The following is a 139,556-nucleotide window of genomic DNA, read 5'->3' as shown; positions in this document are numbered from 1 at the left end:
ATGGGGCAAAGATGAAACGTCGGAGAGAAGTAAGGAAGGAACGAAAGTAACAGGTAACATAACTATAAAGTGAATGGAGGAGGATAGAGGAAAGTAATATATATACATAGTGTGTAGATGGTACATTTACTACAATTCAGAACACACAAAAACGTTGTATAGGCAGTGAAGTGGAGACTCAAAAGGAGAATACAACCACTAAGTCTGTGGTGAGGCAAGAAGGAAGAACTTCCATAACATTCGGCGCTACTGAATAATAAAGTGGAGAAACCAAATTGTAGAATGGTAGTCGAGCAACATGGTGGCTAGAAAAAAAGACACTCGTCGGTGTGGTGTCTAATATCAGTCATGCTGTCTGTCAAGAAAACAGGAACGTACAGATCAAACACGTGCATCGAAATTTCCGACAATTGGAGCATTACAATAATCAGTACCATATGCTGTGCTGTGTGGTGCCAACAACAAGTTGTCATATGAGAATCAAAGGCAAGAAATCCACTGTAATACAGTAGATGAGAGACAGACATAGCAGAACTGCTAGACATGCCTAATGCCGCATAAATCCACTCTGCCACTTGTGCCGCCCACTCACATAACGTAGTGTTACAGTTGAAGTGGCTGCCAAAAACGTGGAGGGATTTCTATAGAATGTAAAAATAAAAAAAAAGGAAAGTGTGAAGAGCGTGGGACACAGGGCAGCAGACACATTGTACGCCAAGGACACAATAAGCACAGCCTCACACAGGCGCCTGGAGGCACCAAAAAATTTTGACATGGCGAACATCCATGTTCAGCTGTTTGCTTCCTGGCTGCACTTCCTCAGTTAGCATGCTTCACTGTAATATTGTTGCAACCCTAGCTTCCTGACTGACAAAGCAAAACAGAAATTTACAGATCACACACACACACACACACAAATCGTCGCAATTGGGCAGCATTCAAATAATTGGAGCATTACATAATAATTAAACCACAAGCAGTGCTGTGTGGCAGCAGTAAAAGAGTGTCCTGAAGGAAATCCAGGGTAAAAAAAAAAAAAATCCGCTGTAATGCACGCCGTCAGAGGCGGGGGTGTCACACCTGCTAATATAATTAACAGCGACTATTTTAATTGCTGCTTGGGGGCTGGTGTGTCTGATGGCTTGGCGGCGCGCATACTGCTTCCTTACTTGCTTCCCAACTTAGCAAAAGAATTCGCAAATAAGTTATTTCAACAGGCGCATTTGTATAGCCAGTGGGATTTGGGGGTTGGGGGGGGGGTTGGCGGGGTGCGCGGCCTGTTGGCTTGGCAGCATGCATGTTTTTGAGGAACGGTATTGTTACTCCACGATGTTTATTGTGTGGGGATTTTTGGTTTGCTACTCCACATCTGTCATCAGAACTGTGAGTGGGTTACTGATTCACTGTGTACGGACACATGCAGATAGTGTGACGGGATAAAACGATCGATATTGTGTCAGGCAGTGGGAATGAAGGTAACAGTGATTGGGAAGGTGAACTGAAAATCGGAGATGGGTAGATTTCAAGACAGGGGTGCACTACACAAAGGAAGCAGCTAATCCGATAGCAGAGAACTTGTGGAGTGCACATGGGGGGTTTCAGGCTAGCCAGTAGTTTGAGGTACTCTCATGAACACTCGCCAGTTGGTACACATTTAGGGAAATCAGATAGCTTTCAGAGTAAAGTCAGTTCGACTCTGAAACTTTTATCAGTCAACTGTCGAAGTATTTGTAACATAGTTCCCAAATTATCTCTCCTCCATGAACGCTCTCAGCCTCAAATTATTCTTGAATTGAGAGCTGGCTAAGACCCTAAGTAAAAAAACTTTGAGATATTTAGCGAGTCTTGGAATGTTTATCGGAAAGACATTCGACGCCGTAGGAGGGGAAGTGTTCATTGCAGTTGACAAAAAATATTCTCTTTACTGAGGTTGCATTTGAGTGCAATAGTGAAGTTACGTGGTCGCACATAACAGGACTAGGTGAAACCATATCAGTTGTTGGATGTTTTTACCACCCACCCGACTCCGCTGGGACAGATGTGGAGCCATTCAAAGAAGGTAAATAGTCAGCATTGCATAAATATCCAGATCACGCGACACTAGCTGGCGGTGACCTTAACCTACCGAGTATAGGCTGGGACGTCTATGGATTCACTGCAGGTCGTGCAGACAGACAGTCTTGTGAAGGACTTTTGAACACGTTTTCCGAAAACCGTGTTGAGCAGCTAGTTCGGCAGCCAGGACAAACAGGCACGACCTTATCGATGGCGTCAGCATAGAGATGGGGATTAGTGATCGTGATTTCATCATAGCGACTATGGTTACAAAAGTCAGTAAATCAGTCAAGAAGGCTAGGAGAGTTGATATGCAGTTGTCAGCTCTCACTTAGACAATAAAATACAATCATTTAATTCCAGAATTATGGCCATAGAGGAATTATGGCTAAAGTTTAAAGAGACTGTAAATCGTGATCCGGAAAAGTACGCGCCTACTAAGTGGATCAAGGGCGAAAAACACTCATCGTGCTTTAATAACAAAATTCCTAAAATGCTCAGGAACGAAAGGCTGTTACATTCTCGGTTCAAAAGAGAACGCGCAAATGAGGACAGCAAGATTTGTAGAGATTCGTGCGTCTGTGAAAAGATCTGTGCGCGAAGCATACAACTGCTACCACCGGAGAAGCGGAAAAAGTTTTGCTCCTCTGCAAAATCGTTAAGCGGATCTAACGCTTCCATTCAGTCACACGTTGACCAGTCTGCTTTGGCTCTAGAATATTCCAAAAGTAAGGCCGAAGTTAAAAATTCCTCGTTTAAGAAATCGTTCACGCAGGAGAATGGTAGTAACGTGCCGTCCTTTGACCATCGCACAGAGTCCCGTGTGGAAATCATAGTAATGAGTACCGCTGGCGTAGAGAAACAGCTGAAAATAAATAAGTGGCAATGCCTGGGTGGAGTGCCAGTTTGGTTTTACAAAGAGTAGTGTGCGGCACTGGCCCCTTACTTAGCTTGCATTTACCGCGAATCTGGCGATCAGCGCTAAGAAGCAAGCGAATGGAAAAAAAGTGCAAGTGAAGAAAGGTAAAAGAACGGACCCACAAAATTGCAGACCAATATCCCTAACACCTGTTTGCTGCAGAATCCTTGAACATATTCTCAGTTCGGACATAACCAACTTTCTTCAGACTAAGGAGCTTATGAGCACAAATCAACACGGTTTTGGTAAGCATCGCTTCTGTGAAACTCACCTTTTCCTTTTCTCGCATGATGCACTGAGAGCTACGGATGAAGGGCAACAGGCAGATTCCATATTTCTAGATTTCTCGAAAACATTTGACACGGTGTCCCATTGCGGGGTGCTAACGGAAGAACGAGCACATGGAATAAGTTGAGTGACTGCAGGATGACACAAGATGACGTCGACAAAATTTCTAGTTGGTGTAATGAATGGCAGGTGGCTGTAGAAGAAAGCGGATGAGTAGCAAAAACGAACCCGTAATATCCGGATACGGCAGTCCAAGTGTCCTGCTTACCAGAGTCATTTCGTTGAAGTATCTGGGCGTAATGTTGCGAAGCGAGATGAAATGGAATAAACGTGTGAGGATTCTGATAGGGTAGGCCAACGGTCGGCTTCGGTTTATTGTGAGAGTTTTGTGAAAGTGTGGTTCCTGTGTGAGGGAGACCCCGTATAGGACTCCAGAGCGACTTCTTGTTCAGCATTGCTCGAGCGTTTGGGATCTGCACCAGGTCGGATTGAAAGAAGGCATCGAAACAATTCAGGGGGAGCAGGTAGATTTCTTACCGGAGTTTCGATTAGCATGCAAGTGTTACGTATATGCTTCTGCTCAGAGAACCTGGCTGCAGAACGATGCTAATGACGCCAGCATACATTCCTGGTAGCGACCACGAAGACAGGAAACGAGGAATTACGGCTCCTAAGGAGGCATATGGACAGGCGTCTGTCCCTCGCTCTGTCAGCAAGTGGAACAGGAAAGAAAACGACTAGTTGTGGAACAAGGTACCCTCCGCCACGCACCGCACGGTGGCTTGCGGATCATGTATGTAGATGTAGATACAAAAGACGATAGTTGAGAGGAATTATTGGTTTCATGTCCGTAAATTTAGTGAAATCATTTTTGGCTGGGTTTCATTTGGAATCGTGAGGTTTTATCTATTCTATTTCATTTGTTTGGTCTTATGACTGCATGCATGAGGGTTGTGGTGTAATAGGTGGCCCCAGTTGTGTGTAGATAAGGACACTGACAGGAGTTTATGACGGCGGTGACGAAGCTACAGTGGTGGTGGATGTGGTTGGAACTTGCGGCTCCGGCAGTGGTGGGGGCGATGGGGCGGGCCGCGGATGGGGGCTGGCGACGGTGTTGGCGACAGAGCCAGCGACGCTGTTGGAGAGGGAGTCGACGGTGGCGCAGGTGGCGGCGACGGTGGTGGAGCATTTGACGGAGGCAGTGGCGAAGGGGCTGCCAGACTACGGCCCTCTGTGAGTGGTGAAGCAATGAAGACGACGACGAAGGGTGGGAGATGATCGGCGAAGAACCACTGGGAGAGTCCAGGTGAGAGCTGAGGCGCTGGCGAAGTATAGTGGGGCGTGACGGATGATATACTTCATACTGGAAATTTTGGGAGGACATTTTGAGGTTAACATGAGTAAAACGAGTCAGAGAATATACTCCACCCGAGAACGTGCTCAACGTGAGTAAAAAGGTGAGGGATGTTGCTTAAGACAAAGAATGTTCTCTGATTACGTATGAAATAAACCAGAGGAGCTTCTCACAATCGGAAAACATTGAAACGAGCTCTTTAGCATTCTTTGAGTTGAGTAAGTTCTGTTCAGGTTAAGTTTTACATACTTTTTGACAGTAATGGCAGAATTCATGCTGCTTCGAAGGCAATGAAAGATATATGTAGCCCAACAAAATGCTGAACAGAGACACTGTAGAAGTTTATATGGGTTTCACAATAAGAACATTACTTGCCTGGTGAACTTCTCTCCAAAAAATCACCACAGAAGAGGGGACGACCTTTCAAAAGAAGTTATAATTAAAACATTCTTGCTGCTTTTTAATAGATCTAAGTTTTCAGACTAACGTACGAGAAAACTTCGGTGTAGGCCTACACCAAACAACGGTGTCACTGACACTTCCAGATGTTGACCATGATGTCTTTTGATAGCATGTCTTATAGTTCGGTACGTTATAAATACGTAGGCGGATCACAAAAATTAATAACTGGTTTCTTACAAACCTAGCGATCTGTTTCTCGTAACGAACAGAGCGGTCGACCGCTTCCGTACTTGATAAGCGAGCAGAACACTGTGCGCCGTATTTAACCAAAATTATCTCGTGTTGGAGAACTCTGATGACAGAGTTCCCGCTTGGAGTGGATGTAATCTTAAGATTTCGTTAGCATAGTGTTCGCCTAACTTGTATAACTGAAAAGTTTTCCGCATGTTGTAAATTCGGTAACATCGCAAGTAAATACATTTTCGTAAACTGTACGTAGTTGTCTTAATAATTTGTTGTCGCACATAAAATAAACAAAATGAAACGTAGTGCAACTCTGCCTGAACACACTGATGCCGGTTCCAGACATGTCGCCCGTTTGAGCGAGCTGAATGACACGTGGCACTGCGCGTGCTCTCTGTGCCGGACACCGAGAACTCAGCAGGGAGCAGAGGTAGTGAGGAAAAGGAACCCTCTCGTCACAGATTATGGCTTCGAATGTTTTGCTCGTAAGAACTTTCTCAGAGGATGTTCTTTTGCTCCGAGACAGCTTTCCGGTCCAACTGGAGACCCAGACATCACACGGAACTCATTATGATGCAGCTTCATGCTTTAATTGAAAACGTCGTTGTCAAGTAACAGTGATAACCAAGGACCATACTACAAGGAGTACAGGGAGTACTGATTGTTCTGCATTGTATCTGGCAGTATGGAAACTTTCCATCGTTAATGGGCTAGATTAAATAGGAAAAAATTGTCTCATACCCGATTCTGAGGGCTCCATTCTCATGATAAGATGTACCTGACACAGATGCATCGAATCGATGTACGGAACACTGACCTTAGGACAAAGTCTTACGGCCAACAATTTCTGTATGATAATTTTCACCGCCAAACGAGAGACCCGCACCAACCAATCACGAAGCGAGACCGAGCGAATGCTTCAGAGCCAAGTAAACAAACAGTTGTATGCAATAGTGAAGCGTCATTTTGTCAAGTTTTACGTCAGGAGACATGTACTTCTGCACGTCAAGCATAGCAGTGTGAGACGGTGGGATGCACACTGCCGGATGTAAGTGGAAACATTATAAAAATGCCACAACTGATAAGGGTATAATGAGTAAAACGAAAGACCTATTGTGAAATAAAAACACATGTTTGGTATTTGCAAAGACGGATTTGAAATAGTTTAAGTCATCGTATCGCGCTGTCCTTAGCCGTCGGATTAGCTGAAAGGGACTGAATAAGTGGACCTGCCTGACGGTAGACTCATGTTTGTCCATAGAGCTCTTCTTCCTGTGGGAGTTCTGCTTTCAGCTGTCATACAGTCTTTACGGAGAATTTTCGCAGATGTCACATCACCTAAAGCAGATAGGAAACTCCCTGGCAGGTCAGAGCCGTGTGTCGGATCCGCGACGTTTCAAGTGACTGCACTCTCCACTGCAGAGTGAGGATTCGCCCAGGAGGCAACTCGCGAGGCCTCTGGTCACTGCAGTGCCCATCCTCCCGCCAGCCGTGCAGGGGAGCTTCTGTGACGGCTGGAAGGCAGCGGCTGAGCTACTGGCGGAAGTAAGGCTGCGACGGCGGCTCCCGGTTCCTGCCTGCCCAGCTCGATGTCTATTTTTATAAGGACGTCATATTCGCCATTGACTTTAAAAATTGTTTTACAATTGCAGTTTCGACCTTTTGAGCCATTTTCAAGTGGTAACGTGGAAGATTTTGCTTCAGCTCATGACAGTCATGTCTACATGTCAGCGTCTAAAATCATCTATAACAAATTTGAACAAGTCATTCATATCCTTAACATAAATATCAAATGTTCACTCTCTTGCAATGCATACGAAATTCTTCTTTAAAGAAAAGAGGTATTCTGCGGCAAGCGCTGCAGTTCTGCTGTTTGATGTGTCTGAAACCACTTAAAACGATATAGCAGCACAGAACGGAGTGGATGACCTGCAAGAAATAGTTATAATCGGTGTCTCACTCAAGTGCTCTGAAATCTAAAGATGAAATATCGATGCGCTAAAATGCTAAAAAGACCAATGAATTTGCGGTTGTTTGCTGTGTTACTATGCATCCTTTAAAGAATGAAAAGGTTCCAGGTTTGTGTCCCAGTCTGGAACACAGTACTCATCTGCCAGGAAGTTTCTCATCCACTGCTGAGTGGAAATCCGTTCTGAATACTTGTACGTTCTTGCATAAACTATACATGCTAGCTTTTTAACTTTTAACCTGGCACCTTGTGCGCTACAGGCGGCCGCTGTTGAGTGAACGCCTGCTGCAGTATCAGCCGTGGAGCCTCTCCTCTGACGACGACTTCAGTGCGCTGTGCAAGGAGCGGCAGCCAGAGGCGTCGCACATGTTCGGCCTCGCTGACGAACTGTACGCCCTCCATCGTGTCTACTGGGCCACTACAGCTGAGTACATCGATTCAGTCTACGAAGATGACGTCAAGATTGTAGGTAAGTTTAATACTGGGACCCGGCCACTTCACGGTTATGCGCTGACAACTGTTCAGTTGTTCGAGGAATGAGATTCAAATATCCTTCTGAACATGTAGTTTTAGCTCTTGCGTGGTTTTGCACGCCACGCAAGATAATCTCTGGTTCTCTTTCCAAAGTCAGTTTTTCGATTCCTCGGCAACTCTCCGTCTCGATCTATGACAAGCTAACTACTTCATTTCGATGTATTATTGACTTCTTCATTATGCAGGGACTAAAAAAGACTACGTAGACAAAATTTTGGAGTGTTTAGAGAAGATTAAAAAGAACAAATTTTATGTGACACAAATGTCACAGGTGTGATGTTTTGGAGACGTTACTCAAGTGGCAGCTGGGTGTTAACGATTGCGCAGCACACTCGAAACAAGTGGGTGTCTCACAAATAATGCTTGCAGCCTCAGCCTAAGAGGCGACCACCTCACCTGGGGTGTCTGCCAGTGTCTGCTACACTGAACAACTCGTCTCCCTCCCGTAGGAGCCACGCAACACCTCTGAAACAGGGCCCATCCCACAGCACTTTGAACAACGTCTCTGAACGCCAGTGCAGATAAGACCTTCATACGTCTGCGACACGTGCCTCATATAAAAAAGTGTTCCTTCTTATCTTCTATAAACACTCTAAAATTCTGTACATGTAGTATTTTTCAGACCTAGTCTAAGGCTTTTTAAAAATGGCGAATGGTCTCTGAAATATAACGGCTACAGACAAGCTAATTTTCTGTCAATACTGTAACTGGTGTAGTGATCTAAATTTCTCATGTGTGATCCTAGCACGATACTGTTCGTATTTACTAATTTTCTTTGACGAATAATACACTGTTAATATTATCCTTAGAAGTGTTAATACTATGAACTGTAGTAGGACTGAGGAAACACAGCTATCGCACCTGTCTGCTAAACAACTCTATTTGTTCGAATCACTATATTCTTTAAATTTATTATTTTATTCTCGTTGCTGGACTTTATCTATTACTCGGTCATCTATCTATCGTGCACCAGACATGAAACGAGCTGTAATCGTTCATTTCTCTCTTTGTACCTGCCTGATAACTACTTGTTCGGTAGGGGGTAACTCCATTTAAATGAGAGGAAAGGAAGACAGTGGGCTTGTGCTCTCTCAGCGGAAAAATTATTTATGCCTCTCGTTGTCACTCTTGACCGCTTCAGGCAATCGAACTTGCAGCGTTTTCATTGGTAGTAAGCCGACAAATTAAGAAACTAAGGTGGTCGAAAAGGGTTACAACAGATAAGGAAGTAAGTTATCATAAGAATATCCGTATATTAGAACCAGGAACTGTAATACTGAGAAAAAAGGCCTTTCCAAAATTTCGGCTGTCGCCGATAATTTACTGCAGACAACCATAAGAATAATACTGGCAGATTAAAGGAAATGCGCATTGTTAGCAAGTTACCAAACAAGCAGACTCTTACCCCATCTGTTGCCAGACTGAGCTGCACTCTGCAGCATGTCTATAATCATGACTGAAACTGTTATGGACACCGAGAACAAACGTGTGAGCTGTGGTTGATGTTTCAATTCCTCACGAGTGGCGACAAGACATTAAAGAATGAGCAGCGACAAGACCTTACAGAGTTGTGGACCACTAGCCGTTTGTCTGGAAGCTAACTTTAAGCCCGACATTGAAGATATCTTCAGGGGCCGGCCGGTGTCGCCGTACGGTTCCAGGCGCTTCAGTCTGGAACCGCGTGACCGCTACGGTCGCAGGTTCGAATCCCGCCTCGGGCATGGATGTGTGTGATGTCCTTAGGTTAGTTAGGTTTAAGTAGTTCTAACTTATACTTGGTATTCTGAACACTTCTTAAATAAGGAGATGATTCAGAGGCTTCCTTTACCAGGATACAGGTTGGCTTATAGCTTTTCGAGGAGCTCTTTGCGGTGTGGGGGAGTAGCCATGTATGTGAAAAACGACATTCCATTTGAGTCAATTGATGTTTCAAAGTACTGCACTGAAAAGGTGTTTGAATGTTGTGCAGGTGTGGTTAAATTTAACGGAGCTAAACTTCTAACTGTTGTTATTTATAGATCCCCAGACTCCGATTTCACAACATTTTTGCTAAAGCTAGAGGAGGTTGTTGGTAAACTAAATAGGAAATACAGAAAGTTAATTATATGTGGTGACTTCAATATTAATTGCATAAGTGATTGTGCAAGGAAGAGGATGCTGGTAGACCTCCTTAATTCATATAATCTTATGCAAACCGTATTCTTTCCAACGAGAGTGCAAGGGAACAGTAGAACAACCATAGACAACATTTTTGTTCAATCCTCATTACTAGAAGGGCATTCTGTTAGCAAAAAGGTGAATGGCCTTTCAGATCATGATGCACAAATTTTAACTCTAAAAAATTTTTGTGCTGCAACACGTGTTAAATATAGTCATCAGCTGTTTACGAAAGCTGATCCAGTTGCTGCAGAGACCTTTGTAAACCTTATCAAGGAACAAGAGTGGCAAGATGTTTATAGCGCTTATACAGTAGACGACAAATATAATGCTTTTCTCAAGACTTTTCTCGTGCTCTTTGAAAGTTGCTTTCCGTTAGAACGTTCAAAACAGGGTACTAGCACAAACAGGCAGCCTGGGTGGCTGACTAGAGGGATAAGAATATCTTGTAGAACAAAGCGGCAATTATATCAAAACGTTAGAAACAGTCAAAATCTAAATGCAGCAGCCCATTACAAACAGTATTGTAAGGTGCTTAAAAATGTTATTAGGAAGGCAAAAAGTATGTGGTATGCAGATAGAATAGCTAAGTCTCAGGATAAAATTAAAACCATATGGTCAGTCGTAAAGGAAGTGGCTGGTCTGCAGAGACAGGTCGAGGATATAGAATTAGTGCGTAGTGGGAATGTCCGTGTTACTGATAAATCGCATATATGTACAGTATATAATAATCACCTTCTGAATATAGCAGGTGAACTAAATAGAAACCTAGTCCCAACAAGGAATAATATAGCGCTCTTAGAAAAAAGTGTTCTGAGACTGTTACCTGAAATTCTCCTCCATGATACTGACTAGAGGGAGAGTGAGTTAATAATTAAATCACTAAAGACCAAGAACTCTCATGGATATGAGACTGAAGTATTGTTCTATGTATATTAGCCCAGTGCTTAGCCATATATGTAACTTTTCCTTTAGGAGTGGTCGGTTTCCTGACCGATTAAAGTACTACGTAGTGAAGCCACTTTATAAAAAGGGAGACAGGGATAATGTTGACAATTATAGACCTATTTCTATGCCATCGGTGTTTGCTAAAGCTATCGAGAAGGTTGTAAATGCAAGGTTACTGGAGCATTTAAATTCACATAATTTGCTGTCAAATGTTCAGTTTGGTTTTAGAAATGGTTTAACAACTGAAAATGCTATATTCTCTTTTCTCTGTGAGGTTTTGGACGGATTAAATAAAAGGTTGCGAACGCTAGGTGTTTTCTTTGATTTAACGAAGGCTTTTGACTGTGTTGACCACAAAATGTTGCTGCAGAAGTTGGACCATTATGGAGTAAGGGGAGTAGCTTACAATCGGTTCGCCTCTTACCTTAAGAACAGAAAGCAGAAGGTAATTCTCCGCAATATTGAGAGTGGTAGTGATGTTCAGTCCCAATGGGGCACTGTTAAGTGGGGCGTTCCCCAAGGGTCGGTGCTGGGGCCACTGCTGTTTCTTATTTATATAAATGATATGCCTTCTAGTATTACAGGTGATTCAAGAATATTTCTGTTTGCTGATGACACCAGCTTGATAGTGAAGGATCTTGTGTGTAATATTGAAACAGTATTAAATAACGTAGTTCATGAAATAAGTTCGTGGCTTGTGGAAAATAATTTGATGCTAAATCACGGTAAGACTCAGTTTTTACAGTTTCTAACACACAATTCAACAAGAACCGATATTTTGATCAGACAGAATGGGCATATTATAAGCGAGACGGAACAGTTCAAGTTCCTAGGAGTTCGGATAGATAGTAAGCTGTTGTGGAAAGCCCATGTTCAGGATCTTGTTCAGAAACTAAATGCTGCTTTATTTACCATTAGAACAGTATCTGAAATAAGTGACACTTCAACAGAGCAAAGTGTCTGAAGCTTGTGCACCACACGATAATGTGGTGGGAGTGGAATGAATAACAAAGAAAAAGGAGTGTTTACGACAAAGTCGTGCATTCGGCCTTTCACAGGATGTGCCTGTGTATAAGAATCTTTCAGAACTTATTCGTCTTACTGGGTATACATTTGCGCTCAACACGCCAATGGGATACACATTGGATGACGTGTAGCATGTATCACTCCTTTGATTTGTACTCTGAACAGGAATAGTGCTCGAGGACAACGACCATCAGGACTTCTCAGAATGCAGTAGGTAAAGCCGTCATCAAGCTGAAGCCTGGTTTGGTCACCACAGTGCTTCGCGAGCCATTGTCCTACTGCAGGTTGTGGTCACTCGCCGTCTTCCTACTTTTGAACTAACTTACCCAGTTAATAATTGTGGGACAGAGTTAATTATTGGGTCTCCGAACAATTCTACAGTTCCAACATTTTCGATTTCCATAAATCAATGTCAGAGGTGAAAGAAGAGATAAGTGACAGAAGGAGTCTTGGGAGCAATGCCTGAATTCCAAATCTCTGGAGTTGTAATCCTACATTCATCCACTCAGCAGCTGAGGCATATATGTCCCAATTGCATTTATAGCTGCATTATTATCACTACACAAGGTACGAGTGAGGCGAAGTAATTACATTTTTCTGCGTGTTTTTGAATGAATGCAAACAGAGTATTAACAGTAAATCGTTCATTGTGGTAAAGGAACTCCCAAAATCGTCAGTTACTGTATTTTGTTGCGCTTTTTCTCGACAATCTCGTGTTAACGAAACAAACTGGTGACAAATATGCTCCATCACTTTTTTTTACGCTGCATGATGGGGTCACTAAGTTCACGAAGGAAAGTGAAACATCACAAAGACGAGAATTCAGCCTGCATCTTATTTCTTTGTACAGGACGCCTATGGAGTTATGTCAAAAGAGTATATTCTATATGGACGTAGTTAGATATAAAAAAATACGTATCCAACGGATCAGTGTATGGACGATCACACCTTCCTCAGATATCTATGTGTCTCGCTGTCCCCGTTGCTTTATTGCGGAACTTGTTTCAATTTTCCATTAATCTTTCAACTTTGAACCACGTGAGGCTTTATTATTCTTCATATTCAGTTATTTGCGTGGTAAGATCAAAACCTATTTACTTCCTCATTTTTACTATGTCAAGAGCGATACAGGGACTTCTTGGACACCCTGTAGATGAAATAGACGTGCATAGTAACATGATATCTGTCTTTGTTAATACTCTTACTTTGTGTTGACGTGCCGCCTTACATACTTCTGGATAACTGAACCTGGGTAATGTGGGTAAACGACGCCCAGGCTCGTCATCCAGAGAAGACTTTGGATTCAGCTGCCTGCAGTGTACGGCCACCACCTACTTGCTGTCGTTTTCTTGCAGACGAGGAGTGGCAGCTGGAGGACAGAAGCCACGATACGCTCTCCGTGGGCACTGACTGCGTGCAGCTGTTGGTGAACGCCCTGGACCACCCCACGTGTCCGCTGGAAGACCTGCCACTGGAAGCCGTGAAGCAGCGCTTACAGTGCCGCGAGCAGCTGTGGGACGACGTGGTGCAGAGGTCGCCCCACATACCCGTCACCAGCTACCTGGCCTACACGCAGAGGATAAACGTCAACCTCTGTCTGCTCGCCTGGATGGCGGTCAACTCGTACGGCATTTGCCAGGACGTCCCGTTTAGTATGATGCAGTCCGTACACGATACTCGCTGCTATTTCGATAGTCCCGACGATCAATCATGTCTGCAGTCGAATGCTACAGACGCCATCTGCTCTGTTTCCAGAGCTATTCTGTTGCTAAAGTGTCGCGACTTTTCCTCCATCAGGACTTCCCATAATTGTACGTTCACTATTTTCGCAATTTATGGATCCCTTAATAGTAGCAGTGTACTGTATCAAAAGCTAACAGAAGAAACACTGAACTACAAAAACAGTTTAACCAACGCCACCTTAAAATACAAGGATTTCAAAATAGACAGCTTGAAGCCTTTAGAAATCTCATTTATACTGATAAATATCATTTTCCGTTTTTCGACCGCCGGAGTATACATGTACCTTCCCCAGTTACGCAACTTGCCTGGAAAGATACTCTTGTCCTTTCAGATCACGTGCATAACCCAGATCCTGTGTTCTGAGGTCGTGTATCGTATGGCAGGCGTCCCTGACTTACCTACAGCAGTGCTGATAGACAGCGCCCTCACACTTCTCAGCTGTATCTGGCTGAACTCATTCTGCTACCACATGTATGCTTGTGTTCGCCATCTCAGGCTTCCTGACCAGCTACTACCTGCTGAAGTAAGCCAGTTATTCTGTCGTGAGGTGCTGTGTGTGTTTATACCGTGGAGTACAGTATGTCTGGCAGCTATTGCTTTGGAAAAGACGAGTAAATATCACCTGATCCACAGTCGCATAGTAGTCCTTGCAGGGATTTCAGTGTCTGTGGCATTCAACTTGGTTTGTCTCGGACTGATTGGATACATGTACCTACGTACTCGGTGCTCCATGCGACAACTCGAAATTGTTGATAACAAGAAATTTGCCTCAAAGAAGCAATATCTTTTTATGTCAGTTAAAGCCATTATATTAAGTGGAACAGGAATTATTATTAGAATTGGGTTCCACCAAGCTCAGGGAATTGCGCAGTTAGTGTACTATATACATCTAGCTACGATGGTGCAAGGACCAGTGCTCTTCGTCTTTTTCGTTTGCAATGGAACGACTCTCCCCATACTGAAGAACAGGATACTTCTTTGGTGGAACCCAACCAACATCCCTGCAGGTCTAGAGCTGTGTTCGGCAGCCGAGAGGAATCTGGCCAGGAGAAACAATGAACAGTCTCCCTTTTCAGAATCCTCGCTGTAGCCTCCTTCAGTATTTTTCGCAAATAACTGTCTCCACACTACACTGCATTAAACCCAGCAATAAAAATGGACTCTTCCTGGTATGACAATACTAAATGTCATTAAATCTGATATCGTACAGCCAGTACTTCTCCTTCCTAACGTCTCCTTCATTTATAACTGTGTGCTTATTTGTGAGTGGTAGCCTCTGTGTACGTATTCTAATGCACTGAGACTACTTACTAAAATTGTTGGGAAATGCTTCGTGTATACAACAGGCTGCCTCAATCACACGGCCTGTTATATACAAGGAAAACGCAGCACGTTGTCGGAGGAATTCCCGTTCGTCAGTGTCATCCACCGTGGCGATGGTGCATTTCTGGACACATGTTCGTAGGACGTCTTTTCTCCGTTTTCCTTCGAGGATCTGTCTTTGCAGTTTGTCGGTTTTATTAATGTATAATGTATGATATTAGTATATAACATTATGTCTGAAGGAAGGAAATTTTCCATATGTGTGTGAAAGATGTACTTTTACATGATTTGTATATAAGTATGTCAAGTACCATGACAAGAGACTTTCAGATACTTATAAAATCAAAAGAGAGGGGCCAATGACTGAAGTGGTGTGTGCATGAAAGTGTAAATGGGTTTGTTGAGCTTATTAGTGGTTCGATTACATAGAGTGGCTCAAACAGGTATGGTGATAAAGTAACAGATGACTTGTTGTGTGAAATGTGGCTTGAAGTGAACGCAAAGTGTCGAATGGCAGAGTTATATGAGATTAGCATTATTGGATTTGTGAGACAAGGTGGTGATTTGTTAAGCTAGAGGTTTGTAAGGGTACTATGGCAGATGTTAAAAGTTAATGTTCCATGTGCCACTCTTGAACAAGGAAGAACATTACTTACAGGCGTATTTACAGAAACAGTACTGTGGAAGGATAAACTTGTGCCAGTACTGTGAGTCCCGGTAAACATGTGCCATAGTAGCTTCACTAGAAGCACACAGTAGGGCGAATTGTGATTCGTAATCAGTAGACGATCTCCAATTTGTTCAAATAAAACCTGAGTGTGCAAAGTAAAGGAGTGTTTGTGTGAATTCAGTATCCAGCCCAAAGGAAAATCCTGTGATAAATACACTCCTGGAAATGGAAAAAAGAACACATTGACACCGGTGTGTCAGACCCACCATACTTGCTCCGGACACTGCGAGAGGGCTGTACAAGCAATGATCACACGCACGGCACAGCGGACACACCAGGAACCGCGGTGTTGGCCGTCGAATGGCGCTAGCTGCGCAGCATTTCTGCACCGCCGCCGTCAGTGTCAGCCAGTTTGCCGTGGCATACGGAGCTCCATCGCAATCTTTAACACTGGTAGCATGCCGCGACAGCGTGGACGTGAACCGTATGTGCAGTTGACGGACTTTGAGCGAGGGCGTATAGTGGGCATGCGGGAGGCCGGGTGGACGTACCGCCAAATTGCTCAACACGTGGGGCGTGAGGTCTCCACAGTACATCGATGTTGTCGCCAGTGGTCGGCGGAAGGTGCACGTGCCCGTCGACCTGGGACCGGACCGCAGCGACGCACGGATGCACGCCAAGACCGTAGGATCCTACGCAGTGCCGTATGGGACCGCACCGCCACTTCCCAGCAAATTAGGGACACTGTTGCTCCTGGGGTATCGGCGAGGACCATTCGCAACCGTCTCCATGAAGCTGGGCTACGGTCCCGCACACCGTTAGGCCGTCTTCCGCTCACGCCCCAACATCGTGCAGCCCGCCTCCAGTGGTGTCGCGACAGGCGTGAATGGAGGGACGAATGGAGACGTGTCGTCTTCAGCGATGAGAGTCGCTTCTGCCTTGGTGCCAATGATGGTCGTATGCGTGTTTGGCGCCGTGCAGGTGAGCGCCACAATCAGGACTGCATACGACCGAGGCACACAGGGCCAACACCCGGCATCATGGTGTGGGGAGCGATCTCCTACACTGGCCGTACACCACTGGTGATCGTCGAGGGGACACTGAATAGTGCACGGTACATCCAAACCGTCATCAAACCCATCGTTCTACCATTCCTAGACCGGCAAGGGAACTTGCTGTTCCAACAGGACAATGCACGTCCGCATGTATCCCGTGCCACCCAACGTGCTCTAGAAGGTGTAAGTCAACTACCCTGGCCAGCAAGATCTCCGGATCTGTCCCCCATCGAGCATGTTTGGGACTGGATGAAGCGTCGTCTCACGCGGTCTGCACGTCCAGCACGAACGCTGGTCCAACTGAGGCGCCAGGTGGAAATGGCATGGCAAGCCGTTCCACAGGACTACATCCAGCATCTCTACGATCGTTTCCATGGGAGAATAGCAGCCTGCATTGCTGCGAAAGGTGGATATACACTGTACTAGTGCCGACATTGTGCATGCTCTGTTGCCTGTGTCTATGTGCCTGTGGTTATGTCAGTGTGATCATGTGATGTATCTGACCCCAGGAATGTGTCAATAAAGTTTCCCCTTCCTGGGACAATGAATTCACGGTGTTCTTATTTCAATTTCCAGGAGTGTAGTACTACGTGGAGTGATTTTCGTGAATTGTGAAACTACAGGCATCATCGCGCACTTAGCAGGTGTCCGCAGTGTTAACCGCGATTTTCGTACTGGACGCAGTGGAACCAGAGGCCGCAGCGCCACGAGGGAGGCAGGTGCCGGGTGCTGCCCGCCTGGCCGCAGGGGGCCGCCGGGAGCTCAACACATTCTGTAGAACCGTTTGACGAAGATTTGCAGGCCGTGCGCCTCGATGCTGTCAGCGCAGCGCCGAGCCAACCCTGGCCCGCTCTGCGTGATGCCACAAGAGCGCGCAGCGGCCTTCTCTTCAGGTGGTGGTGGCCAGAGCCGACACGGGGCGCACTGGGGGCGCTCAGCGGCCCACCCAGGCAAGCGTCCTGCACCACCGGGACACGCGTAAAGTCGGTCCGACACAGTGGTCGCCAGCCGGGCCTCGACCCGCTGGAAAGTATCGAACCTCATCGCTAGAAAGCCAGTAGTTAACGGCCCTCATGCTACCTACTTACCCCCAGGCAAGATCCCGAGTTCCGACCGCAGTACTGGGAACATTCACAGCCGACTCCAGGAAATTACTTTCGACCGGCTGTACGAAATACACAGTTCAAACTCAACAGGAAGACGGTCACTCAAAAAACATTACTCCCAGATTTGGATAACAAACTGAGATTATCGCTATCCGATTACCCCAGCCAAGTCAGTCACTTTGAGTCGGAGCACCACTGCCACTTAGCTAACATCACCGAGTTTTCCCTGAGCTACAATTCGCCGTAAACGCCCACACTAATTACTATGCAACATTCGCAGATAACGACGGGAAAGTTCTTAAGCGGTAATGGATGCGCGCAAACGAGAAGGCGTTTGGAAACTCGAGAACCCTGTGCGCCGCTACGCAGAACTCCGCTCCGGAGCGCCCGCGACCCGCCACGTCGGCCACACGGGCGCCGACGGCCAGCTTTCGATTCCCCGAGCTCCGAGCCTCTCCACGAAATCCTTCTACACGTGGGCCTTTCAGCCAATCAGGAGCAGCAGAGGACCGCAAGCCCCACCACTGGCCACTCCATGCTGCTGCTTACAGCCGCTGCTGTCACGTTCTGGTCTTCAAGAAGCCGAACCAGCGAGCAGATATGGGTGGTCAGGGAATCACCTGTTACAACCCTTTCACTCGTGGGGTATCAAGCATTAACTTCTGCAACCGATATACCTATTAAGGGCTTTCCTCTGATATATCTGGAGACAAGCATTCTCGCAGCCGAAACTGCTTGAACTGTTGTTACATGTACGTAGATGTTCGACAGCACACGTGTTACTCAGACGATGTCCCCTGCAAAGTGCATCATGCGTAACTCGCGCCACTGTCGCCAAATGCAGCACTGTCAGAGCGACTCAGACTTGGGATCGGCAGTCTGCACAACCGCCACACTTTGAGACAGGGACGACCAACCCGCATCTGCCGAGGCTAAAGGCACAGAAGTCAACGCTGACTGCGAGCGTTCTCAAGCAGGGCGGGGGGACTATGGATCGTCCTGTTTCCGATATGCAACAACAGTTTTCAGCGCACCAGACTGAAGTAGAGAACTCTGTCTCCACGAGATCTCCAGAAACGCAACGCTACGCGAACTAGCCGAAAACTCGGACAAGAAACCCGAAGTAAACAGGCAAAGCCGCCACAAACACGATACTCCAATTACAAAAAGTTTACACTCATCGAAATACATCTCACGAACAACAAGGTTTACAACTGGTTGGGTGCAGATGGAATTAGAGCACATCTAACACAACTTATGGCACTTTAGCAAACCCTACAATAAACTATAAACTAAGAAGGTGGCAAAGAAACCGCCAAATCGTTGTAACCTGCACTAAAACAGTTGCCTGGGCCACCAAGTCGTTCACAAAAAAAATCCGAAAAAATCTGCCAACATCACAACACACCCATCAGATATCGAAACCCGAGAGAACAGTTCGAGTTACTTACCGATCTGGAGCAACAGTAATAGAAATCACACCGCACGCCAAACACTAAGCAAAAGAGAAACCACACAGACTCACGCTCGCCTTTGTGATAACCAATTTTGACCGTGATATAAGAAACGAAAAACCTGAAGGGGACCTAAAGGTACCGGGAAACTAAATCAAAATTCCCCGCTATTCCTTCCAGTCATCTATAGTTTCAAAGAGCCAACTAACGAGCTACTTGTTCACCATTTCAGAATGAACTGTGCACCTCACAAGGTTGGACTATTTAAACACTACCTCCTCAATAACAGCAACGTCCATATTGCAACACTTTCCAATAAGACACGAGAAGCTGCGATATAAATTGAAATGTGAAGAACGGAGTCGAGCACATCGAATTTTTAATTGCAAAATAGACCCGAAACAAGAAGCACCGAAATGCAGGAGCTGCGACACTGATAACGTTAATAGTGATGAGGGTCGCAAAGAAAGACCGAAACAGCCTATCTCAGCAAACAAAACTGAAAACATTAAGCGCATTGATGAAACTATCACGGTCTTCGTCCAAGAATGTCAAGAAAACAATCAAACGGGAAACATACTCTGAGTCTTCACTACAGCCCTTGATATTTGAAAGAAGGGAAATAATAACAGCAGCTTCTAAAAAGCTCCTACTACGTTCTTTGGCGAACACGGATCCACGTCCATATCGCCATATCGATAGACAAGGAGGCCTATGCCCAACCTACCCTGAGACACTAGGAAACAAGAATTAACCTTCACATTCAAGCCTAAGAAAGATATTGCCACTATCTGCATTGTCAGCACACTGGGTTTCTGCTCTAAAAACAAACTCCCTAAAGGCATAGTAAGAGAAAAAGAAGTTGGTATTATAGTCGCAGCACATACCTCATCAGCAGGTAGAGAAATCAATCTAGATAACTGTATCTGTCACGCAAACCAGACCGTAGTAGAAGCTGAGATAGATGCTTCAGAGTCTTTCATATAAAACACCACAACGGTGTATCCTGCCGAGGAACTGCCAACTGATCTCGCTGCGATATTTGCTGAAAAATTGAACAAGAAAGATATTAAACTTGTTGTAGCCATTTTGAATCACGCAAGACTCAGAAATGACTCGCCGCCTTTTATCAATCACTATGGCACTTCTATCTTAGAACATATACTATGTACAACATAGCTATCCAGATTCTGAAGCTACACTGAATTTGGCGACTGCATAGCTAACGAATACCTCACATTTATTATGCTGTGAATCACAAAAACTAGGAAAAAACTTAAAACGATCATAAACTCACGAAATCGGATAGTCGAAAAATTCAGATTGATACGTTTTAACACAAAACCTAACGAATCAACTATTCAAACCACTCCTTAACACTCCTGACGTACATAAGAAACAAAATTAAACAGTAGGGAAATTCTGTAGACCATACGGCACTAACCAAATGGATATGCTACGGTTGGCTTCAACGTTTTCAATGACCTAATAAGAAGAGAAACCCACCAAATGATGCGCGAAGTAATCACAAGAATTAGGTCCCACAATAGCAGTAGTTTTTGGAAAAAAGTTCCAACAGGCTTCCAACAGGCCATAGCACACCATTTGCGAACAGCCATCCTTAATAGCAGATGAGAATGTCATTCATTACTCACGACCTCAAAAAAGTTCCTCAAAGTGCTAGAAAAACATTCACGGTCATCCATGGTATCCAAAATTGGATGAAACCGACGAAGAAATAATACTCGAAAATCCGAATGCAACCGCTTAACATTCACTACTTTATAAGATTGGCGAATATGAAATGGAAGGAAAGCAGCTCAGAGACTGGAGGCACTGGAAGATGACAAAATAAATCGCTCCTTTCACAAGACACCTGCCTCAAACACATCAGACGTTTCTTCATCGCGGCCATGAAACTGAAAATAGTCTCTCTAAAATGGAAGCAAGCTAAAATCGAGATGATTTTCCAACCCGAAAGACCAAAAAACAACACCGAATCATAGGTTACCGTGCTCTCAGTGACAGGGAAAGCTTTCGAGACAGACTAAAAATATTCAAGGAAGAGCAACATAATGGCACAAGAACAAGCCGGGTTCAGCGGCAACCACAGCACAGGCGACCCGGTCCCAGGACTGAGCAGCAGAGCGACGCAGGCTGAACGCAACACGGCAGGCGCAACGCCAGCACGCTTTCTCGTAGACGGCGAAGGCGCCTTCAATTGGTTGTGGAATACTGGGCTGCTCTTTGAAACGTTACTTTTGAACTTCGCATGCCAAAGTGTGCAGCTTACTAAAAACGTTGCTGGAAACAGGTAAGTACAAGCGCTGCTTGGTGATCACCATTCGACAAGTATTATTCCAGCCGCAGCGACGCCACGTGGGACAGTCACGTCTCCACTGCTACACACCGACAACACGGCTGACATCGCTAAAGGTCGAGGATCGAAAGAAGAGCCCTGTACACAGGCGACACTGCGTACCGTTGTCAGGGCCCGACATGCGGCAGAATTAACGAGCATCTCAGCCCCTTCACAAACAAGCAGGAATCATCGCTAAGCAAGTCGAGTAGATTAAAATACAGTGGATCAACGAAATCTATACTTCAGCACCAACCTCTGATCTTCAAATACCCATACTTTAAATAAATACGTATTCCTCACGTCATCTTCAGAGGTACTCTGACAGTTATCAACAATGAAGAAATACGCCAACTGGAAAATAAGATGTTATAACACAGAGAGATGTTGTTGCGCTCCTTAGTGTGAAGACTGGTTTTAAAAATAGCTCTCCATTCTACTGTATAACTTGCAGGCCTCTTCATCTCCAAGTACATACTGCAGCCCACATCCATCCCAATCTCCTTGCTGTATTCACCACCTGGTCCTCCTCTACGATTTTCACCCACACTTCACTTCAAAACTAAATTGGTTAGCTGTCCACGTCTCGGAACATGTCCTACCAACCGACCCTACATTTAGTCAGGTTGAGCCTCGCATGTTCCCACGTTTCTCGGGAATACAAACTTATCTTCCCTGAGGTCGGCGTCTACCAGTTTTTACATTCTTCTGTAAATAATTTGTGTTAGTATTTTACAACGACGAGTTATTAAACCGATAGTTCAGTAATTTTCACACCTGCCAGCAACTGCTTTCTTTGGAACTGATAACATTACATTCTTCTTAAGGTCTGTGGGTACTTCTCCTGTCTCATACGCCGGGCACAACAGGTGGGAGAGCTCCGCCGTGGCCGGCTCTCCCGAGGCTGCCTGTAATCCTGCCAGAAGACTGTTTACTCGCTGGGCCTCGTTTCGACTTGGATATTTCAGAACACTGTCAAATTTGATCTCGCACAGTTACATCTCCCACCATGACCACTTCCCTATCTGTAATATTACCTTCAGTGAGATATAACTGACATAACTGCATTTGCTGAAAACAAAACCTATGTAATGTCATGACAGCAGAAATTATAAATATGATGTAGCTATGCTATTGACTATACAAAGACATAGATCACTACACCATTCAGACAGCAGTTTCTCCCACATAACATAGCACTTACCTCCGACCTACAAAGTTATCTTACAAATCCCTTCGTATCATACTAGAGTTTAGTTCCTAAGCATTTGTCTTAAAGACTACCACCTGTTGTGCCCGGCGTACGAGACAGGCGAAGTACACAGAGACCTTAAGAAGAATGTAATGTTATCAGTTCCAAAGAAAGCAGTTGCTGGCAGGTGTGAAGCAAAATGTTTTGGCAGTATTTTTGGACGATTTCTACACGTGTTTTCTGGAAGGTTTTCTCACAGAACCTCCTCCTCCTCCTCAGAATTTTAGGATAACATCAGCTGGCGGCAGCTGTGACGGAAGGCCGCCCACGAATGTGCGGACTGCGAAACAGCAGTGTCCGGACGCATTAAAACAGTGCAACTGGCCAGCGACTTGGAGTGTGGTTACGACATGTGGGAATGGGCACGCATCTCGTAAATGGCAGGCGACGCGACGTTCCGCTGTGGGCATATCTGAAAAACTTTTCCCGCTTTCATTTACGCCAGGAAACCGTCGTCACTCGCGACAGAGTCGAACCGCCGACCTTTCGGAGCGCCAGCAGCGACAGTCAGTCGCTGAGGCAGTGGCAAAGCTCTGTCGGCCGCAGGGACGGAGAACTGACGGAAAAATATATTCGGCTTATCTGTGTATAATATTTCGCACTTGTGTTTTAGGCAAAAATATTTAAAGTACTGTTGTGAACGCTAAACTGAGGGATGCCAACTTTTTTATTTCATACAAAGGCTTCACGTATTCTGCCATCAAAGAGGCCGCACAGATCAGATTTTGCGACAGTAATTACAACCTGGACGGCAGCTGTAGTCCAGAGCAACTCGTCGAATCATTTACGTCCCTGCGCGGGTGTAACAAGAGTCGGAGACATCGGCATGTTCCCCGCCAGCACGACGGCAGTCATACGGGGCGATGGACCTTTTCAAAATAATCCGGAACTGCCACTAAAGTTTAACTCGGCACCAACACGGACAGCGTCCGGTGCAGGAATGCCGTTACGAGCAACTCCCTTCCCAGTTGTGACGGAATTCTCGGCCTAAGGAGGTTTCGCGGCAATTTATAAACACCGCGTCATTTCAGTCAGTCGTTTATCTCGTACTGACGAATGACAGAGGTGTGACGCGGAGAGAAATGCGACTACGGTGGGGAGCTGCAGGCTTTTCTCAGCTGCGGCGCAATCGGAGGGGCGCAACACTTCTTACCGTGTTTTCTGTGGATTAGGGAGGACAACACTGTGCCGTTTTATTCTGCAAGTTTTGATATTTACTTCGAAGCATCGTTCTGAACGAAACAAAAGTAGTAGGCGACATTCTCTGAAATGTTCAGAGTACCTGAGACGCTACGTGTGTAGAGTCAGGCGGGCGAAAGGTTCTAACAGTGCACAGTAGTTTCGACTCAGTGACTGCGTTTGCCCTAATTGGGACACGGTTTTCAAACAATTACATTACATACACGGCGTGTGCCAGTTTGTACTACAGATTCCTAGTACGGACTTTTCGGACACACCGAAGAGCGGACACCAAACTTCGTACGAGAACCTTGAAATGATAAATTACTTCTCTATTGTCATCGAGGTAAATTTCATAATGATCTGATACGTGGCTGGAATGTGTAAGAAATCGCAGCACTGCTTCCCAGAGAAGAGAGCAAACTACAACGAAAATTCTTTGGCAACAATTCCTGTCCGATTCGATTGTCGATGCGGAAAATAAAGCGATGGAAATTTGTGCGCTTGCAATTTGTAATCCCTGTTTTCGTAACGATCGATTACATGTACGCCATTTTTATGTTTTGATTATTAAAGCAGTAGCAGAACAAACAGTACACCATTTAGATGCTAAAACTTCATAATAGGACAAATCTTTTGCAGTACTAATCGTATCGTCTTAGTAAGAATACTGTAAGGCCGAGCTCTGTCGGTGGTTAGGGGCTGCACGTGTGGCGCTGCAGAGTCGGCCGTAATGAACAGGCCGAGTGTGTACCTGTTGTGACGTCACGGTTGTCTCTCACACAACGAGACCTGCCGCGATGAGTGCAGAAGTTTCCAAAGCAGGTGTCTACATCTGCATATTGTGCGTTTCCCGGGCTGGGTGGACGGCAGTGAATTACCAGCACCGCTTACTGTGCAAGTGCTTGCAGACCGGCACAAACATAAGTCAAACCAAAGTCGTTACAGTTTGCCCATTGAGCACTGACCACTGAGGAATGTTTGGAGACTCTCTTTCAAAACGGAGAATTTTAACCCAACTGGCTCCACGAGCTACGCTCCAAACCTGTAACAAAATCGTTGCGTATGTAGAAAGCAGGGATGCGTGTCGGTCGTCAGGTGTAAAACCCTCCGAATGGCGAAGATTTTGAGACGACAGGATGTTAATCTCTAACTCGGTACGTTAGTGTCTTCCGTCAGTAACGTATTCGGTTCTTCACGCTTCACATCTCGATACTGTGTCGGTATGTGTGCTGGATTATGCAGGAATCGTAGCCTCTTATTCTGAGTAAATTCGCACATCACGTGTGATGTCACCGCCAGACACCACAGCCTTTAAACCGGCCGCGGTCCGCTAGTATACGTCGGACCCGCGTGTCGCCACTGTAAGTGATTGCAGACCGAGCGCCGCCACACGGCAGGTCTAGAGAGACGTCCTAGCACTCGCCCCAGTTGTACAGCCGACTTTGCTAGCGAAGCTACACTGACAAAATACGCTCTCATTTGCCGAGACGATAGTTAGCATAGCCTTCAGCTACGTCATTTGCTACGACCTAGCAAGGCGCCATTGCCAGTTTATATTGAGATTATAAATCGTGTATCAACAAGAGCGATGTTCACCCATTATGGAATAAAGTTTAGTATTACTTCAACTACGTACTTTATTTGCTACTATAATTTCCCTTAACTGTTCCAGACGTCACGCCAGTCTGCGTGAGCTTAACGCGTGCTATTCGGCTACAAGTCATAGTGGATTGGCTGTCGGGTCAGTCCACTACATCACGGATGTCAGTTCTTAGAGCATAATGACACACCTCACACGTACTGCCGATGAAACGGCCAGAAAACTGTATGCTTCCCGCGAGACCGATTCTGTGGAAGCGGCCAGCTAAATGAGCCACAATCCAACAAGAACAGGAATTCGTCGAGTTACTGTAATTCTGTCCTTTGTGAAAATAAACAATTGTCACGGCAGTGTTTGGGACGTTTGATGTCGTTTCACGTGGCCAACTGCAATAAGGACAGTTATCGGATTAACACTGCGAATCTTGGGGAAATTAGCTCAACTTCATTACTACGTGTGTGACACTAATACAACAAGGAGACCAGTTGTTGAAATCACTCCTCGATTCTACCTACAAATACTGCAGAATGAAATTATTGTAAATACTGCAACTGCCTCGGTTTCGAACCTCATCACAGTAAGGACAGATGCACGCGCCTCAATGTGTGTATCTCTATGGCCTAACGTGGTGTGTGTGCGCATGCGCCAAAGAGCCGCGTATAACGCAGTCAGGCACCGTAAAATAAAGCTTTGGTCACTTCCGTTCTCGCGATCATTGCTCTCCGGCGACATCACAGAGCGATGTAGCGGACACAAGATTTTTTGTTTTTATCGCCTTTCCGGTAAATTAGTTGTGACCTTCACTGCGGTTCTCGTCTTCACATATGCAGTGTGTAAAAGCCGACGACACATCTTTTTTCCTTATCCGTTACCAGATACGAACGCAATCTGTAGAAACGGAAGGACAACGGTTGGACACATTGTACGAAGTAAAACACGTTCCCACACTGCGATTATAATCCGCGTCGATACGAAACACAAGACGCTGTCAAGTTCTTTATTATGTCTTGACAATCGATGGGTGGTGACTACATATCTGCTAATCCTATGTACCACTTCAAAACCGTGGAGTTCCATACCTTATCGCTACGCATACTCCGCACAACGCACGTCATGCAAGTGACCATTATAAAAGTATCACATGCGGTAATTGGCTTGGATAAAAACGTTTTGACGGTATTTCTTGACGATTAGTATACGTGTTTTCCGGAAGATTTACTCACATAATCTCCTCCTTCTCAGGAGTGTAGGGTAAGATCAGCTGTGACGGAAGGCTATCCATGTGGGTGCGGAGTGCGAAACAGCACACTTGGAATGCATTACAATGGTACAACTGCCAGCGACTAGGAGTGTGATTCACCTGTCGGAATGGACACCCATCTCGCAATTGGCGGGCAACGCAAGATTCTGCTGTTCCTAAGTATTAGAAATTAAGTCGCTGTGCCAATTAAGGATTCACTATCGTTTCGATGACGAATACTTACATATATATTTTCCTCCCGTTTTCGTTTATCTCAGAAAACCGCCATTGCTCGCGGGGGAGCTAAAATTGACACCGATCCTCGTGGTAGCAGCAACAGTCAGTCACCGAGGCAGCGACAAAGCTCTGTCGGCTGCAGGAGACGGAAGACTAGCAGAGAAAGAAATTCAGCTTCTACATTACTACTGTCTACATTTGTGATTAACTTTTAAATTTGCTCACACTCTGTACAGTGTAATTATGAGGAGCTGATGCTGGTTTCACGGTTTGTGTGTCGCGTGCTAGCGTTCCAGTTATGTAGCAAAGTATTGGTGGACGATCGGCGTGGGAGTCATTGAATGACACATGTGCAGTGTACGTAAAAAATTAAAAATTTAAGCAGTGCTGATTCAGCCAAGTTTGCCATCCCGCATCGTTATACGGGGTACATAGAAAATATATGATGAAAAGTGTAGCCTGGAAAGGCTGCATGAAACACAGAAATTTGAGAATAGCATTTAGGCGTCGCAATTGCACATTTTCAGAGGTACCGGAACGTAATTAAAATCTCACACACGGGCATCTTGACACCAAATGATGGTTAATTTACCGAAAATGTATACCTATGAGATGATCGATAAAAATAAATGATTCATTGCAGCGGATACAAGAAGACTTGGTTGCCAAGTGACGTCACACGTCAGTGTGGTCTGCTGCCGTCTCTAAACGCCCCTCAGCCGCTGTCGTCACCACTAAGACGTCACGGAAGACTCGGCTGTCACGACAGCCCTATCATGGCAGACATCTATAGCCAAGTCTTTCTATTTTTTTGCTTGTTTATCGTTGTTGCCGAGAAAACTGCCGCATTCATTCACGCAATGTAGTAGGCCTACGTAATTCAGTTTGGAAGGTCACATATGAATTACAAAAAATCATTCATGTGTCGGAACAGGAAATGCTCTGCCTGGGGGTATTGTTTCCTGGGCGATAGCGTGCTAGACACAAACTACTATCTCATGTGAGCGTTTTGCTCGTTCGTTACGTAAGGAAGATACAACAGTAGGAATAGTAACAGTCAACTTGGTCACGGATTACAGGCTTAATTATGTGCAACTCATAAGAAATAGTCTGATTCAGTTGTGTGTAAAATGAAATGTGGCAAGGACGATAACTTTTAGTGAGTTTGTCCGTTGTGAGCGTAACTTTAACCTTTGATTTTTTTTAATTGATAAAACTCTTATCTTTTAAAATTGTCGTCACATGAAACTAAAAAAAAGTGCTGTCTGACTGCTAGCTGCCACGTTCGTTACTTCTTTCTGTTTTCATTGCTTTAATAGAATCCCAGTTACTCCAGAGAAAGTCAGAATCTAACTGCCATCTTTCCGTGGCGCCTACAGCAACAATCGACCGCTGATGCACCGACAGAGCTCTGTCGTCTGCGAGAGATGGAGAATTAACGGAGAGATAAACTCGCTTTCTATATTACTACGATCTGCATTTGCAGAGCGTGTATACGGAAACAGAATATCTGAAGCACAGGATAAATTTAAAGTATCACACGTGTATCGGACTTGGCTGACGCACCATGTTTCGTTTTTCAATATCTCATAAAAGAGCCAAAATGAATGACGGATAAGCAGCCACTTAATTAACATAATTATCTGTAGCAAATGTTCAAACCGACCACCGTTGTGATGCTGACATAGCGCCTTAAATATTCACGTGCGGCCTCTGGCTTCTGTATTGAGATTCTTTCATTTGATGCCGTCCTTGTGGCCTACACTCTGGGTCAAATTGTGTGTCCGCACCCTGCATATGCCAGAAGAGGCGTGACAGAGGCTTGGTCGAATTCTCTAGAGTCCAGTACACTTAATCTTTGATGCAAAGCGTGAAAAACGGCAAAATGACGGAATGCGTTGGTAGCAATTTGTAACTTTAAAATTCAGTGGATGATAACTATGATAAGTTTAACAAAGGCGCTAAGGAGATAGATGTGAAATACGTTTCTTGATTACAAAATGTCCTCAGGTAAAGTAGTAAATGTACAAGTGTCGTGACAAGCGTATCAGTCACGCTATTATGGGGCAACACGTGAGACCGCACAGAGTCAATATTAATGAAAGTAAAGACTATGCACCGTCGGTCAACTGCCAAAGCATTGAAAACGAAGCAAAATTTTTAACTGCGTTGGTAACATTGTTACCATCAACGTGAGTAATGGCGGTACTCTTTTTTATCGCCTGTGATTCGGTATTGATGACTCAGAGGCTGTTGAATACGGCGATATTAACTTGTCTTTGTATTTCAGTAAACATCTGAAACATGTGGACAACATTCACAGGACGAAACTTTGGGCAACTGGTTTTCTTTAGTCACGTCTGCGTATGAAACGTTAGTCCGAAGAAGCCTCTATTTTGCGAGCTTCATAACATTTACGCTCGTAGCGTCTGCAGTGCAACTATCCTCGGCACAGCGAACTTTTCGGTGTTTCCCTAACATCGAGAGGAGACACTAACAAATGGTGGAGGGTACGGACTTGCTACGGACGCCGGTGAAAACATGGGGAGCAGCAGGATGTTGCACGTAAACGGGTGTTCAGAAGTATCCACGTCCGTTAAAGCGCTGGAAGGTGCCGTATTGAGCGACAAAAGTTACGTTTACTGGTGCACGGCTGTGAACTAAGTGTAGATACAGGTTGCGCACTTATTTCTTTTACGGATTTGTGGTACCCACTATTCAAACAGGATAGAGAATGGACGGCATACTTGACAACAGGTGACAAAAAGGATAACTTTACGTGTTTCCACATTGTCAAGAAGACGGGTACTGGCCTGTTTTTATACACGACCGGAATGTACAGGAGACCACAGCACCACTTCCGGAAAGAAGACGTCACAGCGATGTAAACATGGCGTCTACTCGACTCGCGCGATCCTTTTGCACAATCACCAGACAGAGAGATTAATAATTATATTAGTTGGCAGCTGTAGCTAGCAGAGTTGAAACCAGTCGGAAAGATGTCCGCCTTTTACGTTTTCAAGGTGTATTAAGCGTATAGTAGAGCAAAAATGAGACACACTGAAATGGAAAAAAATTGTTTCTTCAGTACTTTAGTAATAAGAATGTGAGGCCAGGGTCACTAGATTACAGGCGTGGCGTGTTTGCCAGTGCAGGATCGTCGGTAATGAATGAGTCGCGAGTGTCGATGTTGCGACGTATCCGTAGTGTACCTGCAAGAGACGCCCTCCCCAGACCTGAACATGTGTAACGCAACTGAAGCGAAGGGAACAGTCAATTCTGGGAAGCGCGCCATATTTATAACATTTTCCCTCGTTTGCCACTTGCCTCATCTAAGTGTAATACTTTGCCTAGCGTTTAACGTAAAAATATTTAGAGTACTGTTACCAACAAAAAATATAGGAATACAGACAATCTTTCGTATAAGAAAAGGGCTTCACATTTTTCTGTCGTCAGAGGTGCCGCAAAAACCAGATTTCCCAAAAAAAATTCAATTTGTGCAGCGGCTACTCTACGGAGCAGTTGGTCGAATCATTTGCGTCCGGACGTGGGGGAGCAGCGTCGCAGACGTCGACACCTCGTCTGGCAGCACGACGACAGGAGACGAATCTTTCTAAAGTAATCCTGAACAGATACAAAAGTTCAACTCGGCAAGAGCACGGGCAGCGTCTGACGCAAGAATGCCGTCGCGAGCGACTCCGTTCCCCGTTGTAACGGAATTTTAGGCGCACAGCTGTTTTCGCAACAGTTTATTGTAAACACTGCGTCATTTGAATTGTCCGTTTATCTGATTCTGCCGAATTACAGGGCGGTGAACTGGAAGGAACTGCGATTACGATGAGAAGTTGAAAGTTTTTATTAGCTGTAGATTAATCGGAAGAACGTAACATTTCTTATCGTATCTTCTGTGGATTAGGGGAGACCACACTATGCTGATTCGGTCTATTCACCTATGAGATGAAATTAAAAAAAATTAAACAGATTCACCCCTAGTTCGCAAATGCCTTCATCGCCTCGCTAGTACGGACGACCTCCAGATTCAGCTGTTGACAAAAGTTTGCTACCGACGCTTCCTCCTTTCCCAAACAGAGCAGGCCACACAGCGAGAGGTGAATAACGTACACAGAAATGAATGACTTCGTTAAATATACTGATATCAGCTGTCTTTTTTTCCTTTCTGCTCTCACTATAAAGCTACGGCACAAGAGTAACACACACTGTGTGACGTGGTGGTTGTACGTGCAGGAACGGTAAAGTATAATCTGCTGGAAGTAAGAGGTGCTATCAGTTTCTTCTGACCAGAAGGCAAAGTAGCTGCAGATGTTACCAATACTGACTAAACTGAAAGCAGCAAAATACTTCCTCCAGAACCACATCTTCACTGGCTCCAAAACTTTAATAGCAACTGGAAGTTTCGATGTTTACGTCGAGGCATCGGTCTGGAAGAAACAGAAGTGCCGTAGTATGCATTATTCATGCAACAGACGCTTTGTTACGCCAAAGTCAGTGTATCAATGACAAATTAAAACTTCTAGTAGTAGACAGTGGTTCTAGTACGGCAGCTGTGTTTCCTGTAATTGGGTCACAGTTTTCAAAGATTACGTACATGTATGACTGGCGCCAGTTTCTACTACAGTCTTCTAGTAAGGACCATTTAAATACGACGGAGAGTGCACAAAGCGTTTTGTAGAAGCAGATATTAATGAGTAATTTACTCTGTGTCGTCATCAAGGCAACTCTGATATTGATTTGACACGTGGCCGGAATGTGTGAGATGTCGCAGAACTACTTTGCGGAGGAAGATGCAACTACAACGTTAACACGGAGGAATCTTTTGGAACACTGAACGTATCGTCTTGGTGAACAGAGGGTAAGGTAGGGGCTGCATATGTGGGTTGTGACAATCTCCCGTAATAAACAGGACGGGAGTGTGGATGTTATAACGTCACGGTTGTGTATCATGGAACGCCATGTGTATGGAACATATGTAAATTTTCCACAGTATGTCTACACATCTGCATATGCGTTTCTAGGGCTGGGCTGACAGCGATGAGTTCCCGCGCTTGCCGACCATCACAAAGACACGTGAAACAAAAGTCGTTACAGTTTGCCCACTGACAGATCACTGAGGAATGTTTGGACACTCTTTCAAAAGGGAGACTTTCAACCCAAATGACAAACTCTACGAATGGCCAGAATTTTTGACACGACAGAATGTTAATCTCTAACCCAGTGTTATGAATTTACTCTACAAGCAACGTTTTCTGGTACAACACGCTTCTTATCTCGATATTGTGTCTGCATCTGTACTAGATCAAGCACAAGTCGTAGCTTTTTATTCCGTCTAAAAATAGGGCGTTACGGATGTCACTTCTTATAGCATAATGCCACACATGAGACGTAGTCGTCAGGAATGGCCACAAAACTATATGCATCCCGCCAACCGATTCTGTGGAAGCGGCCAGCTAAATGAGCCACAGTGCAACAATAACAGGAATTGCTCGCATTACTGTAAGTGTGCCATTTGTGAAAATAAGGAGATGACAGGACATTGTTTGAAACGTTTGCTGTCGTTCCACGTGGCCAAACGTAACAAGGATAGTTACCGCATTAACGTCGCGAATGTTTGGAAAAGTAGGTTAACTGAATTGGTAGATGTGTGCCATTAATACAAAAAGATCAGCTGTTGAAGTCAGTACTTGATTCCAGTTGCAGATAATGTAACCGTCTAATCCATTTGGCTTCCAACTTGAACACGGCAAGGATGGACGAATGCTCCGTGTATGTGAGTATTTCTATGGTCGAACCTATGAAACGTGGTGTGTGTTCACAGTTTCACATACGCCGGCGAGGAGCATACAACGCATTCGGGCACCGTAAACCAAAATTGTGGCGGCCTTCGTTCTCGCGGTAGCCGCCACCCAGCTACACGACAAAATAATACCGCTGGCGCAACCTTTTTCCTTTTCTTTGCCTTTCCAGTGAATTAATTGTTCATTTGAATGTGGTCGTCTTCCTCTCGTGTGCAGTGTGTAAAGGCCCTCGACAAATGCTTTTCTATCTGTTACCATTTAACGAATGCAATTCGTAGAAACACAAGGCGAACGGCTAGGCACGTAGGCAGGAAGTAATACAGGCTCTCACACTGAGTTTTAATTTCACATCGATACAAAGCCGACGATGCTGTCCACTTCCTAATTACATCATCATAAACGATATCTGGTGAGAAAATATTCGCTAATTCTACGTACCCGACTAAGACTTGGCCTTGACTCTAGAGCAATTTTTCTACCCATTATACGTCATCAAAACGGTGGAGTGCAAATACGTTCCAGCTCTAACCGCTTCGCATATTCCGCACAACGCATGTCATCCACGTCAGCATAATAAGACAGCATCATTGAGTTATTTGGCTTGGATAAAAACGTTTTGACAGAACTGCTACTGGCAGATCGGTTTGCAAATACTGCCCTACGTACTATGTAGTAGCACTCCTACTATTTGACGGTATATTGATGATTTTTACTTATCGACCGTCTGACAGCAACTGAATAAAACACAATTTTAGTGCCTTACGCGTTTCGCCTTTATTATCTGCAAGACATCATCAGTGGACGATTTCTTACATATTACGCTCCTGTTGCATTTTCGGTGTTCTTCTTCTTACGAATGCGAATTTGCGGTTTTTTTCCCACATTCCACAGCACTATGAACTGAATGCTTGTTTCAGTGCAATGTTTTGGCTTCTGTTGCCGACTGTCACACGGTCCATAAGTAAAAATTATCAATATACCGTAATATTACACGCAACTGAGGAAGACAGGACTACAAAAGTTGAAGATGTCTACTATTTGACGTTCACAGAAACGGACTGGGTACCAGATACGCTTCCTAATGTAAGTATATTACGGAGAAATCGAAGATTCGAATACTAGAGAACGATTCTATCATCGCAAATGTCCCGCAGACGTGTTTGTCCCATATTGGGCAACGACTTCGAGAGAGTACCTAGGTATACAAATCGCACAGATGTGTGGTACAGCTTTGCGACGCCGTCTGTTGAAACACGACGAATGGCACGTTTAACAAGAGGGTATAAATAATGACAACTTTTATTTTCGTGGTTTTTCGAAAAACATTGCGGAATTGTTTTAATATATACCAAGAATGTGAAACAGACTACGTTAGAATTGAAAGCATAAGGAGTATAAGGTTTGCGCTTGTAGCCCGGTGACTTAAAAACGATCGGCCAGACATCCGCCATTTGCACGCTTTCAAAGAGGGTTAACACATACACTAGAAAAAAAAGTGTCGTACTAAACGGAAACAATCACCTCTTCAGAAAATCATGCATCTGGGAAACATGTCAAGCAGTCAGACCTTACAACACAAGTAAGGCCTGAGTAAATACATGTAAGCGACAGAGTTGCAAACGGTTACGTACACACCACTGAGATGTTTCTAGAGTGTACTAAAGCCAGAGACAAACAAAAAGTATGCTCTTGAAATTCCTTACCTTCCTAAAAGGACGGAACTTTTCGAGTGCCAAATGTATTTTCTTGGCGTGGCCAATAACAGACCAAGCTGTGTCGGTTCCAGAATACATAATGTCATAGGCAGCTTTCCAGGTAAGCAAATTCGGCTCTGGTTTTACGGTGGTGAGTTTCCTGCTCTGCTAATGGTGCAATTTGCTTGTCCACGGCCAAAAACACATGTGACAACAGAGAGGGTATTACGAAACATGAATATGCTTTGGACGATAATGCGATAAAACAGTTAGCAATAAATGTAAATATTCGCTGTAGTGTTTTAGGTAAAATTAGTTGCGTTATTTATATTGAGGTAAAACCAAGGTACATCAGTTCCGTGGAAAGGCAGGCCGCAAGAGATGGGAACGTAGAGCAGAAACTTGCACCGGCACCGCGGCTACCGTCTTTCCTTTAGAGGCAGCAGAGGATTTCCCCGACTTGGTTGCGATTCGAGCATGGGGGGGAAGCAGCGCCGCAGACATCGACGCCTTCTTTGGCAGCACGGTTGCAGCCGGCTGGTGCAGAGAGAGGCGATGGAGAGATTCGTCCGAATCTTGATTTCTTATTCAGATCTAACGCGCCAAACACGCCGAAAGCATTTGCGTCCAGAATGCCGCTGCGAGACACTCCGTTCGCAGTTGTAACGAAATTTTCGGCGCAGTACTGCTTTCGCGACACTTCAAAAATTCACCTCTTTGTAACTGTTCGTTTATGTACTGCTGAAGAAACGAAAACCTCTGAACTAATTACGATGATGAGTCTACGAAACATTTAGCTTTGGAAAGAGAACGATTATGGAAATTATTGTCGATTACATCAGTTCGTATCATTTCCTGGTGACGATTACGATAGATTGTTACTGTCCACGTCTGCATACGAGTTTTAGCCGCTGTTTCAGAGCAATAAATCATTGGCTCTCCATGTGAACGAATCGCTGCTCGGCACTCACATTATATATGTGAATGCCAACAAGATAAGTAAGAAGGAAGAAGACGCTGAATCTTTATAGCTCGTCCATTACTATTGCGAAAATATTGAAATGCTTTCAACTGCGAACAGAGTGTGTAATATAGCACACAATAGTTTGCTGTAGGGAGGTGGAAGTGTTATGCAAGCATGACGTCACAAGTGATTACTGGAAGTCAGTGGTATTTTTCACTGAAGAATGCGATGCGTAATTTCGATTGGACAGAACGATAACCTTTGCGAGTTTATCTCTGAAGGGCCTAACTCTAAATGTGGGTTTATATAGATTAAATACAGTCATGTGGGTTCCATTGACGTTATTTATCGCTTAAAGGTTTACTCGCTTATAACTTCCATAAATGTAAAGTTCGACTGACGCTTGTGCACTTACTATCCCTTTTCCGTTTTCATTTTCTCCATAAAACCGCCATTATGCGCGCGAAAGTTAAACTGCCGACATTGTGGAGCGCCAGCAGCAACAGTCAGTCGCTGAGACAGCGACAATGCTGTGTGGGCCGCGGGAGACGGAGAATTAACGGAAAAATAAACCCAGCCTCCGTCTTTCTACGATCTGCACGCGCGATTAAAAATGCCCAACGTCATTACCGTGTCATTATGCGAATGCGACGCTGGTTTTACGATTTTGTGTAACCCGAACTGGCGTTCGGGTTGCGTCCCTTTTGGTAGTCAGTGACGTGTGTGAAAAAATGCAAACGGAAGGAGTGGCGGTTGGGCGGGGTTTTGACATCCTGCACCGTTACACATTATCAGACATGACACGACAAGGGTGCTGACCGCAGTCTCAATTTTCGATAAAATTAAAGTGCTTAAAACCGTAAAATGATGGAATACTGTGGTATTTTTTCTCGCTTCAAAATACAGTACGAAATCCGGCATCGGTGACCATGTTTCGGGAATCGATGTGATAGCGTTTACATGTCGGACCAGCAGCGGTAGTGGCAGATTCGGTTTATGAAAAGCACATTCGGTAGCCGTCTCTAGCACTGTTAAATAACGTTTTATATTTTGTTTGACACAATGAAAGCGATCATTAACATACAATTTCGTTTTCGAAGCGGAAACACAGAGAAACAAAGATTTTATTTTTACGCCTAACATTTCGCCTTCGTTCGACATTTATAATTTTCTGCAACAAGATATCAGAATTTCCGTGTCCATTACTATGTACAAGGTCCTTGATCGTTGAGTGACACAATGCCGCCCGTAAACATACTCTTTTTCACGCTGTTTATTCCTTTCCAACTTCTTATTCGGTATATCAAAGCTAAACACGGCAAGTCGCATGCTGCCATCTGTCGGCTATCGACTACACTGCGTCCTCTGTAACTCCTTTCGCAGTTGACTTATTCTGCAACACGGGGCGCCATCAGAATGTGTCTTTCGATACCGCTGGTTGGGGTGCGATTCACGCACTTTCAAGAAATAAAAACAGAACATCTGTACATCGAAATCTCTTCTGGGCAACGAGGGAAGGCTGTAGCGTGTTTGTATGACAGAAAGTAAAATGTGATGACTGTGAGCGGACGAGACTGCCACATCGGAAAAACAGGCGGCAGCGATTCAAAATCCGCCTCCACACAGCCCCAGAGAATATCGTATAGCGCAATCAGGCGGTGTAGAATAAATTCTAGATGGTTTTCGTTCTCGAGCGAGGCGTTGGTCAGCGCTTTCAAATAAGTGGTAACATATCAAAACATAAAATAAGTTTATATTTTCTATGTCCTATGAAAAAAATGGAAATAAATAAAGTTTTTTTTTTCGTCACGTTCCAACTCAAACAGGAACATCTTTTCTTTTTTCGTGAGAGGAAAAAAATTGATTTGAATGTCAGGTGCAAGTGTATTCCCTGCGAAGCGTACTTTTCAACTACTTAATATAATACGCGGCCTTAATTTTTATTTAGTTCCTCAGTGACAGGGCACAATTCCTGGCATGCAGAATAAGACATCTAAGCAGTTAGGTGCGGCGCTGGAAGATACATCATGTGACTGGAGAAAGAGCTGAAGTAACAACCGGCGGCAGTCTTCAGAGAAAGCGGTCGCGAATCAGGTGTCGAGTGCGACGGACTACCTGGCGGATCTTGAAACGGAAAATCTGAACATCAACAGTAGCGGGAGGCAAAGGCCGGGCAAGTTCTGGTAGATAGGAAGAGTATCCAGCAATCTGTGGGCGGCGATATGGCACCGTGTGACAGATTACAATCGGCGTAACTGGTCAGTGAGTGGGACAGGATACTGGAATGCATCTGACAACTGGCGGCAGACGCAGCATTATGCTGTGCTCACAGTTTTGGACATTATTTCGCTGGCTCGAGTAGGGAGAGACTCCAATGTTTCTCTTAACCAGCTACACGGATTGACATGTGTCTTTTTCGTGGAAGATCGGAATTTGCATATGAATTATAAAGATATGTTATGCGCCTAATACTACTAAATATGTACCCGGTAATAGTGGGGCACCTTTGAAATGTACAAGCAAAAATGATTGACGTTCACTGAGTGTAGAATGAGGAAAGTCGGCAACAAGGGTGAGAAACTATCGGAACGCTCGCTAAAGATAAATAAATGATTGGATGCAGCGAGACACGTGGCGCGCGCTCTACGGAGGCAGGGGAGCGACGTGGCGCCTCAGCCGCTGTGGCCGCCATTAAGACTTGGGGAACGACTCAGCTGCCACTGCAGCCCTATGATGGCGGACATCTGTAGCCGAGTCTTAGTATTTTGTTCTCGTTTATCACGGTTGCTCAGAAAACTGAAACATTTATTCACACTAAGCAGAATGTAATTGGGCTCACCCTGTTACTAAATGTTCAGTTTATAAAGAAAAATATAAATGACATGAAGGGCATTTCTGCTCTGGCTGGAGCAATTGTCTCCTCCACGGTTGCATGATAGACGTAACATTTCTATCACGTGTGAGCATTTTGCTCATTCTTTACCTATGAAAAATCGGGACTAGTAAAATTAATAGTAAACTTCGTCAGGAATTACAGGCTCAGTTGTGCGTAGTTCGTAGGAACGTGGCAGGGACGACATATTTAGTGAGTTTGTCTGTGGTGGACGCAACATAAAACCTGGGTTTCTGTAATTGCTGGTAACTCAATCGCATCACGAACATTATCGTTCAAAATTGTCATCGCATTAAATTAACAGAAACGTACTGTTTGACTGCCAGTTGCCGCTTTCGTTACTCCTTCCTGTTTTGATTTCTTTAATAGAATACCAGTTACTCCGGAGAAAGCCTGAATCTAACTGCCATCATTCCGAGGCGCCAGCAGCAACAATCGACCGCTGATGCAGCGACAGAGCTCTGTGGTCTGCAGGAGACGCAGAATTAACGGAGAGACAAGCTCGGCTTCTGCACACTACGACCTGCGTTTGCGATTAATCTCTGAGTGTGCTTGCAATAAGTACGGTGTCACCGTGCGAATCTGGTGCTGGTTTGGTGATTTTGTGGATCGCGTGCTGGCTTTCCGGTGACGTGGCGGAATATAGGCGGTCAACCTGGCTGGGTGTCATTCAGTGAGATACGTGCAGCGTCTGTAAAAAGTGAATAATTTAAGCGGTGCTGGCTGAGCGACGTTTGCCATCCAGGAATGTTGTACAGGGTGCGGAAAAACAATTTGACCAAAAGTGCAGGACGGAAAGACAGTACGAATCGTAGGAATTTGAGTGCCGCAAGTGATAGCCGCAAATGCGTAATTTCGGCGCTACACGAGTGTAATTAAAATCTGACATGGGGACCTCTTTACCCAAAATGAAAGGTAATTTATAGAAAATGTACGGGTGAACACAGTCTTTGGACTAACCAGTCTTCAGGATGAGAACAAGAAAACTTTAAAACATGACATACACGTCCATCATACTTGGGCGACGAACCACACAATATTTCCTTAGAAATGGAGACAATCACATGTCCATATTTAATACTTGAAGATGTCTTAAAAAGATCAAAGTAAATGAAAGATGAGTCACCACTTAATTAAGTAAGCAAGTCGTAGCAAGTGACATAATAATAGTCGACCTCTTACGACTCCATAGAAAGTGCTGGAAACGGCAAAATGACGGAACGCGTTGGTAGCGATATACAACTATAAAATTTAGTAGACGGCAAGTACGTGAAAGAAAATGCGAAACGTTTCAGCAAGTAGTAAATGTATAAATGTGGTGAGAAAAGCGTCTGGCACATAATTATGGGGCAACATATTATGAGCCCCTACAGCGTCGGTATTAATGGAACGAGAGAGACAATGCACCATTGGTCAGTTCCCTATGGACTGAAAATGAAACAACTTTTAATGGCGTTGGTCGCATTGCTCCTATCATAGAGACGAATTAATTTTATAGTTTCTGTGATGTGGAAGTGATGACTCAGAGACCGATAAATAGCCCTGATTTGTTCTCCTGGCAGAGGCGAACTACATTCTATTTACGGTTTTCACTGTACTGAAATGTCGTGAAATTTGCCTCAGGTCCTCCATGTAGGTATCTGACAACTGCAGCAAGTTTCCATGTTTGCACTGAGCAGTCGGGATGAACGGTACGACAGAGACGACGACTACACGGAAAACAACATTCAGGGGAGGAAAATTTCGGAAACAGTTTTAATCATGTGGTTACACGTTAAACAGTAATCGACTTTGCTAGAGTGAGCAAACGTCGATGTCCCGGGCTTCTTAATTATTACACGCGTGGTCTCTGCAATGCAGATGTCCTTCACGAAGCAGACTTATCAGTCTTTGCGTAATACGCGGTGGAGACATTAACAAGTAGTGGAGAGTACGGCTTCCTGGCAGAGATGTGGTGGAGGGTGAAGAGGAGATTGGAAGTAGAGCAACGTTCAAAAGTCACGTGCTCGGCCATTGAAGCGTTCGCAGATGGTTTCTTGAGCGATCAGGATTACGCTCGTTGTGGAAACAAGTGCGAGATGGACACTGTTGCAAACACATTTCACCAAAAAGCTTTAGGCGTTTAGGCACGGCGACAAAACTTGTCAAAGACTACAAACCCACCCACACGGCTGTGCACAGAGTCAGGGGGTGTCTTGTCTCCGGCCACTGTTTGCCGTGGCCCTCGCCACTAAGCGAGAGGCTGGCTCTGGCTATAAGCACATTTCCAGGATCCATATCGCAAAGGTTTCGTGAAAAGACGGAACTGCTATTGGCAGATCCGTTTGCAGAGCCTGCTCAATGTAATAAATAGTACCTGTCCCACTACTTGACGATCACAGAAACGGACTGAGTACCAGATACGCTCCCCTACGCAATATATTACTGGGAAATCGGAGATTCGAATAGTAGAGAACAATTGTATCATCGTAAATGTCGAGGCAGTTGTGTTTGTCCCGTATTGGGCAATCGCTTCGAGAGAGTGTGTACATACACAAATGGCGCCGATCTGTGGTACAGCTTTGCGATGTCGCTGTTGAACCGCGACGAATGGTACGTTTAAGAAGAGGAAATAAAAATGACAACATCTGTATTCGTGGTCATTCAAATAAATCGCGGATTGTTTTAATATATACCAAGAATGTGGAACCGACTACGGTAGAATTTCGAGATATGAAGACGCTGCAGGAATAAAATCAGCATGTTGGCAACAGACGTCACGTAATCCGTTTGTCGAGGCGAACACAAAGCCGTGAGGGGTACAAGTTTTGCGCTTGTAGCCCGTGAGTTAGACACGATCGGACAGATATCCGCCGATTACACGCTTTCCAAGTGTGTAGTAAAAGAAAAGTTGTATTAAATGGAAAAAATCGTCTGTCCAGAAATGCGTGGCTCTTTTCAGAGTAGTTGCCGTGTTATTCTGGTGAGAAGCAAAGAGGCCGGGCTCGCCCGATTTCAGGGCTAGCACACGTGGCAGTGCGCAGCCGTAATGAATGAGACGCGAGTGTGGATGTTATGACGTCACTGTGGCGTACGAGCAGGTAACTCCGGCCGTGGTCTCTAGTTAATGAAGTCCTGTCGCAAAGAGCCTGCACAGCCACGCACGATAATAACAACAACTCATTCTCTATCCATTACCATCACGACAATTGTAACACTCTTTTAGTGTGTGGCCGAATATGTAAAGGGCCTCAGCACAACGTCGCAATGGAAGGTGCCAAATTAAGCAAAACATCTCAAGCAGTCAGTTCCTAAAACACAGGTTTAGGCCAGATTAATTATATGTAAACTACAGAGTTGCAGACGGTAACATAAACACCTCTGAGACGATTTTAGAGTGTATTGAAGCTAGAGCCAAACAAAACGTATGCCCTTGAAATTCCTCAACTTCCTAAAACGACGGTCTTTTTCGACTGCTACATGTCTTCTCTTAGTGTGGCCAACAACAGGCCAAGCTGTGTCGGCTATAGAATAGATGTAAACCTTCACAAGTTGCTTTCTCGGTATGCAAATTTGTCTCCGATGCTGGTTTGACGACGTTGTTTCCTGCACTGCTAATGGCGCGTTTGATTGCCGGCGGCCACAAACACATGTGAAAACAGTAAGGGTATTAGGAAACCTGAATATGCTTAGGACGATAATGCGAGAAAACAGTTAGTAATAAATGTAAATATTCGCCGTAGTGTTTTGGCAACATTACTTACGTTATTTATATTCAGGTAAAACCAAGGAACATGTGTTCCGTGAGAAGACAGGCCGCAGGGACGAGGGTGTACGGCAGTAACTTGTACCGACACGGCGGCTGCTGGGAAGCTGCACAGGCTCTCCTAGAATTGATAACTTTTAACCCGTGGTGGAAGCAGCGTCGCAGACATCGACACCTTGTTTGCCAGCACGGCTGTAGTCGGCTGGTCCACAAAGAGGCGACGGAAAGATTCGCGCGAACCTCGGTTTGTTATTCGCGGCTAATCCGGCGAAGAACGCCGAAAGCGAGTGTCTGAGCAATGTCGCTGCGATACACTCCGTTCCCATTTGTGACGAAAGTTTCGGCACGGTTCCAAGTCTGTAATTGTTCATTTACGTATTGCTGAAGAAACGAAAGCCTCTGGACTAATTATGATGATGAGTTTACGAAACATTCAGCTTTCCAAAGACAACGGCTATGGAAATTAGTCTCGCCTATATAAGTTAATATCAATTTCTAGCGACCAGTATCATATAGGTAGTTTCTGTTGGAACGAACGACGACTTTTGCGATTCGGCTTCTACGTCTGCATACGAGTTTCAGCCGCTGTTGCAGAGCGATAAAACATTATCAATCCTTGTTAACAAACCGGTGCTCGAAGCTCACATAACGTTTGTGAATGCCGACATGATAATTAAGCAGTAACAAGACGATAAATCTTTGTAGCTCGTCAATTACTATTGCGAAATTATTGAAATGCTTTTATGTGCGGACAGTGTTTAATATAGCAGACAATCGTTTGCTACAAGGAGGTGGAACTGTCACGCAAGCACGACGCCACAAGTGATCAGTGGAAGTGAGTACCATTTTTCATTGAAGAATACGATGCGTAATTTCGATTGGACAGAACGATAACTTTTGCGAGTTTGTGTGTGGAAGGCCCAACTCTAAATGAGGGTTTATATGGACTAAGTACAGTTATGTGTGCCCCACCGACGTTGTTTATCGTTTAAAGGTTTATTTTTAACGCCGAAAAATGTAAAGTTTGTGTGGTGGTTGTGCATATACTATCATTTTTTTCCGTTTTCATTTCCTCCTTAAAACCACCATTGTTCGCGAGTTATAAACTGCCGACATTTTGGAGGGCCGGCACCAACAATAGGCCACTGAGGCAGCGACAAAGCTCTGTGGGCTGCAGCAGACGCAGAATTAACGGAAAAATAAACTCAGCTTCTGTCTTGCTACGATCGATGTGCAACGCGATTAAAAGTGCCCAACGCCAGTACCGTGTCATTATGCGAATGCGACGCTGGTTTTACGATTTTGTGTAACCCGTGCTGGCGTTCGAGTGGCGTCCCTTTTGGTAGTCAGTCACTGACGTGTGTGAGAAAACGCAAACGTAAGCATGAGGGGGGGGGGGGGGGTTCCGCCATCCTGCACCGTTACACATTATCAGAGATGACACGACAAGGGTGCTGACCGCAGTCTCAATTCTTCGATAAAATGAATGTGCTTAAAACGGTAAATTGATGGAATGTTGTGGTGGTGTTTTTTTCCTTCGAAATACAGCAAGAAATCCGGCATCTGTGACCAGGTTTCGGGAGTCGATATGATAGCGTTTCCATGACGAACCAGAAGCGCTAGCGACAGATCGGTTTATGGAAAGCACATTCATTAGCCGTGTGTAGAACTGTTAAATAACGTTTATATTTTGTTAGACACAATGGAAGCGATTATTAACATACCGTTACTTTCTCGAAACGGAAACACAAGAGATTCAAAAATTTTGTTTTTACGCTAAACTTTCTCCTCCGTTCGACATTTATAATTTACTATAAAAAGGTATCAGAATTTCAGTGTCCATATTATACACAATGGAGCCCGTATACATCTTTTTCGCGCTGTGTATTCCGTTTCACTGGCATATTCCCTATATCAAAGCTTAACACGGGAAGTCGCATGCTGCCATCTGTCGGCCATCGACGACACTGCGTCCTTTGTAACTCCTTTCGCAGTTACCTTCTTCTGCAACACGGGGCGCCATCACACCGTATACCGCTGATTCGGGGGCGAATCACGCACTTCCACGAAATAAAAACAGAACATCCGTACGTCGAAATCTCTTGTAGTGGGCAACGAGGGAGGGCTGTAGCCTATATGTATGACAGAAGATGAAATGAGATAACTGTGAGCGGACAAGACCGCCACACCAGAGAAACAGGCGGCTGCGGTTCCAAATTCGCCTCCAGACAGCACCAGAGAATATCGTATAACGCAGTCAGGAGCCGTAGAATAAATTTCAGACTGTTATCGTTCTCGAGCGAAGCGTTGCTCAGCGCTTTCAAATAAGCAGTAGCATATTAAAACATAAAATAAGTTTATATTTCTTTTGCAAAGAATGGAAATAAATCCTGTTTTTTTCGTCACATTCCAACACTCCCCGGAACATTTTTTCTTTTTTCCTGAGAGGAAAAAAATTGATTTCAATGTGAGGTGCAAGTATATTGCCTACGAAGTGTACTTTTCAACTACTCAAAATAATACGTCAGTTAGGTGCGACGCTGGAAGATACATCATCTGAATGGAGAAAGAGCCAAATTCAGAACCGGCGGCAGTCTATAGAGAAAGCGGTCGCGGACCGCGTGTTACGAGCGATCGACTGTCTGGCGGATCTTGAAACGGAAAATCTGAAGTACATCGACAGCAGCGGGAGGCAAAGAGCGGAAAAGTTGTGTTACGTAGGAGGACTATCCAGAAATCTGTGGGCGGCGCTATGGCACAGTGTGACAGATTAAAATCGGCGTAACTGGTCAGTGAGTGGGACACGTTACTGGAATGCATCTTACAACTGGCAGCAGACGCGAAATGACGTCTGCCTTTTGCATAGAAGTTCGGGTTTTGGATGCAGATCATACAGACGTGTTAAGCACCTAATACTACTAGAGATGAACCTTGTAAAGGCGGGCCAAGTTTCAGAGGTGCACGCAACTTGCTTGATGCTGGGTTTAGAATGAGGAAATACAGTAAATAACGAACAAGTTCCCGACAAAAATTGAATGTAAAATTGTTAATAATCGTGCCGCTCGTACAAAAGTATTATACAGAGCGTTTAAATTGATTGTATTGATACCGAGAAAATATACTGGAGTTCAGAGGTGAGTAAATATGGAAATGCTCGATAAAGAGACATAAGTGATAAGATATAGTAACACACGTCGTGCGTTTTTTGGAGACAGGGGTGCCTTGTGACGTCACCCCACACTGTAGCCGAGTCTGAGTACTTTGTGCCCGTTGTTCTTTGTTGGAAAATCGCAGCATTCACTCACACTATGCAGTACTTAACTCGGTTCGCCCTTTTACTAAATATTCCGTTTGTACAGTAAAGTATGAATTACATGCGAAGGTAATTGTAAAATCATTACTGTGTCGGAAAAAGAAATGCTCTGGCTGGAGGAATTGTTTCCAGGATGATTGCATGATGGACGCAAGACTGCTTTCTGGTGTGAGCATTGTGCTAATTCTTTACCTAAAAAAAAAAAAAAAATACGAGAGTAGTAGTAGTAGTAATAATCAACTTCGTCATGAATTACAGGCTCAGTTATGTGTAGTTCATTCGAAATAGTACAATTTCGTTGTGTTTAAAGTGAAACTTGGCACGGACGATAACTGTAGTGAGTTTGTCTGTGGAGGGCCCAACTTAAAACCTGGGTTTCTGTAATTGCTGGTAACGCAGTCGCATCACCAAAGTTATCATTCAAAATTGTCATCGCATTAAACTACCAGAAACGTACTGTTTGATTCCGAGTTGCCTCATTCGTTACTTCTTTCTGTTTTCATTCCTTTAACAGAATCCCAGTTACTCCGGAGAAAGTCTGAATGTTAACTGCCGTCACCCCGTGGCGCCAGCAGCAACAATCGACCGCTGATGCAGCGACAGAGCTCTGTGGTCTGCGGGAGACGGGGATTTAACGGAGAGACAAACTCGGCCTCTACATTACAACGATCTGCAATTTCGAATAATGTCCGAATGTGGTTACGACCAGTACACTGTCACGATGCGAATCTGGTGCTGGTTTCGTGATTTTGTGGATCGCGTGCTGGCTTTCCAGTGGCGTGGCGGAATATAGGCGGACAACCTGGCTGGGTGTCATTCAGTGACGTATGTGTGACGAACGTATGAAGTGACTAATTTAAACAGTGCTGTTTGAGCGAGGTTTGCCATCCAGCACCGTTACACAGGGCGTGGAGAAACAGTTTGACCAAAAGTGCAGGGCGGAAGGACAGCATGGAACATAGGAATGCGTGTATGGCAACTAAGGGTCGTAAATGCATATTTTCAGCGCTACGGGAACGTAATTGAAATCTGCCATACTGAGGCCCTTGTTCGCAATGATAGGTATTTTACAGAAAACGTATACATAGACAGAATGTTTGCACTAAGCAGTCGTCACGACGAGAACAAGATAAATTTCAAGCGTCACAAACACGTGTATCGCATTTAGCTGACGAACGAGACAGTACTTGTTCAGAAATGAGGACAATCACATGCCCATGTTTCTTGTTTGAGTATATTTAAAAAAGGTGAAAAATGAGCCACCACTTAATTAACAGGAGTATGTATGGAAAATGTTGTAACTGACCACCGTTTTCATGCTGCCGCAGCGCCTTAAACGTTTAACTGCGACCTGTATTTTCTATACTCAGATTCCTTCGTTTGACGCTATCTTTGTGCCCTACGCTTTTGGTCAAATAGTTTTTCCGCCCTGTATATGCCAGACGATGCGTTACAGAATGTTGTTCGAATTCTCAGGGGTCCAGTACACTTAATCGTTCGCAGGATGTTCTAACAATGGCAAGATGTCAGAATGCGTTGGTAGCGATTTGTAACTTTAAAGTTGAGTAGACAGTAACTATGTAAAAGGAAATGTGACACGTATAACGAGGCACTACGGAATTAGACGTGCAATATGTTTTCTGATTGCAAAAAGTTCTCTAGTGGAGCGGTAACCGCATAAATGTCGTGACAAGTGTATGTGTGTCACGCTATTATCGAGCAACGTATGAGACCCCACAGAATCGGTATTAGTGAAAGCATGCACCGTTGCTCAGTTGCCAAAGCGTTCAAAATTAAACAAAACACTTAACTGGGTGTATGACATTGGAACTATCATCGTGAATGAAGACGAAATAAATTTATAGTGTCTATGATGTGGAAGTGTGGATTCAGAGACTGATGAATACCGTGAAATTAATTCCTCTATTTTTTTTTCTTCTATAAATATCTACGACACTATGGAACCAAGTAGTCCCTATTCCTTCTCCCGACCAGAGGCAAACACTATTCTACTTATTAACTGTCTTGACAATACTGAAATGTGGTGAATATTGCTTGTAGCCCTCCATCAAGGTGGGCTAACAGAATCTGATACCTGCCGCGAGTTTCCATGTTTGTACTGAGCAGTCAAGATGAAAGGCGCGGCAGAGACATCGACTACGCGGAACACAACATTTAGATGACCAAAATTTCGGAAACCAATTTTCTGTTGTGTTGGTTACATGTGAGACCTTAATAGATTCCACTAGCCGGAACGAACGCCTGCGGTACGTTCCACGCTTCATACGTTTCACACCGATGGTCTCCGCTGAGCAACTGTCGACGATGAAACAAACTTGGCGGTGTTTTCGTATTGTGAAGGGAAGACGTCAGTATGTAATGTAGAGTACGAATTCCTTACGGACGCCAGTGAAAATATAAGGTGGAGAAATGTGAGGAGGAGATGACACGTAAAGGGTTGTTCAAAAGTCTTATCCAGGCACATTAAAGCGTTCGTGGCTGCTTTATTAGTAGACCGGAATTACGCCCGTTGTCGAAAGAAATACGAGGCGGGCACTGGCGGAAGCGTTTTGCACCTGAAAAGATTAGGCGTTCAGATATGGGCAGGAGACTTGGAGTAAATTCACATTCCCACCGCTGTACGCAGGGCTAGGGGACGTTTGTGTCACCATCCACTGTTGTGTGGCGGAGCCTTTGCCACTAAGCGAGAGGCGGCTGCGGTTGTAGGGACACATCCAGCATCGACATCGCAGATGTGTAATGTAGTAGCAGTCCTACTATTTTACTGTCACAAAACGGTTTCAAGGCCGCATACACCTCCCGAAATATGTATATAACCGACAAATCAGAGATTCGAATACTAGATAATAATTGTATCATAACGAATTTCCCGCAGATGTGCTTGTCCCACACTGGGCACTTATGCAGTTTAGCAGCTACGGAAAAAATTTTTCATTTTTTTTTCAAAATTTGATCGATTATAGTCAAATTTGATACGCTGATTACGAATACGATATTTATTTTCGCCCCAGTCAATTATTTACATCAAAAAAATTGTTTTAAATTTTTTTAAAATTTTTTATTTTTCAATATTTTGTCGATATAGTGAATTCTGATGCGCTGATTTCGAATATAACATCCATTTTCATTTTCCCTTGACCGTCGGCGATATCTTCTGCCCGATAAGCGCGGCGCTGCCGATGACGCAACATTGCGTAATACACTAACTAATCAGTATTTTCAAATAATAGGCGGCCGCTGCCGCGGCCGCATTCCAAAAAAAAAACTCCCAACCTAACCTCAAGTGGGCTACGCTACAGATAACTTTATTTATGAAAATACAAAGTACAATAACCAACAAACTTTACATATTCACCCACAAAGCTCTCCAAGCCAGATACATTTGGAATGAAAAAATTTTTTCCGTACCTGCTAAGCTGCATAAATTGATCTGTAGCGTAGCCCACTTGAGGTTAGGTTGGGAGTTTTTTTTTTTGGAATGCGGCCGCGGCAGCGGCCGCCTATTATTTGAAAATACTGATTAGTTAGTGTATTACGCAATGTTGCGTCATCGGCAGCGCCGCGCTTATCGGGCAGAAGATATCGCCGACGGTCAAGGGAAAATGAAAATGCATGTTATATTCGAAATCAGCGCATCAGAATTCACTATATCGACAAAATATTGAAAAATAAAAAAATTTTAAAAAAATTTAAAACAATTTTTTTGATGTAAATAATTGACTGGGGCGAAAATAAATATCGTATTCGTAATCAGCGTATCAAATTTGACTATAATCGATCAAATTTTGAAAAAAAATGAAAAATTTTTTCCGTACCTGCTAAACTGCATAAGTGCCCCACACTGGGCAATCATTTACAAAGAGTACGTAGACATACAAATCCCACTGGCTCGTGGGACAACATTGCGATGTCGACTATTGAAACACGAGTGATAGCACGTTTAATAAGAGACAATCAAAATACTAATTTTTGTTTTACGTGACAATCAAAAAAAATTTGCAAGATTGTTTTAATATATGGCAAGAATATGAAGGACACTACGGCAGAGTTTCGTGATTGGCCGAAGGTACGGAACACGGTTTGTGTCCAAAATTTTGCACAGGCGGACGTGCAGCGTGTAACGCATTCAGGCACCGTGAACAAAGCTCCTGTGGCGTTGGTTCTCGCGACCTGCTCTGCCCAGCAACAGGACAAAAGATTATGGATGAGACAAGTTTTTTTGTTTTAATTTTCTACCGCCTTGTCAGTGAATTACTGCTTGACTTGAACGTGTCCTTTGTCCTCACAGGTGCAGTGTGTAAAGGTTCTGGATAGATATATTTTAATCTGTTTCCAGTTACGAATGGAATCTGTCGATGCACACCGCATTTAAATTCCGCATCGGCACAAAGCAGGTGACATTGTCGACAATTTTTTATACATCTTCACAATCGATGTCTGTTGACGATATAGACGCTGATAATGCGTATATGATTAAGACTTGGCCGTGACTCAAGACGAGTCTTTCTAACCGTTCCAAGTCTTCATACCTTTGAAGCGTAAATACGTAACAACTCTTACCACACAAAGCGTGTGATCCGTGTGAGCATAATGAAACAGAATCTCATGCATTAACTGATCCGGATAAAAATGTTTTGACGGTGGTTTATGACGATTTCTATACGTGTTTTCTGGAAGATTTTCTCACACAACCTCCTCCTCCTCCTCCTCAGAAATTTAGGATACCGTCAGCTGGAGGCAGCTGGAACAGAAGGCCGCCCATGAATGTGCGGACTGCGAAACAGCACTGTCGGGATGCATTAAAATGGTGCAACTGGCCATCGACTAGGCGTGTGATTCACATGTTGGAACGGACACGCATCTCGTGAATGGCGGGCGACGCGACATCCTGCTGTGGGTAGATTTTAAGAAAGGCCAGATAACAGCCGTCACTCGCGAGAGAGTCGAACTGCTGTCCTTTCGGAGCGCCATCACTGGCAAAGCTCTGTAGGCCGCAGGGGACGGAGAACTGACGGAGAAATGTGTTCGGCTTAACTATGTATAATATTTCGCACTTGGGTTTTAAGCAAAAATATTGGCAGCACTGTTAACGACGCAAAACCGAGACAAACAGACTTTTTTATTTCATACAAGGGTTTTACGTCTTCTGTCATCAGAGAGGCCGCACAGATCAGATTTCGCAACTGTAGTTTAATCCTGGACAGAGGCTGTACTCCAGAGTAATTCGTCGAATCATTGACGCCCCGACGTGGGGAAACAGCGTCGCAGACGTCGACATCTTCCCTGGCAGCACGATGACAATGATACGGTCACCGAAAGAAGAGCCATGGAACTTTATAAGATAATCCTGAATCGCTACTCAAGTTTAACTCGGCGAGAACACGGACAGCGTCTGACGCAAAAATGCCGTCGCGAGCAACTCCGTTCCCAGTTGTGACGGAATTTTCGGCCCACAGCAGGTTTCGTGGCAATTTATAAACAACTCGTCATTTTAGTTGTCCGTTTATCTCATATCGAAGAGCTATAGAGCGGTGAACGAGAAAGAAATGCGATTACGATGATGAAGTGAAGGCTTTTCTCAACTGTAGTTTAATCGGAAGACCGTAATATTTCTTGTCGTCTTTTCTATTGGTTAAGGGACACAACACTACGGTTTTTCAGTGAATTCCCCTAGGCAATGAAAGTAAAAAAAAACATTTACCCGGAGTTGGGAAATCGCTTCATCGGCTCACTAGTAAAGGCGACCTCATTTCATGGCAGATGTGGTTTGGAAACGTGAGTTTCAGCTGTGGGCAAAAGTTTGCTACCGAAACTAACTAGAGACGCTCCTTACTTCCCAAATAAAGCATCGCATACGGCGAGAACTGAATAACAGGCGCAGAAGTGAAAGAGAGGAACTCGTATATAATGATTTCATCATTTTTTTTTTCCTTTCTGGTCTCAATATACACCTGCGGCACAACCTGAGCAAAACGCGTGTGACGTTGTGGTCCACGTGTAGGAACGGTCAAGCATAGTCTGTCGGAACAAAGAGGTGCTATCAGTTTCTTAAGACCAGAAGACAAAACAGCTTCATTTGTCACCAATCCTGATTAGACTGAAAGCTGCCACACGTAGCCTCTGGAACCGTACGTGGATAAACTCCAAAGCAGTTTCGATATTTACTTCGAAGCGTCGTTCGGAACGAAAGAAAAGTAGTAAGCGTCATTCACAGAAATATTCAGAGTACGTTATAGTGCTACAACGATGAAAAATAATATTACGACAATGTCAAACCTTATTTTCATTATATAAAGAAGAATTGACGATATTAAAAATGTAATTACAATTTTATTATTTTAAATTTTGTGCTCAGTGAATCAAAGACTTTCTATTGCACGGAATAAACTAGCATTGTTTGTACTACGAAACTATATATGATTGTTAAGTGAGAACTAATTCTATGTAAGACATTTTGTCTGGGCGGGTTTTGTTCTCGCACTGGTCGGTAGAGAAAGAAAAGTTTCTTAATCGATGTATGTAATGTGAATGTATAAAGGCTATAAAAAGGTGAGAGAGAGAGAGAGAGAGATAATCCTTGCGGACAATGACCATATTGTATTACAAAAGGTAAATACAAGTTATTCAAAACAAATATCTCTAAAGCGTATCGTACTGTGATTTAAAAAGACTGATAATTGCGGTGTTTAATCTAAACCTGTCCTGAATAACAGCGAAGAACATTTATGTCATCATATATTTTCTTCGTTTGACCACGGTTGTGATTCGCATGTTAGTTTTTGTTACGCGACGTGTTAGGAATATTTTCATTATACGCGCAAAAGTGCACACAGCTTTGATCGAACCTGCATCTTTCGGAAACGATAACTCTTAATCAGTACAATTACGCGAATACCGTCTGAATCGCAACCGTGATCACAAAAGTGTTTCCTGGACCTGATTTTTATAAATGTGTAGACTTGAAAGCGAACAATGTTGCACCGTCGCTGGCTCGCAACAATTGAAAGAAAACAAAACAGGGACTGAACAACTTTAAATTTTAAGGCCGTCAGCGTTACGAAATCTGAACGACGTAAGTTAATTAATTAAATATTAACAGGAAGAGAATTATTAAATTTTAAAGATTAAATGATAGCAAGAATTTAAAGCATTTTAGCATGAGTACGTTTCTTTGCATTAGTAGTTGAGTATCAGATACCATCATATCTATTTAAAAGATAGTGCGTAAATAACATTGCCACCTTTTATAATTATTGTTCTAGCAATTCAACGCGAGACGCTTTGCTATGTAAAGTCAGTGTATTGGAGACATATTAAACATTTTATTGGTAGACACTAGTTTTAGCTTAGCAACTGTGCTTGCCGTAATTGGGACACGGTTTTTAAAGATTATCAACATACACAATGCGTGCCATTTTGTAGTGCGGTTTCCTGGTATGGACTTTTCGGACACGTCGGAGAGCGGACACCACACTTCGTACGAGCACCTAGTAATGTTAAATTTCTTTTCCGTTGTCATTAGGGCAACTTTCATGCTGATTTGATACGTGGATGGAATGTGTAAGAAATCACAGCACTACTTCGCAGAGGAGGAAGCAAACCACAACGAAAACTCTTTGGCTACAAAGCCTGTGCGATTCGAATGTCGATGCAGAAAATAAGGCGATGGAAATTTGTGCGTTTGGAACATGTAATCCCCGTTTTGCTAACGACCGATTAGATGTACGCCATTTATATGTTTAGATAACATATTAAAGCAGTAGCAGAACAAACAGTACACCATTTAAACGGTAAAGCTTAATAATAGGACAAATCTTTCGCAATACTAAACGCATCGTCTTAGTGAGAAGACTGTAAGGCCGAGCTCTGTGGAAGGCAGGGGCTGCACGTGTGGCGCTGCAGAGTCGGCCGTAATAAACAGGGCGAGTGTGTCCGTGTTGTGACGTCACGGTTGTGTACCACGTAACGGGGCCTGCCGCGATGGGTACAGAATGTGCGTCCACTTTCCAAAGTAGGTGTCTACATCTGCATATTGTGCGTTTCCCGGGCTGGCTGGACGGCAGTGAATTATCAGCACTGCTTACTGTGCAAGTGCTTGCAGACCGGCACAAACGCACGTGAAACAAAAGTCGTTACAGTCTGACCAGTGACGGAGCACTGAGTAACGGTTGGACACTCTTCTTTCAAAAGGGAGGATTTTAACCCAACTGGCTCCACAAGCTACGCACCAAACCTGCTTCAGAATCCTTGCACGGGTTGAAAGCAGGGATGCGTGTCGGTCGGCAGGTCTAAAACGCTACGAATGGCGAAGATTTTGAGGCGACGGGATGTTAATCTCTAACTCAGTATACGGGCGTCCCCCATCAGTAACGTATTCGGTTCTTCACGCTCCATATCTCGATACTGTGTCGCTATCTGTAGTGGAGTATGCAGGGACCATAGCCTCTTATTCTGAGTAAATTCGGACATCACAGATGTCAGTTCTTAAAGCATAACAACACACATCACACGTACTCCCGATGGAACGGCCAGAAAACTGTTTGCTTTCCACCAGGCCGGTATTTGCTCTTCTGTAGAAGCGGACAGCTAAATGAGCCACAGTCCAACATGAACGGGAATTCTGTCGTTCGTGAAAATAAAGACTTGTCAGGACAGTGTGTGAAACGTTTGCTGTCGTCCCACCTGACCAAACGCAACAAGGATAGATACCGGATTAGCACTGCGAGTCTTGGGGAAATTAGCTTAACGGAATTGCTACACGTGTGACGCTAGTACAACACGGAGATCCGTCGTTGAAATGAGTGCTTAATACTGCAACTGTCGTATCCTCCTGGTTTCGAACCTCGACACGGCAAGGATAGATGCGTTTGCCGTCTACATGTGTGTGTATATGGTCTAAGGCACGGAACGCTGTGTGTGTCCAAAGTTCCACGTGCGCCAACGAGCGCCGTACAACGCAAACAGGCGCCGTAAAATAAAATAAAGCTTTGGTGGCGTTCGTTCGCGCGTTCGGCGCTGCCCAGACACGACAGAATAATATCGCTGACGCAAGATTTTTTTTATTTTTATCAACTTTCCAGTAAATAACTTGTTAGTTTCCATACGGTGATCCTCTTCACATGCGCAGTGTGTTATGGCCGGTTATAGATCTTTTTCCTTATCCGTTACCAGATACGAATGCTGTCTGTAGAAACACACAAGGACAACAGCTGGACACATTGCCACGAAGTAAGACAGGTTCTCACACTGCGATTATATTCCGCCTCGATGCGAAACGGACGACGCTGTCAACTTGTTTATTAAACCTTCACAATCGATGGGTGGTGACGACATATCTGCTAATCCTGTGTACTTGTTTAAGGTTTCGCCTCGAGTCGACAGGAATTTTTCTAGCCATCACACGTCTTCAAAGCCGTGGAGTGTAAATAAGTTCCATCCCTTACCGCTACGCATATTCTGCACCACGTGTGTCATTAAAGTGAGCATAATATAAGTAGCACAAGCGTTAACTGGCTTGGATAGAAAGGTTCTGAAGGTATTTTTTGGCGATTTCTAAACGTGTTTTCCAGAAGATTTTCTCACAGAATCGTCTACTTCTTAGGAGTGTAGGATACAATCAGCTGGAGGCAGCTGAGACACAAGACCATCCATGTACTGTAGGTGCGGTGTGCGAAAGAGCACACTTCGAATGGATTACAATGTTACAACTGCCAGCGACTGGGGGTGCGATTCACGTGTCGGAATGGACACGCATCTCGCAACTGGACGGCTACGCCAGCCTCTGATGCTCGTAAATTTTAAAAATTAAGTCGCTGTGCCAATTAGGTATTCACTCTCGATCAGATGATGCATATACATTTTTCTCCCGCTTTCGTTTGCTTCAGAAAACCGCCATTACTCGCGGCAGACTTTAAAATTGACATCGTTCTGCGTAGTAGCGGCAACAATCAGTCGCTGAGGCAGCGACAAAGCTCTGTCGATTGCAGGACGCGGAAGACTAACGGAAAAAGAAATTCATCTTACACATTACTGCTATCTACATTTGTGAGTAACGTTTAAATATGCACATAATTGGTACAGTGTAATTACGCGGATCTGATACTGGTTTCGTGATTTTATGTGTCGCGTGCTAGCGTTCCAGTGACATGGCAGAATATGTGGGTGGCAGTCACCCAGCGTTCGTAAAAAAAGAAAAATTTGAGCTGTTGTGATTCAGCGAAGTTTGCCATCCGGCGTCGTCATATAGGGTGCATAGAAACAATCTGACCAAAAGTGTATCGTGGAAACGCAGCATGAAATACAAAAATTTGAGTATAGCAACTGGGCTTCGCGATTGAATATTTTCGGCGGCACCGGATCGTAATTAAAATCCCACACACGAGCGTCTTGGCTCTAAATGATTGGTAGTTTACAGAAAATGTATACGTAAACACAGGCTGTGTGAACTAACCAACCGCCACCATGAGAACAAGATAAATTTAAAGCGCCATTTACACGTGTGTCGCACTTGGCTGACTTAGGACACAGCACGTTTTTAGGGATGAAGAGAATCAGATGTCCATGTCTCATGTTTCAATATGTCTTAAAAAGGTGAGTAAGAAGGGAGCCGCCACTTATTGCTATAAGTATGTCATAGCAAATGTTCAAAGTGACCACAGTTGCCATGTTGGCATAGTGCCCGAAATATTCAACTGACACTTCCTGCTCTGCACTTTCGGTCAAATTGTTTTTCCCCACCCTGTTTGTTCTAGACGTGACGCGACAGTAATGGTCGAGTGCTGAGCCATCCAATACACTTCGTCTATGGTAGAAAGTGCTAAATACGGCAAAATGACGGAATGCGTTACGAGCGACTCATAACATTGAAGTTCAGTAGACAGTAACTACGTAAAAACACATGCGATACATTTAACCAAATCGTTAGGAAGCAAGGTGTAAAATATGTTTCTTGATTAGAAATCATTGCCCATAGTAGGCAATGATTTCTGAGGAGTATGTAGATACACAACTCATACCAATCTCTGCTACAACTGTGCTATGTCGGTTACATAAACGCGACGGATAGCACACTTCAGAAGAAGAAATAAAAATGATAATTTTGTTTTTCGTGGTCAACAAAAAAAATTGCGTTATTTTTTAACATATAGCAGAAAGGTGAAACAGAATGCTGTAGAATTTCGAGGTGGAAGGCGTGACGGGAACAATGTCAGCATGTTGCCAACAGAGGACAGGAGATTCGTTGGTCGAGGCGAAGACAATGCCTTAAAAAAGTATTTTTGCGCTTATCGCCCTGAGAGTAAAACAGTCGAACAGATATCCGCCATTTCCACGTTTTCAAACTGTATTACACTTACACTAGAACAAAAATGAGACGCTTTGAAATAGCGAAGAGTGTGTGTGTGTGTGTGTGTTTTGGAGGTTTACAGGCGCTAAACAGCGTGGTCATCAGCGCCCATACGCATAAAAACAGGAAAACACGCAGTGAAGGGACTAAGACGAACAGCAAACAAGGAGAACGGCTAAAAGACACAGACCTGACGCAGGGCCAAATCCTCACATACGGAGGCAAAACAAGAGGAGAATGAATGAGTCGCGAGTGTGGATGTCATGACGTCACCATAGAGTATCAGCAAGAGGCGTCTGCCCTGATGTTTGGATAATGAAGTACTGTCGCAAAGAAACTGCATAGGTACTCACTAAGCTCTTGACAGTACGAGACACAATAACAACTTTCTCTTTTCCATCATCATTGTCATCATGACAATCGTAACACTCTCTTAATATGTGGCCGGAATATGTAAAGGGACACAGCCCCACTTCGCAATGGAAAATGCTGTAATAAGGAAAACATGTCACCAGTCAGCTAGTAGAAACACGGGTAAGGCGAGAAAAATAATATGTAAGGTGCAGAGTTGCAAACGGTTACATATACACGACTAAATGTTTTTATGGCGTTTTAAAGCTAGAGCCAAACAAAAAGTGCGCCCTTGACATTCCCTAAGTTCCTAAACAGAGGGAATTTTTCGAGTGCTAATTTTATTTTCTTAGTGTGGCCAATAACAGAGTAAGCTGTGTAGGTTCCAGAATACATGTAAACTCTCGTAAGTAGCTACCTTTCTAGGTACGCAAATTCGTCTCCGATGCCGGTTTGACAACGATGAGTTTTCTGCGCTGGTAATGATGCATTTGCTTGCCGACGACCACAAGCACATACGAAAACAGTTAAGGTATTACGAAACCTGAATACATTTAAGATGAGTAATGCGAAAAGGCAGTTACTAGTAACTGTAAATATTGGCTGTGGTGTTGTACGCAAAAATAGTTACGTTACTTATATTCACGTAAAACCGAGCCCCATCACTTGTGTGAAAAGACAGGCCGCAGAGAGGAGAATGCACAGCAGCAACTTGTAGCCGCACGGCGGCTGTTGCCGCAGCGTCGACAGATGACAGAGGAGTCTCAAGACTCGTTTACGTTTTAAGCACGGGGGAAGCAGCGTCGCAGACGTCGACACCTCGTTTGGCAGCACGGCTGGAGTCAGCTGGTCCAGGAAGAGGCGGTGGAGACATTCATCCGAACCTCGACTTGTTACTCACGTCGAAGCCGGCCAAGAACGCCGGAAGTGTGTGTCGGAAGAATGTCGCTGCGACACACTCCGTCCACAGTCGTAACGGAATTTTCGGCACAGTGCTGTCTTAGCGCCATTTTATAAATATCTCGTCTTTGAAACTGTAGCTTTATGTATTGCTGAAGAACTGAAAACCCTTGAACTAAGAAGAATGCAATTAACAGTTGCCGAAACATTTAGCTATGGAAATAGAACGGTTACGGAAATTACTGTCGCTTTTATCAATAAGTATAGTTTTCTAGAGACGAATACGATAGTTAACTCATGTTCGGATGAACGACGAGTTTGGTGATTCGGTTTCGACATGTGCTGTTTGATGACACTAAATCATCATCTCTCCGTGTGAGCAAACCGGTGGTCGACGCTCACATAACATATGTGAATACTGACGTGATAATTAAGAGGACCAAAGGTGACAGCTTTGAGTATCTCCTAAATTACTATTGCGGAAATATTGAAGTGCTTCTACATCGGACAGAATGTGTAATAGAGCTCACAGCCGTTTATTGTAGTGAGGTAGAAGTGTTATGAAGACATTACGCCACAAGTGATTAGTGGAAGTCAGTGGCATTTTTCATCGAAGAATACGATGCGTAATTTCGTTTGGACATAACGGTAACTTTTGCGACATTGTGCGTGGAAGGCCCAACTCTGAATGTGGATTTATGCAATAACGGTTATGTGTGCCCCATTGTCGTAATTTTTGGCTTAAGGCTTTGCTCGCCTATAACTTCGCTAAACGTTACGTTTGACTGGTGGTTTTGCAATTATTATCATTTTCCTCCGTTTTCATTTACTTAATAAAATCGACATTACTAGCTAGAAAGTTTAACTGCCGACGTTGCAGATGGCTAGCACCAACAATCAATGGCTGGGGCACTGGCAAAGCTCTGTGGGCTGCAGAAGAGAGAGAATCAACAGAAAAATACATTCGGCCTCTACGTTACTAAGATCTGCAAGCGTAATTAAATGCGTTCAAAGTGAATACAATGTCAGTATTTGGCGATTTCGTGTAACCAGTGCTGGTATTCGAGTCACGTGGCGGAACATGGGGGGACGACCCGTTTGGAAGTCATCCAGAGACGTATGTGCCACGCATGTGAAAGAAGGCATAACTTAAGCAGTGCTGTTTAAGCGAGATTTTGTCATCGTGCACCGTCGTTCACGCCAGAGATGAGCCGACTTGAGCGCCCTAAACCGATATGATAGTGTTTACATGACGAACCACAAGTGGTGGTGGAGGATCGGTTTGTGAGAAACACACTTGGTAGACATATGTAGAACTGCTAAGGAATGTTTTACTTTTTGTTTCACGCAATGAAAGTAAATATTAACATACCTTCCCTGTTACAAAACGGAAACACAGAGAAGCAAAGATTTTATTTTTACGCTTAACATTTCTCCCGCTTTCGATATTTACAATTCTCAACTAAAGGCTATCAGAATTTTCGTGTGCACTATTATATACAATGTCCTTGATCGCCGCGTGTCACAAGATGCCCAATAGATATGTTACTCTTTTCCGTGCTGTTTATTTCTTTTTAGCGTCTTATTGTTTATATCACTGTCGGACACTGCAAGTCGCCTACTGCCATCTGTCGACCAACGGCTGCACTGCGTCCTCGAAACTCCTTTCGCAGTCAACGTCTTCCGCCACGCGAGGCGCCAATAGAACGTGTCTTTCCATATCGCTGGTTCGGCGCGAATCACGCATTTTCGTGAAATCAAAAAAAAAAAAAAAAATAATTAGAAATCTGTTTTTGTGTGCGTGGAGAGAAGGCTGCGGTCTTTTCGCATGAAAGGAGGTAACACGAAATATGAAATAACTGTGAGCGAACAAGACTGCCACGTCACAGAGACAGGCGGCTGCGATTTCAAATCCGTCAGCACACAGCGCCAGAGAGTATCGCATAACGCAGTCTGGCGGTGTGGAATAAACTTTGGATTGCCTTCGTACGACCGTAGCGATGGCCAGCGCTTTCAAATAAATTTGTATTACAGATATGGGATAAGTTGATTTTTTTGTACTGCCTTTCTAGAGAATGGAAATAAATAGATTCCTTTTTTCGTCACAGCTTTCAACACTACACAGAACATTTTTTTTCGTCCGAGGTAAACTCTGAATTGAATATCGGGTTCGAAGCTACTCGCTAAGAACTGTTACTTCCAAGAGTTTAAAATAATAGTCTACGTTGCATTAATTTTCATTTAGCTCTTCGGAATGCAGATAACCATTCATGGCACGGAGTAACAAGAGGCATCAGTCATTAGAACCAACATTGGAAGATACGTCATGTGACTGGAAAAGGAGCTAAGTTCACAATCGGCGGCAGACTACAAAGAAAGCGGTCGTGAAACACGGACTGGGAGCGACTGCCATTTGGCAAACCTTGAAACGGAAAGTTTAAAATACATAAACGGGATATAAAAGCCGTGCACGTTCTGTAATAATCTGTGGACGGCGAAACAGCTCAGTCTGGACAGATTACAATGGCGTAACTGATCAGTGACTACTGGGCGCGCACGTTGCAATCGGCAGTATATGCGGGGATGAGCTATGGGCGGAGTTTCGGACATACGTTCGCCGCTTCAAGTAGGGAGAGATTCCGACGCGTATCTTAAACAGAGATAAGGATTGACGTCTGTCTTTTTCGTAGAAGATTAAGTTCTGCGTGTAAATTACAAAGACATGTTATGTACCTAATACTTCTAGAGATGTACCTGGTAAAAAGGTCCAAGTTTCGAAGGTACGCGTGATTTGCTTGACGCTAACTGAGCGTAGAAAGAGGAAATGGGGTAACTAGCAAATAAGCTATTGATAAAAATTGAATGTAAAATTGTTAATAGTAATGCCCCTCGTAGGGGAGTATTATACAACACGTTTCATTTTTTTTATACCGATCACAAAAAAAAACTTACTAACGTTTCAGGTATGAGCAAATAGTGAATTGATCAAATGTAGCGAAACACGTTGTGGGTGGTCAACCGAGACAGGGGTGCCGTGTGACGTCACACCTCAGTGTGGGCTGCTGTGCGGCTGCTACGGCTGTAGACGCGCCTCAGCCGCTGTGGTCACGGCCAGGGTTTCATGAACCACTCGGCTGCAACGGTAGCTCTGTGTTGCCACTATTCTACAGCCAAATCTCGGCACTGACTGGTTGTTTGTTGTTGTTGCCACCAAAATTGCAGCAATTATTCACACTGTGCAGTATGTAATTCGGTTGGCCCTCTTACTAAACATTGAGTTCATAAAGTTACAGATGAATTCCATATAGAAGTAATCACAAAATCATTCCTATGCCGCAACAGAAAATGCTCTGACTGTAGAAATTGTATCCTGGATGATTGCATGCTAAACGCAAAACTGCTATTTTGCTCGTTCTTTACCTAAGAAAGATACGATAGTAGTAATACAAACAGACAACTTCGACATGAGTTATGGCCTCAGTTCAGTTCATAAGAGGTAGTCACAATCAGTTGTCTGTAAAATGAGAAGTGGAAAGGACGAAAACTTTAATCAGTTTGTCCATCGAGGGTATATTGCAGATTTCTGTGATAGCTCTTAGTTCCACTGCATAGTTTATTGTTTAAAATTGTCATAGCATTAAACCACCAGGATCGTTGAGTTTGACTGCTAGTTGCCGCTTTCGTTACTTCTTTCCATTTTCATTTATATCGTAGAATCCCTTATACTTGGAGGAAATTTGAATTTTAACTGCCATCATTCCGTGGCGGCAACAATCGACCGCTGATGCAGCGATAGAGCTCTGTGGGTCGCACAGTACGGGAAACGACCGGACAAACGAGACGAGACATATTCATTGCTGCTTTCTGCAATTGCGGTTAATATCGAAAGTAGCACACGATTAATACAATAGCTTTACAAGAATGTGATGCATGTATCGTAATCAAAGTCTTAACTGTATTGTTCGCCGAAACTTTCAAAAATGACCATTCTACGTGAATCTATTGTGAAACGAATCAAAATTATATACACCTCTTAACCGAGCCAGTCAATTTACTTCCTCGCATCGTCAGTCAGGATGACCATGTGTGTCTTTGCATTAAGCTTTTGGAAGATGTTCACTACAACAACAACTTGCAATGTCATTTTACTTACGAAATTTATATTATCTCAGCAAACAAGAAGTGAATGATGTCGATGTGTGTAGGTTACCTGGCCCCATAAACTGAGTAGCTCTGACGTAAAGTCTTTATGTTATCTCGTTATATGCATACGACAGAGTAACGAATCTGCCCCTTGGATGGGACAGTGTACCGATACGAATTGTTAAGCTCTGTCTGTGGAAACAAATAATCGCTTTTAGTTACTCCTGACCAGAGACTACTTTCATTCTACTTACTAACAATGACAACAATATCGGAAGGTGGTAAATGTTTCCCATTTTCCTTAATGTAGGTGAGCGACAAGAATAAAATACTTGCTGTAAGTTACACGATGGCGATATCGGGACATCAGTATGAACCATGCAACAGAATTCTTTGCGGAGGTTTAAAACACATGGTGGCATTACACTAGGCCCTGAATCACAGCTATCGAACTGATTCGGTCAATTTAAGAGTTTCACATGTGTGTGTGTGCACGATTTTCGCTGGATGCTTACTAAGATTGCAAGGGGGGGGGGGGGGCGGGAATGGTCACCTCATCCAAACCAAGCGACAGAGGTGGATACGTATGTGACACTTATCCATAGCTTTCATACTGACTGCATGCGATGAAAGAGTAGAGTTTATAAAATGTGATACATTATGAATCCATAAACAGCATAGGGAGCTCCCTAAAAGCAAGTAGGTTGAAAGACTTTATGTATGAGGCAAACACTGATATTATTCTAGTTACAGAAGTAAAGGATACTGCACTACACGATGTATTGGGATATAGTGCTGTAATTAATGCTGGAACTGGAGATGAATTAGAGACCGTGATACTCGCGAAAGAGGGCATAATAGTGGATCACGTTGAAAACTCACATGTAATACAGTTGTAGCTTGTACTGTTTACAACACCTGGCTATTTAATATATATGTTCCACCTGGTAGCAGTAAACGAGGTAAACGAGCAGAGTTTCTTTAAATACGAAATTGTCCCTCTCTTCAGATTTCATTAAGGTAATATCATTTTGGCAGAAGATTTCAAAGGCGCCCGTCCATTGTCTTCTGCTTTTCTAGTGTTTCCAGCCTTTCAGTGTGTGCTGCCTATCCACATTGTGACACTTTACAGTGTGTTGTTATTTCATTGTATGCTTGCTTCCCAGTGAGTGCTGGCTTTCCAGTGTGCAGTACCTTGCCATTGTGTGATGCCTTTCCAATATGTGCTGAGTTTTCAGTTTGTGCTGCATTTCTCAGCGTGGGCTGCCTTTGCAGTGTGTGCTGCCTAGTATTGTGCGCCGCCTTTGTAGCATGTGCTGCCTTCGTAGTGTGTGCTGCCATTGCAGCATGTGCTGCTGTTGCAGCATTTGCACCCTTTGCATGGTGTGCAGCCTTTGTGGCCTATCCAGCCTTTTTGGCATATGCAGCCATTGCAGCATGTGCTGCCTTTGCAGCTTGTGCTGCCATTCCATTGTGTGCTGTTTTATAGTGCATATTGCCTTTATAGTGCATGCTGCCTTTCCAAGACAGCGAAGACAGTACGATTTCCAAAGGCAGTACACCGTGTGAAGATAGCACACCTTGTGTAGACAGCACGACTTGCAAAGATGGCACACCTTGTGAGGACAGCATGTCTTGCCAAGACAGCATGTCATGGCAACACAGCACGACTTGCATTGGCAGCACAACTGGTAAAGGCAGCATGACTTACAAAATCAGCTCACCTTATGAGGACAGCACACCTTGCGAATGCAGAACTCCAGAACTCGTAGTGACAAAGCTCGCCTTGTGAAGACAAATAGCCTTACAAAGGCAGCGCGGCTTGGAAAGACAGCGCGCCTTGTGATGGAGGAACGCTTAGCAAAAGCAGGACTCCGTGTCAAGGCAGCCAACCTCAAGAAGGCAGCATACCTTGCGAAGGCAGCACGCCTTGCGAAGGCAGCACGTCATATGAAGGCAGCACACCTTGCGAAGGCAGCACACCTTGCGAAGGAAGGACGCCTTTTAAAGACAGCATGCCTTGTGAATTCATCATGCCTTGTAGGGCAGCATGCCATGTGAAGGCAGCACTGCTTGTGAAGGCAGCACATCTTGCAAAAACAGCACACCTTGCAAAGAAAGCACGCCTTGCAAAGACAGCACACGTTTCAAAGATAGCATGCATTGCAGAGACAGCAGAATTTAAAGAGACGGCACGACTTGCAAAGACAGAACAACTTGCAAAGACAGCAAACCATGCAAATACAGCATGCCTTGCAAAGAATTCACAGCTTGCAAAGAATTCACACCTTGCAAAGATGGCACACATTTGAAAGATGGCACACCTTGCCAAGATGGAACACAATTCCCAGACAAAACACCTTGCATAGCCAGAACAGCATGCCTTGACAAGGCAGGACACCTTGACAAGACAGCATGCCTTGAGAAGACAGCACGCATTGCCAAAACAGCACACCTTGCCAAGAAAGCATGCCTTGCCAAGACAGCATGCATTGCCAAGACAGCACACCTTGCCGAGACAGCATGCCTTGACAAGACAGCACATGTTGCGAAGCATGACTTGCAATGATGGCACACCTTGTGAAGACAGCTCACTTTGCGAAGACAGAACACCTTACGAAGAGAGCATGCCTTGCCAAGACAGCACGCCTTGCCAAGACAGCATGCCTTGCCAAGACAGCACACCTTGCGAAGCATGACTTGCAATGATGGCACACCTTGTGAAGACAGCTCATCTTGCGAAGACAGCACACCTTATGAAGAGAGCACGCCTTGTCAAGACAGCACGCCTTGCTAAGACAGCATGCCTTGCCAAGACAGCACACCTTGCTAAGAAAGCATGCCTTGGTAAGAGATCATGGCTTGCTAAAACAGCACGGCTTTCTAAGACAGCAAACCTTGAGAAAACAGCACACCTTGTGAAAACAGTATGCCTTGCCAAGACAGCATGCCTTGCCAAGACATCACAACTTGCTAAAGCAGCATGCCTTGTGAAAACAGGATGGCTAGCGAAGACAGCACGCCGTCAAAAGATGCCATGGCATGCGAAAGCAGCATGCCTTGTGAAGACAGCACACCTTGTGTAGACAGCACGCCTTTTGCAGACAGCCATCCTTAAGTAGACAGCTCGCCTTGTGTAGGCAGCATGTCTTATGTAGACAGCACACCTTGTGTAGACAGAACACATTGTGTAGACAGAATGTCTTCCAAAGACATATGTAGACAGTACGCCATGTGTAGACAGCATGTCATGTGTAGACTGAACGAAATCTGCAGCCAGCATGCCATGTGTAGATAGCACGCCATCTGTAGAAAGCACACAATGTGTAGACAGCACGCCTTGATAAGACAGTATGCGTAGCGAAGATATTATGCATAGCCAAGACAGCACACCTTGCCCAGAGAGCACACATAGCCAAGAAAGCATGCCTTGCCAAGACAGCACGCCTTGCTGAGAAAGCATGCCTTGCTGAGACAGCAGGCCTTAATAAATCAGCACTCCTTGCAAAGGCAGCACACCTTGCCAAGACAGCAAACCTTGCCAAGACAGCAAACCTTGCCAAGACAGCACACCTTGCCAAGACAGCACACCTTGCCAAGATGGCACACCTTGCCAAGACAGCACAACCTTGCCAAGACAGCACACCTTGCCAAGACTGCATACCTTGCCAAGAGAGCACACCTTGCCAACACAGCACTCCTTGCAAAGACTGCACCCCTTGCACAGACAGAAGGCTTGCAAAGACACCACGGCTTGTCAAGACAGTACGACTCGCGAAGACAGCATGCCTTGCCAAAACAGCATGGCTTGCAAAGACAGCATGCCATACCAAGGCAGCATGCCTTGCAGAAACTGGATGGCTTGCAAAGACAGCATGTTTTGAAAAGATGGCATGGCATGTGAAGGCAGCATGCCTTGCGAAGACAGCACCTCTTGTTTAGACTGCACGCCTTTTTCAGACAGTAATCATTGTGTAGATAGCTCGCCTTGTGTATATAGCATGCCTCGTGTAGGCAGGATGCCTTGTGTAGACAACTCGCCGAGTGTAGATAGATCACATTGTATAGAGAGCACATCTTCCATAAATGAAACGATCGTAAGGCATTGTTGGCTGGGAGGCCGCATTCGGGGAAGTTCGGCCGCCGTATTAAAAGTCCTTTTTAGTTGGCGCCACTTAGGCGACTTCCGAGTCAATGATGATGAAATGATGATGAAAGAGACACAACACCGAGTCATCACGAGGCAGAGAAAATCCCTAACCCCACCGGGAATCGAACCCGGGACCTCATGCGCAGGAAGCGAGAACGCTACCACACGACCAAGAGCTGTGGACACATCTTCCATAGACATGTACAGACAGTATGCCATGTGTATATAGTATGCCATGTGTAGACAGCATGTCATGTGTAGACTGCACGAAATCTGCAGACAGCACGACATGTTTAGATACCACGCCATGTGTAGAAAGAGCACCATGAGTAGACAGCATGAATTGCCAAGACAGCACGCTTCACCATGACAGCACCCCTTACCAAGACAGCACACCTTGCCAAGACAGCACACCTTGCCAAGACAGCACTCCTTGCAAAGACAGCACGCCTTGCCAAGGCAGCACACCTTGCGAAGACAGCACACCTTGCCAAGACAGCACGCCTTGACAAGACAGCATGCCTTGACAAGAATGTACACCTTGACAAGACAGCATGCATTGCCATGACAGCACGCCTCGCCAAAACTACACGCCTTGCGAAGACAGCACACCTTGTGAAGAACACACGCCTTGCCAAGACAGCACACTTTGCCAAGACAGCATTCCTTGTGAAGACAGCACTCCTTGTGAAGACAGGACGCCTTGCGAAGACACCACACCTTGCCAAGACAGCACGCCCTGATAAGGCAGCACGCTTTGCAAAGATGGCATGCTTTGCAGAGACAGCATGTGTGAAGGCAGCTGCCATTGCGAATACAACTCGCCTTGCGAAGACAGCACGCCTTGTGAAGACAGCACGCCTTGTGAAGACAGCACGCCTTGCAAAGTCAGCACACCTTGTGGAGACAGCATGCCTTCCCGAGACAGCATGCCTTGTGGATACAGCACGCCTTGCGAAGGCAGCATGGCTTGGGAAGACAACACGGCTTGATAGGACAGTACTTCTTGCAAAAACAGGATGCCTTGCAAAGACAGTAGGCTTGCAAAGACACCACAGATAGCCAAGACAGTAAAACTTGCCAAAACAGCATGCCTTGCCAAGAGAGCACGCCTTGCAAAGACGGCACGCCTTGCGAAAACAGGACTATTTGCGAAGACAGCACGTCTTGAAATGGTGGCATGGCATGCGAAGGCAGAATGCCTTGCAAAGACAGCACCTCTTTTGTAGACTGCACGCCCTTTTGAGACAGCATCCACTGTGTAGGCAACTCGCCTTGGGTAGACAGCACGCCTTGTGTAGGCAGGATGCTTTGTGTAGACAGCGCGCCTTGTGTAGATAGAACACATTGTATAGACAGTATGCCATGTGTAGATAGTATGCCATGTGGAGGCAGCACATGTTGCCAAGACAACTCATCTTGCCAACACAGCACAACTTTCCAAGACAGCACACTTCGTGAAGACAGCACGCCCTGCCAAGACAGCGCAACCTACAAAGACAGCACACCTTGCCAAGACAGCACGACTTGCCAAGGCAGCATGCCTTCCCAAGACAGCACGCGTAGCCGAGGCAGCACACCTTGCCAATGCAGCATGTCTTGCCAGGACACCATGCATTGCCGAGACAGCACACCTAGCCAAGACAGCACAACTAGCCAAGACAGCACGCCTTACCAACACAGCATGCCTTCCCAAGACAGCACGCCTAGCCAAGACAGCACGCCTTGCCAAGACAGCATGCCTTGCTGAGCACACCTTGCCAAGGAAGCACACCTTGCCAAGACAGCACACCTTGCCAAGACAGCACGCCTTGCCAAGACAGATCGCCTTGCCAAGACAGATCGCCTTGCCAAGGCAGGACGCCTTGCCAAGACAGCATGACTTGTAAAGCCAGGATGCATTCCCAAGAAAACGCCTTGCCAAGACAGCACGCCTTGTCAAGACCGCACGACTTGCCAAGACAGCACACCTTGCCAAGGCAACACGCATTTCCCAGACAGTAGGCACTGCCAGGAAAACACTCCTTGCCAAGACAGCACTCCTTGCAAAGACAGCACACCTTGCGAAGGCTGCACGCCTTGCAAAGACAGCATGCCTTGCGAAGACAGATGGCTAGAAATGACAGCACACCTTGCAAAGAAAGAAGGCTTGCAAAGACAGCATGCCTTGCGAAGGCAGACGGCTTGAAAAGACAGCACACCTTGCAAAGAAAGAAGGCTTGTGAAGACAGCACGCCTCGCCAAGGCAGCGCGCCTTGCCATGGCACCACCTCGCCAAGACAGAAGGATTGTCCAAGATGGCATGAATTGCCAAGATGATGAGCCTCGCCTATACAGCATGTCTTGCCAAGACAGCATGTCTTGCCAAGATGGCACACGTACCCAAAACAGCACATTATGTCAAGACAGCACACCTTGCAAACGCAGCACACCTTGCAAAGGTAGCACACTATGCCAAGAGGGTACACCTACCCAAAACAGCACACCTTGTGAAGACAGCACACCTTGCAAAGGCAGCACGCTTTGCCACAACAGCACACCTTAACAAGACAGCACACCCTATCAATACAGCACGCCTTGTAAAGACAGCACACCTTGCGAAGACAGCACACCTGAAGACAGCATGCCTTGCGAAGGCAGCACGCCTTGCAAAGACAGCATGCCTTGCAAAGACAGCACACCTTGCAAAGACAGACAGCTTACTAAGACAGCAAACCTTGCAAAGAAAGAAGGCTTGTGAAGACAGCACACCTTGCAAAGAATGAAGGATTGCGAAGACAGCACTGCTTGTTAAGGCAGCACACCAAGCGAAGACAGCATGCCTTGCCAAGACAGCACACCTTGCGAAGACAGCGCGCCTTGTGAAGACAGCCTGCCTTGTGATGACATCACGCCGTCTCAAGACAGGACGCCCTGTCAAGACAGCGAGCTCTGTCAAGATAGCAGCCTTGCCAAGAAAGAACGACATACCTAGACAGCACGCCTTGCCAAGACAGCTTCCCTTGCCGAGACAGCAAGCCTTGCAAAGATGGCACGTGTTGCCAAGACGGCATGCCTTGCGTTAGCAGCACACCTTGCAAATACAGCATGCCTTATGAAGACAGCACACCTTACAATGACAGCACGCCTTGCAAAGACAGCATATCTTTCTAAGTCAGCGTGCCTTGAAAAGAGAGAAGGCAAGCGAAGACAGAATACCTTACCAAGGCACCACGCCTTGCCAAGACAGCATCCCTTGCCGAGACAGCACACCTTGCCATGACAGCACGCATTGTCAAGACAGAACGCATTACAATGACAGGACGCCTTGCCAAGACAGCACGCCCTGCGAAGACAGCACGCCTTGTGAAGACAGCACGCCTTGCGAAGAAAGCAACCATTCTCAAGACAGCAAGCATTGTCAAGATAGCACGCACTGTCGAGACAGTATGCCTTGTAAAGACAGCACGCCTTGCCAAGACAGCACGCATTGTGAACACAGCACATCTTTCCAAGACAGCACGCCTAGCGAACGCACCACACCTTGCCAAGACAGCACGCCTTGCCAAGACAGCACACCTTGCCAAAACAGCATTCGTTGTAAAGGCAGCACAGCTTGCGAAGATAGCACGCCTGGTGAAGATGGCACGCCTTGCTAAGGAAGCATGGCTTGCTAAGACAGCACACCTTGCCAAGACAGAACGCCCTGCCAAGGATGCAGACATTGCCAAAACAGCACGCATTAAGAAAGCAGCACAGCTTGCAAAGACAGCTCACCTTGAAAAGACAGCACACCTTCAAAGACCGCACGCCTTGCCAAGACAGCACGCTTTGCCGAAACAGCACGACTTGATAAGTGAGCACGCCTTGCAAAGACAACACACATTGCAAAGACAGCGAAGGCAGCACTCCTTGCAAAGACAGCACCCCGTGCGAAAGCTGCACTCCTTGCGAAGGAAGCACTCCTTGCGAAGGCAGCACTCCTTGCGAAGGCAGCACTCCTTGCGAAGGCTGCACTCCGTGCGAAGGCTGCACTCCGTGCTAAGGCTGCACTCCTTGGGAAGGCTGCACTCCTTGCGAAGGCAGCACTCCGTGCGAAGGCAGCACTCCTTGCGAAGGATGCACTCCGTGCGAAGGCAGCACTCCTTGCGAAGGCAGCACTCCTTGCGAAGGCAGCACTCCTTGCGAAGGCAGCACTCCTTGCGAAGGCAGCACTCCTTGCGAAGGCAGCACTCCTTGCGAAGGCAGCACTCCTTGCGAAGGCTGCACTCCTTGCGAAGGCTGCACTCCTTGCGAAGGCTGCACTCCTTGCGAAGGCTGCACTCCTTGCGAAGGCTGAACTCCTTGCGAAGACTGCACTCCTTGCGAAGGCTGCACTCCTTGCGAAGGCTGCACTCCTTGCGAAGGCTGCACACCTTGCAAAGGCTGTATTCCGTGTGAAGGCTGCATTCCATGCGAATGCTGCACTCCTTGCGAAGGCTGCACTCCTTGCGAAGGCAGCACTCTTTGCGAAGGCTGCACTCCTTGCGAAGGCTGCACTCCTTGCGAAGGCTGCACTCCTTGCGAAGGCTGCACTCCTTGCGAAGGATGCACTCCTTGCGAAGGCTGCACTCCTTGCGAAGGCTGCATTCCTTGCGAAGGCTGCACTCCTTGCGAAGGCTGCACTCCTTGCGAAGGCTGCACTCCTTGCGAAGGCTGCACTCCTTGCGAAGGCTGCACACCTTGCGAAGGCTACACTCCTTGCGAAGGCTGCACTCCTTGCAAAGGCTGCACCCCTTGCGAAGGCTGCACTCCTTGCGAAGGCTGCACTCCGTGCGAAGGCTGCACTCCGTGCGAAGGCTGCACTCCGTGCGACGGCTGCACTCCGTGCGAAGGCTGCACTCCGTGCGAAGGCTGCACTCCTTGCGAAGGCTGCACTCCTTGCGAAGGCTGCACTCCTTGCGAAGGCTGCACTCCTTGCGAAGGCTGCACTCCTTGCGAAGGCTGCACTCCTTGCGAAGGCTGCACTCCTTGCGAAGGCTGTACTCCTTGCGAGGGCTGCACTCCTTGCGAAGGCTGCACTACTTGCGAAGGCTGCACTCCTTGCGAAGGCTCTACTCCTTGCGAAGGCTGCACTCCTTGCAAAGGCTGCATTCCTTGCGAAGGCTGCACTCCTTGCGAAGGCTGCACTCCTTGCGAAGGCTGCTCTCCTTGCGAAGGCTGCACTCCTTGCGAAGGCTGCACTCCTTGCGAAGGCTGCACTCCTTGCGAAGGCTGCACTCCTTGCGAAGGCTGCACTCCTTGCGAAGGCTGCACTCATTGCGAAGGCTGCACTCCTTGCGAAGGCTGCACTCCTTGCGAAGGCTGAACTCCTTGCGAGGGCTGCACTCCTTGCGAAGGCTGCTCTCCATGCGAAGGCTGCACCCCATGCGAAGGCTGCACTCCATGCGAAGGCTGCACTCCTTGCGATGGCTGCACTTCGTGGGATGGCTGCACTCCTTGCGAAGGCAGCACTCCTTGCGAAGGCAGCACTCTTTGCGAAGGCAGCACTCCTTGCTAAGGCAGCACTCCTTGCGAAGGGCGCACTCCTTGCGAAGGCAGCACTGCCTGCAAAGGCAGCACTCCGTGCGAAGGCAGTGCTACGTGCGAAGGATGCACTCCATGCTAAGGCTGCACTCCTTGCGAAAGCTGCACTCCTTGCGGAGGCACCACCCATTGCTAAGGCAGCACTCCTTGCGAAAGCAGCGCTCCTAGCAAAGGCTGCACCCTTTGTGAAGGCAGCACTTCTTACGAAGGCAGCATTCCCTGTGAAGGCAGCACTCTGTGCGAAGGCATCACTACTTGCGAAGGCAGCATTCCTTGCGAAGGCACCTCCCATTGGGAAGGCAGCACTCCCTGCGAAGACAGCACCCCTAGCGAAGGCAGCACTCCCTGCGACGCCAGCAGTCTGTGCTTAGGCAGCACTCCGTGCGAAGGCAGCACAACGTGTGAAGGCTGCACTGCATGCGAAGGCAGCAATCCTTGCCAAGGCAGTAACCCTTGCGAAGGCAGCAACCCTTGCGAAGGCAGCACTCCTTGCGAAGGAAGCACTCCTTGCGAAGGAAGCACTACGTGCGAAGGCTGCACTCTGTGCGAAGGCAGCACTCCGTGCGAAGGCAGCACTCCTTGCGAATGATGCACTCTGTGCGAAGGCAGCACTCCGTGCGAAGGCAGCACTCCTTGCGAAGGATGCACTCCATGTGAAGGCAGCACTCCGTGCAAAGGCAGCACCCCTTGCGAAAGCAGCACTCCTTGCGTAGGCACTTGCGAAGGAAGTAATCTTTGCGAATGCAGCACTCCTTGCGAATGCAGCACTCCTTGCGAAGGTAGCACTCCTTGCGAAGGCAGCACTCCATGTGAAGGCAGCACTCCATGCAAAGGCAGCACACCATGCAAAGGCAGCACTCCATGCAAAGGCAGCACTCCATGCGAAGGCAGCACTCCTTGCGAAGGATGCACTCCATGCGAAGGCAGCACTCCATGCGAAGGCAGCACTCCATGCGAAGGCAGCACTCCATGCGAAGGCAGCACTCCTTGCGAAGGCAGCACTCCTTGCGAAGGCAGCACTCCTTGCGGAGGCAGCACTCCTTGCGGAGGCAGCACTCCTTGCGAAGGCAGCAATCCTTGCGAAGGCAGCACTCCTTGCGAAGGATGCACTCCTTGCTTAGGCTGCACTCCTTGCGAAGGCTGCACTCCTTGCGAAGGCTGCACACCTTGCGAAGGCTGCACTCCTTGCGAAGGCTGCACTCCTTGCGAAGGCTGCACTCCTTGCGAAGGCTGCACTCCTTGCGAAGGCTGCACTCCTTGCGAAGGCTGCACCCCTTGCGAAGGCTGCACTCCTTGCGAAGGCTGCACACCTTTCGAAGGCTGCACTCCTTGTGAAGGCTGTACTCCTTGCGAGGGCTGCACTCCTTGCGAAGGCTGCACTACTTGCGAAGGCTGCACTCCTTGCGAAGGCTCCACTCCTTGCGAAGGCTGCAGTCCTTGCGAAGGCTGCATTCCTTGCGAAGGCTGAACTCCTTGCGAAGGCTGCACTCCGAGCGAAGGCTGCACTCCTTGCGAAGGCTGCACTCTTTGCGAAGGCTGCACTCCTTGCGGAGGCTGCACTCCTTGCGAAGGTTGCACTCCTTGCGAAGGCTGCACTCCTTGCGAAGGCTGCACTCCTTGCGAAGGCTGCACTCCTTGCGAAGGCTGCACTCCTTGCGAAGGCTGCACTCCATGCGAAGGCTGCACTCCATGCGAAGGCTGCACTCCATGCGAAGGCTGCACGCCATGCGAAGGCTGCACTCCATGCGAAGGCTGCTCTCCATGCGAAGGCTGCACTCCATGCGAAGGCTGCCCTCCTCGCAAAGGCTTCACTCTGTTCGAAGGCTGCACTCCATGCGAAGGCTGAACTCCTTGCGAAGGCTGCACTCCTTGCCAAGGCTGCACACCTTGCGAAGGCTGCAATAATTGCGAAGGCTGCACTCCTTGCGAAGGCTGCACTCCTTGCGAAGGCTGCACTCCTTGCGAAGGTTGCACTCCTTGCGACGGCTGCACTCCTTGCGAAGGCTGCACTCCTTGCTTAGGCTGCACTCCTTGCGAAGGCTGCACTCCTTGCGAACGCTGCACACCTTGCGAAGGCTGCACTCCTTGCGAAGGCTGCACTCCTTGCGAAGGCTGCACTCCTTGCGAAGGCTGCACTCCTTGCGAAGGCTGCACTCCTTGCGAAGGCTGCACTCCTTGCGAAGGCTGCTCTCCTTGCGAAGGCTGCACTCCTTGCGAAGGATGCACTCCTTGCGAAGGCTGCACTCCTTGCAAAGGCTGCATTCCTTGTGAAGACTGCACTCCTTGCGAAGGCTGCACTCCTTGCGAAGGCTGCACTCCTTGCGAAGGCTGCACTCCTTGCGAAGGCTGCACTCCTTGCGAAGGCTGCACTCCTTGCGAAGGCTGCACACCTTGCGAAGGCTACACTCCTTGCGAAGGCTGCACTCCATGCAAAGGCTGCACTCCTTGCGAAGACTGCCCTCCTTGCGAAGGCTGCACCCCTTGCGAAGGCTGCACCCCTTGCGAAGGCTGCACTCCTTGCGAAGGCTGCACTCCTTGCGAAAACTGCACTCCTTGCGAAGGCTGCACTCCTTGCGAAGGCTGCACTCCTTGCGAAGGCTGCACTCCTTGCGAAGGCTGCACTCCTTGCGAAGGCTGTACTCGTTGTGAAGGCTGCACTCCTTGCGAATCCTGCACTACTTGCGAAGGCTGCACTCCTTGCGAAGGCTCTACTCCTTGCGAAGGCTGCACTCTTTGCGAAGACTGCACTTGTTGCGAAGGCTGCACTCCTTGCGAAGGCTGCACTCCTTGCGAAGGCTGCACTCCTTGCGAAGGCTGCACTCCTTGCGAAGGCTGCTCTCCTTGCGAAGGCTGCACTCCTTGCGAAGGCTGCACTCCTTCCGAAGGCTGCACTCCTTGCGAAGGCTGCACTCCTTGCGAAGGCTGCACTCATTGCGAAGGCTGCACTCATAGCGAAGGCTGCACTCCTTGCGAAGGTTGCACTCCTTGCGAAGGCTGAACTCCTTGCGAAGGCTGCACTCCTTGCGAAGGCTGCTCTCCATGCGAAGGCTGCACCCCATGCGAAGGCTGCACTCCATGCGAAGGCTGCACTCCATGCGAAGGCTGCCCTCCTCGCAAAGGCTTCACCCTGTTCGAAGGCTGCACTCCTTGCAAAGGCTATATTCCGTGTGAATGCTGCACCCCATTCGAAGGCTACTGTCCTTGCGAATGCAGCACACCTTGCAAAGGCTGTATTCCGTGTGAAGGCTGCATTCCATGCGAATGCTGCACTCCTTGCGAAGGCTGCACTCCTTGCGCAGGCTGCACTCCTTGCGAAGGCTGCACGCCTTGCGAAGGCTGCACTCCTTGCGAAGGCTGCACTCCTTGCGAAGGCTGCACACCTTGCGAAGGCTTCACTCCTTGCGAAGGCTGCACTCCTTGCGAAGGCTGCACTCCTTGCGAGGGCTGCACTCCTTGCGATGGCTGCACTCCTTGCGATGGCTGCACTTCGTGGGATGGCTGCACTCCTTGCGAAGGCAGCACTTTTTGCGAAGGCAGCACTCTTTGCGAAGGCAGCACTCCTTGCTAAGGCAGCACTCCTTGCGAAGGGAGCACTCCTTGCGAAGGCAGCACTGCCTGCAAAGGCAGCACTCCGTGCAAAGGCAGTTCTACGTGCGAAGGATGCACTCCATGCTAAGGCTGCACTCCTTGCGAAAGCTGCACTCCTTGCGGAGGCACCACCCATTGCTAAGGCAGCACTCATTGCGAAAGCAGCGCTCCCAGCAAAGGCTGCACCCTTTGTGAATGCAGCACTTCTTACGAAGGCAGCATTCCCTGTGAAGGCAGCACTCTGTGCGAAGGCAGCACTACTTGCGAAGGCAGCACTCCTTGCGAAGGCACTTCCCATTGGGAAGGCAGCACTCCCTGCGAAGACAGCACCCCTAGCGAAGGCAGCACTCCCTGCGACGCCAGCAGTCTGTGCTTAGGCAGCACTCCGTGCGAGGGCAGCACAACGTGTGAAGGTTGCACTGCATGCGAAGGCAGCAATCCTTGCCAAGGCAGCAACCCTTGCGAAGGCAGCAACCCTTGCGAAGGCAGCACTCCTTGCGAAGGAAGCACTCCTTGCGAAGGAAGCACTACGTGCGAAGTCTGCACTCTGTGCGAAGGCAGCACTCCGTGCGAAGGCAGCACTCCTTGCGAAGGATGCACTCCGTGCGAAGGCAGCACTCCGTGCAAAGGCAGCACCCCTTGCGAAAGCAGCACTCCTTGCGTAGGCACTACTCCTTGCGAAGGAAGTAATCTTTGCGAATGCAGCACTCCTTGCGAATGCAGCACTCCTTGCGAAGGCAGCACTCCTTGAGAAGGCAGCACTCCATGCAAAGGCAGCACTCCATGCAAAGGCAGCACTCCATGCAAAGGCAGCACTCCATGCAAAGGCAGCACTCCATGCGAAGGCAGCCCTCCATGCGAAGGCAGCACTCCATGCGAAGGCAGCACTCCATGCGAAGGCAGCACTCCATGCGAAGGCAGCACTCCTTGCGAAGGCAGCACTCCTTGCGAAGGCAGCACTCCTTGCGAAGGCAGCACTCCTTGCGGAGGCAGCACTCCTTGCGGAGGCAGCACTCTTTGCGCAGGCAGCACTCCTTGCGAAGGCTGCACTCCTTGCGAAGGCTGCACTCCTTGCGAAGGCTGCACTCCTTGCTTAGGCTGCACTCCTAGCGAAGGCTGCACACCTTGCGAACGCTGCACACCTTGCGAAGGCTGCACTCCTTGCGAAGGCTGCACTCCTTGCGAAGGCTACACTCCTTGCGAAGGCTGCACTCCTTGCGAAGGCTGCACTCCTTGCGAAGGCTGCACTCCTTGCGAAGGCTGCACTCCTTGCGAAGGCTGCACTCCTTGCGAAGGCTGCACTCCTTGCGAAGGCTGCACTCCATGCGAAGGCTGCACTCCATGCGAAGGCTGCCCTTGTCGCAAAGGCCTCACTCTGTTCGAAGGCTGCACTCCTTGCAAAGGCAGTATTCCGTGTGAATGCTGCACCCCATTCGAAGGCTACTGTCCTTGCGAATGGAGCACACCTTGCAAAGGCTGTATTCCGTGTGAAGGCTGCATTCCATGCGAATGCTGCACTCCTTGCGAAGGCTGCACTCCTTGCGAAGGCTGCACACCTTGCGAAGGCTGCACTCCTTGCGAAGGCTCATTCCTTGCGAAGGCTGCACTCCTTGCGAAGGCTGCACTCCTTGCGAAGGCTGCACTCCTTGCGAAGGCTGCACTCCTTGCAAAGGCTGCACTCCTTGCAAAGGCTGCACTCCTTGCGAAGGCTGCACTCCTTGCGAAGGCTGCACTCCATGCGAAGGCTGCACTCCATGCGAAGGCTGCACTCCATGCGAAGGCTGCACTCCATGCGAAGGCTGCACTCCATGCGAAGGCTGCACTCCATGTGAAGGCTGCACTCCATGCGAAGGCTGCACTCCATGCGAAGGCTGCCCTCCTCGCAAAGGCTTCACTCTGTTCGAAGGCTGCACTCCTTGCAAAGGCTGTATTCTGTGTGAATGCTGCACCCCATTCGAAGTCTACTGTCCTTGGGAATGCAGCACACCTTGCGAAGGCAGCACACCTTGCGAAGGAAGCACTCCTTGCGAAGGAAGCACTACGTGCGAAGGCTGCACTCTGTGCGAAGGCAGCACTCCGCGCGAAGGCAGCACTCCTTGCGAAGGCTGCACACCTTGCGAAGGCTGCAATCCTTGCGAAGTCTGCACTCCTTGCGAAGGCTGCACTCCTTGCGAAGGCTGCACTCCTTGCGAAGGCTGCACACCTTGCGAAGGCTGCAATCCTTGCGAAGGCAGCACTCCTTGCGAAGGCAGCACTCCTTGCGGAGGCAGCACTCCTTGCGGAGGCAGCACTCCTTGCGAAGGCAGCACTCCTTGCGAAGGCTGCACTCCTTGCGAAGGCTGCACTCCTTGCGAAGGCTGCACTCCTTGCGAAGGCTGCACACCTTGCGAAGGCTGCAATCCTTGCGAAGTCTGCACTCCTTGCGAAGGCTGCACTCCTTGCGAAGGCTGCACTCCTTGCGACGGCTGCACTCCTTGCGAAGGCTGCACTCCTTGCGAAGGGTGCACTCCTTGCTTAGGCTGCACTCCTTGCGAAGGCTGCACTCCTTGCAAAGGCTGCACACCTTACGAAGGCTGCACTCCTTGCGAAGGCTGCACTCCTTGCGAAGGCTGCACCCCTTGCGAAGGCTGCACTCCTTGCGAAGGCTGCACTCCTTGCGAAGGCTGCACTCCTTGCGAAGGCTGCACTCCTTGCGAAGGCTGCACACCTTGCGAAGGCTGCACTCCTTGCGAAGGCTGTACTCCTAGCGAGGGCTGCACTCCTTGCGAAGGCTGCACTACTTGCGAAGGCTGCACTCCTTGCGAAGGCTCTACTCCTTGCGAAGGCTGCACTCCTTGCGAAGGCTGCACTCCTTGCGAAGGCTGCACTCCTTGCGAAGGCTGCACTCCGTGCGAAGGCTGCACTCCTTGCGAAGGCTGCACTCTTTGCGAAGGCTGCACTCCTTGCGAAGGCTGCACTCCTTGCAAAGGCTGCACTCCTTGCGAAGGCTGCACTCCTTGCGAAGGCTGCACTCCTTGCGAAGGCTGCACTCCTTGCGAAGGCTGCACTCCTTGCGAAGGCTGCACTCCTTGCGAAGGCTGCACTCCTTGCGAAGGCTGCACTCCTTGCGAAGGCTGCACACCTTGCGAAGGCTGCACTCCTTGCGAAGGCTGTACTCCTTGCGAGGGCTGCACTCCTTGCGAAGGCTGCACTACTTGCGAAGGCTGCACTCCTTGCGAAGGCTCTACTCCTTGCGAAGGCTGCACTCCTTGCGAAGTCTGCACTCCTTGCGAAGGCTGCACTCCGTGCGAAGGCTGCACTCCTTGCGAAGGCTGCACTCCTTGCGAAGGCTGCACTCCTTGCGAAAGCTGCACTCTTTGCGAAGGCTGCACTCCTTGCGAAGGCTGCACTCCTTGCGAAGGCTGCACTCCTTGCGAAGGCTGCACTCCTTGTGAAGGCTGCACTCTTTGCGAAGGCTGCACTCCTTGCGAAGGCTGCACGCCATGTGAAGGCTGCACTCCATGTGAAGGCTGCTCTCCATGCGAAGGCTGCACTACATGCGAAGGCTGCCCTCCTCGCAAAGGCTTCACTCTGTTCGAAGGCTGAACTCCTTGCAAAGGCTGTATTCTGTGTGAATGCTGCACCCCATTTGAAGGCTACTGTCCTTGCGGATGCTGCACACCTTGCGAAGGCAGCACTCGTTGCGAAAGAAGCACTCCTTGCGAAGGAAGCACTATGTGCGAAGGCTGCACTCTGTGCGAAGGCAGCACTCCGTGCGAAGGCAGCACTCGTTGCGAAGGATGCACTCCGTGCGAAGGCTGCACTCCTTGCGAAGGCTGCACACCTTGCGAAGGCTACACTCCTTGCGAAGGAAGCAATCTTTGTGAATGCAGCACTCCTTGCGAATGCAGCACTCCTTACGAAGGCAGCACTCCTTGCGAAGGCAGCACTCCATGCGAAGGCAGCACTCCATGCAAAGGCAGCACTCCATGCGAAGGCAGCACTCCATGCAAAGGCAGCACTCCATGCAAAGGCAGCACTCCATGCGAAGGTAGCACTCCATGCGAAGGCAGCACTCCATGCAAAGGCAGCAATCCATGCGAAGGCAGCACTCCATGCGAAGGCAGCACTATATGCGAAGGCAGCACTCCTTGCGAAGGCTGCACTCCTTGCGAAGGCTGCACTCCTTGCGAAGGCTGCACTCCTTGCGAAGGCAGCACTCCTTGCGGAGGCAGCACTCCTTGCGAAGGCAGCACTCCTTGCGAAGGCTGCACTCCTTGCGAAGGCTCACTCCTTGCGAAGGCTGCACTCCTTGCGAAGGCTGCACACCTTGCGAAGGCTGCAATCCTTGCGAAGTCTGCACTCCTTGCGAAGGCTGCACTCCTTGCGAAGGCTGCACTCCTTGCGACGGCTGCACTCCTTGCGAAGGCTGCACTCCTTGCGAAGGGTGCACTCCTTGCTTAGGCTGCACTCCTTGCGAAGGCTGCACTCCTTGCGAACGCTGCACACCTTACGAAGGCTGCACTCCTTGCGAAGGCTGCACTCCTTGCGAAGACTGCACTCCTTGCGAAGGCTGCACTCCTTGCGAAGGCTGCACTCCTTGCGAAGGCTGCACTCCTTGCGAAGGCTGCACTCCTTGCGAAGGCTGCACACCTTGTGAAGGCTGCACTCCTTGCGAAGGCTGTACTCCTTGCGAGGGCTGCACTCCTTGCGAAGGCTGCACTACTTGCGAAGGCTGCACTCCTTGCGAAGGCTCTACTCCTTGCGAAGGCTGCACTCCTTGCGAAGGCTGCACTCCTTGCGAAGGCTGCACTCCTTGCGAAGGCTGCACACCTTGCGAAGGCTGCACTCCTTGCGAAGGCTGCACTCCTTGCGAAGGCTGCACTCCTTGCGAAGGCTGCACTCCTTGCGAAGGCTGCACTCCTTGCGAAGGCTGCACCCCTTGCGAAGGCTGCACTCCTTGCGAAGGCTGCACACCTTGCGAAGGCTGCACTCCTTGCGAAGGCTGTACTCCTTGCGAGGGCTCCACTCCTTGCGAAGGCTGCAGTCCTTGCGAAGGCTGCATTCCTTGCGAAGGCTGAACTCCTTGCGAAGGCTGCACTCCGAGCGAAGGCTGCACTCCTTGCGAAGGCTGCACTCTTTGCGAAGGCTGCACTCCTTGCGAAGGCTGCACTCCTTGCGGAGGCTGCACTCCTTGCGAAGGTTGCACTCCTTGCGAAGGCTGCACTCCTTGCGAAGGCTGCACTCCTTGCGAAGGCTGCACTCCTTGCGAAGGCTGCACTCCTTGCGAAGGCTGCACTCCATGCGAAGGCTGCACTCCATGCGAAGGCTGCACTCCATGCGAAGGCTGCACGCCATGCGAAGGCTGCACTCCATGCGAAGGCTGCTCTCCATGCGAAGGCTGCACTCCATGCGTAGGCTGCCCTCCTCGCAAAGGCTTCACTCTGTTCGAAGGCTGCACTCCATGCGAAGGCTGAACTCCTTGCGAAGGCTGCACTCCTTGCCAAGGCTGCACACCTTGCGAAGGCTGCAATAATTGCGAAGGCTGCACTCCTTGCGAAGGCTGCACTCCTTGCGAAGGCTGCACTCCTTGCGAAGGTTGCACTCCTTGCGACGGCTGCACTCCTTGCGAAGGCTGCACTCCTTGCTTAGGCTGCACTCCTTGCGAAGGCTGCACTCCTTGCGAACGCTGCACACCTTGCGAAGGCTGCACTCCTTGCGAAGGCTGCACTCCTTGCGAAGGCTGCACTCCTTGCGAAGGCTGCACTCCTTGCGAAGGCTGCACTCCTTGCGAAGGCTGCACTCCTTGCGAAGGCTGCTCTCCTTGCGAAGGCTGCACTCCTTGCGAAGGATGCACTCCTTGCGAAGGCTGCACTCCTTGCGAAGGCTGCATTCCTTGTGAAGGCTGCACTCCTTGCGAAGGCTGCACTCCTTGCGAAGGCTGCACTCCTTGCGAAGGCTGCACTCCTTGCGAAGGCTGCACTCCTTGCGAAGGCTGCACTCCTTGCGAAGGCTGCACACCTTGCGAAGGCTACACTCCTTGCGAAGGCTGCACTCCATGCAAAGGCTGCACTCCTTGCGAAGACTGCCCTCCTTGCGAAGGCTGCACCCCTTGCGAAGGCTGCACCCCTTGCGAAGGCTGCACTCCTTGCGAAGGCTGCACTCCTTGCGAAAACTGCACTCCTTGCGAAGGCTGCACTCCTTGCGAAGGCTGCACTCCTTGCGAAGGCTGCACTCCTTGCGAAGGCTGCACTCCTTGCGAAGGCTGTACTCGTTGTGAAGGCTGCACTCCTTGCGAAGGCTGCACTACTTGCGAAGGCTGCACTCCTTGCGAAGGCTCTACTCCTTGCGAAGGCTGCACTCTTTGCGAAGACTGCACTCCTTGCGAAGGCTGCACTCCTTGCGAAGGCTGCACTCCTTGCGAAGGCTGCACTCCTTGCGAAGGCTGCACTCCTTGCGAAGGCAGCTCTCCTTGCGAAGGCTGCACTCCTTGTGAAGGCTGCACTCCTTCCGAAGGCTGCACTCCTTGCGAAGGCTGCACTCCTTGCGAAGGCTGCACTCATTGCGAAGGCTGCACTCATTGCGAAGGCTGCACTCCTTGCGAAGGTTGCACTCCTTGCGAAGGCTGAACTCCTTGCGAAGGCTGCACACCTTGCGAAGGCTGCTCTCCATGCGAAGGCTGCACCCCATGCGAAGGCTGCACTCCATGCGAAGGCTGCACTCCATGCGAAGGCTGCCCTCCTCGCAAAGGCTTCACCCTGTTCGAAGGCTGCACTCCTTGCAAAGGCTATATTCCGTGTGAATGCTGCACCCCATTCGAAGGCTACTGTCCTTGCGAATGCAGCACACCTTGCAAAGGCTGTATTCCGTGTGAAGGCTGCATTCCATGCGAATGCTGCACTCCTTGCGAAGGCTGCACTCCTTGCGAAGGCTGCACTCCTTGCGAAGGCTGCACGCCTTGCGAAGGCTGCACTCCTTGCGAAGGCTGCACTCCTTGCGAAGGCTGCACACCTTGCGAAGGCTTCACTCCTTGCGAAGGCTGCACTCCTTGCGAAGGCTGCACTCCTTGCGAGGGCTGCACTCCTTGCGATGGCTGCACTCCTTGCGATGGCTGCACTTCGTGGGATGGCTGCACTCCTTGCGAAGGCAGCACTTTTTGCGAAGGCAGCACTCTTTGCGAAGGCAGCACTCCTTGCAAAGGCAGCACTCCTTGCGAAGGGAGCTCTCCTTGCGAAGGCAGCACTGCCTGCAAAGGCAGCACTCCGTGCAAAGGCAGTTCTACGTGCGAAGGATGCACTCCATGCTAAGGCTGCACTCCTTGCGAAAGCTGCACTCCTTGCGGAGGCACCACCCATTGCTAAGGCAGCACTCATTGCGAAAGCAGCGCTCCCAGCAAAGGCTGCACCCTTTGTGAATGCAGCACTTCTTACGAAGGCAGCATTCCCTGTGAAGGCAGCACTCTGTGCGAAGGCAGCACTACTTGCGAAGGCAGCACTCCTTGCGAAGGCACTTCCCATTGGGAAGGCAGCACTCCCTGCGAAGACAGCACCCCTAGCGAAGGCAGCACTCCCTGCGACGCCAGCAGTCTGTGCTTAGGCAGCACTCCGTGCGAGGGCAGCACAACGTGTGAAGGTTGCACTGCATGCGAAGGCAGCAATCCTTGCCAAGGCAGCAACCCTTGCGAAGGCAGCAACCCTTGCGAAGGCAGCACTCCTTGCGAAGGAAGCACTCCTTGCGAAGGAAGCACTACGTGCGAAGTCTGCACTCTGTGCGAAGGCAGCACTCCGTGCGAAGGCAGCACTCCTTGCGAAGGATGCACTCCGTGCGAAGGCAGCACTCCGTGCAAAGGCAGCACCCCTTGCGAAAGCAGCACTCCTTGCGTAGGCACTACTCCTTGCGAAGGAAGTAATCTTTGCGAATGCAGCACTCCTTGCGAATGCAGCACTCCTTGCGAAGGCAGCACTCCTTGAGAAGGCAGCACTCCATGCAAAGGCAGCACTCCATGCAAAGGCAGCACTCCATGCAAAGGCAGCACTCCATGCAAAGGCAGCACTCCATGCAAAGGCAGCACTCCATGCGAAGGCAGCCCTCCATGCGAAGGCAGCACTCCATGCGAAGGCAGCACTCCATGCGAAGGCAGCACTCCATGCGAAGGCAGCACTCCTTGCGAAGGCAGCACTCCTTGCGAAGGCAGCACTCCTTGCGAAGGCAGCACTCCTTGCGGAGGCAGCACTCCTTGCGGAGGCAGCACTCTTTGCGCAGGCAGCACTCCTTGCGAAGGCTGCACTCCTTGCGAAGGCTGCACTCCTTGCGAAGGCTGCACTCCTTGCTTAGGCTGCACTCCTAGCGAAGGCTGCACTCCTTGCGAACGCTGCACACCTTGCGAAGGCTGCACTCCTTGCGAAGGCTGCACTCCTTGCGAAGGCTACACTCCTTGCGAAGGCTGCACTCCTTGCGAAGGCTGCACTCCTTGCGAAGGCTGCACTCCTTGCGAAGGCTGCACTCCTTGCGAAGGCTGCACTCCTTGCGAAGGCTGCACTCCTTGCGAAGGCTGCACTCCATGCGAAGGCTGCACTCCATGCGAAGGCTGCCCTCGTCGCAAAGGCCTCACTCTGTTCGAAGGCTGCACTCCTTGCAAAGGCAGTATTCCGTGTGAATGCTGCACCCCATTCGAAGGCTACTGTCCTTGCGAATGGAGCACACCTTGCAAAGGCTGTATTCCGTGTGAAGGCTGCATTCCATGCGAATGCTGCACTCCTTGCGAAGGCTGCACTCCTTGCGAAGGCTGCACACCTTGCGAAGGCTGCACTCCTTGCGAAGGCTCATTCCTTGCGAAGGCTGCACTCCTTGCGAAGGCTGCACTCCTTGCGAAGGCTGTACTCCTTGCGAAGGCTGCACTCCTTGCAAAGGCTGCACTCCTTGCAAAGGCTGCACTCCTTGCGATGGCTGCACTCCTTGCGAAGGCTGCACTCCATGCGAAGGCTGCACTCCATGCGAAGGCTGCACTCCATGCGAAGGCTGCACTCCATGCGAAGGCTGCACTCCATGCGAAGGCTGCACTCCATGTGAAGGCTGCACTCCATGCGAAGGCTGCACTCCATGCGAAGGCTGCCCTCCTCGCAAAGGCTTCACTCTGTTCGAAGGCTGCACTCCTTGCAAAGGCTGTATTCTGTGTGAATGCTGCACCCCATTCGAAGTCTACTGTCCTTGGGAATGCAGCACACCTTGCGAAGGCAGCACACCTTGCGAAGGAAGCACTCCTTGCGAAGGAAGCACTACGTGCGAAGGCTGCACTCTGTGCGAAGGCAGCACTCCACGCGAAGGCAGCACTCCTTGCGAAGGCTGCACACCTTGCGAAGGCTGCAATCCTTGCGAAGTCTGCACTCCTTGCGAAGGCTGCACTCCTTGCGAAGGCTGCACTCCTTGCGAAGGCTGCACTGCTTGCGAAGGCTGCACACCTTGCGAAGGCTGCAATCCTTGCGAAGGCAGCACTCCTTGCGAAGGCAGCACTCCTTGCGGAGGCAGCACTCCTTGCGGAGGCAGCACTCCTTGCGAAGGCAGCACTCCTTGCGAAGGCTGCACTCCTTGCGAAGGCTGCACTCCTTGCGAAGGCTGCACTCCTTGCGAAGGCTGCACACCTTGCGAAGGCTGCAATCCTTGCGAAGTCTGCACTCCTTGCGAAGGCTGCACTCCTTGCGAAGGCTGCACTCCTTGCGACGGCTGCACTCCTTGCGAAGGCTGCACTCCTTGCGAAGGGTGCACTCCTTGCTTAGGCTGCACTCCTTGCGAAGGCTGCACTCCTTGCGAAGGCTGCACACCTTACGAAGGCTGCACTCCTTGCGAAGGCTGCACTCCTTGCGAAGGCTGCACCCCTTGCGAAGGCTGCACTCCTTGCGAAGGCTGCACTCCTTGCGAAGGCTGCACTCCTTGCGAAGGCTGCACTCCTTGCGAAGGCTGCACACCTTGCGAAGGCTGCACTCCTTGCGAAGGCTGTACTCCTAGCGAGGGCTGCACTCCTTGCGAAGGCTGCACTACTTGCAAAGGCTGCACTCCTTGCGAAGGCTCTACTCCTTGCGAAGGCTGCACTCCTTGCGAAGGCTGCACTCCTTGCGAAGGCTGCACTCCGTGCGAAGGCTGCACTCCTTGTGAAGGCTGCACTCTTTGCGAAGGCTGCACTCCTTGCGAAGGCTGCACTCCTTGCAAAGGCTGCACTCCTTGCGAAGGCTGCACTCCTTGCGAAGGCTGCACTCCTTGCGAAGGCTGCACTCCTTGCGAAGGCTGCACTCCTTGCGAAGGCTGCACTCCTTGCGAAGGCTGCACTCCTTGCGAAGGCTGCACTCCTTGCGAAGGCTGCACACCTTGCGAAGGCTGCACTCCTTGCGAAGGCTGTACTCCTTGCGAGGGCTGCACTCCTTGCGAAGGCTGCACTACTTGCGAAGGCTGCACTCCTTGCGAAGGCTCTACTCCTTGCGAAGGCTGCACTCCTTGCGAAGGCTGCACTCCTTGCGAAGGCTGCACTCCGTGCGAAGGCTGCACTCCTTGCGAAGGCTGCACTCCTTGCGAAGGCTGCACTCCTTGCGAAGGCTGCACTCTTTGCGAAGGCTGCACTCCTTGCGAAGGCTGCACTCCTTGCGAAGGCTGCACTCCTTGCGAAGGCTGCACTCCTTGTGAAGGCTGCACTCCTTGCGAAGGCTGCACTCCTTGCGAAGGCTGCACTCCTTGCGAAGGCTGCACTCCTTGCGATGGCTGCACTCCATGCGAAGGCTGCACTCCATGCGAAGGCTGCACTCCATGCGAAGGCTGCACGCCATGTGAAGGCTGCACTCCATGTGAAGGCTGCTCTCCATGCGAAGGCTGCACTACATGCGAAGGCTGCCCTCCTCGCAAAGGCTTCACTCTGTTCGAAGGCTGCACTCCTTGCAAAGGCTGTATTCTGTGTGAATGCTGCACCCCATTTGAAGGCTACTGTCCTTGCGGATGCTGCACACCTTGCGAAGGCAGCACTCGTTGCGAAAGAAGCACTCCTTGCGAAGGAAGCACTACGTGCGAAGGCTGCACTCTGTGCGAAGGCAGCACTCCGTGCGAAGGCAGCACTCGTTGCGAAGGATGCACTCCGTGCGAAGGCTGCACTCCTTGCGAAGGCTGCACACCTTGCGAAGGCTACACTCCTTGCGAAGGAAGCAATCTTTGTGAATGCAGCACTCCTTGCGAATGCAGCACTCCTTACGAAGGCAGCACTCCTTGCGAAGGCAGCACTCCATGCGAAGGCAGCACTCCATGCAAAGGCAGCACTCCATGCGAAGGCAGCACTCCATGCAAAGTCAGCACTCCATGCAAAGGCAGCACTCCATGCGAAGGTAGCACTCCATGCGAAGGCAGCACTCCATGCAAAGGCAGCAATCCATGCGAAGGCAGCACTCCATGCGAAGGCAGCACTATATGCGAGGGCAGCACTCCTTGCGAAGGCTGCACTCCTTGCGAAGGCTGCACTCCTTGCGAAGGCTGCACTCCTTGCGAAGGCAGCACTCCTTGCGGAGGCAGCACTCCTTGCGAAGGCAGCACTCCTTGCGAAGGCTGCACTCCTTGCGAAGGCTCACTCCTTGCGAAGGCTGCACTCCTTGCGAAGGCTGCACACCTTGCGAAGGCTGCAATCCTTGCGAAGTCTGCACTCCTTGCGAAGGCTGCACTCCTTGCGAAGGCTGCACTCCTTGCGACGGCTGCACTCCTTGCGAAGGCTGCACTCCTTGCGAAGGGTGCACTCCTTGCTTAGGCTGCACTCCTTGCGAAGGCTGCACTCCTTGCGAACGCTGCACACCTTAAGAAGGCTGCACCCCTTGCGAAGGCTGCACTCCTTGCGAAGGCTGCACTCCTTGCGAAGGCTGCACTCCTTGCGAAGGCTGCACTCCTTGCGAAGGCTGCACTCCTTGCGAAGGCTGCACTCCTTGCGAAGGCTGCACACTTTGCGAAGGCTGCACTCCTTGCGAAGGCTGTACTCCTTGCGAGGGCTGCATTCCTTGCGTAGGCTGCACTACTTGCGAAGGCTGCACTCCTTGCGAAGGCTCTACTCCTTGCGAAGGCTGCACTCCTTGCGAAGGCTGCACTCCTTGCGAAGGCTGCACTCCTTGCGAAGGCTGCACTCCGTGCGAAGGCTGCACTCCTTGCGAAGGCTGCACTCCTTGCGAAGGCTGCACTCCTTGCGAAGGCTGCACTCCTTGCGAAGGCTGCACTCCTTGCGAAGGCTGCACTCCTTGCGAAGGCTGCACTCCTTGCGAAGGCTGCACTCCTTGCGAAGGCTGCACTCCTTGCGAAGGCTGCACTCCTTGCGAAGGCTGCACTCCTTGCGAAGGCTGCACACCTTGCGAAGGCTGCACTCCTTGCGAAGGCTGTACTCCTTGCGAGGGCTGCACTCCTTGCGAAGGCTGCACTACTTGCGAAGGCTGCACTCCTTGCGAAGGCTCTACTCCTTGCGAAGGCTGCACTCCTTGCGAAGGCTGCACTCCTTGCGAAGGCTGCACCCCGTGCGAAGGCTGCACTCCTTGCGAAGGCTGCACTCCTTGCGAAGGCTGCACTCCTTGCGAAGGCTGCACTCTTTGCGAAGGCTGCACTCCTTGCGAAGGCTGCACTCCTTGCGAAGGCTGCACTCCTTGCGAAGGCTGCACTCCTTGTGAAGGCTGCACTCCTTGCGAAGGCTGCACTCCTTGCGAAGGCTGCACTCCTTGCGAAGGCTGCACTCCTTGCGAAGGCTGCACTCCATGCGAAGGCTGCACTCCATGCGAAGGCTGCACTCCATGCGAAGGCTGCACGCCATGTGAAGGCTGCACTCCATGTGAAGGCTGCTCTCCATGCGAAGGCTGCACTACATGCGAAGGCTGCCCTCCTCGCAAAGGCTTCACTCTGTTCGAAGGCTGCACTCCTTGCAAAGGCTGTATTCTGTGTGAATACTGCACCCCATTCGAAGGCTACTGTCCTTGCGGATGCTGCACACCTTGCGATGGCAGCACTCGTTGCGAAAGAAGCACTCCTTGCGAAGGAAGCACTACGTGCGAAGGCTGCACTCTGTGCGAAGGCAGCACTCCGTGCGAAGGCAGCACTCGTTGCGAAGGATGCACTCCGTGCGAAGGCTGCACTCCTTGCGAAGGCTGCACACCTTGCGAAGGCCACACTCCTTGCGAAGGAAGCAATCTTTGTGAATGCAGCACTCCTTGCGAATGAAGCACTCCTTACGAAGGCAGCACTCCTTGCGAAGGCAGCACTCCATGCGAAGGCAGCACTCCATGCAAAGGCAGCACTCCATGCGAAGGCAGCACTCCATGCAAAGGCAGCACTCCATGCAAAGGCAGCACTCCATGCGAAGGTAGCACTCCATGCGAAGGCAGCACTCCATGCAAAGGCAGCAATCCATGCGAAGGCAGCACTCCATGCGAAGGCAGCACTATATGCGAAGGCAGCACTCCTTGCGAAGGCTGCACTCCTTGCGAAGGCTGCACTCCTTGCGAAGGCTGCACTCCTTGCGAAGCCTGCACTCCTTGCGAAGGATTCACTCCTTGCGAAGGCCGCACTCCTTGCGAAGGCTGCACTCCTTGCGAAGGCTGCACTCCTTGCGAAGGCTGCACTCCTTGCGAAGGCTGCACTCCTTGCGAAGGCTGCACTCCTTGCGAAGGCTGCACAGCTTGCGAAGGCTACACTCCTTGCGAAGGCTGCACTCCTTGCAAAGGCTGCACTCCTTGCGAAGGCTGCACTCCTTGCGAAGGCTGCACTCCGTGCGAAGGCTGCACTCCGTGCGAAGGCTGCACTCCGTGCGAAGGCTGCACTCCGTGCGAAGGCTGCAGTCCGTGCGAAGGCTGCACTCCGTGCGAAGGCTGCACTCCTTGCGAAAGCTGCACTCCTGGCGACGGCTGCACTCCTTGTGAAGGCTGCACTCCTTGCGAAGACTGCCCTCCTTGCGAAGGCTGCACCCCTTGCGAAGGCTGCACTCCTTGCGAAGGCTGCACTCCTTGCGATGGCTGCACTCCTTGCGAAAACTGCACTCCTTGCGAAGGCTGCACTCCTTGCGAAGGCTGCACTCCTTGCGAAGGCTGCACTCCTTGCGAAGGCTGCACTCCTTGCGAAGGCTGCACTCCTTGCGAAGGCTGCACTCCTTGCGAAGGGTGTACTCCTTGCAAAGGCTGCACTCCTTGCGAAGGCTGCACTACTTGCGAAGGCTGCACTCCTTGCGAAGGCTCTACTCCTTGCGAAGGCTGCACTCCTTGCGAAGGCTGCATTCCTTGCGAAGGCTGCACTCCTTGCGAAGGCTGCACTCCTTGCGAAGGCTGCACTCCTTGAGAAGGCTGCACTCCTTGCGAAGGCTGCTCTCCTTGCGAAGGCTGCACTCCTTGCGAAGGCTGCACTCCTTGCAAAGGCTGCACTCCTTGTGAAGGCTGCACTCCTTGCGAAGGCTGCACTCCTTGCGAAGGCTGCACTCCTTGCGAAGGCTGCACTCATTGCGAAGGCTGCACTCCTTGCGAAGGCTGCACTCCTTGCGAAGGCTGAACACCTTGTGAAGGCTGCACTCCTTGCGAAGGCTGCTGTCCATGCGAAGGCTGCACCCCATGCGAAGGCTGCACTCCATGCGAAGGCTGCACTCCATGCGAAGGCTGCCCTCCTCGCAAAGGCTTCACCCTGTTCGAAGGCTGCACTCCTTGCAAAGGCTGTATTCCGTGTGAATGCTGCACCCCATTCGAAGGCTACTGTCCTTGCGAATGCAGCACACCTTGCAAAGGCTGTATTCCGTGTGAAGGCTGCATTCCATGCGAATGCTGCACTCCTTGCGAAGGCTGCAATCCTTGCGAAGGCTGCACTCCTTGCGAAGGCTGCACGCCTTGCGAAGGCTGCACTCCTTGCGAAGGCTGCACTCCTTGCGAAGGCTGCACACCTTGCGAAGGCTTCACTCCTTGCGAAGGCTGCACTCCTTGCGAAGGCTGCACTCCTTGAGAGGGCTGCACTCCTTGCGATGGCTGAGCTCCTTGCGATGGCTGCAACTCGTGGGATGGCTGCACTCCTTGCGAAGGCAGCACTCCTTGCGAAGGCAGCACTCTTTGCGAAGGCAGCACTCCTTGCTAAGGCAGCACTCCTTGCGAAGGGAGCACTCCTTGCGAAGGCAGCACTGCCTGCAAAGGCAGCACTCAGTGCAAAGGCAGTTCTACGTGCTAAGGATGCACTCCATGCTAAGGCTGCTTTCCTTGCGAAAGCTGCACTCCTTGCGGAGGCACCACCCATTGCTAAGGCAGCACTCCTTGCGAAAGCAGCGCTCCTAGCAAAGGCTGCACCCTTTGTGAAGGCAGCACTTCTTACGAAGGCAGCATTCCCTGTGAAGGCAGGACTCTGTGCGAACGCAGCACTACTAGCGATGGCAGCACTCCTTGCGAAGGCACCTCCCCTTGGGAAGGCAGCACTCCCTGCGAAGACAGCACCCCTAGCGAAGGCAGCACTCCCTGCGACGCCAGCAGTCTGTGCTTAGGCAGCACTCCATGCGAAGGCAGCAGAACGTGTGAAGGTTGCACTGCATGCGAAGGCAGCAATCCTTGCCAAGGCAGCAACCCTTGCCAAGGCAGCAACCCTTGCGAAGGCTGCACACTGTGCGAAGGCAGCACTCCGTGCGAAGGCAGCACTCCTTGCGAAGGATGCACTCCGTGCGAAGGCAGCACTCCGTGCAGAGGCAGCACCCCTTGCGAAAGCAGCATTCCTTGCGTATGCACTACTCCTTGTGAAGGAAGTAATCTTTGCGAATGCAGCACTCCTTGCGAATGCAGCACTCCTTGCGAAGGCAGCACTCCTTGCGAAGGCAGCACTCCATGCGAAGGCAGCACTCCATGCAAAGGCAGCACTCCATGCAAAGGCAGCACTCCATGCAAAGGCAGCACTCCATGCAAAGGCAGCACTCCATGCGAAGGCAGCACTCCATGCGAAGGCAGCACTCCATGCGAAGGCAGCACTCCATGCGAAGGCAGCACTCCATGCGAAGGCAGCACTCCTTGCGAAGGCAGCTCTCCTTGCGAAGGCAGCACTCCTCGCGAAGGCAGCACTCCTTGTGGAGGCAGCACTCCTTGCGGAGGCAGCACTCCTTACAAAGGCAGCACTGCCTGCAAAGGCAGCACTCCGTGCAAAGGCAGCACTCCGTGCGAAGGCAGTGCTACGTGCGAAGGATCCACTCCATGCTAAGGCAGCACTCCTTGCAAAAGCTGCACTCCTTGTGATGGCACCACCCATTGCTAAGGCAGCACTACTTGCGAAAGCAGCGCTCCTAGCGAAGGCTGCACCCTTTGTGAAGGCAGCACTACTTGCGAAGGCAGCACTCCTTGCGAAGGCACCTCCCCTTGGGAAGGCAGCACTCCCTGCGAAGACAGCACCCCTAGCGAAGGCAGCACTCCCTGCGACGCCAGCAGTCTGTGCATAGGCAGCACTCCGTGCGAAGGCAGCACAACGTGTGAAGGCTGCACTGCATGCGAAGGCAGCAATCCTTGAGAAGGCAGCAACCCTTGCGAAGGCAGCAACCCTTGCGAAGGCAGCACTCCTTGCGAAGGAAGCACTCCTTGCGAAGGAAGCACTACGTGCGAAGGCTGCACTCTGTGCGAAGGCAGCACTCCGTGCGAAGGCAGCACTCCTAGCGAAGGATGCACTCCATGCGAAGGCAGCACTGCATGCGAAGGCAGCACTCGTTGCGAAGGAAGCACTCCATGCGAAGGAAGCACTACGTGCGAAGGCTGCACTCTGTGTGAAGGCAGCACTCCGTGCGAAGGCAGCACTCCTTGCGGAGGATGCACTCCGTGCGAAGGCAGCACTCCGTGCAAAGGCAGCACCCCTTGCAAAAGCAGCACTCCTTGCGTAGGCACCACTCCTTGCGAAGGCTGCACTCCTTGTGAAGTCTGCACTCCTTGCGAAGGCTGCACTCCTTGCGATGGCTGCACTCCTTGCGAAGGCTGCACTCCTTGCAAAGGCTGCACTCCTTGCGAAGGCTGCACTCCTTGCGAAGGCTGCACTCCTTGCGAAGGCTGCACTCCTTGCGAAGGCTGCACTCCTTGCAAAGGCTGCACTCCTTGCGAAGGCTGCACTCCTTGCGAAGGCTGCACTCCTTGCGAAGGCTGCACTCCTTGCGAAGGCTGCACTCCTTGCGAAGGCTGCACTCCTTGCGAAGTCTGCTCTCCTTGCGAAGGCTGCACTCCTTGCGAAGGCTGCACTCCTTGCGAAGGCTGCACTCCTAGCGAAGGCTGCACCCCTTGCGAAGGCTGCACTCCTTGCGAAGGCTGCACTCCTTGCGAAGGCTGCAGTCCTTGCGAAGGCTGCACTCCTTGTGAAGGCTGCACTCCTTGCGAAGGCTGCAATCCTTGCGTAGGCTGCACTCCATGCGAAGGCTGCACTCCATGCGAAGGCTGCACTCCATGCAAAGGCTGCACTCCATGCGAAGGCTGCCCTCCTCGCAAAGGCCTCACACTGTTCGAAGGCTGCACTCCTTGCAAAGGCTGTATTCTGTGTGAATGCTGCACCCCATTCGAAGGCTACTGTCCGTGCGAATGCAGCATACCTTGCAAAGGCTGTATTCCGTGTGAAGGCTGCATTCCATGCGAAGGCTGCACTCCTTGCGAAGGCCGCACTCCTTGCGAAGGCTGCACTCCGTGCGAAGGCAGCACTCCGTGCAAAGGCAGCACCCCTTGCAAAAGCAGCACTCCTTGCGTAGGCACCACTCCTTGCGAAGGCTGCACTCCTTGTGAAGTCTGCACTCCTTGCGAAGGCTGCACTCCTTGCGATGGCTGCACTCCTTGCGAAGGCTGCACTCCTTGCAAAGGCTGCACTCCTTGCGAAGGCTGCACTCCTTGCGAAGGCTGCACTCCTTGCGAAGGCTGCACTCCTTGCGAAGGCTGCACTCCTTGCAAAGGCTGCACTCCTTGCGAAGGCTGCACTCCTTGCGAAGGCTGCACTCCTTGCGAAGGCTGCACTCCTTGCGAAGGCTGCACTCCTTGCAAAGGCTGCACTCCTTGCAAAGGCTGCACTCCTTGCGAAGGCTGCACTCCTTGCGAAGGCTGCACTCCATGCGAAGGCTGCACTCCATGCGAAGGCTGCACTCCATGCGAAGGCTGCACTCCATGCGAAGGCTGCACTCCATGCGAAGGCTGCACTCCATGTGAAGGCTGCACTCCATGCGAAGGCTGCACTCCATGCGAAGGCTGCCCTCCTCGCAAAGGCTTCACTCTGTTCGAAGGCTGCACTCCTTGCAAAGGCTGTATTCTGTGTGAATGCTGCACCCCATTCGAAGTCTACTGTCCTTGGGAATGCAGCACACCTTGCGAAGGCAGCACACCTTGCGAAGGAAGCACTCCTTGCGAAGGAAGCACTACGTGCGAAGGCTGCACTCTGTGCGAAGGCAGCACTCCGCGCGAAGGCAGCACTCCTTGCGAAGGCTGCACACCTTGCGAAGGCTGCAATCCTTGCGAAGTCTGCACTCCTTGCGAAGGCTGCACTCCTTGCGAAGGCTGCACTCCTTGCGAAGGCTGCACACCTTGCGAAGGCTGCAATCCTTGCGAAGGCAGCACTCCTTGCGAAGGCAGCACTCCTTGCGGAGGCAGCACTCCTTGCGGAGGCAGCACTCCTTGCGAAGGCAGCACTCCTTGCGAAGGCTGCACTCCTTGCGAAGGCTGCACTCCTTGCGAAGGCTGCACTCCTTGCGAAGGCTGCACACCTTGCGAAGGCTGCAATCCTTGCGAAGTCTGCACTCCTTGCGAAGGCTGCACTCCTTGCGAAGGCTGCACTCCTTGCGACGGCTGCACTCCTTGCGAAGGCTGCACTCCTTGCGAAGGGTGCACTCCTTGCTTAGGCTGCACTCCTTGCGAAGGCTGCACTCCTTGCAAAGGCTGCACACCTTACGAAGGCTGCACTCCTTGCGAAGGCTGCACTCCTTGCGAAGGCTGCACCCCTTGCGAAGGCTGCACTCCTTGCGAAGGCTGCACTCCTTGCGAAGGCTGCACTCCTTGCGAAGGCTGCACTCCTTGCGAAGGCTGCACACCTTGCGAAGGCTGCACTCCTTGCGAAGGCTGTACTCCTAGCGAGGGCTGCACTCCTTGCGAAGGCTGCACTACTTGCGAAGGCTGCACTCCTTGCGAAGGCTCTACTCCTTGCGAAGGCTGCACTCCTTGCGAAGGCTGCACTCCTTGCGAAGGCTGCACTCCTTGCGAAGGCTGCACTCCGTGCGAAGGCTGCACTCCTTGCGAAGGCTGCACTCTTTGCGAAGGCTGCACTCCTTGCGAAGGCTGCACTCCTTGCAAAGGCTGCACTCCTTGCGAAGGCTGCACTCCTTGCGAAGGCTGCACTCCTTGCGAAGGCTGCACTCCTTGCGAAGGCTGCACTCCTTGCGAAGGCTGCACTCCTTGCGAAGGCTGCACTCCTTGCGAAGGCTGCACTCCTTGCGAAGGCTGCACACCTTGCGAAGGCTGCACTCCTTGCGAAGGCTGTACTCCTTGCGAGGGCTGCACTCCTTGCGAAGGCTGCACTACTTGCGAAGGCTGCACTCCTTGCGAAGGCTCTACTCCTTGCGAAGGCTGCACTCCTTGCGAAGTCTGCACTCCTTGCGAAGGCTGCACTCCGTGCGAAGGCTGCACTCCTTGCGAAGGCTGCACTCCTTGCGAAGGCTGCACTCCTTGCGAAAGCTGCACTCTTTGCGAAGGCTGCACTCCTTGCGAAGGCTGCACTCCTTGCGAAGGCTGCACTCCTTGCGAAGGCTGCACTCCTTGTGAAGGCTGCACTCTTTGCGAAGGCTGCACTCCTTGCGAAGGCTGCACTCCTTGCGAAGGCTGCACTCCTTGCGAAGGCTGCACTCCATGCGAAGGCTGCACTCCATGCGAAGGCTGCACTCCATGCGAAAGCTGCACGCCATGTGAAGGCTGCACTCCATGTGAAGGCTGCTCTCCATGCGAAGGCTGCACTACATGCGAAGGCTGCCCTCCTCGCAAAGGCTTCACTCTGTTCGAAGGCTGCACTCCTTGCAAAGGCTGTATTCTGTGTGAATGCTGCACCCCATTTGAAGGCTACTGTCCTTGCGGATGCTGCACACCTTGCGAAGGCAGCACTCGTTGCGAAAGAAGCACTCCTTGCGAAGGAAGCACTATGTGCGAAGGCTGCACTCTGTGCGAAGGCAGCACTCCGTGCGAAGGCAGCACTCGTTGCGAAGGATGCACTCCGTGCGAAGGCTGCACTCCTTGCGAAGGCTGCACACCTTGCGAAGGCTACACTCCTTGCGAAGGAAGCAATCTTTGTGAATGCAGCACTCCTTGCGAATGCAGCACTCCTTACGAAGGCAGCACTCCTTGCGAAGGCAGCACTCCATGCGAAGGCAGCACTCCATGCAAAGGCAGCACTCCATGCGAAGGCAGCACTCCATGCAAAGGCAGCACTCCATGCAAAGGCAGCACTCCATGCGAAGGTAGCACTCCATGCGAAGGCAGCACTCCATGCAAAGGCAGCAATCCATGCGAAGGCAGCACTCCATGCGAAGGCAGCACTATATGCGAAGGCAGCACTCCTTGCGAAGGCTGCACTCCTTGCGAAGGCTGCACTCCTTGCGAAGGCTGCACTCCTTGCGAAGGCAGCACTCCTTGCGGAGGCAGCACTCCTTGCGAAGGCAGCACTCCTTGCGAATGCTGCACTCCTTGCGAAGGCTCACTCCTTGCGAAGGCTGCACTCCTTGCGAAGGCTGCACACCTTGCGAAGGCTGCAATCCTTGCGAAGTCTGCACTCCTTGCGAAGGCTGCACTCCTTGCGAAGGCTGCACTCCTTGCGACGGCTGCACTCCTTGCGAAGGCTGCACTCCTTGCGAAGGGTGCACTCCTTGCTTAGGCTGCACTCCTTGCGAAGGCTGCACTCCTTGCGAACGCTGCACACCTTACGAAGGCTGCACTCCTTGCGAAGGCTGCACTCCTTGCGAAGACTGCACTCCTTGCGAAGGCTGCACTCCTTGCGAAGGCTGCACTCCTTGCGAAGGCTGCACTCCTTGCGAAGGCTGCACTCCTTGCGAAGGCTGCACACCTTGTGAAGGCTGCACTCCTTGCGAAGGCTGTACTCCTTGCGAGGGCTGCACTCCTTGCGAAGGCTGCACTACTTGCGAAGGCTGCACTCCTTGCGAAGGCTCTACTCCTTGCGAAGGCTGCACTCCTTGCGAAGGCTGCACTCCTTGCGAAGGCTGCACTCCTTGCGAAGGCTGCACACCTTGTGAAGGCTGCACTCCTTGCGAAGGCTGCACTCCTTGCGAAGGCTGCACTCCTTGCGAAGGCTGCACTCCTTGCGAAGGCTGCACTCCTTGCGAAGGCTGCACCCCTTGCGAAGGCTGCACTCCTTGCGAAGGCTGCACACCTTGCGAAGGCTGCACTCCTTGCGAAGGCTGTACTCCTTGCGAGGGCTGCACTCCTTGCGAAGGCTGCACTACTTGCGAAGGCTGCACTCCTTGCGAAGGCTCCACTCCTTGCGAAGGCTGCAGTCCTTGCGAAGGCTGCATTCCTTGCGAAGGCTGAACTCCTTGCGAAGGCTGCACTCCGAGCGAAGGCTGCACTCCTTGCGAAGGCTGCACTCTTTGCGAAGGCTGCACTCCTTGCGAAGGCTGCACTCCTTGCGGAGGCTGCACTCCTTGCGAAGGTTGCACTCCTTGCGAAGGCTGCACTCCTTGCGAAGGCTGCACTCCTTGCGAAGGCTGCACTCCTTGCGAAGGCTGCACTCCTTGCGAAGGCTGCACTCCATGCGAAGGCTGCACTCCATGCGAAGGCTGCACTCCATGCGAAGGCTGCACGCCATGCGAAGGCTGCACTCCATGCGAAGGCTGCTCTCCATGCGAAGGCTGCACTCCATGCGTAGGCTGCCCTCCTCGCAAAGGCTTCACTCTGTTCGAAGGCTGCACTCCATGCGAAGGCTGAACTCCTTGCGAAGGCTGCACTCCTTGCCAAGGCTGCACACCTTGCGAAGGCTGCAATAATTGCGAAGGCTGCACTCCTTGCGAAGGCTGCACTCCTTGCGAAGGCTGCACTCCTTGCGAAGGTTGCACTCCTTGCGACGGCTGCACTCCTTGCGAAGGCTGCACTCCTTGCTTAGGCTGCACTCCTTGCGAAGGCTGCACTCCTTGCGAACGCTGCACACCTTGCGAAGGCTGCACTCCTTGCGAAGGCTGCACTCCTTGCGAAGGCTGCACTCCTTGCGAAGGCTGCACTCCTTGCGAAGGCTGCACTCCTTGCGAAGGCTGCACTCCTTGCGAAGGCTGCTCTCCTTGCGAAGGCTGCACTCCTTGCGAAGGATGCACTCCTTGCGAAGGCTGCACTCCTTGCGAAGGCTGCATTCCTTGTGAAGGCTGCACTCCTTGCGAAGGCTGCACTCCTTGCGAAGGCTGCACTCCTTGCGAAGGCTGCACTCCTTGCGAAGGCTGCACTCCTTGCGAAGGCTGCACTCCTTGCGAAGGCTGCACACCTTGCGAAGGCTACACTCCTTGCGAAGGCTGCACTCCATGCAAAGGCTGCACTCCTTGCGAAGACTGCCCTCCTTGCGAAGGCTGCACCCCTTGCGAAGGCTGCACCCCTTGCGAAGGCTGCACTCCTTGCGAAGGCTGCACTCCTTGCGAAAACTGCACTCCTTGCGAAGGCTGCACTCCTTGCGAAGGCTGCACTCCTTGCGAAGGCTGCACTCCTTGCGAAGGCTGCACTCCTTGCGAAGGCTGTACTCGTTGTGAAGGCTGCACTCCTTGCGAAGGCTGCACTACTTGCGAAGGCTGCACTCCTTGCGAAGGCTCTACTCCTTGCGAAGGCTGCACTCTTTGCGAAGACTGCACTCCTTGCGAAGGCTGCACTCCTTGCGAAGGCTGCACTCCTTGCGAAGGCTGCACTCCTTGCGAAGGCTGCACTCCTTGCGAAGGCAGCTCTCCTTGCGAAGGCTGCACTCCTTGTGAAGGCTGCACTCCTTCCGAAGGCTGCACTCCTTGCGAAGGCTGCACTCCTTGCGAAGGCTGCACTCATTGCGAAGGCTGCACTCATTGCGAAGGCTGCACTCCTTGCGAAGGTTGCACTCCTTGCGAAGGCTGAACTCCTTGCGAAGGCTGCACACCTTGCGAAGGCTGCTCTCCATGCGAAGGCTGCACCCCATGCGAAGGCTGCACTCCATGCGAAGGCTGCACTCCATGCGAAGGCTGCCCTCCTCGCAAAGGCTTCACCCTGTTCGAAGGCTGCACTCCTTGCAAAGGCTATATTCCGTGTGAATGCTGCACCCCATTCGAAGGCTACTGTCCTTGCGAATGCAGCACACCTTGCAAAGGCTGTATTCCGTGTGAAGGCTGCATTCCATGCGAATGCTGCACTCCTTGCGAAGGCTGCACTCCTTGCGAAGGCTGCACTCCTTGCGAAGGCTGCACGCCTTGCGAAGGCTGCACTCCTTGCGAAGGCTGCACTCCTTGCGAAGGCTGCACACCTTGCGAAGGCTTCACTCCTTGCGAAGGCTGCACTCCTTGCGAAGGCTGCACTCCTTGCGAGGGCTGCACTCCTTGCGATGGCTGCACTCCTTGCGATGGCTGCACTTCGTGGGATGGCTGCACTCCTTGCGAAGGCAGCACTTTTTGCGAAGGCAGCACTCTTTGCGAAGGCAGCACTCCTTGCTAAGGCAGCACTCCTTGCGAAGGGAGCTCTCCTTGCGAAGGCAGCACTGCCTGCAAAGGCAGCACTCCGTGCAAAGGCAGTTCTACGTGCGAAGGATGCACTCCATGCTAAGGCTGCACTCCTTGCGAAAGCTGCACTCCTTGCGGAGGCACCACCCATTGCTAAGGCAGCACTCATTGCGAAAGCAGCGCTCCCAGCAAAGGCTGCACCCTTTGTGAATGCAGCACTTCTTACGAAGGCAGCATTCCCTGTGAAGGCAGCACTCTGTGCGAAGGCAGCACTACTTGCGAAGGCAGCACTCCTTGCGAAGGCACTTCCCATTGGGAAGGCAGCACTCCCTGCGAAGACAGCACCCCTAGCGAAGGCAGCACTCCCTGCGACGCCAGCAGTCTGTGCTTAGGCAGCACTCCGTGCGAGGGCAGCACAACGTGTGAAGGTTGCACTGCATGCGAAGGCAGCAATCCTTGCCAAGGCAGCAACCCTTGCGAAGGCAGCAACCCTTGCGAAGGCAGCACTCCTTGCGAAGGAAGCACTCCTTGCGAAGGAAGCACTACGTGCGAAGTCTGCACTCTGTGCGAAGGCAGCACTCCGTGCGAAGGCAGCACTCCTTGCGAAGGATGCACTCCGTGCGAAGGCAGCACTCCGTGCAAAGGCAGCACCCCTTGCGAAAGCAGCACTCCTTGCGTAGGCACTACTCCTTGCGAAGGAAGTAATCTTTGCGAATGCAGCACTCCTTGCGAATGCAGCACTCCTTGCGAAGGCAGCACTCCTTGAGAAGGCAGCACTCCATGCAAAGGCAGCACTCCATGCAAAGGCAGCACTCCATGCAAAGGCAGCACTCCATGCAAAGGCAGCACTCCATGCAAAGGCAGCACTCCATGCGAAGGCAGCCCTCCATGCGAAGGCAGCACTCCATGCGAAGGCAGCACTCCATGCGAAGGCAGCACTCCATGCGAAGGCAGCACTCCTTGCGAAGGCAGCACTCCTTGCGAAGGCAGCACTCCTTGCGAAGGCAGCACTCCTTGCGGAGGCAGCACTCCTTGCGGAGGCAGCACTCTTTGCGCAGGCAGCACTCCTTGCGAAGGCTGCACTCCTTGCGAAGGCTGCACTCCTTGCGAAGGCTGCACTCCTTGCTTAGGCTGCACTCCTAGCGAAGGCTGCACTCCTTGCGAACGCTGCACACCTTGCGAAGGCTGCACTCCTTGCGAAGGCTGCACTCCTTGCGAAGGCTACACTCCTTGCGAAGGCTGCACTCCTTGCGAAGGCTGCACTCCTTGCGAAGGCTGCACTCCTTGCGAAGGCTGCACTCCTTGCGAAGGCTGCACTCCTTGCGAAGGCTGCACTCCTTGCGAAGGCTGCACTCCATGCGAAGGCTGCACTCCATGCGAAGGCTGCCCTCGTCGCAAAGGCCTCACTCTGTTCGAAGGCTGCACTCCTTGCAAAGGCAGTATTCCGTGTGAATGCTGCACCCCATTCGAAGGCTACTGTCCTTGCGAATGGAGCACACCTTGCAAAGGCTGTATTCCGTGTGAAGGCTGCATTCCATGCGAATGCTGCACTCCTTGCGAAGGCTGCACTCCTTGCGAAGGCTGCACACCTTGCGAAGGCTGCACTCCTTGCGAAGGCTCATTCCTTGCGAAGGCTGCACTCCTTGCGAAGGCTGCACTCCTTGCGAAGGCTGTACTCCTTGCGAAGGCTGCACTCCTTGCAAAGGCTGCACTCCTTGCAAAGGCTGCACTCCTTGCGATGGCTGCACTCCTTGCGAAGGCTGCACTCCATGCGAAGGCTGCACTCCATGCGAAGGCTGCACTCCATGCGAAGGCTGCACTCCATGCGAAGGCTGCACTCCATGCGAAGGCTGCACTCCATGTGAAGGCTGCACTCCATGCGAAGGCTGCACTCCATGCGAAGGCTGCCCTCCTCGCAAAGGCTTCACTCTGTTCGAAGGCTGCACTCCTTGCAAAGGCTGTATTCTGTGTGAATGCTGCACCCCATTCGAAGTCTACTGTCCTTGGGAATGCAGCACACCTTGCGAAGGCAGCACACCTTGCGAAGGAAGCACTCCTTGCGAAGGAAGCACTACGTGCGAAGGCTGCACTCTGTGCGAAGGCAGCACTCCGCGCGAAGGCAGCACTCCTTGCGAAGGCTGCACACCTTGCGAAGGCTGCAATCCTTGCGAAGTCTGCACTCCTTGCGAAGGCTGCACTCCTTGCGAAGGCTGCACTCCTTGCGAAGGCTGCACTGCTTGCGAAGGCTGCACACCTTGCGAAGGCTGCAATCCTTGCGAAGGCAGCACTCCTTGCGAAGGCAGCACTCCTTGCGGAGGCAGCACTCCTTGCGGAGGCAGCACTCCTTGCGAAGGCAGCACTCCTTGCGAAGGCTGCACTCCTTGCGAAGGCTGCACTCCTTGCGAAGGCTGCACTCCTTGCGAAGGCTGCACACCTTGCGAAGGCTGCAATCCTTGCGAAGTCTGCACTCCTTGCGAAGGCTGCACTCCTTGCGAAGGCTGCACTCCTTGCGACGGCTGCACTCCTTGCGAAGGCTGCACTCCTTGCGAAGGGTGCACTCCTTGCTTAGGCTGCACTCCTTGCGAAGGCTGCACTCCTTGCGAAGGCTGCACACCTTACGAAGGCTGCACTCCTTGCGAAGGCTGCACTCCTTGCGAAGGCTGCACCCCTTGCGAAGGCTGCACTCCTTGCGAAGGCTGCACTCCTTGCGAAGGCTGCACTCCTTGCGAAGGCTGCACTCCTTGCGAAGGCTGCACACCTTGCGAAGGCTGCACTCCTTGCGAAGGCTGTACTCCTAGCGAGGGCTGCACTCCTTGCGAAGGCTGCACTACTTGCGAAGGCTGCACTCCTTGCGAAGGCTCTACTCCTTGCGAAGGCTGCACTCCTTGCGAAGGCTGCACTCCTTGCGAAGGCTGCACTCCGTGCGAAGGCTGCACTCCTTGTGAAGGCTGCACTCTTTGCGAAGGCTGCACTCCTTGCGAAGGCTGCACTCCTTGCAAAGGCTGCACTCCTTGCGAAGGCTGCACTCCTTGCGAAGGCTGCACTCCTTGCGAAGGCTGCACTCCTTGCGAAGGCTGCACTCCTTGCGAAGGCTGCACTCCTTGCGAAGGCTGCACTCCTTGCGAAGGCTGCACTCCTTGCGAAGGCTGCACACCTTGCGAAGGCTGCACTCCTTGCGAAGGCTGTACTCCTTGCGAGGGCTGCACTCCTTGCGAAGGCTGCACTACTTGCGAAGGCTGCACTCCTTGCGAAGGCTCTACTCCTTGCGAAGGCTGCACTCCTTGCGAAGGCTGCACTCCTTGCGAAGGCTGCACTCCGTGCGAAGGCTGCACTCCTTGCGAAGGCTGCACTCCTTGCGAAGGCTGCACTCCTTGCGAAGGCTGCACTCTTTGCGAAGGCTGCACTCCTTGCGAAGGCTGCACTCCTTGCGAAGGCTGCACTCCTTGCGAAGGCTGCACTCCTTGTGAAGGCTGCACTCCTTGCGAAGGCTGCACTCCTTGCGAAGGCTGCACTCCTTGCGAAGGCTGCACTCCTTGCGATGGCTGCACTCCATGCGAAGGCTGCACTCCATGCGAAGGCTGCACTCCATGCGAAGGCTGCACGCCATGTGAAGGCTGCACTCCATGTGAAGGCTGCTCTCCATGCGAAGGCTGCACTACATGCGAAGGCTGCCCTCCTCGCAAAGGCTTCACTCTGTTCGAAGGCTGCACTCCTTGCAAAGGCTGTATTCTGTGTGAATGCTGCACCCCATTTGAAGGCTACTGTCCTTGCGGATGCTGCACACCTTGCGAAGGCAGCACTCGTTGCGAAAGAAGCACTCCTTGCGAAGGAAGCACTACGTGCGAAGGCTGCACTCTGTGCGAAGGCAGCACTCCGTGCGAAGGCAGCACTCGTTGCGAAGGATGCACTCCGTGCGAAGGCTGCACTCCTTGCGAAGGCTGCACACCTTGCGAAGGCTACACTCCTTGCGAAGGAAGCAATCTTTGTGAATGCAGCACTCCTTGCGAATGCAGCACTCCTTACGAAGGCAGCACTCCTTGCGAAGGCAGCACTCCATGCGAAGGCAGCACTCCATGCAAAGGCAGCACTCCATGCGAAGGCAGCACTCCATGCAAAGTCAGCACTCCATGCAAAGGCAGCACTCCATGCGAAGGTAGCACTCCATGCGAAGGCAGCACTCCATGCAAAGGCAGCAATCCATGCGAAGGCAGCACTCCATGCGAAGGCAGCACTATATGCGAGGGCAGCACTCCTTGCGAAGGCTGCACTCCTTGCGAAGGCTGCACTCCTTGCGAAGGCTGCACTCCTTGCGAAGGCAGCACTCCTTGCGGAGGCAGCACTCCTTGCGAAGGCAGCACTCCTTGCGAAGGCTGCACTCCTTGCGAAGGCTCACTCCTTGCGAAGGCTGCACTCCTTGCGAAGGCTGCACACCTTGCGAAGGCTGCAATCCTTGCGAAGTCTGCACTCCTTGCGAAGGCTGCACTCCTTGCGAAGGCTGCACTCCTTGCGACGGCTGCACTCCTTGCGAAGGCTGCACTCCTTGCGAAGGGTGCACTCCTTGCTTAGGCTGCACTCCTTGCGAAGGCTGCACTCCTTGCGAACGCTGCACACCTTACGAAGGCTGCACCCCTTGCGAAGGCTGCACTCCTTGCGAAGGCTGCACTCCTTGCGAAGGCTGCACTCCTTGCGAAGGCTGCACTCCTTGCGAAGGCTGCACTCCTTGCGAAGGCTGCACTCCTTGCGAAGGCTGCACACTTTGCGAAGGCTGCACTCCTTGCGAAGGCTGTACTCCTTGCGAGGGCTGCATTCCTTGCGTAGGCTGCACTACTTGCGAAGGCTGCACTCCTTGCGAAGGCTCTACTCCTTGCGAAGGCTGCACTCCTTGCGAAGGCTGCACTCCTTGCGAAGGCTGCACTCCTTGCGAAGGCTGCACTCCGTGCGAAGGCTGCACTCCTTGCGAAGGCTGCACTCCTTGCGAAGGCTGCACTCCTTGCGAAGGCTGCACTCCTTGCGAAGGCTGCACTCCTTGCGAAGGCTGCACTCCTTGCGAAGGCTGCACTCCTTGCGAAGGCTGCACTCCTTGCGAAGGCTGCACTCCTTGCGAAGGCTGCACTCCTTGCGAAGGCTGCACTCCTTGCGAAGGCTGCACACCTTGCGAAGGCTGCACTCCTTGCGAAGGCTGTACTCCTTGCGAGGGCTGCACTCCTTGCGAAGGCTGCACTACTTGCGAAGGCTGCACTCCTTGCGAAGGCTCTACTCCTTGCGAAGGCTGCACTCCTTGCGAAGGCTGCACTCCTTGCGAAGGCTGCACCCCGTGCGAAGGCTGCACTCCTTGCGAAGGCTGCACTCCTTGCGAAGGCTGCACTCCTTGCGAAGGCTGCACTCTTTGCGAAGGCTGCACTCCTTGCGAAGGCTGCACTCCTTGCGAAGGCTGCACTCCTTGCGAAGGCTGCACTCCTTGTGAAGGCTGCACTCCTTGCGAAGGCTGCACTCCTTGCGAAGGCTGCACTCCTTGCGAAGGCTGCACTCCTTGCGATGGCTGCACTCCATGCGAAGGCTGCACTCCATGCGAAGGCTGCACTCCATGCGAAGGCTGCACGCCATGTGAAGGCTGCACTCCATGTGAAGGCTGCTCTCCATGCGAAGGCTGCACTACATGCGAAGGCTGCCCTCCTCGCAAAGGCTTCACTCTGTTCGAAGGCTGCACTCCTTGCAAAGGCTGTATTCTGTGTGAATACTGCACCCCATTCGAAGGCTACTGTCCTTGCGGATGCTGCACACCTTGCGATGGCAGCACTCGTTGCGAAAGAAGCACTCCTTGCGAAGGAAGCACTACGTGCGAAGGCTGCACTCTGTGCGAAGGCAGCACTCCGTGCGAAGGCAGCACTCGTTGCGAAGGATGCACTCCGTGCGAAGGCTGCACTCCTTGCGAAGGCTGCACACCTTGCGAAGGCTACACTCCTTGCGAAGGAAGCAATCTTTGTGAATGCAGCACTCCTTGCGAATGAAGCACTCCTTACGAAGGCAGCACTCCTTGCGAAGGCAGCACTCCATGCGAAGGCAGCACTCCATGCAAAGGCAGCACTCCATGCGAAGGCAGCACTCCATGCAAAGGCAGCACTCCATGCAAAGGCAGCACTCCATGCGAAGGTAGCACTCCATGCGAAGGCAGCACTCCATGCAAAGGCAGCAATCCGTGCGAAGGCAGCACTCCATGCGAAGGCAGCACTATATGCGAAGGCAGCACTCCTTGCGAAGGCTGCACTCCTTGCGAAGGCTGCACTCCTTGCGAAGGCTGCACTCCTTGCGAAGCCTGCACTCCTTGCGAAGGATTCACTCCTTGCGAAGGCCGCACTCCTTGCGAAGGCTGCACTCCTTGCGAAGGCTGCACTCCTTGCGAAGGCTGCACTCCTTGCGAAGGCTGCACTCCTTGCGAAGGCTGCACTCCTTGCGAAGGCTGCACAGCTTGCGAAGGCTACACTCCTTGCGAAGGCTGCACTCCTTGCAAAGGCTGCACTCCTTGCGAAGGCTGCACTCCTTGCGAAGGCTGCACTCCGTGCGAAGGCTGCACTCCGTGCGAAGGCTGCACTCCGTGCGAAGGCTGCACTCCGTGCGAAGGCTGCAGTCCGTGCGAAGGCTGCACTCCGTGCGAAGGCTGCACTCCTTGCGAAAGCTGCACTCCTGGCGACGGCTGCACTCCTTGTGAAGGCTGCACTCCTTGCGAAGACTGCCCTCCTTGCGAAGGCTGCACCCCTTGCGAAGGCTGCACTCCTTGCGAAGGCTGCACTCCTTGCGATGGCTGCACTCCTTGCGAAAACTGCACTCCTTGCGAAGGCTGCACTCCTTGCGAAGGCTGCACTCCTTGCGAAGGCTGCACTCCTTGCGAAGGCTGCACTCCTTGCGAAGGCTGCACTCCTTGCGAAGGCTGCACTCCTTGCGAAGGGTGTACTCCTTGCAAAGGCTGCACTCCTTGCGAAGGCTGCACTACTTGCGAAGGCTGCACTCCTTGCGAAGGCTCTACTCCTTGCGAAGGCTGCACTCCTTGCGAAGGCTGCATTCCTTGCGAAGGCTGCACTCCTTGCGAAGGCTGCACTCCTTGCGAAGGCTGCACTCCTTGAGAAGGCTGCACTCCTTGCGAAGGCTGCTCTCCTTGCGAAGGCTGCACTCCTTGCGAAGGCTGCACTCCTTGCAAAGGCTGCACTCCTTGTGAAGGCTGCACTCCTTGCGAAGGCTGCACTCCTTGCGAAGGCTGCACTCCTTGCGAAGGCTGCACTCATTGCGAAGGCTGCACTCCTTGCGAAGGCTGCACTCCTTGCGAAGGCTGAACACCTTGTGAAGGCTGCACTCCTTGCGAAGGCTGCTGTCCATGCGAAGGCTGCACCCCATGCGAAGGCTGCACTCCATGCGAAGGCTGCACTCCATGCGAAGGCTGCCCTCCTCGCAAAGGCTTCACCCTGTTCGAAGGCTGCACTCCTTGCAAAGGCTGTATTCCGTGTGAATGCTGCACCCCATTCGAAGGCTACTGTCCTTGCGAATGCAGCACACCTTGCAAAGGCTGTATTCCGTGTGAAGGCTGCATTCCATGCGAATGCTGCACTCCTTGCGAAGGCTGCAATCCTTGCGAAGGCTGCACTCCTTGCGAAGGCTGCACGCCTTGCGAAGGCTGCACTCCTTGCGAAGGCTGCACTCCTTGCGAAGGCTGCACACCTTGCGAAGGCTTCACTCCTTGCGAAGGCTGCACTCCTTGCGAAGGCTGCACTCCTTGAGAGGGCTGCACTCCTTGCGATGGCTGAGCTCCTTGCGATGGCTGCAACTCGTGGGATGGCTGCACTCCTTGCGAAGGCAGCACTCCTTGCGAAGGCAGCACTCTTTGCGAAGGCAGCACTCCTTGCTAAGGCAGCACTCCTTGCGAAGGGAGCACTCCTTGCGAAGGCAGCACTGCCTGCAAAGGCAGCACTCAGTGCAAAGGCAGTTCTACGTGCTAAGGATGCACTCCATGCTAAGGCTGCTTTCCTTGCGAAAGCTGCACTCCTTGCGGAGGCACCACCCATTGCTAAGGCAGCACTCCTTGCGAAAGCAGCGCTCCTAGCAAAGGCTGCACCCTTTGTGAAGGCAGCACTTCTTACGAAGGCAGCATTCCCTGTGAAGGCAGGACTCTGTGCGAACGCAGCACTACTAGCGATGGCAGCACTCCTTGCGAAGGCACCTCCCCTTGGGAAGGCAGCACTCCCTGCGAAGACAGCACCCCTAGCGAAGGCAGCACTCCCTGCGACGCCAGCAGTCTGTGCTTAGGCAGCACTCCATGCGAAGGCAGCAGAACGTGTGAAGGTTGCACTGCATGCGAAGGCAGCAATCCTTGCCAAGGCAGCAACCCTTGCCAAGGCAGCAACCCTTGCGAAGGCTGCACACTGTGCGAAGGCAGCACTCCGTGCGAAGGCAGCACTCCTTGCGAAGGATGCACTCCGTGCGAAGGCAGCACTCCGTGCAGAGGCAGCACCCCTTGCGAAAGCAGCATTCCTTGCGTATGCACTACTCCTTGTGAAGGAAGTAATCTTTGCGAATGCAGCACTCCTTGCGAATGCAGCACTCCTTGCGAAGGCAGCACTCCTTGCGAAGGCAGCACTCCATGCGAAGGCAGCACTCCATGCAAAGGCAGCACTCCATGCAAAGGCAGCACTCCATGCAAAGGCAGCACTCCATGCAAAGGCAGCACTCCATGCGAAGGCAGCACTCCATGCGAAGGCAGCACTCCATGCGAAGGCAGCACTCCATGCGAAGGCAGCACTCCATGCGAAGGCAGCACTCCTTGCGAAGGCAGCTCTCCTTGCGAAGGCAGCACTCCTCGCGAAGGCAGCACTCCTTGTGGAGGCAGCACTCCTTGCGGAGGCAGCACTCCTTACAAAGGCAGCACTGCCTGCAAAGGCAGCACTCCGTGCAAAGGCAGCACTCCGTGCGAAGGCAGTGCTACGTGCGAAGGATCCACTCCATGCTAAGGCAGCACTCCTTGCAAAAGCTGCACTCCTTGTGATGGCACCACCCATTGCTAAGGCAGCACTACTTGCGAAAGCAGCGCTCCTAGCGAAGGCTGCACCCTTTGTGAAGGCAGCACTACTTGCGAAGGCAGCACTCCTTGCGAAGGCACCTCCCCTTGGGAAGGCAGCACTCCCTGCGAAGACAGCACCCCTAGCGAAGGCAGCACTCCCTGCGACGCCAGCAGTCTGTGCATAGGCAGCACTCCGTGCGAAGGCAGCACAACGTGTGAAGGCTGCACTGCATGCGAAGGCAGCAATCCTTGAGAAGGCAGCAACCCTTGCGAAGGCAGCAACCCTTGCGAAGGCAGCACTCCTTGCGAAGGAAGCACTCCTTGCGAAGGAAGCACTACGTGCGAAGGCTGCACTCTGTGCGAAGGCAGCACTCCGTGCGAAGGCAGCACTCCTAGCGAAGGATGCACTCCATGCGAAGGCAGCACTGCATGCGAAGGCAGCACTCGTTGCGAAGGAAGCACTCCATGCGAAGGAAGCACTACGTGCGAAGGCTGCACTCTGTGTGAAGGCAGCACTCCGTGCGAAGGCAGCACTCCTTGCGGAGGATGCACTCCGTGCGAAGGCAGCACTCCGTGCAAAGGCAGCACCCCTTGCAAAAGCAGCACTCCTTGCGTAGGCACCACTCCTTGCGAAGGCTGCACTCCTTGTGAAGTCTGCACTCCTTGCGAAGGCTGCACTCCTTGCGATGGCTGCACTCCTTGCGAAGGCTGCACTCCTTGCAAAGGCTGCACTCCTTGCGAAGGCTGCACTCCTTGCGAAGGCTGCACTCCTTGCGAAGGCTGCACTCCTTGCGAAGGCTGCACTCCTTGCAAAGGCTGCACTCCTTGCGAAGGCTGCACTCCTTGCGAAGGCTGCACTCCTTGCGAAGGCTGCACTCCTTGCGAAGGCTGCACTCCTTGCGAAGGCTGCACTCCTTGCGAAGTCTGCTCTCCTTGCGAAGGCTGCACTCCTTGCGAAGGCTGCACTCCTTGCGAAGGCTGCACTCCTAGCGAAGGCTGCACCCCTTGCGAAGGCTGCACTCCTTGCGAAGGCTGCACTCCTTGCGAAGGCTGCAGTCCTTGCGAAGGCTGCACTCCTTGTGAAGGCTGCACTCCTTGCGAAGGCTGCAATCCTTGCGTAGGCTGCACTCCATGCGAAGGCTGCACTCCATGCGAAGGCTGCACTCCATGCAAAGGCTGCACTCCATGCGAAGGCTGCCCTCCTCGCAAAGGCCTCACACTGTTCGAAGGCTGCACTCCTTGCAAAGGCTGTATTCTGTGTGAATGCTGCACCCCATTCGAAGGCTACTGTCCGTGCGAATGCAGCATACCTTGCAAAGGCTGTATTCCGTGTGAAGGCTGCATTCCATGCGAAGGCTGCACTCCTTGCGAAGGCCGCACTCCTTGCGAAGGCTGCACTCCTTGCGAGGGCTGCACTCCTTGCGAAGGCTGCACTCCTTGCGAAGGCTGCACTCTTTGCGAAGGCTGCACTCCTTGCGAAGGCTCCACTCCTTGCGAAGGCTGCACTCCTTGCGAAGGCTGCACTCCTTGCGAAGGCTGCACCCCGTGCGAAGGCTGCACTCCTTGCGAAGGCTGCACTCCTTGCGAAGGCTGCACTCCTTGCGAAGGCTGCACTCTTTGCGAAGGCTGCACTCCTTGCGAAGGCTGCACTCCTTGCGAAGGCTGCACTCCTTGCGAAGGCTGCACTCCTTGTGAAGGCTGCACTCCTTGCGAAGGCTGCACTCCTTGCGAAGGCTGCACTCCTTGCGAAGGCTGCACTCCTTGCGAAGGCTGCACTCCATGCGAAGGCTGCACTCCATGCGAAGGCTGCACTCCATGCGAAGGCTGCACGCCATGTGAAGGCTGCACTCCATGTGAAGGCTGCTCTCCATGCGAAGGCTGCACTACATGCGAAGGCTGCCCTCCTCGCAAAGGCTTCACTCTGTTCGAAGGCTGCACTCCTTGCAAAGGCTGTATTCTGTGTGAATACTGCACCCCATTCGAAGGCTACTGTCCTTGCGGATGCTGCACACCTTGCGATGGCAGCACTCGTTGCGAAAGAAGCACTCCTTGCGAAGGAAGCACTACGTGCGAAGGCTGCACTCTGTGCGAAGGCAGCACTCCGTGCGAAGGCAGCACTCGTTGCGAAGGATGCACTCCGTGCGAAGGCTGCACTCCTTGCGAAGGCTGCACACCTTGCGAAGGCTACACTCCTTGCGAAGGAAGCAATCTTTGTGAATGCAGCACTCCTTGCGAATGAAGCACTCCTTACGAAGGCAGCACTCCTTGCGAAGGCAGCACTCCATGCGAAGGCAGCACTCCATGCAAAGGCAGCACTCCATGCGAAGGCAGCACTCCATGCAAAGGCAGCACTCCATGCAAAGGCAGCACTCCATGCGAAGGTAGCACTCCATGCGAAGGCAGCACTCCATGCAAAGGCAGCAATCCATGCGAAGGCAGCACTCCATGCGAAGGCAGCACTATATGCGAAGGCAGCACTCCTTGCGAAGGCTGCACTCCTTGCGAAGGCTGCACTCCTTGCGAAGGCTGCACTCCTTGCGAAGCCTGCACTCCTTGCGAAGGATTCACTCCTTGCGAAGGCCGCACTCCTTGCGAAGGCTGCACTCCTTGCGAAGGCTGCACTCCTTGCGAAGGCTGCACTCCTTGCGAAGGCTGCACTCCTTGCGAAGGCTGCACTCCTTGCGAAGGCTGCACAGCTTGCGAAGGCTACACTCCTTGCGAAGGCTGCACTCCTTGCAAAGGCTGCACTCCTTGCGAAGGCTGCACTCCTTGCGAAGGCTGCACTCCGTGCGAAGGCTGCACTCCGTGCGAAGGCTGCACTCCGTGCGAAGGCTGCACTCCGTGCGAAGGCTGCAGTCCGTGCGAAGGCTGCACTCCGTGCGAAGGCTGCACTCCTTGCGAAAGCTGCACTCCTGGCGACGGCTGCACTCCTTGTGAAGGCTGCACTCCTTGCGAAGACTGCCCTCCTTGCGAAGGCTGCACCCCTTGCGAAGGCTGCACTCCTTGCGAAGGCTGCACTCCTTGCGATGGCTGCACTCCTTGCGAAAACTGCACTCCTTGCGAAGGCTGCACTCCTTGCGAAGGCTAAACTCCTTGCGAAGGCTGCACTCCTTGCGAAGGCTGCACTCCTTGCGAAGGCTGCACTCCTTGCGAAGGCTGCACTCCTTGCGAAGGGTGTACTCCTTGCAAAGGCTGCACTCCTTGCGAAGGCTGCACTACCTGCGAAGGCTGCACTCCTTGCGAAGGCTCTACTCCTTGCGAAGGCTGCACTCCTTGCGAAGGCTGCATTCCTTGCGAAGGCTGCACTCCTTGCGAAGGCTGCACTCCTTGCGAAGGCTGCACTCCTTGAGAAGGCTGCACTCCTTGCGAAGGCTGCTCTCCTTGCGAAGGCTGCACTCCTTGCGAAGGCTGCACTCCTTGCAAAGGCTGCACTCCTTGTGAAGGCTGCACTCCTTGCGAAGGCTGCACTCCTTGCGAAGGCTGCACTCCTTGCGAAGGCTGCACTCATTGCGAAGGCTGCACTCCTTGCGAAGGCTGCACTCCTTGCGAAGGCTGAACACCTTGTGAAGGCTGCACTCCTTGCGAAGGCTGCTGTCCATGCGAAGGCTGCACCCCATGCGAAGGCTGCACTCCATGCGAAGGCTGCACTCCATGCGAAGGCTGCCCTCCTCGCAAAGGCTTCACCCTGTTCGAAGGCTGCACTCCTTGCAAAGGCTGTATTCCGTGTGAATGCTGCACCCCATTCGAAGGCTACTGTCCTTGCGAATGCAGCACACCTTGCAAAGGCTGTATTCCGTGTGAAGGCTGCATTCCATGCGAATGCTGCACTCCTTGCGAAGGCTGCAATCCTTGCGAAGGCTGCACTCCTTGCGAAGGCTGCACGCCTTGCGAAGGCTGCACTCCTTGCGAAGGCTGCACTCCTTGCGAAGGCTGCACACCTTGCGAAGGCTTCACTCCTTGCGAAGGCTGCACTCCTTGCGAAGGCTGCACTCCTTGAGAGGGCTGCACTCCTTGCGATGGCTGAGCTCCTTGCGATGGCTGCAACTCGTGGGATGGCTGCACTCCTTGCGAAGGCAGCACTCCTTGCGAAGGCAGCACTCTTTGCGAAGGCAGCACTCCTTGCTAAGGCAGCACTCCTTGCGAAGGGAGCACTCCTTGCGAAGGCAGCACTGCCTGCAAAGGCAGCACTCAGTGCAAAGGCAGTTCTACGTGCTAAGGATGCACTCCATGCTAAGGCTGCTTTCCTTGCGAAAGCTGCACTCCTTGCGGAGGCACCACCCATTGCTAAGGCAGCACTCCTTGCGAAAGCAGCGCTCCTAGCAAAGGCTGCACCCTTTGTGAAGGCAGCACTTCTTACGAAGGCAGCATTCCCTGTGAAGGCAGGACTCTGTGCGAACGCAGCACTACTAGCGATGGCAGCACTCCTTGCGAAGGCACCTCCCCTTGGGAAGGCAGCACTCCCTGCGAAGACAGCACCCCTAGCGAAGGCAGCACTCCCTGCGACGCCAGCAGTCTGTGCTTAGGCAGCACTCCATGCGAAGGCAGCAGAACGTGTGAAGGTTGCACTGCATGCGAAGGCAGCAATCCTTGCCAAGGCAGCAACCCTTGCCAAGGCAGCAACCCTTGCGAAGGCTGCACACTGTGCGAAGGCAGCACTCCGTGCGAAGGCAGCACTCCTTGCGAAGGATGCACTCCGTGCGAAGGCAGCACTCCGTGCAGAGGCAGCACCCCTTGCGAAAGCAGCATTCCTTGCGTATGCACTACTCCTTGTGAAGGAAGTAATCTTTGCGAATGCAGCACTCCTTGCGAATGCAGCACTCCTTGCGAAGGCAGCACTCCTTGCGAAGGCAGCACTCCATGCGAAGGCAGCACTCCATGCAAAGGCAGCACTCCATGCAAAGGCAGCACTCCATGCAAAGGCAGCACTCCATGCAAAGGCAGCACTCCATGCGAAGGCAGCACTCCATGCGAAGGCAGCACTCCATGCGAAGGCAGCACTCCATGCGAAGGCAGCACTCCATGCGAAGGCAGCACTCCTTGCGAAGGCAGCTCTCCTTGCGAAGGCAGCACTCCTCGCGAAGGCAGCACTCCTTGTGGAGGCAGCACTCCTTGCGGAGGCAGCACTCCTTACAAAGGCAGCACTGCCTGCAAAGGCAGCACTCCGTGCAAAGGCAGCACTCCGTGCGAAGGCAGTGCTACGTGCGAAGGATCCACTCCATGCTAAGGCAGCACTCCTTGCAAAAGCTGCACTCCTTGTGATGGCACCACCCATTGCTAAGGCAGCACTACTTGCGAAAGCAGCGCTCCTAGCGAAGGCTGCACCCTTTGTGAAGGCAGCACTACTTGCGAAGGCAGCACTCCTTGCGAAGGCACCTCCCCTTGGGAAGGCAGCACTCCCTGCGAAGACAGCACCCCTAGCGAAGGCAGCACTCCCTGCGACGCCAGCAGTCTGTGCATAGGCAGCACTCCGTGCGAAGGCAGCACAACGTGTGAAGGCTGCACTGCATGCGAAGGCAGCAATCCTTGAGAAGGCAGCAACCCTTGCGAAGGCAGCAACCCTTGCGAAGGCAGCACTCCTTGCGAAGGAAGCACTCCTTGCGAAGGAAGCACTACGTGCGAAGGCTGCACTCTGTGCGAAGGCAGCACTCCGTGCGAAGGCAGCACTCCTAGCGAAGGATGCACTCCATGCGAAGGCAGCACTGCATGCGAAGGCAGCACTCGTTGCGAAGGAAGCACTCCATGCGAAGGAAGCACTACGTGCGAAGGCTGCACTCTGTGTGAAGGCAGCACTCCGTGCGAAGGCAGCACTCCTTGCGGAGGATGCACTCCGTGCGAAGGCAGCACTCCGTGCAAAGGCAGCACCCCTTGCAAAAGCAGCACTCCTTGCGTAGGCACCACTCCTTGCGAAGGCTGCACTCCTTGTGAAGTCTGCACTCCTTGCGAAGGCTGCACTCCTTGCGATGGCTGCACTCCTTGCGAAGGCTGCACTCCTTGCAAAGGCTGCACTCCTTGCGAAGGCTGCACTCCTTGCGAAGGCTGCACTCCTTGCGAAGGCTGCACTCCTTGCGAAGGCTGCACTCCTTGCAAAGGCTGCACTCCTTGCGAAGGCTGCACTCCTTGCGAAGGCTGCACTCCTTGCGAAGGCTGCACTCCTTGCGAAGGCTGCACTCCTTGCGAAGGCTGCACTCCTTGCGAAGTCTGCTCTCCTTGCGAAGGCTGCACTCCTTGCGAAGGCTGCACTCCTTGCGAAGGCTGCACTCCTAGCGAAGGCTGCACCCCTTGCGAAGGCTGCACTCCTTGCGAAGGCTGCACTCCTTGCGAAGGCTGCAGTCCTTGCGAAGGCTGCACTCCTTGTGAAGGCTGCACTCCTTGCGAAGGCTGCAATCCTTGCGTAGGCTGCACTCCATGCGAAGGCTGCACTCCATGCGAAGGCTGCACTCCATGCAAAGGCTGCACTCCATGCGAAGGCTGCCCTCCTCGCAAAGGCCTCACACTGTTCGAAGGCTGCACTCCTTGCAAAGGCTGTATTCTGTGTGAATGCTGCACCCCATTCGAAGGCTACTGTCCGTGCGAATGCAGCATACCTTGCAAAGGCTGTATTCCGTGTGAAGGCTGCATTCCATGCGAAGGCTGCACTCCTTGCGAAGGCCGCACTCCTTGCGAAGGCTGCACTCCTTGCGAGGGCTGCACTCCTTGCGAAGGCTGCACTCCTTGCGAAGGCTGCACTCTTTGCGAAGGCTGCACTCCTTGCGAAGGCTCCACTCCTTGCGAAGGCTGCACTCCTTGCGAAGGCTGCACTCCTTGCGAAGGCTGCACTCCTTGTGAAGGCTGCACTCCTTGCGAAGGCTGCACTCCATGCGAAGGCTGCACTCCATGCGAAGGCTGCACTCCATGCGAAGGCTGCACGCCATGCGAAGGCTGCACTCCATGTGAAGGCTGCTCTCCATGCGAAGGCTGCACTCCATGCGAAGGCTGCCCTCCTCGCAAAGGCTTCACTCTGTTCGAAGGCTGCACTCCTTGCAAAGGCTGTATTCCGTGTGAATGCTGCACCCCATTCGAAGGCTACTGTCCTTGCGAATGCAGCACACCTTGCGAAGGCAGCACTCGATGCGAAGGAAGCACTCCTTGCGAAGGAAGCACTACGTGCGAAGGCTGCACTCTGTGCGAAGGCAGCACTCCATGCAAAGGCAGCACTCCATGCAAAGGCAGCACTCCATGCAAAGGCAGCACTCCATGCAAAGGCAGCACTCCATGCAAAGGCAGCACTCCATGCGAAGGTAGCACTCCATGCGAAAGCAGCACCCCATGCAAAGGCAGCTATCCATGCGAAGGCAGCACTCCATGCGAAGGCAGCACTCCATGCGAAGGCTGCACTCCTTGCGAAGGCAGCACTCCTTGCGAAGGCTGCACTCCTTGCGAAGGCTGCACTCCTTGCGAAGGCTGCACTCCTTGCGAAGCCTGCACTCCTTGCGAAGGCTGCAGTCCTTGCGAAGGCTGCACTCCTTGCGAAGGCTGCACTCCTTGCGAAGGCTGCTTTCCTTGCGAAGGCTGCAGTCCTTGCGAAGGCAGCACTCCTTGTGAAGGCTGCACTCCTTGCGAAGCCTGCAATCCTTGCGAAGGCTGCACTCCATGCGAAGGCTGCACTCCATGCGAAGGCTGCACTCCATGCAAAGGCTGCACTCCATGCGAAGGCTGCCCTCCTCGCAAAAGCCTCACTCTGTTCGAAGGCTGCACTCCTTGCAAAGGCTGTATTCTGTGTGAATGCTGCACCGCATTCGAAGGCTACTGTCCTTGCGAATGCAGCACACCTTGCAAAGGCTGTATTCCGTGTGAAGGCTGCATTCCATGCGAAGGCTGCACTCCTTGCGAAGGCTGCACTCCTTGCGAAGGCTGCACTCCTTGCGAAGGCTGCACTCCTTGCGAAGGCTGCACTAGTTGCGAAGGCTGCACTCCTTGCGAAGGCTGCACTCCTTGTGTAGGCTGTACTCCTTGCGAAGGCTGCACTCCTTGCGAAGGCTGCACTCCCTGCGATGGCTGCACTCCTTGCGAAGGCTGTACTCCTTGCGAAGGCTGCACTCCATGCGAAGGCTGCACGCCATGCGAAGGCTGCACTCCATGCGAAGGCTGCACGCCATGCGAAGGCTGCACTCCATGTGAAGGCTGCTCTCCATGCGAAGGCTGCACTCCATGCGAAGGCTGCCCTCCTCGCAAAGGCTTCACTCTGTTCGAAGGCTGCACTCCTTGCAAAGTCTGTATTCCGTGTGAATGCTGCACCCCATTCGAAGGCTACACTATTTGCGAATGCAGCACACCTTGCGAAGGCAGCACTCGTTGCGAAGGAAGCACTCCTTGCGACGGAAGCACTACATGTGAAGGCTGCACTCTGTGCGAAGGCAGCACTCCGTGCGAAGGCAGCACTAGTTGCGAAGGATGCACTCCGTGCGAAGGCAGCACTCCGTGCAAAGGCAGCACCCCTTGCGAAAGCAGCACTCCTTGCGAAGGCACCACTCCTTGCGAAGGAAGCAATCTTTGTGAATGCAGCACTCCTTGCGAATGCAGCACTCCTTACGAAGGCAGCACTCCTTGCGAAGGCAGCACTCCATGCGAAGGCAGCACTCCATGCGAAGGCAGCACTCCATGCCAAGGCAGCACTCCATGCAAAGGCAGCACTCCATGCAAAGGCAGCACTCCATGCAAAGGCAGCACTCCATGCGAAGGTAGCACTCCATGCGAAGGCAGCACTCCATGCGAAGGCAGCAATCCATGCGAAGGCAGCACTCCTTGCGAAGGCTGCACTCCTTGCGAAGGCTGCACTCCTTGCGAAGGCTGCACTCCTTGCGAAGGCTGCACTCCTTGCGAAGGCTGCACTCCTTGCGAAGGATGCACTCCTTGCGAAGGCTGCACTCCTTGCGAAGGCTGCATTCCTTGCGAAGGCTGCACTCCTTGCGAAGGCTGCACTCCTTGCGAAGGCTGCACTCCTTGCGAAGGCTGCACTCCTTGCGAAGGCTGCACTCCTTGCGAAGGCTGCACTCCTTGCGAAGGCTGCACACCTTGCGAAGGCTCCACTCCTTGCGAAGGCTGCACTCCTTGCAAAGGCTGCACTCCTTGCGAAGGCTGCACTCCTTGCGAAGGCTGCACTCCGTGCGAAGGCTGCACTCCGTGCGAAGGCTGCACTCCGTGCGAAGGCTGCACTCCGTGCGAAGGCTGCACTCCGTGCGAAGGCTGCACTCCGTGCGAAGGCTGCACTCCTTGCGAAGGCTGCACTCCTTGCGAAGGCTGCACTCCTTGCGAAAACTGCACTCCTTGCGAAGGCTGCACTCCTTGCGAAGGCTGCACTCCTTGCGAAGGCTGCACTCCTTGCGAAGGCTGCACTCCTTGCGAAGGCTGTACTCCTTGCGAGGGCTACACTCCTTGCGAAGGCTGCACTACTTGCGAAGGCTGCACTCCTTGCGAAGGCTCTACTCCTTGCGAAGGCTGCACTCCTTGCAAAGGCTGCATTCCTTGCGAAGGCTGCACTCCTTGCGAAGGCTGCACTCCTTGCGAAGGCTGCACTCCTTGAGAAGGCTGCACTCCTTGCGAAGGCTGCTCTCCTTGCGAAGGCTGCACTCCTTGCGAAGGCTGCACTCCTTGCGAAGGCTGCACTCCTTGCGAAGGCTGCACTCCTTGCGAAGGCTGCACTCCTTGCGAAGGCTGCACTCATTGCGAAGGCTGCACTCCTTGCGTAGGCTGCACTCCTTGCGAAGGCTGAACTCCTTGCGAAGGCTGCACTCCTTGCGAAGGCTGCTCTCCATGCGAAGGCTGCACCCCATGCGAAGGCTGCACTCCATGCGAAGGCTGCACTCCTTGCGATGGCTGCACTTCGTGGGATGGCTGCACTCCTTGCGAAGGCAGCACTCCTTGCGAAGGCACCTCCCCTTGGGAAGGCAGCACTCCCTGCGAAGACAGCACCCCTAGCGAAGGCAGCATTCCCTGCGACGCCAGCAGTCTGTGCTTAGGCAGCACTCCGTGCGAAGGCAGTACAACGTGTGAAGGCTGCACTGCATGCGAAGGCAGCAATCCTTGCCAAGGCAGTAACCCTTGCGAAGGCAGCAACCCTTGCGAAGGCAGCACTCCTTGCGAAGGAAGCACTCCTTGCGAAGGAAGCACTACGTGCGAAGGCTGCACTCTGTGCGAAGGCAGCACTCCGTGCGAAGGCAGCACTCCTTGCGAAGAATGCACTCCATGCGAAGGCAGCACTCCGTGCAAAGGCAGCACCCCTTGCGAAAGCAGCACTCCTTGCGTAGGCACTACTTCTTGCGAAGGAAGTAATCTTTGCGAATGCAACACTCCTTGCGAATGCAGCACTCCTTGCGAAGGCAGCACTCCTTGCGAAGGCAGCACTCCATGCGAAGGCAGCACTCCATGCAAAGGCAGCACACCATGCAAAGGCAGCACTCCATGCAAAGGCAGCACTCCATGCGAAGGCAGCACTCCATGCGAAGGCAGCACTCCATGCGAGGGCAGCACTCCATGCGAAGGCAGCACTCCATGGGAAGGCAGCACTCCTTGCGAAGGCAGCACTCCTTGCGAAGGAGCACTCCTTGCGGAGGCAGAACTCCTTGCAGAGGCAGCACTCCTTGCGAAGGCAGCACTCCTTGCGAAGGGTGCACTCCTTGCTTAGGCTGCACTCCTTGCTTAGGCTGCACTCCTTGCGAAGGCTGCACTCCTTGCGAAGGCTCCACACCTTGCGAAGGCTGCACTCCTTGCGAAGGCTGCACTCCTTGCGAAGGCTGCACTCCTTGCGAAGGCTGCACTCCATGCGAAGGCTGCACCCCTTGCGAAGGCTGCACCCCTTGCGAAGGCTGCACTCCTTGCGAAGGCTGCACACCTTGCGAAGGCTGCACTCCTTGCGAAGGCTGTACTCCTTGCGAGGGCTGCACTCCTTGCGAAGGCTGCACTACTTGCGAAGGCTCCACTCCTTGCGAAGGCTGCAGTCCTTGCGAAGGCTGCATTCCTTGCGAAGGCTGCACTCCTTGCGAAGGCTGCACACCATGCGAAGGCTGCACCCCATGCGAAGGCTGCACTCCATGCGAAGGCTGCACGCCATGCGAAGGCTGCACTCCATGTGAAGGCTGCTCTCCATGCGAAGGCTGCACTTCATGCGAAGGCTGCCCTCCTCGCAAAGGCTTCACTCTGTTCGAAGGCTGCACTCCATGCGAAGGCTGAACTCCTTGCGAAGGCTGCACTCCTTGCGAAGGCTGCACTCCTTGCGAAGGCTGCACTCCTTGCGAAGGATGCACTCCTTGCGAAGGCTGCACTCCTTGCGAAGGCTGCATTCCTTGTGAAGGCTGCACTCCTTGCGAAGGCAGCACTCCTTGCGAAGGCTGCACTCCTTGCGAAGGCTGCACTCCTTGCGAAGGCTGCACTCCTTGCGAAGGCTGCACTCCTTGCGAAGGCTGCACACCTTGCGAAGGCTACACTCCTTGCGAAGGCTGCACTCCATGCAAAGGCTGCACTCCTTGCGAAGACTGCCCTCCTTGCGAAGGCTGCACCCCTTGCGAAGGCTGCACTCCTTGCGAAGGCTGCACTCCTTGCGAAGGCTGCACTCCTTGCGAAAACTGCACTCCTTGCGAAGGCTGCACTCCTTGCGAAGGCTGCACTCCTTGCGAAGGCTGCACTCCTTGCGAAGGCTGCACTCCTTGCGAAGGCTGTACTCCTTGCGAAGGCTGCACTCCTTGCGAAGGCTGCACTACTTGCGAAGGCTGCACTCCTTGCGAAGGCTCTACTCCTTGCGAAGGCTGCACTCCTTGCGAAGGCTGCATTCCTTGCGAAGGCTGCACTCCTTGCGAAGGCTGCACTCCTTGCGAAGGCTGCACTCCTTGAGAAGGCTGCACTCCTTGCGAAGGCTGCTCTCCTTGCGAAGGCTGCACTCCTTGCGAAGGCTGCACTCCTTGCGAAGGCTGCACTCCTTCCGAAGGCTGCAATCCTTGCGAAGGCTGCACTCCTTGCGAAGGCTGCACTCATTGCGAAGGCTGCACTCCTTGCGAAGGTTGCACTCCTTGCGAAGGCTGAACTCCTTGCGAAGGCTGCACTCCTTGCGAAGGCTGCTCTCCATGCGAAGGCTGCACCCCATGCGAAGGCTGCACTCCATGCGAAGGCTGCACTCCATGCGAAGGCTGCCCTCCTCGCAAAGGCTTCACCCTGTTCGAAGGCTGCACTCCTTGCAAAGGCTGTATTCCGTGTGAATGCTGCACCCCATTCGAAGGCTACTGTCCTTGCGAATGCAGCACACCTTGCAAAGGCTGTATTCCGTGTGAAGGCTGCATTCCATGCGAATGCTGCACTCCTTGCGAAGGCTGCACTCCTTGCGAAGGCTGCACTCCTTGCGAAGGCTGCACGCCTTGCGAAGGCTGCACTCCTTGCGATGGCTGCACTCCTTGCGAAGGCTGCACACCTTGCGAAGGCTTCACTCCTTGCGAAGGCTGCACTCCTTGCGAAGGCTGCACTCCTTGCGAGGGCTGCACTCCTTGCGATGGCTGCACTCCTTGCGATGGCTGCACTTCGTGGGATGGCTGCACTCCTTGCGAAGGCAGCACTCCTTGCGAAGGCAGCACTCTTTGCGAAGGCAGCACTCCTTGCTAAGGCAGCACTCCTTGCGAAGGGAGCACTCCTTGCGAAGGCAGCACTGCCTGCAAAGGCAGCACTCCGTGCAAAGGCAGTTCTACGTGTGAAGGATGCACTCCATGCTAAGGCTGCACTCCTTGCGAAAGCTGCACTCCTTGCGGAGGCACCACCCATTGCTAAGGCAGCACTCATTGCGAAAGCAGCGCTCCTAGCAAAGGCTGCACCCTTTGTGAAGGCAGCACTTCTTACGAAGGCAGCATTCCCTGTCAAGGCAGCACTCTGTGCGAAGGCAGCACTACTTGCGAAGGCAGCACTCCTTGCGAAGGCACTTCCCATTGGGAAGGCAGCACTCCCTGCGAAGACAGCACCCCTAGCGAAGGCAGCACTCCCTGCGACGCCAGCAGTCTGTGCTTAGGCAGCACTCCGTGCGAAGGCAGCACAACGTGTGAAGGTTGCACTGCATGCGAAGGCAGCAATCCTTGCCAAGGCAGCAACCCTGGCGAAGGCAGCAACCCTTGCGAAGGCAGCACTCCTTGCGAAGGAAGCACTCCTTGCGAAGGAAGCACTACGCGCGAAGTCTGCACTATGTGCGAAGGCAGCACTACGTGCGAAGGCAGTACTCCTTGCGAAGGATGCACTCCGTGCGAAGGCAGCACTCCGTGCAAAGGCAGCACCCCTTGCGAAAGCAGCACTCCTTGCGTAGGCACTACTCCTTGCGAAGGAAGTAATCTTTGCGAATGCAGCACTCCTTGCGAATGCAGCACTCCTTGCGAAGGCAGCACTCCTTGCGAAGGCAGCACTCCATGCAAAGGCAGCACTCCATACAAAGGCAGCACTCCATGCAAAGGCAGCACTCCATGCAAAGGCAGCACTCCATGCAAAGGCAGCACTCCATGCGAAGGCAGCACTCCATGCCAAGGCAGCACTCCATGCGAAGGCAGCACTCCATGCGAAGGCAGCACTCCATGCGAAGGCAGCACTCCTTGCGAAGGCAGCACTCCTTGCGAAGGCAGCACTCCTTGCGAAGGCAGCACTCCTTGCGGAGGCAGCACTCCTTGTGGAGGCAGCACTCCTTGCGAAGGCAGCACTCCTTGCGAAGGCTGCACTCCTTGCGAAGGCTGCACTCCTTGCGAAAGCTGCACTCCTTGCGAAGGCTGCACACCTTGCGAAGGCTGCAATAATTGCGAAGGCTGCACTCCTTGTGAAGGCTGCACTCCTTGCGAAGGCTGCACTCCTTGCGAAGGTTGCACTCCTTGCGACGGCTGCACTCCTTGCGAAGGCTGCACTCCCTGCTTAGGCTGCACTCCTAGCGAAGGTTGCACTCCTTGCGAACGCTGCACACCTTGCGAAGGCTGCACTCCTTGCGAAGGCTGCACTCCTTGCGAAGGCTGCACTCCTTGCGAAGGCTGCACTCCTTGCGAAGGCTGCACTCCTTGCGAAGGCTGCACTCCTTGCGAAGGCTGCACTCCTTGCGAAGGCTGCACTCCTTGCGAAGGCTGCACTCCATGCGAAGGCTGCACTCCATGCGAAGGCTGCCCTCGTCGCAAAGGCCTCACTCTGTTCGAAGGCTGCACTCCTTGCAAAGGCAGTATTCCGTGTGAATGCAGCACCCCATTCGAAAGCTACTGTCCTTGCGAATGGAGCACACCTTGCAAAGGCTGTATTCCGTGTGAAGGCTGCATTCCATGCGAATGCTGCACTCCTTGCGAAGGCTGCACTCCTTGCGAAGGCTGCACACCTTGCGAAGGCTGCACTCCTTGCGAAGGCTCATTCCTTGCGAAGGCTGCACTCCTTGCGAAGGCTGCACTCCTTGCGAAGGCTGCACTCCTTGCGAAGGCTGCACTCCTTGCAAAGGCTGCACTCCTTGCAAAGGCTGCACTCCTTGCGAAGGCTGCACTCCTTGCGAAGGCTGCACTCCATGCGAAGGCTGCACTCCATGCGAAGGCTGCACTCCATGCGAAGGCTGCACTCCATGCGAAGGCTGCACTCCATGCGAAGGCTGCACTCCATGTGAAGGCTGCACTCCATGCGAAGGCTGCACTCCATGCGAAGTCTGCCCTCCTCGCAAAGGCTTCACTCTGTTCGAAGGCTGCACTCCTTGCAAAGGCTGTATTCTGTGTGAATGCTGCACCCCATTCGAAGTCTACTGTCCTTGCGAATGCAGCACACCTTGCGAAGGCAGCACTCCTTGCGAAGGAAGCACTCCTTGCGTTGGAAGCACTACGTGCGAAGGCTGCACTCTGTGCGAAGGCAGCACTCCGCGCGAAGGCAGCACCCCTTGCGAAAGCAGCACTCCTTGCGTAGGCACCACTCCTTGCGAAGGAAGCAATCTTTGTGAATGCAGCACTCCTTGCGAATGCAGCACTCCTTACGAAGGCAGCACTCCTTGTGAAGGCAGCACTCCATGCGAAGGCAGCACTCCATGCAAAGGCAGCACTCCATGCAAAGGCAGCACCCCATGCAATGGCAGCACTCCATGCAAAGGCAGCACTCCATGCAAAGGCAGCACTCCATGCGAAGGCAGCACTCCATCCGAAGGCAGCACTCCATGCAAAGGCAGCACTCCATGCAAAGGCAGCAATCCATGCAAAGGCAGCTCCTTATGCGAAGGCAGCACTCCATGCGAAGGCAGCACTCCTTGCGAAGGCTGCACTCCTTGCAAAGGCTGCACTCCTTGCGAAGGCTGCACTCCTTGCGAAGGCTGCACTCCATGCGAACGCAGCACTCCATGCGAAGGCAGCACTCCTTGCGAAGGCAGCACTCCTTGCGGAGGCAGCACTCCTTGCGGAGGCAGCACTCCTTGCGGAGGCAGCACTCCTTGCGGAGGCAGCACTCCTTGCGAAGGCAGCACTCCTTGCGAAGGCAGCACTCCTTGGGAAGGCTGCACTCCTTGCGAAGGCTGCACTCCTTGCAAAGGCTGCAAATCTTGCGAAGGCTGCAATCCTTGCGAAGGCTGCACTCCTTGCGAAGGCTGCACTCCTTGCGAAGGCTGCACTCCTTGCGAAGGTTGCACTCCTTGCGAAGGCTGCACACCTTGGGAAGGCTGCACTCCTTGCGAAGGCTGTACTCCTTGCGAGGGCTGCACTCCTTGCGAAGGCTGCACTACTTGCGAAGGCTGCACTCCTTGCGAAGGCTGCACTCCTTGCGAAGGCTGCACTCCTTGCGAAGGCTGCACTCCTTGCGAAGGCTGCACACCGTGCGAAGGCTGCACTCCTTGCGAAGGCTGCACTCCTTGCGAAGGCTGCACTCCTTGCGAAGGCTGCACTCTTTGCGAAGGCTGCACTCTTTGCGAAGGCTGCACTCTTTGCGAAGGCTGCACTCTTTGCGAAGGCTGCACTCCTTGCGAAGGCTGCACTCCTTGCGAAGGCTGCACTCCTTGCGAAGGCTGCACTCCTTGCGAAGGCTGCACTCCTTGCGAAGGCTGCACTCCTTGCGAAGGCTGCACTCCTTGCGAAGGCTGCACTCCTTGCGAAGGCTGCACACCTTGCGAGGGCTGCACTCCTTGCGAAGGCTGCACTCCTTGCGAGGGCTGCACTCCTTGCGAAGGCTGCACTACTTGCGAAGGCTGCACTCCTTGCGAAGGCTGCACTCCTTGCGAAGGCTGCACTCCTTGCGAAGGCTGCACTCCTTGCGAAGGCTGCACTCCTTGCGAAGGCTGCACTCCTTGCGGAGGCTGCACTCCTTGCGAAGGCTGCACTCCTTGCGAAGGCTGCACTCCTTGCGAAGGCTGCACTCCATGCGAAGGCTGCACTCCATGCGAAGGCTGCACTCCATGCGAAGGCTGCACGCCATGCGAAGGCTGCACTCCATGTGAAGGCTGCTCTCCATGCGAAGGCTGCACTACATGTGAAGGCTGCCCTCCTCGCAAAGGCTTCACTCTGTTCGAAGGCTGCACTCCTTGCAAAGGCTGTATTCCGTGTGAATGCTGCACCCCATTCGAAGGCTACTGTCCTTGCGGATGCAGCACACCTTGCGAAGGCAGCACTCGATGCGAAAGAAGCACTCCTTGCGAAGGAAGCACTACGTGCGAAGGCTGCACTCTGTGCGAAGGCAGCACTCCGTGCGAAGGCAGCACTCGTTGCGAAGGATGCACTCCGTGCGAAGGCAGCACTCCGTGCAAAGGCAGCACCCCTTGCGTAAGCAGCACTCCTTGCGTAGGCACCACTCCTTGCGAAGGAAGCAATCTTTTTGAATGCAGCACTCCTTGCGAATGCAGCACTCCTTACGAAGGCAGCACTCCTTGTGAAGGCAGCACTCCATGCGAAGGCAGCACTCCATGCAAAGGCAGCACTCCATGCAAAGGCAGCACTCCATGCAAAGGCAGCACTCCATGCGAAGGTAGCACTCCATGCGAAGGCAGCACTCCATGCAAAGGCAGCAATCCATGCGAAGGCAGCACTCCATGCGAAGGCAGCACTCCATGCGAAGGCAGCACTCCATGCGAAGGCAGCACTCCTTGCGAAGGCTGCACTCCTTGCGTAGGCTGCACTCCTTGCGAAGGCTGCACTCCTTGCGAAGGCTGCACTCCTTGCGAAGGCTGCACTCCTTGCGAAGGATGCACTCCTTGCGAAGGCTGCACTCCTTGCGAAGGATGCACTCCTTGCGAAGGATGCACTCCTTGCGAAGGCAGCACTCCTTGCGAAGGCTGCACTGCTTGCGAAGGCTCCACTCCTTGCGAAGGCTGCACTCCTGGCGAAGGCTGCACTCCTTGCGAAGGCTGCACTCCTCGCGAAGGCTGCACACCTTGCGAAGGCTACACTCCTTGCTAAGGCCGCACTCCTTGCGAAGGCCGCGCTCCTTGCGAAGGCTGCACTCCTTGCGAAGGCTGCACTCCGTGCGAAGGCTGCACTCCGTGCGAAGGCTGCACTCCGTGCGAAGGCTGCACTCCGTGCGAAGGCTGCACTCCGTGCGAAGGCTGCACTCCGTGCGAAGGCTGCACTCCTCGCGAAGGCTGCACTCCTCGCGAAGGCTGCACTCCTCGCGAAGGCTGCACTCCTTGCGAAGACTGCCCTCCTTGCGAAGGCTGCACCCCTTTCGAAGGCTGCACTCCTTGCGAAAACTGCACTCCTTGCGAAGGCTGCACTCCTTGCGAAAACTGCACTCCTTGCGAAGGCTGCACTCCTTGCGAAGGCTGCACTCCTTGCGAAGGCTGCACTCCTTGCGAAGGCTGCACTCCTTGCGAAGGCTGTACTCCTTGCAAAGGCTGCACTCCTTGCGAAGGCTGCACTACTTGCGAAGGCTGCACTCCTTGCGAAGGCTCTACTCCTTGCAAAGGCTGCACTCCTTGCGAAGGCTGCATTCCTTGCGAAGGCTGCACTCCTTGCGAAGGCTGTACTCCTTGCGAAGGCTGCACTCCTTGAGAAGGCTGCACTCCTTGCGAAGGCTGCTCTCCTTGCGAAGGCTGCACTCCTTGCGAAGGATGCACTCCTTGCGAAGGCTGCACTCCTTGCAAAGGCTGCACTCCTTGCGAAGGCTGCAATCCTTGCGAAGGCTGCACTCCTTGCGAACGGGAAGTCTGGACTCCATCAACAGCAGCGGGAGGCAAAGGCCGGGCAAGTTCTGTTACGTAGGAGGAGTATCCAGAAATCTGTGGGCGGCGATATGGCACCGTGTGGAGAGACTAAAATCGGCGTAGCTGATCAGTGATTGGGACACGGTACTGGAATGCATCTTACAACTGGCAGCAGACGCGAAATCATGCTCTGCTTGGTGTTTCGGACATTAATCCGCTAGCTTGAGTAGGAAGGGACTCCAACGTTTCTCTTAATCAGATATACGGACTGACATCTGTCTCATACGTGGAAGATCGCATTTTGCATATAAATTGTAAAGATATGTTTCGCACCTAATACTGCTAAAGATGTACCCGGTAAAAGCGGGCCAAGTTTGAAAGGTACACGTAATTTACTTGATGCTTACTGTGTGTAGAAAGAGGAAAGGCGGCAGCTAGCGAATAAGTATCCGACAAAAATTGAATGTAAAATCGTTTATGATCATACTGCTCGTAAAAGAGTATTATACAGCGCGTTTAAATTGAGTGTATTGATGCCGAGAAAACATACTGGAATTGAAAGGTGTGTGAATATAAAAGTGGTCGATAAAGACGATTAAATGATTAGATACAGCGAAACACGTCCCGCTTCGACTACGGAGACAGGGGTGCCATGTGACGTCACACGCCAGTGTGGGCCGCTGCCACGTCTGTAGGCGCGCCTCAGCCGCTGTGGCCGCCGCTAAGACTTCACGGACGACTCAGCTGTCACTACAGCCCTATGATGGCGGACTTCTGTAGCCATATTTATAACTTTTTCCGTAGTATTCTACTTGCTTCATCCAAGTGTAATACTTCGCCAAGCGTTTTACGCAAAAATCTTTAGAGTACTGTTATCAACGAAAAATCGAGAAATACAGACATTCTTTTACATAAAAAGGGGCTTCACATTTCTCTGTTATCAGAAAGGCCGCAAACATCAGATTTCGGAAAAATAATTTCAACCTGTACAGATGCTGTTGTACAGAGCAATTTGTCGAATCATTTGCGTCCCGACGTGGGGAAACAGCGTCGCACATGTCGACACCTTCTCTGGCAGCATGAGGATAGTGATACGGTGCCGAAAAAAAGGCGATGGACATTTTCAAAATAATCCTGACCAGTTACTAAAGCTTAACTCCCAAGAACACGGGCAGCGTCTGACGCAAGAATGCCGTCGCGAGCAACTCCGTTCCCAGTTGTAACGGAATTTTCGGTCCAAAGCTGTTTCCGCGGCAATTTATAAGCAGAGCGTCATTGCAATTGTCCATTTATGTAATACTGACGTATTACAGAGCGGTAAACTGGAAATAATTGCTATTACGATGGTGAAGGCTTTTCGTAGGTGTAGTTTCATCGTAAAAGAGTGACATTTCTTGTCGTGTTTGCTGTGAATATTGTTTCAGTCTATTCCCCTAAGCAGTGGAAGTATATTTAAAAAAACAGAAAATGTAACCCGAGTTGGCAAATCACTTCATCGTCTCGCTAGTAGGGACACCTCCGGGTTGAAAACGGAGATTTAGCCGTTGACAAAAGTTTGCTACCGTTACTAACTAGAGACGCTTCCTTAATTCTGAGACAAAGTACACATTGCGAGAGGTGAATGACATACACAGAAACGAATGACGTCGTGAAATATACTGATACGAAGCGACTCTTTTTCTTTCGTGGTGGTTCTACATGCAGGAACGGTGAAGTATAATCTGTCGGAACAAAGACGTGCTACAGTTTCTCCTGACGAGAAGAGAAGGTGGCTTCAAATGTTACCAATTCTGAGTAAACTGAAGCACCGAAATACTGCCTCCATAACCATATCTGCACATATCTTTAATAGCAGCTGGATGTTTCGATGTTTACATCGAAGCATCGATCTGAACGAAACAAGAGTCGTAGTATAGAAATGTTCAGAGTACGGGAAACGCTTTATTTACTACAAAAATTCATTGTATCACTGACGAATTAATAATTCTAATAGAACAGAATAACTCTTGTTTCCCGTAACCGGGCCACAGTTTTCAAAGATTACGTACATGTACGATTCCCGCCAATGCTAGTACAGTTTTCTAGTATGGACTATTTAACCGCAGCAGAGAGTGGAGAACACTTTTGGTAAAAGCAGATATTAATTATATATTTCTTCTGGGTCGTCATCAAGGCAACTTTAATACTGATACGTGGCCGGAATGTGTAAGATATTGCAGCACTACATCGCGGATGAAGGTGCAACTACAAAGTTAACACTTTGGCAGCAGAAGTTGCGCGATACGATTGTTGTGGTAGAAAACGAGGCGATGGAAATTTGTGGGTTTGGCACTTGTAACCCGCCGTGTTCCAAACGACCGGCTAGTTTATTTGTTATAAAAGTTTATTAAAGCTGTAGCAGAACAAAAAGTACGCCTTTTAAGCACGTAAACTTGATAACAGGAGGAATCTTTCAAAACACTAAACGTATCATCTTAGTGAGGAGAGTATAAGGGCAAGATCTGGCGACAGTATGGGCTGAACACGTGGGGTTTGAGAGTTGGTCGTTATAAACAGGACGCGAGTGCCAATGTTGTGACGGCCCTGTTGTCTATCGTGGAACGCGATGCGCATGGAACACAACTAAATTCCCTAAAGTAGGTGTCTACACCCGCATACGCGTTTTCACGGCTGGGTTGACCGTGGTGAGTTGACGGTACTGCTTAAGATGCAAGTGCTTGCCGACCACGACAGACACAGGTGAAACAAAAGTCGTTGCAGTTTGCCCACTGACGGAGCGCTGAGGAATGTTTGGACAGTCTCTTTCCAAAGAGAGAATTTCAAGCCGAACGACCGCACACGCTACGCGGCCAACGTATTCCAAAATCCTTGGGTTGGATGAAAGTAGGGATGTAGGCTATGTCGGTCGACTGATCTAAAACTCTACGAATGGCGAAGATATATGACACGACAGAAAGTTAACCTCTGACCCACTTTTATGAATTTACAAGTAACGTTTTCTGGTACATCTCGCTTATTATCTCGATATTGTGTCGATATCTGTACTGGATGAAACACAAGTCATAGCTCTTTATTCCGTCTAAAAATAGGAGATTACGGATGCTACTTCTTGAAGCATAATGCCACACGTGAGGTGGCTATGTGCTTCCCGCCAAACCGATATTCAGTCTTCCGCGGAAGCGGCCAGCTAAATGAGGCGCAGTGCAGCAAGAACAGGAATTCCTCGAATTGTTGCAGTTTTGTCGTTTGTTAAAATAAAAAGTTGTCAGGACAGTGTTTGAAAAGTTTGCTGTCGTTCCACCTGGCCAAACGTAACAAGGATAGTTACCGCATTAACATTGCGAATCTTGGGAAAATTAGCTTAATTCAAATACAACAAGAGGAGATGTTGAAGTCAGTGTTTGATTGCAGGCATTGATAATGTAATTGTCCAGTCCACTGGGTTTCGAACATCAGCACAGCAGGGGTAGAGGCAGGCGCCGTGCATATGTGTATCTGTATGGTCGAACGTATGAAACGTGGTGTGTGTCCACAGCTTCACACTCGCCAGCGAAGAGCGGACGGCGCAGTCGAGCACCGTGAAATGAAGCTTCCACTGTCTTCGATGTCGCGGTCGGCGCTGACCAGCGGCAAGACACAACAACATCGCTGACGCAGGCTTTTTCCTGTTCGCCGCCTCTTCGGTGGATTGACTGTTGGCCTGAGTGCGCTGTGTCTCCTCTCATGTGCAGTGAGTAAAGGCCCTCAGCGGACCGTTCTCCACCTGTTACCATTTAACGAATGCAGTTTGTGGGAACAGAAGGCGAACAGCTGGACGCATTGCGACGAAGTAACACAGATTCTCACACTGGGTTTAAATCTCACACTGATAAAAAACAAACGATGCTGTCAACTGTTTAGAAGCCAGTGGCTGGTAACATCTCCGATAATTCTACGTACATGATTAAGACTTCGCCTAGACTCTAGAGGAATTCTGCTAGGCATTATACGTCTTCAAAAACATGGAGTGTAGACACGTCCCGCCCCTTTCCGCTACGCCTATTCCGCAAAACGCATACCCAGGTCAGCATAATAAAACGGCATTACATGAGTGAACTGGTTTGGATAGAAACGTTTCGACGGTATTTTTAGACGATTTCTATGCGTGTTTTCCGGAAGTATTTCTCACACAATCGCCTCCTTCTCAGTAGTGTAGGGTAACATCATGAATGTGCGGAGTGCGAAACAACACAGTCCGGATGCTTACAATGGTACAACTGGCCAGCGACTAGGAGAGTCAGTCACACGTGGGAAAGGACACGCGTCTCTCGCAACTGGAGGGATACGCGAGGTTCTGCTGCGGGTAGATATTAAAATTTAAATCGGTGCATCAACTACGGATTCACTCTGATTTCTACGATGAACATTTTTTCCCGTTTTCATTTACTTCAGAAACCGTCAAATCTCGCGGGAGAGCTAAAACCGCCAACGTTCCGCGATGCTGACAGTAACAGCAACAGTCGCTCAGGCGGCGCCAAAGCTCCCTCAGTTGCAGGAGGCGGAAGATTAACGAAAAAATAAATGCAGCTTGAACATTACCACTATCTGCATTTGTGATTAACGTCGAAATGTGGTTCAAAAATGGTTCAAATGGCTCTGAGCACTATGGGACTTCTGTGATCATCAGTCCCCTAGAACTTTCAACTACTTAAACCTAACTAAACTAAGGACATCACACACATCCATGACCGAGGCAGGATTCGAACCTGCGACCGTAGGGGTGACGCGGTTCCAGACTGAAGCGCCTAGAACCGCACGGCCACACCGGCCGGCCGTCGAAATGTGCTCGTTATCAGTACAGTTAAGTTATGCGGATCTGATGCTGGTTTCGCGATTTTATGTGTCGCGTGGTTGCGTTCCAGTGACGTGGCGGAATATAGGCGGACGATGGGCGTTGGAGTCGCTCAATGACATGTGTGTAGCGTATGTGAAAATGTGAATAATTTAAGCGGTGTTGGCTGAGCGACGTTTGCCTTCCAGCAACGTTATACGGGGTGAAAGAAAACAATGTGACCAAACGTGCAGGGTGGAGTGACAGTGGGAAACAGAGAAATTTAAGTAACGCAACTAAGGGTCGCAAATGCGTGTTTTCGGCGCTACGGGAACGTAATAAAAATGTGACATAGGGACGTCTTCACTCAAAATGAATGGTAATTGACAGAAAATCTACCAGGAACACAGACTTTCGACTAACCAGTCTTCAGGATGAGAACAAGGAAAAGTTAAAACACCACATATACGTTTATCATACTTAGCCGACCTACCAGACAGTACTTCTTTAGAAATGAAGACAGTAATATGTCCATGTTTAATGTTTCATGATGTCTAAGAAAAATGAGCCACTACTTAATTAACGTAAGTATGTCGTAGCTAATAACGATAGTCGACTTCTCACGACTCCATAGAACGCGCCGGAAACGGCAAAATGACGGAATGCGTTGGTAGCGGTATACAACTTTAAAATTTAGTACACGGTAAGTACGTGAAAGGAAATGCGGTACGTTTAACCAAGGTGCTACTATGTTAGATGTAAAATACGGTTCTTGATTACAAAAAGTCCTCGACCGAAGTAGTGAATGTATAAATGTCGTGACAAAAGCGTCTGTCACAGTATTATGGGGCAACATATTATGAGCCCCTACAGCATCGGTATTAATGGAACGAGAGACAATGCACGACTGGGCAGTTCCCAATGCACTGACAATGAAACACAACTTTTATTGGCGCGGTTGCATTGCTCCTATCATCGTGACTAGAGACGAAATAATTTCATAGCGTGTGTAATGTGAAAGTGAAGACTCAGAGACCGATGAATACTGTGATATCAACTGCTCTCTGTATCTCGATGTATACCTGCGACACAGTAACCTATGGAAGCCAGCTGCCCTCATTTGTTCTATTTCTGAGCGGTTTTGACTCTACTGAAATTTGGCTGAAGTCCTCTATGTAGGTATCTAATACCAGCTGCAAGTTTCCATGTTTGTACTGAGCACTCAAAATGAACGGTACGGCAAACGCAGATCTCAACATTCAGATGAAATTTTGGAAACCGTTTTTCACTAATCATGTACTTACATGTTAAACATCAATCGTCTTTGCTAGGGTCAACAAACGTCGACGTCCGGAGCTTCATAATTTTTACACGCATGGTTTCTGCAATCCAGCTGTCCTTGACGAAGCGAACTTATCAGTCTGTGTGTAATATGAACAGGAGACATCAACAAATAGTGCAGAGTACGGATTACTGGCAGACGCGCGATGGGCACCGCTGCAAACGCATTTCACCAAAAGGCGTTGGGCGTTTAGGCACGGCTACAAAACTTCTCAAAGAGTAAAAACACACTCACACCGCTGTGCACAGAGTCAGGGGGTGTCTTGTCTCCGGCCACTGTTTGCCGTGGCCCTTGGCCCTAAGCGAGAGGCTGGCTGTGGCCACAAGCACATTTCCAGGATCGATATCACAGAGTTTGCGTAATATGACAGAACAGCTATTGGCAGATCGGTTTGGTAAGACGGCCCTATGTACTACGCAGTAGCAGCCCTACTATTTGACGTTCACAGAAACAGACTGAGTACCACATACGCTTCCCTACGTCATTATTTTACTGAGAAAACGGTAATTCAAATACTAAATAAGAATTATATCATCGCAAATGTCCCGCAGATGGGTTTCTCTCATATTGGGCAATGACTTCGAGATAGTCTCGTAGATATACAAATCGCTCCGATTTGTGTTACAGCTTTGCGATGTCGACTGTTGAAACACGACGGATAGCACGTTTAATACGAGGAAATAAAAATGACAACTTTGTTTTCTTAGTTATCAAAAAAATTGCGGGTTTGTTTTAACATATAGCAAGAATGTGAAACCGATTACGGTAGAATTTCGAGACGTGAGACGCTGCAGGAATAATACTAGCATGTTGCCAACAGAGAGCACGTGATCCGTTTGCCGAGGCGAACACAAAGCCACGAGGAGCGTGAAGCCTTGCGCTTGTAGGCCGGTGAGTGAAAACACGATCGGACAGATATCTACCATTTACACGCTTTCAAAGTGTGTTTGTATCTATACTAACAAAAAGAGTCGTGTTAAATGGGGAAAAAATAATCTGTCCAGAAAAGCGTGATCTTTTTAGTGTACCTAATGTATTATTCAAGTGAGAAGCTAAAAGGCCCTGCTCACTCGATTCCACGGCTAGCATATGTGGCAGTGCAGAGCTGTTCGTAATGAATGAGACGCGAGTCTGGATGTTAGGACGTCACCATAGGGTATCAGCAAGAGACGCCTGCCGTTGCCTTTAGTTAATGAAGTACCATCCAATAAAATAAAAATAAAAATAAACTGCACAGACGCTCACTAAACTCTTGATAGTACCAGAGAAAATAATAAAAACTTTTTCTTTTCGCGTCGGAATGGAAAATGCCATAATAAGGACAACATATCAAGCAGTCAGCTCCTAGAAAACGAGTAAGCCAGAATAATTACATATAGGCGACAGAGTTGGAAACGGTTACATACAATCGGCTGAGATGTTTTTAGAGTGTATCGAAGCCAGACGAAAAGTAAGCCCTCGAAATTCCTTAACTTCCTACAACGACGGAGCTGCTGGGGTGCTGAATGTATTGCCTTAGTGTGGCCAATAATAGACCAGGCTCTGTCGCTTCCAGAACACTTGCAAACTATAATAACCAGTTTTCTAGGCTAGCAAATTCGTCTCAGATGTTGGTCTGACGGCGGTGAGTTTTCTGCACTGCTAATGGTGCATTTGCTTGCCGAGGGCCAAAAAAACACATGGGAAAACGGTGAAGATATTACGAAACCTGAATATGTTTAGGACGACAATGCGAGAAAACAGTAATGAATGTAAATATTCGCTGCAGTGTTTTAGGCTAAATTAATTACGTTATTTATATTCAGTTACAACCAAGCGACATCAGTTCCGTGAAAAGACAGGCCGCAGAGATGACAAGGTGCGGCGGCGACTTCTACCGCCACGCCGGCTGTTGTCTTTTAGCGTCGAGAAGCTACAAAGGATCTCCGAGACCTGATGACGTTTCAAGCATGGTGGAAGCAGCGTCGCAGACATCGACACCTTGTTTACCGTTTTAGTGAGTTTGACGGGGGAGGGAACCAAACAGCCAGGTCGTCGGATTAGGGAAGGACGGGGAACGAAGTCGGCAGTGCCCTTTCAAAGAAACCATCTCGGCATTGACCTGAAGCGATTCAGGGAAATACGGGAAACCTAAATGAGGATGGCCGCATGCGGGTTTTAACCGTGGTCCTCCCGAGTGCGAGTCCAGTGTGCTAACCGGCGCACCACCTCGTTCTGCCTACCGTTTTAAGCACATTCATTTCATCGAGGAATGAGTGCGGAGCACTTGAGACTGCGGGCAGCACGTCATGTGTAACGGTGCCGGATGACAAAACATCGCTCCAACAACACTGCTCACGTTTGCTTTTTTTCACATACGTCACTGAATGACTTGTAGAAGAGATGTCCGCCTTTGTTACTCCACGCCACTCGAACGCCAGCACGGGTTCCACAAAATCGTAAAAGCAGCGTCGGATTCACAGTGACACGGTACTGACTTTGAACGCATTTAATCGCGATCGCAGACCGTAGAAATATAGAAGGTTGAGTTTATTTTTCAGTTACTTCTCCGTCTCCTGCGGCCCACAGAGCTTTGCCGATGCTTCAGCGACTGATTGTTGCTGCTGGCGCTCCACAATATCGGCAGTTCATAACATTCTATTCTCGCGAATGATGGCGGTTTTATGGTGAAAATGAAAAGGGGAAAAAATTATAACAAATGCACAATCACCAGTCAAACTTTACGTTTACTGAAGTTGTAAGCGAGTAAACTTTTAAACTGTAAATTACCTGGGTGGGGCATACCTAACTGTATGTAGTCTATACAAACCAGCATTTAGAGTTAGGTCTTCTACACACAAACTCGAAAAGGTATAGTTCTGTCCAATCAAAATTACTCGTCGTATTCTTCAATGAAAAATGCTACTGACTTCTACTAATGACTTGTGGTGTCTTGCTTGCATAACACTTCCACCTTTCCACAGCAAACGATTGTGTACTACTTTACACACTCTGTCCGCACATAAAAGCACTGCAATATTTCGCAGTAGTAATGGGCGAACTATAAAGATTTATCGCTTCTTAATTATCGTGTCGGCATTCTCATACGTAATGTGAGCTTCGAGCACCGGTTTGTTAACATGCAGTGGTAACGTTTTATTGCTGCGAAATAGCGGTTAAAACTCGATTGCAGACGTGGAAAGCGAACCGCAAAAGTCGTCGTTCGTTCCAACAGAAATTACCTACCGTATTCATCACTAGAAAATGATATTAACTGATATAAGCCACAATAATCTACATACTCGTTCTCTTTCCAAATCTAATTGGTTTGTAGGCTCATCATCGTAGAATGAGGAAGGACAGGAACTGACGAATAAGTACCCGACAAAAATTGAATATAAAATTGTTAATAATCATTCCGGTCGTAACAAAGTATTATAAAGATGGTTTAAATTGATTATATTGATACCTACAAAATATACTGGTGTTCGAATGTGATGATATGCTCGATAAGGAGACATAAATGATTAGATAGAGCGAGACACGTGGCGCGTGCTCCAGGGAGACAGGGGTGCCATGTGACGTCACACGTCCGTGTGGGCCGCCGCTACGTCTGTAACGGACATCAGCCGCTGTGGCCGCCATTAAGACTTGACGGACGTCTCAGCTGCCACTCCGGCTCTATGGTGGCAGACATCTGTAGCCGAGTCTTAGTATTTTGTGCTCGTTGTTCTTTGTTGCCGCCAAAATTGCAGCATTCATTCACACTACGCAGTACGTAATTCGGTTCGCCCTTTTGCTAAATATTCAGTTTATAAAGTTCAATATGGATTACATGCACAGGTAATTGTAAAATCATTCCTGTGTCGCAAAAGGAATTGCTGTGGCAGGAGGAATTATTTCCTGGATGATTGCATGACAGACGCAAGACTGCTGTCTCGTGTGAGCATTTTGCTCATTCCTTACCTAAGAAAAATACGAGAGTGGTAGTAGAAATAGTCAACTTCGTCATGAATTACCGGCTCGATTATGTGTAGTTCATAAGAAATAGTGTAATTTAGTTGTGTTTAAATGAAAGTTGGCAAGGACGATAACTGTAGTGAGTTTGTCTGTGGAGGGCCCAACTTAAAACCTGGGTTTGTGTAATTGCTGGTAACTCAATCGCATCACGAAGCTCATCGTACAAAATTGTCACCGCATTAAACTAACAGAAACGTACTGTTTGATTCCTAGTGGCCCCGTCCGTTACTTCTTTGTTTTCATTGCTTTAACAGAAGCCCAGTTACTCCGGAGTAACTCTGGACGTAACTGCCTTCATTCTGTGGCGCCACAGCAACAATCGACCGCTGATGCAGCGACAGAGCTCTGTGGACTGCAGTAGACGGAGAATTAACGGAAAGGCAAACTCGGCTTCTACATTACTATGATCTGCATTTGCGATTAATGTCTGAATGTGCTTACAATCAGTACAGTGTCACTATGCGAATCTGGAAGTGGTTTCGTGATTTTGTGGATCGCGTGCTGGCTTTCCAGAGACGTGGTGGAACACAGGGGGACAACCAGGCTGGGTGTCATTCAGTGACATACGTGTAACGAACGTATAAAGTGAGTAACTTATACAATGCTGTTTGAGCGAGTTTTGCCATCCTGCACAGATATACAGGGCGTGGAGAAACAATTTGACCAAGATTGGAGGGCGAAAGGACAGCATGTAACATAGGAATTTGTGTATGGCAACTAAAAGTCGTAAATGTATATTGTCCATGGTGCAGGAACGTAATTGAAATCTGACATACGGAGGTCCTTGTTCAAAATGATAGGTAATTTACAGAAAATGTATACATAAACAGAACGTTCGGACTAACCAGTCGTCACGATGGGAACAAGATAAATTTAAAACATCACTAACACGTCTATCGTATTTAGCTGACGAACGAGATAGTACTTCTTCAGGAATGAGGACAATCACATGTCCATGTTTCTTGTTTGGATATATCTCAAAAAGGTCAAAATTAGTGAAAAATGAGGCACCACTTAGTTAACATGAGTATGTACAGAAAATGTTCAAACTGACCACCGTTTTCATGCTGGCATAGTGGTTCAAAGATTTAATTGCGACCTGCATTTTCTATACTCAGATTCCTTCATTTGGTACTGTCTTCGTCAGACTGGTTTTCCGCGCCCTGTGTATACCAGACGATGCATTACACTCTGTTGTTCGAATTCTCACGAGTCCAGTACACTTAATCTTCGGTAGAAAGTGCTAAGAACGGCAAAATGGCGGGAATACGTTGGTAGCGACTAGTAATTTTAAAATTCAGTAGACAGTAAGTACGTAAGAGGAAATGTGACACTTATCACGAAGCACTACTGAATTAGACGTGAAATATGTTTCTTGATTACAAAAAGTCCTCTAGTAGAGTGGTGGACGCAGAAATGTCGGACAAGAGTGTCTGTCACGCTATTGTAGGGCAACGTATGAGCCCCCACAGAACAGGTATTAGTGAAAGCAAGCAACGTTGGCCGGTTGCCAAAGCGTTTAAAATTAAAGACGAAATAAATTTATACCGTCTATGATGTCGAAGTAATGTTTTGGAGCAGCATGAATACGGTGAAATTGATTACTCTTTCTTAGTTCGATATCTATCTACGACACAAGGACGATACACTATGGAACCAAGTAGCCCCTACTCCTTCTCCTGACCAGAGGCAAACACTATTCTACTTGTTAACTGTTTTGATTATACTGAAATGTTGTGAATATTGCTTCTAGCCCTGCATCAAGGTGGGCTAACAGAATCGGATACCTGCCGCGAGTTTCCATGTTTGTACTGAGCAGTCAGGACGAACGGCGCGCCACAGACGGCGACCACGCGGGACACAACATTGGGATGACCAAAATTTCGGAAACCACTCTTCTGTAGTCATGTTTACATGTTAAACCTTAATCGATTCTACTAGCCGGAACGAACGTCTGCAGTACGTTGCAAGATTCATACGTTTCAGACCCACGGTCTCCGCTGAGCAACAACTCTCGACGATGAAACGAACTTGGTGGTGTTTTCGTATTGCGAAACGAAGAGGTCAACAAGTAATGTAGAGTACGAATCCCTTACGGACGCCAGTGAAAATATAAGATGGAAGAGTATGACGAGAAGATCAGACGTAAGGGGATGTTCAAAAGTCTTGTCCAGGCCCACTACATCGTTAGCGGCTCCTCTGCTAACCGACCAGGATTACGCTCCTTGTCGAAAGCAATGCGAGGCGGGCACTGGTGGAAGGGTTTTGCACCTGAAAAGATTAGGCGTTTAGGGATGGCCGGATAACTTGTGATAGAGTAATCAATCAGTGTTGTGTGATGGAGCCTATGCCCCTAAGCGAGAGGTTGGCTGTGATTATAAGGACATTCGCAGCATCGATATTGCAGTGTTTCCGTGATAAGACACAACTGCTACTGGCAGATCGATTTGCAATGAGGGCCCTATGTGGAATGCATTAACAGTCCTTCTATTTTACTGTCAAAGAGACGATTTGAAGACGTCACGCACATCCCTAAATATGTATATTACCGACAATTCAGAGATTCAAACAGTAGATAATAATTGTATGATAACAAATTTCTCGCAGATGTGCTTCTCCCACGCTGGGGAATGATTTAGAAAGCGTACATAGATATAAAAATCGCACTGACTTGTGGGACAACTCCGCGATGCGACAAGAGTGACAGCTCATTCAATAAGAGGAAATCAAAATGATAACTTTTGTTTCACGTGATAATAAAAAAAATTGTCAGAGAGTTTTAAAATGTGTCAAGAATATGAAGGACACTAAGGCAGAATTTCGAAGTTGGTCGAAGGTACGAAAAATGGTGCGAGTCCAAATTTTTTCACTGGCCATCTAGCGGCATATAACGCATTCAGGCAGCGTGAATGAAGCTTTGGTGGCGTTCGATCACGCGACCGTCTCTGCCCAGCAACAGGACAAAAGAATATCGATGACACAAAGTTTTTGTTCTAATTTTCTACCGCCTTCTCAGTCGACTGTTGTTTGTCTTGA

General features: G+C 50.5%; 15 protein-coding genes across 15 annotated transcripts; 6 read left to right on the top strand and 9 right to left on the bottom strand.

Moving 5' to 3' along the window:
- Positions 1-72,512: 72,512 nt before the first annotated feature.
- Positions 72,513-73,772, bottom strand: LOC126159925 (uncharacterized). Its single transcript, XM_049916732.1, has 2 exons — positions 73,375-73,772; positions 72,513-73,293 (listed from the first exon to the last, which is right to left on the bottom strand). The coding sequence occupies exons 1-2, from the start codon at positions 73,770-73,772 to the stop codon at positions 72,513-72,515; spliced, it is 1,179 nt and encodes a 392-aa protein (XP_049772689.1).
- A 27-nt stretch (positions 73,773-73,799) lies between these two features.
- On the bottom strand, positions 73,800-75,050 carry LOC126159924 (G2/mitotic-specific cyclin-B3-like). The gene is made up of 2 exons (XM_049916731.1): positions 74,704-75,050; positions 73,800-74,661 (listed from the first exon to the last, which is right to left on the bottom strand). Exons 1-2 carry the CDS (start codon positions 75,048-75,050, stop codon positions 73,800-73,802), a joined length of 1,209 nt encoding a protein of 402 aa, XP_049772688.1.
- A 399-nt stretch (positions 75,051-75,449) lies between these two features.
- On the top strand, positions 75,450-75,956 carry LOC126159923 (60S ribosomal protein L22-like). The gene has a single exon (XM_049916729.1). The coding sequence runs from the start codon at positions 75,450-75,452 to the stop codon at positions 75,954-75,956; it is 507 nt and encodes a 168-aa protein (XP_049772686.1).
- A 5,041-nt stretch (positions 75,957-80,997) lies between these two features.
- Positions 80,998-82,248, bottom strand: LOC126159922 (G2/mitotic-specific cyclin-B3-like). Its single transcript, XM_049916728.1, has 2 exons — positions 81,902-82,248; positions 80,998-81,859 (listed from the first exon to the last, which is right to left on the bottom strand). The coding sequence occupies exons 1-2, from the start codon at positions 82,246-82,248 to the stop codon at positions 80,998-81,000; spliced, it is 1,209 nt and encodes a 402-aa protein (XP_049772685.1).
- Positions 82,249-82,647: 399 nt separating this feature from the next.
- LOC126159921 (60S ribosomal protein L22-like) lies at positions 82,648-83,154 on the top strand. Its single transcript, XM_049916727.1, has one exon. It carries the CDS (start codon positions 82,648-82,650, stop codon positions 83,152-83,154), a length of 507 nt encoding a protein of 168 aa, XP_049772684.1.
- Positions 83,155-88,549: 5,395 nt separating this feature from the next.
- Positions 88,550-91,054, top strand: LOC126159919 (uncharacterized). Its single transcript, XM_049916725.1, has one exon. The coding sequence runs from the start codon at positions 88,550-88,552 to the stop codon at positions 91,052-91,054; it is 2,505 nt and encodes an 834-aa protein (XP_049772682.1).
- On the bottom strand, positions 91,051-97,419 carry LOC126159918 (uncharacterized). The gene is made up of 5 exons (XM_049916724.1): positions 97,004-97,419; positions 96,713-96,922; positions 96,245-96,598; positions 94,448-96,193; positions 91,051-94,375 (listed from the first exon to the last, which is right to left on the bottom strand). Exons 1-5 carry the CDS (start codon positions 97,417-97,419, stop codon positions 91,051-91,053), a joined length of 6,051 nt encoding a protein of 2,016 aa, XP_049772681.1.
- A 27-nt stretch (positions 97,420-97,446) lies between these two features.
- Positions 97,447-98,697, bottom strand: LOC126159917 (G2/mitotic-specific cyclin-B3-like). Its single transcript, XM_049916723.1, has 2 exons — positions 98,351-98,697; positions 97,447-98,308 (listed from the first exon to the last, which is right to left on the bottom strand). Exons 1-2 carry the CDS (start codon positions 98,695-98,697, stop codon positions 97,447-97,449), a joined length of 1,209 nt encoding a protein of 402 aa, XP_049772680.1.
- Positions 98,698-99,096: 399 nt separating this feature from the next.
- On the top strand, positions 99,097-99,603 carry LOC126159916 (60S ribosomal protein L22-like). Its single transcript, XM_049916722.1, has one exon. It carries the CDS (start codon positions 99,097-99,099, stop codon positions 99,601-99,603), a length of 507 nt encoding a protein of 168 aa, XP_049772679.1.
- Positions 99,604-101,282: 1,679 nt separating this feature from the next.
- LOC126159915 (G2/mitotic-specific cyclin-B3-like) lies at positions 101,283-102,818 on the bottom strand. The gene is made up of 3 exons (XM_049916721.1): positions 102,472-102,818; positions 102,076-102,357; positions 101,283-101,961 (listed from the first exon to the last, which is right to left on the bottom strand). Exons 1-3 carry the CDS (start codon positions 102,816-102,818, stop codon positions 101,283-101,285), a joined length of 1,308 nt encoding a protein of 435 aa, XP_049772678.1.
- Positions 102,819-103,600: 782 nt separating this feature from the next.
- LOC126159914 (axoneme-associated protein mst101(2)-like) lies at positions 103,601-104,815 on the bottom strand. The gene is made up of 3 exons (XM_049916720.1): positions 104,469-104,815; positions 104,073-104,354; positions 103,601-103,958 (listed from the first exon to the last, which is right to left on the bottom strand). Exons 1-3 carry the CDS (start codon positions 104,813-104,815, stop codon positions 103,601-103,603), a joined length of 987 nt encoding a protein of 328 aa, XP_049772677.1.
- A 183-nt stretch (positions 104,816-104,998) lies between these two features.
- On the top strand, positions 104,999-107,503 carry LOC126159913 (uncharacterized). Its single transcript, XM_049916719.1, has one exon. The coding sequence runs from the start codon at positions 104,999-105,001 to the stop codon at positions 107,501-107,503; it is 2,505 nt and encodes an 834-aa protein (XP_049772676.1).
- Positions 107,504-110,272: 2,769 nt separating this feature from the next.
- LOC126159912 (uncharacterized) lies at positions 110,273-112,777 on the top strand. Its single transcript, XM_049916717.1, has one exon. The coding sequence runs from the start codon at positions 110,273-110,275 to the stop codon at positions 112,775-112,777; it is 2,505 nt and encodes an 834-aa protein (XP_049772674.1).
- On the bottom strand, positions 112,774-117,954 carry LOC126159911 (uncharacterized). Its single transcript, XM_049916716.1, has one exon. It carries the CDS (start codon positions 117,952-117,954, stop codon positions 112,774-112,776), a length of 5,181 nt encoding a protein of 1,726 aa, XP_049772673.1.
- A 3,609-nt stretch (positions 117,955-121,563) lies between these two features.
- On the bottom strand, positions 121,564-122,382 carry LOC126159910 (keratin-associated protein 4-6-like). Its single transcript, XM_049916715.1, has 2 exons — positions 122,200-122,382; positions 121,564-122,163 (listed from the first exon to the last, which is right to left on the bottom strand). Exons 1-2 carry the CDS (start codon positions 122,380-122,382, stop codon positions 121,564-121,566), a joined length of 783 nt encoding a protein of 260 aa, XP_049772672.1.
- Positions 122,383-139,556: the final 17,174 nt, after the last annotated feature.

This window comes from Schistocerca cancellata, unplaced genomic scaffold (assembly GCF_023864275.1).
Source record: "Schistocerca cancellata isolate TAMUIC-IGC-003103 unplaced genomic scaffold, iqSchCanc2.1 HiC_scaffold_1150, whole genome shotgun sequence".
NCBI lineage: Eukaryota > Metazoa > Arthropoda > Insecta > Orthoptera > Acrididae > Schistocerca > Schistocerca cancellata.
Note: the sequence above shows the minus strand (reverse complement) of the source record. Positions and strands in the feature narration are given on the sequence as shown.

Bases quoted from the DNA above. Each gene is read 5' to 3' on its own strand.
- LOC126159925 (XM_049916732.1), bottom strand. From the start codon at position 73,772: ATGGAGTGCAGCCTTCGCATGGAGAGCAGCCTTCGCATGGAGTGCAGC. The intron at 73,294-73,374 runs GTAGTGCAGCCT...AAAGGTGTGCAG, and splicing joins AAGGAGTGCAGCCTTCGCAA to CCTTCGCAAGGAGTGCAGCC.
- LOC126159924 (XM_049916731.1), bottom strand. From the start codon at position 75,050: ATGGGGTGCAGCCTTCGCATGGAGAGCAGCCTTCGCAAGGAGTGCAGC. The intron at 74,662-74,703 runs GTAGAGCCTTCG...CAAGTAGTGCAG, and splicing joins GAGTGCAGCCTTCGCAAGGA to GATTCGCAAGGAGTGCAGCC.
- LOC126159923 (XM_049916729.1), top strand. From the start codon at position 75,450: ATGGCTGCACTCCTTGCGATGGCTGCACTTCGTGGGATGGCTGCACTC.
- LOC126159922 (XM_049916728.1), bottom strand. From the start codon at position 82,248: ATGGGGTGCAGCCTTCGCATGGAGAGCAGCCTTCGCAAGGTGTGCAGC. The intron at 81,860-81,901 runs GTAGAGCCTTCG...CAAGTAGTGCAG, and splicing joins GAGTGCAGCCTTCGCAAGGA to CCTTCGCAAGGAGTGCAGCC.
- LOC126159921 (XM_049916727.1), top strand. From the start codon at position 82,648: ATGGCTGCACTCCTTGCGATGGCTGCACTTCGTGGGATGGCTGCACTC.
- LOC126159919 (XM_049916725.1), top strand. From the start codon at position 88,550: ATGGCAGCACTCGTTGCGAAAGAAGCACTCCTTGCGAAGGAAGCACTA.
- LOC126159918 (XM_049916724.1), bottom strand. From the start codon at position 97,419: ATGGAGTGCAGCCTTCGCATGGAGAGCAGCCTTCGCATGGAGTGCAGC. The intron at 96,599-96,712 runs GTAGAGCCTTCG...CAAGGTGTGCAG, and splicing joins GAGTGCAGCCTTCGCAAGGA to CCTTCGCAAGGAGTGCAGCC. The intron at 96,194-96,244 runs GTGAGCCTTCGC...TGCCTTCGCAAG, and splicing joins GAGTGCAGCCTTCGCAAGGA to GAGTGCTGCCTCCGCAAGGA.
- LOC126159917 (XM_049916723.1), bottom strand. From the start codon at position 98,697: ATGGGGTGCAGCCTTCGCATGGAGAGCAGCCTTCGCAAGGTGTGCAGC. The intron at 98,309-98,350 runs GTAGAGCCTTCG...CAAGTAGTGCAG, and splicing joins GAGTGCAGCCTTCGCAAGGA to CCTTCGCAAGGAGTGCAGCC.
- LOC126159916 (XM_049916722.1), top strand. From the start codon at position 99,097: ATGGCTGCACTCCTTGCGATGGCTGCACTTCGTGGGATGGCTGCACTC.
- LOC126159915 (XM_049916721.1), bottom strand. From the start codon at position 102,818: ATGGCGTGCAGCCTTCGCATGGAGTGCAGCCTTCGCATGGAGTGCAGC. The intron at 102,358-102,471 runs GTAGAGCCTTCG...CAAGGTGTGCAG, and splicing joins GAGTGCAGCCTTCGCAAGGA to CCTTCGCAAGGAGTGCAGCC. The intron at 101,962-102,075 runs GTAGAGCCTTCG...CAAGGTGTGCAG, and splicing joins GAGTGCAGCCTTCGCAAGGA to CCTTCGCAAGGAGTGCAGCC.
- LOC126159914 (XM_049916720.1), bottom strand. From the start codon at position 104,815: ATGGCGTGCAGCCTTCGCATGGAGTGCAGCCTTCGCATGGAGTGCAGC. The intron at 104,355-104,468 runs GTAGAGCCTTCG...CAAGGTGTGCAG, and splicing joins GAGTGCAGCCTTCGCAAGGA to CCTTCGCAAGGAGTGCAGCC. The intron at 103,959-104,072 runs GTAGAGCCTTCG...CAAAGTGTGCAG, and splicing joins GAGTGCAGCCTTCGCAAGGA to CCTTCGCAAGGAGTGCAGCC.
- LOC126159913 (XM_049916719.1), top strand. From the start codon at position 104,999: ATGGCAGCACTCGTTGCGAAAGAAGCACTCCTTGCGAAGGAAGCACTA.
- LOC126159912 (XM_049916717.1), top strand. From the start codon at position 110,273: ATGGCAGCACTCGTTGCGAAAGAAGCACTCCTTGCGAAGGAAGCACTA.
- LOC126159911 (XM_049916716.1), bottom strand. From the start codon at position 117,954: ATGAGTGCAGCCTTCGCAAGGAGTGCAGCCTTCGCAAGGAGTGCAGCC.
- LOC126159910 (XM_049916715.1), bottom strand. From the start codon at position 122,382: ATGGAGTGCAGCCTTCGCATGGAGTGCAGCCTTCGCAAGGAGTGCAGC. The intron at 122,164-122,199 runs GTGTGCAGCGTT...AACCTTCGCTAG, and splicing joins AGGAGTGCAGCCTTCGCAAG to GAGTGCAGCCTAAGCAGGGA.